The following is a 144,179-nucleotide window of genomic DNA, read 5'->3' as shown; positions in this document are numbered from 1 at the left end:
AATTATCACTGCATTAAAAAAAACAATCTTGTTAGGTTTGCTGGCATGAAAAATTAAAATGATAAGATAAGTGCATGTCAGAATAAAAATATTGGAGTAGAAATGAGTAATGTTGGAAGGAATGTGCTAAAACTAATGTAGTAATTCAAACCAGGGAAAGGCCAACTAAAGTGACTGCTGTTAAAAATAGCATCATTGTTTTTAGTTATTATTCTGTATAAAATTCTTTCTATTCAAAATTTATGTCTTTGACAATTTCTTATACATATGTGATATAACCTGACAATTTCAACATTAAAATGATTTTTATAATATGTATACATGTACAAAAATTGTTTTCTTTCACTTTTGACTATAGTGGCTGGTTTTATAGCCAGTTGCTATTTATAGTTCTGTTTTTTGTCACAATCTCTTATTTTAACATGCTGTGTTTCTCAGAATTTGAGGCTTATTACTATTGCTCTGTGTCTGAAAAGATGCTTTAAGAATCATATGCATATGTCAGTGCACTGACATACCAGACTTGTGTATACCAATCTCATTCATTATTCTTACCCATTTTAAATGATTTTCAAGGAGTTCAAGGTAGACTGAGAAACATGTGATGATAACACTGACTTTCTACTTAATGACTAATGGAGCTAAGCTCTTAACAAACAAGGTGGATATACCACCTTTGCTAGTTCAGTTATAGCCATTTTGGGGAGCAAATACAGAGATAGAACTTAATTTAATCTGCAGCTTGATTTTATTTTGGCAACTGTCTTATTGTCCACTCTCTAAGGACATGTTGACCTTCTCATTTCCACTTTGGACATTATTGTCCAGCTCTCCTTTTAGTTGTCAGTTTTGTTGTAATATTACTGTTTCAAGTACATAATGCTATACTGTAATTGGCTTTTAAAAGAGTGGTTCTTTTTGTATTTGCCTATTTAGTTTGGCTTAATTTATATGGTGCTGGTAGTTGCTTAAAATATACTTGTTGTAATAATATGTAAAGTAGTTCATTTTAGGCAACATTGTGTTAAAAAAATTAGTTGACATAGTTGAGATACAGGAACATTGTCCAATGATAAATTAAAACGAGCATTTAATTATCCACTGATCTTCTGGTGATGACGCAAGGCAGTAATTCTCAAAGGGTAGTTCCCAGACCAACAACTTCAGTATCATTTGGGAAGTTGCTTGAGATGCAAATTCTCAAGATCCAATCCTGACTTACTGAATCAAAAACCCATGGGACTGGGACCCATCTAACTGTGATTTAACAAGCCTTTAAGGTGATTCAGAAGCATGCTAAAGTTTGAGAACTGCAACCGTAGATTATCCATCAGTGTAAATCTATGGAGGCTTTGAAAGATATACATCAGAATGGGAGATAATTTATTTACACTTAACCATAATGCCATACTGTTCATACTGAAAGTCACTCAGATACCTTTCTGCATTGATATTTTTCACATTTAATTAATAGTTGAGCCATTCTGATGAGTTTTAGCTATTTTTCATGAATACCACAGCCTATTCTTTGTCTTGTTGTAAATTGATCCTTTTTTTGTTATAAATATACCTATTTGGCTTTAATAATTGTCTTTGTGTTTTATCTGATATCAAGATGGACAACTCCTCTTTTATTTTCTTTTTGATTAATGTTTGCTGGTACAATTTTTCCATCCTTTTATTTTTATTCTACCTATTTCATTGTATGTGAAGTGAGTTTCTTGTAGACAGCATATTTTTGGATTATGTTTGTTGTTTTTTTAATCTGCTCTGCCAATGTCTCTTTTTAAACTGGTATAGATGATCTAGATTTAAGAAAATTGTCAATATGTAAAGGCTTAAGTTTGCCATTTTGTTTTTTGTTTCCTTTGTTTATTATTCCTCTATTTTTCTCTCTTAAAATTTATGGGTTACTTGAACTTTTTTTTAGGATCCCATTCTGATTTATTTATATTTTTTGGTATATCTCCTTATATAGTTGTCTTAATGGTTGCGCAAAGCATTACAATAAACAGTGTACTGTTATTGATGTTTTGCCATTTTAAATGTATAAAACTTAACTTCCATTAGATCCTTTACCTTTCCCACTTTTAAAATGTCACACTGTATTATAATTTTGCTTCAACAATCAAGTATTATTAGAAACTCAAGAAAACCTATTATATTTAGCATAGTGTTTAACATTGCTTTCTGAAATTCCAAGCCTTACTGTTACTTTTTCCTTTCTGTTCAGAGAATTTCTTTATTTTTTTTATTTTTGAAGATTTTATTTATTTATTTGAGAGAGAGAGAGTGTGTGAGAGAGAGAGAGCATGAGTAGGAAGAGCAGCAGAGGGAGAAGCAGACTCCTTGCTGAGGGGGGAGCCTGATGTGGGGCTCTATCCCAGGACTCTGGAATCATGACCTCAGCCAAAGGCAGAAGCTTAACTGCCTGAGCCACCCAAGGGCCCCCAGAGAATTTCTTTAAAGGCAGCTTTGGTAGCAACAAATTCTTTCAGGTTTTTAGTTTTAGTTTTAGTTCTTGTTTTTTGGTGGGGTTTTTTTGATAACCTTCCTTTAGAAATACATTCATGAGGAAATTAGAACTATGGCTTAATATTGATTCAACAGCATTCAAAGACATTGTATTGATCTGAGACAAAGGATTTCAAAACCAGATTTAAAAGGCACCTGGAGCCAGACTGCCTGGTTCCTAAATCCTAGACCCACCATTTACTAGCTATGTGACCTTGGTTGAGTGACTTAATCTCTCTGTGCCTCAGTTTGCTATCTTTAAAGGATACTTATGATATCTGCCCCTTTAATGAGTTAATACATGTAAAGTTCATAGGAAAACAGTGACTAGCATGTATGAGAAGTAAAAGTCAGCCATTGTTTTTAGTGATTATGGAGCTAGACTCATACTACCACATCTGGATTATTCAATTTCCTCTATTCTGATTTCAGGCTGACATATAATTTTGCTTTATATGTAGAATAAGCAGATTCTGGATAATGCACTAATCTACTAAGCATGTGGAAATACATATTTCAAGGTAGTACAGTAACTTACAGTAGCTTAGAGAGTTTGCTCCAATTCCCAGTGTACTCCTCAATAGAACCTTCGGTAAACTTCTTAACTTCTAAAGCCTAGTCATCTTCATAGGTAAGTAAATATGGTATGTTCATCTCCTAGAGTTAAAAGAAGATTAAATTAAATAAGACATATAATTTATTTAGCCCAGAGCCTGATGCATGGTGACCGTTCAAGAAGTAGGAAGTCTTGCTCCTATTAGAGTGGCTCAAGTAACAGTTATATTTGACACCCTAGTTTAAGACTCTTACAATTCTAAATATTTTGAGTTAAAGTCCCCAAGTCCAGCAATTCTGGGAAAGTAGAAAGATCAAAGTTCTTGGTCTACAAAATAAGAGGCGATCACAGACCATGGAAATTTCAATGGGTCAGATGCCACCGTGGCAGGTACTATTTAATTTTAAGTATCATCTCCATACTTCTAGACATTTCCCTATCCTGTTAACGACGAAAGATTAGAAACTAGATTTTTTGCCAGGAGGATTCCAGTTAGATTCCATCAACAGGAGACACTCCTATGAACTGAGGGAGCAGCCATTATTCTCTGTCAGTGCCTGTAGGCAGGCATGTGGGGGCTGCAGACAGCACGTTGAGGGAAATTGTGCCAGCAGCTTCCAAAGTCCTCCCGAGAATCACTCATTTTAGTATTACAGCCGGCCATAATTCTTTTTTTTTTTTTTTTAAAGATTTTATTCATTTATTTGACAGCGAGAGACACAGCGAGAGAGGGAACTCAAGCAGGGGGAGTGGGAGAGGGAGAAGCAGGCTTCCCGCAGAGCAAGGAGCCCGATGCTGGGCTCGATCCCAAGACCCTGGGACCATGACCTGAGCCGAAGGCAGACGCCTAACAACTGAGCCACCCAGGTGCCCCTGCCAGCCATAATTCTTGATGGTGACTTTTATGTGATTTCCTCACTTCTACATTTTCTAAAAGCAACTTTCCTGATCTCATTTCCCTAGTTCTAAGCTTTGTTGTTGTTGTTTTTATAAACCACAGATTTCCTGTTTTACTTTATTACTAAAACATCTAGAGTGGCTTCTACCATCCTAACTAAACCTATCTAATACAATGACCCATGAGTCCTCTCGGTAGAGATTCTTACGATTTTCTGATTATACAAGTTTCACATAGTGATCCCCAAAGGACAACAATAATTCGAATGTGATAACATTTCTATTAGCAACAGGAATATAGTACTGTGGGGATAGAACATATTACTTCAAAGCTGGGAGCATCAGAGCTGCAACCAAACATGCATACATGCCTGTCTCTGTACCCATCCTAACCTCCTTCTTACTGTAACAAGAGCAAGGCTGCTCTTTTTCCTTAGGTCAATACTGCCTTTGCATTTTGTTCCACATCTCCTCTTGTGTTGTCAATAAACTTTTATTTTTAATTATCTATTCATAGTCTTGTATGCATCAGATGTTATTTCTCAGTGGAATCTTCCCTCTACCTTTAAAAAAAAAAGTATAACTTACATTCAATGAAATTTACCCACTTAAGCCCGATGTGTTTTGACATGTATACAATCATGGAAACCACTATCACCATCAAGATATACAATATTTCCATCTCTCAAAGAATTGCCCTGTGTTTCTTTGCAGGTGATTCCCTCTCCTACATCAGTTTCCGGAAACCACTGATCCTTTTTCTTATCATTATAGTTTACATTGTGTAGAATTTCTTATCATTGGAATCAAATAGTATGTAATTTTTTTGTGTCTCACTTCTTTCACTTAGCTTAATACTCTCAAGATTGTTCATGTTGCTTCCTGTATTAGTATTTCCTTTCTAATTATTGAGTAGTCTTCCATTGTATGAATATACTAAAATTTGTTTATCCATTCACTAATCCGGAGACATTTGGTTAGTTTCATGTTTTGGCTATTGTGGAAAAAGTTGCCATGACTATTTAAGAAAATGCCAAAATTATGATTTTGGCAACTATATACATTTTTCCTTAGGGTGGAAGTGACATTCTAATATAGCTGTTTACATCCTAAGTCCCATTCACTTTTAAACAAGTATCTCCTAAAGAAGAAGAGGAAGAGGAGGAAGAGGAGCACTCTCCAAGTCTCATATCTTCTTTTTTTTTTTAAAGGCAAATAAAGTATTTATTAGATTTGTTATAAGTGGTAAGCAAGAATACAGTTCCACCATGTTTCTTTCACCTCTTCTACATTCTTCCTTTATTTTCCACTTTTTGGAAGAGTTTCTGAGCATCTCCCCACATCCGTTACTTGGTCTCGTATCTTCTAGCCAGTTATCTATCTCACCCCCACACAGCCATAGTTTTAAAAATTATTTTGTGGAGATTAAATGAAAAAAGAAGTTTGTAAAAATCTAGCAAACAGTTAATGGTAGCTTTTATAGCACTGTTAAGTGCTGGACTAGGCTTAAATAAACTAAGCCTACTTAGATGGTCCTCGCATTTCAGAATGTGGAATCATTCTTATTATGTGCAACTTTTTTTTTTATTACTTGCATAGATCATTAGATTGAAATGTGAGTGCAGGAAAAATTAAGATCAAACAAACGTATGTGATTACACTTGATTTTTACAATAAAGCATCATTAGGTATTGTTAGGTAAATATTATTCACATTGATGAAAGATTATACTTTTTAAGAAAAATTTTGTTCATGTATCTCAGGACATAAGGAATATATCTCAAAGAGAAGCTGGAAAAGTTTGCATAACTAAATATTTGCTGAAATAAAATGTTTTCTTTGGAGGGGCGCCTAGGTGGCTAGTCGTTAAGTGTCTGCCTTCGGCTCAGGTCATGATCCCAGGACGCTGGGATCGAGCCCCGCATCGGGCTGCCTGCTCAGCGGGAAGCCTGCTTCTCCCTCTCCCACTCCCCCTGCTAGTGTTCCCTCTCTCACTGTGTCTCTCTCTCTGTCAAATAAATAAATAAAATCTTAAAAAAAATGTTTTCTTTGGAATTAAAAGTTAGCCAGATTATTTTACTCTAGGAACAATGCTCAATATGAAATAATAAATGCAAATTTCATATCTAAAATTCATTCAGGATTTGGAGGTTGGTTTGGGGCATATTCACATGTTTAATTAGGAAAGGAAGTTTTCAAACACCAGTTTTTTTGTTTTTTAATAACCATTTCTATTTCCTTTGGCAGCATAGAGCATTTTTTCCTTTTTACCTAGCAGCTAAATCTGGTTTCCAAACTCTATTCCAGAGAATTATTTTAGGCATAAATTCCTGTAACTTTTAAATTTTTTTAATGAAAAAGTCTCAATTCAAAATTTTAGAAAGCTAGCAGAAAACTTTTAGATTTATTTTTTTGTGCATATATCTTTTTTTGTGTGTGTATATAAATCTTAATAGATATCTCTAAGCTTTTGAATTATCAACCCAAATCCCATAGCTCTCAGTTAAGAGATTATTGTTTTTATTTATGAAAATGGGTATGTTTCTCATACTTGAATGAAATTATAGTTTGCTAGTTTTTGAGGGATAAAAATGATTCAACATACATTTTTATCTGCAGAATATAAGAAACAGTTGAGTTCATTACATTTCCATAGTGTTAAATTAGAAACTGTAGTTCAAAATAGATGCATTTCTTAAGTGAATTTTTAAAAAAGAGGTCCATGTATTTATGACTTCTTTTTGCATAGTCATTTTAAATAGTTAGAGGTTAAACATTATGCCCCAAATAAAGTCTTACACGTTGAATGAAAGTTCCTTCATTAACTTAGGGCTTTTATAATACTTATGAAATACATTTTTAAAAGGGTTGTTTTATATATTTTTGTTCTTCTTGTTGCTTTCTTTAAAACACCAAATTCAGATTGCTTTTAACTACTTTTGACCAAGTTTTAAATTCTTAACCAATTATAGCTGTTAATGAAATTTGGTATTGGAACAAAATATTATCTCTAACATTTACCAGTTTTGTCTTTATTATTCATTCATGTTAGGAAAATTCTACCTCAAAGTTTCTTAGGTAGGATTGCTATTTTTATTTTCTTTATCCAATTAGAATTCCTAATATATTAGCTTCCTTATTTTGTTTCCTTTTATTTTTCAGTACAGATTTTGATAATAATGGTATCCAAAGGATGCCAACATGCTGTAGAGAAGAAGGAAGGAAGGAGGGAAGGAAGGGAGGAACAAAAAGAGGGAGAGAGGGGAAGAGGGAGGAAGGAAGAAAGGAAGGTCCAGGTATATAAAAATATTCTCTGTAGTCATATGTAAAACTAGTTCTATTTCTGATAGTTTAGAACTAAAAAGGTGCTTTTTCTTGAATTTATTTTGACTGTCATGTAAGTCTTAGTTCACTTGATATTCACAGTGTCAATGGATTTGTGTTATTGAGGTATTTATTCATACAGGTACATCCATGTTGTGGCAAATGGCAGGATTTCCTTCTCTTTAACGGCTGAATAATATTCCATTGTATGTATACACCATGTATATGTATGTATTTTCTTTATCTATGCATCTGTTGATGAACCTGGGAGACATTATGTCAAGCAAATTAAGTCAGTCACAGAAGAACAAATACTGCACGATTCCTCTTATATGAGGCATCTAAAATAGTCAATAGTATAGAAGTAGACAATAAGATGGTGATTATCAAGGGGTGTGAGTAGGAGGATATGGGATGTTTGTTCAGTGGCTGTAAAGTTACAGTTATACAAGATGAGTGAGTTCCAGAGATCTGCTGCATAACATAATGCCTGTAGTTAACAATAAAGTGTTATGTACTTAAAAAATTAAGAGAGCAGATCTCATGTTAAGTGTTCTTCCCACAAGACAAACAAATAACAAAGAGACACAAGGAAACTTTTGGAGGTGATGGATATGTTTATTACCTGGACTGTAGTGATAGTAACATGAGTGTATATATATATGTCCAAGCTCACTAATTGTATACATTAATTATAGGCAGATTTTGTATACCAATTATATCTCAATAAAGCTGGAAAAAAATAAATTATTCTTAGACTCTGAAAACCCACTGCATGCTTATCATGAAATATTGGATCAGAGGCTCTCAGATTTGTTACTTCACCCAATTTCTCAGAAATATGTTAATGTAGCTTATGATTAAGGTTTTTATAAGCAAAACAAGTCAATGGCAATCACCCTGTTTAACCAGCATTTATTATTTTCTTTGGGCTGAGGTGTAGGCATGGATCTGATGCCCTGAAATATTATGCATTTTTTAAAAAAAGGCAATTATCAGAGTAGTGGATTACTTCTCTGATGCTTCTTGAATTGACCTTTGATGAAATAAAGTCTCTACCTGGTTTTGGACCACCTGAATTAATTCAAGCAAATTAGTCTCTCATAGTAGACCGATACTTCTGTTATGCATGATTCTTCCTTGTGCATGACCCAATTTTGTACAATGATTCTTATACTTTGACATATGAATATACTATAGCAAAGCTTAGGATTCCTTTGATGAGGTCTGGTCTGAATGATAAGTCCCATCATTACTTCTTCCCCATCATTTCCTTACCCCACCAGGACAGTGGAATTATCCTGGACTAAGACTCTGCTCCTATACATAATGACCATTTTATATTCCTTTTCATAATGAGAAATAGCAAGATCTGAAGGTCAACAATAAGGCACACACTGTAATATTGACCGGCATAAGTGCCAGCAGCTAGTTCAGAGGGAGGCTTAGGGACAAGAAGTGGAAGTACACTTTATCTGATCTGAGTAAGCGTTCTTGGGGAGCACGTCTATTTCATAGTCTAAGAAGTTGGTAGACGTGTTTTTACCGAAAGGTAGGAAAAGAATAAGTGATATTGATAGAACTCTTTGTTGAATTAGTAAAAACTATTCATTTTTTTTTTTTTTTTTTGCTATTCCTTTTGCTTACTTAATAAGCTTTTCAATCACTCAGGTTTCAGTAGACCAGCAATTTTCTGTCATTTTCACAACTATTGCATTACTCTTTTTTTTTTTTTAAAGCAAAAGTTAGCTGTTGGATAATAGTTTGAGAACTAAAATCTGGACCCTAACCTTACCTCTACCACTCACATAAATGGAAAACATTTGGATATTTTCTCTATTTTATTTTTCCTTCAGTGCTTCTAATGTGGTTACTTCATCTTTGACCTAAATCTTAAGTAATTTTTTAAAACAAAGTTACATTATGAGTACTGATTTTGGAAAAAGGAAAAGCCCAGTTGTTTCAGTAGCTGTGGACTTCCAGATAATTCTTTTATATGTAAAATCCTGAAATGTAGTGTCCTAGATACATAATACAGAAACATTAACAATTACTCATTTAAAAATATTCAGCCAATATTTACAGAGTATTTTTTATATGCCAAACAGGGGCAAAACCTAGGCTTTGTGGAACCTGAAGTACATACTATTTGGGTTGCCTCTATAAAATAAAGGGTGCAAAAGTTAAATACAGAAGTGAATGTTTTATATAGAATAATGAATCATTGAACACTACATCAAAAATTAATGATGTACTATACAGTGGCTAACTGAACATAATAAAAAATACATTAAAAAAAGAATAAAATTATGTTAAAATAAATCCAAAAGCTTACAAATGCCATAAACACTCCAAAAATCCAGAAAAATAACATTTTTCATAATTGAACAACACACTTCTATAATATTTTCCTTATATTTTGACTATACACTTTGATAGCCTCTTTATATAACAATTATAATATTCTGAGTAGAGGAAAAAATAATATAATTGTGTTTTTCCTCTAGCCTAGTGGATCAATTTTTAAAATATTACTATTGATAATTTAGAAAAGTTTATTTGGGCCTCATACATCATTTTTAATAATTTCATAGAAAATTTTATAATTGTTGTCAACTTTGGGAAACCTCAATTAAGTTTCTTTCATATATGTGCCACTAAATCCAGACTAAATACCTATCCAACTCAAAGTCCTCTTAGAGGAGAATTTTAAAAATACTCAGAGTACTTCCTTGCCATATGGGCCTTGTTGTGTGGTGGCTTATTTTGTCAAAGCCAGTGAGGGGGAGAGTCAGTAGAGAGAGTTTTCTAGTGAAATGGGAGTTATAATTTTACATAATATAATCAGGGAAGTGACATCCTGTCACCTTTGTTATATTCTTTTGTTTAGAAGCAAGTCATAGTTCCTTCTCAACCTTAAGGGGAGGGAATGATACAGGGATATTAAAACCAGGAATGGGGATAATTGATTGGTACCATTTGGACTATTGTAACCACTCTTGAAGATAAGGGGGATTATAATCTAAAACTGCTGAAGCTTGAGTTGATTATCTTACCTATGGGTTCACACGGGCAGCATATGTTACCAAAGAAGTAAAAACATTTTTCTGTGGAGAAAAAATGGTAGTTCCATCCCTAGAACTCCGTAAGTCCAAAATTAGGTCTTACCTATTTTTTTTCAAAACTAATTTTATTTATATCAATTTTCAAAAAAACATATTTTAAATTCACAAAGAACTTATTATTTAAAGAACTTTGTCCTGACTCCAATTTATGAGTTTTTACAGTTGGAAAGGCATACCATTCATCTGTCCTGAAATGTTTGAATTGATCAAAATATGTTAGTTCTGACTATATATTTGTATTAATCATAGAGAATGGCTGTCTCTAGACCAAGAGTTTGCAAAATGGATGGTCTTGACAATTACATCATCATAAAATAATAAATCTTTGTTTCTACTTAAACATGTTTTAATAACATTTGAGGATCTGTTATATTCTGTGATTTTGTGATAGAGGCTTTCCTGTATAATATCTCTTTATTTCTTAAAATAATCCTAGTAAATAAATGGAATGGTTGCCATTTTATAAAGTACCATGAATCTATATTGGCCAGCAAAGATGACTTAAGAACTGTCAGAAATATAAGGAAGAAACCAAAATAGCATGATGTCCCAGAAGAAGTGACCAACTGTACAATATGTAGTTTAAGAACTCTCATAATATGCAGACAAAAATGTAATAACAGTTAGCAATAGGTAGGTCACTGGTGACTTTAGCGACATGAAGTCAGGGAGTGATGGAGATAGAATTCAATAATGAGTGTATTGAACTTGTTATGAGGAGCACTGGGTGTTGTATATAAGTGATGAACCACTGGATTCTACTCTTGAAACTAATATTGCACTGTATGTTAACTAGAATTTAAATAAAAATTTTGGGGAAAAAATAAGTGTATTGAGAAGTAAGTATGTGGTGAAGATTGGGTAGTATGCATAGTTATTTCAGGAAGTTTGGCTGTAAAGGGAAAAAAGCATACAAGGGATAATAACTGGAGAAAGAGAATTTTTTTTCTCATTTTTTTTTTGATAAGTGTGTTATTTTTTAGATTCTAGAAGGTTGATCCACTTAAGCGCTGATTGGAAGAATTAAGTAAGCAACGAGAGATAAAGACACAAGAAAGGAATTATCTCCAGGTCTGATAAGAGATTGGGAGGTAATTCAGGGTGCAAATGGAACAATTGGTCAGAAATAAAATTCTTAAGTTTCCAGGACAAGATTTGCCCCAGGTTTTAATCAGAAAAGGGATAAATTCACTTTGATGGAGTGATGCACATTTCCACACTTTTCCCTCACTTTCCATAAATATGGCCAGAATTTTTTTTTTTTTTCTGAGCTAGTTCACCTGTTATTCCTCAGAGGCTCTTATAAATGAACCAAAAAGTGAAATGGAGTGTGGATAAATATGGGAAAAAAATTGTTTTTGGTGAGTTAACAGTTCTGCTCAGAGACTTGATATTAAGGGAAGAGAAAGAAGTGATAATTACTTGAACAGTTCCAAGTCAGTCCTACTTATAACGTCCTTATTTTAGGCAAAAAATAATATAAGCAGCAAGAAGTGGGAGACTAGTTAGAAGATCGTAACAAGATTACCCTTAAAGCTTGGATTATTTAAACCAGTTCTGAATATCACTAAATTTCTCTATCAAAACATTGAATAGATGGTATTAGAAAGTTTTAACAAAAGAGCTTCCACTTTTAGAGATGATTCAATCAGTTATTCACTCACAGGTATATATAGGACAGAAAAGTTCCCTGTTCTCTATTAGTACTTCACTGTTGTTTATATTGTTATTAAAGGACATAAATGACATTTTAACTACAATCAAACCACTTTTAGTATTGATATTTTTAAAGATGTATTTATTTATTTTGAGAGAGAGAGAGAGCCTGGGTGGGGTAGGGGGTAGCGGGGCCGTCAGGGGAAGAGGGAGATGGAGAGAGAATCTTAAGCAGACTCCGAGATGAGAATGGAGCCTGATGTGGGGCTTGATCCCATGACTCTGAGATCAGGACCTGAGCCGAAACCAAGAGTTGGACACTCAACCAACCACTACCCAGTTGTCTGTAGTATTGATCTGTGATACATATAACTAATTTTGTGATCGCACCAAGCCACACAATTGCTCTGGACTTTGGATTCTTCTCTATTAATATAAGAAATGTATACAGTGATCTTAAAGGTTCCTTTGGCATTATAAAATTGCATATTTCTAAGTTAATAATGAAGTCTTTCCATAAGAAAAATGACATACCTGTAAGACTCACTGAAAAAATCCTCCTCTCTAGGAAGGGTTTCTTATTGATAGTCAGGGGGCGATGGATGAGGAGATTGGACATTAGCTACACCAAAACCAGCAGAAGGAATTTAATTCCCAGACAGACACTCCATGAATACATTCAGAGTTCAAAAATGAACTAAGCCAAAGAGGGAGGATTAACAAGCTGCCAAATTAGCCACCAAAAGCAGATTCAGAAAGCAAAGGTATAAAGAGCCAAGGCAGAAAAGAGTTCAAAGCAATATACAAGGACAGTGAGAGGTGAATAGACTCTGGGCAATTATCTGGAACAAAATTTTTGCTTTTGCCTATATTTTATGTGTTTATTGAGGCATTGTGTTTGGAGGGATTCCAGTGTTTAAAAGGTAGACCTTTGCAAAGTTCAGGTTCTAAAATACATATACCCTTATGGACTGTTCAAGAGTGTGATATTTAATAACTAAAATGAAATGAAATGCTATCTGTATCAGTGCAGAATCTCTTTTGGAGGTAAATGGCAGAAAAAACAATTCAAACTGACTTTAAAAGTGAAATTATTGGTTTAATTAACCGAAAGCTCAGGATTAAGACTAGTTTTTGATAAGTCGTAAATTAGAGGCTTAAATAAATGTCACTGTGGATCTTTTGTAACATGAAGTCTCTTTATTAAAGTAAGAATTTAGACAGTTTGTTAAAGAAAATCTCTAAAAATTAAAATGTATTACATAGAAATACAGAATATAAAATAAGATCTTGTACGATGTTGAACTGAAGCATTGGTAATGGAAATCTCTGTCTCACTCCTGATCATGAGGAGAATTTTCAGTTGTCACCATTTAGTATTATGTTTTTTGAAGGTTTTTTTGTTGTTGTTGTAGATACTTTTTATTTATAAAATATGCTTTATCATATTAATGATAAATTTTTGTAAATGTTTCCTTTTTTGAACCTTGAACAGACTTGGACTTTTATCCAATGTAGGATGATTTTAGTTGTTGTTTTCCTTTTGTTAATCATTTAGGGTCTTTTTAGCCCTTATCACTTTCTCTAATCTGACAGTTGGGCAGGGAATGAGTAATCCCCCAAAGCAAATCAGTTTCCTGTCAATGAAAGAGGGGTGATGAAGGCCCAAGGGCAAAACAACCAATATTTTTTACATGATGACAGGTGTCTGTGTCCACTCCCCTCCCATACCAGCTCAGGGTGCCTTAGCATGTCTCAGATCAGCCTCAATGCACAAAGAATTGCCTTCCTTCTTACTTCAACTGATGTCCCTTGGTGCCCTCTGGACCCAGGAATTGAAAAGGAAATACATCCACAGAATGGCCAAATAGTTAAGAGGGCAGAGACTTGAAGCACTGGTAAAATGAGGCTTCTACACTCAGGATTTCAGGGCAATTGCTGCCCTATGCCATAAAGCATATGTAAGAGAGTATTTATTCTTGCCCAGGGGGCAGCCTGTCCAGGCGAATTATCTTACAGTCCCTAGAGTTGGAGTCCGTTTTCTCTTCACTGCTCTCAAGGTGCTCATCTCTGTGGTTCTTTCTTCTGACCTGGTTCCTGGACCTGGAACTTTTAGACCTAGGGTGTCATTGTGGCACTTCTCAAGGGTGGGCTCCACATTTCTGAACTTCAAAATTTATCATTCATCTCCATGCCTTTCTCTGTGTCTATCTCCATGGAAGCCTTCCTTTTTCAAACAGAAACTTCAAACCACAACTACTCTTATGCCACCAGAAAACCAAGAAAGAACTGATCTTGAAGTCCTTTCCACCCAATGCTTTTTTTCAAAGGGAAGCTACCTTATTCTATCCAAATTAATGGATTTAAAACTAAATATAAATTTAATCTCAAGTAGGAATGCTGTTGCCTATGCCCAAATGAGAAGAATAAAATAAGTAAATTCTAGACTAACGATTTTTGGGGCCGACATGATGTTATGTAACATATGTATTCTCATTTTTAGCTAGCAGTGTCAACTCACTAGGGAAATGTCAGAGTAAAAACTTTGGCAATTAAGGCAATTGACTTGGATGATAGGCATGAATTTGGAGATAATGGTACCTCATAGAGTTGTTTTGTGTTTTTATTTACAAAGTGCTGGTTCTGTTTTGGGGACACAGTAAATTATTAAGTTATTATAACAATGATACATGTGATGTTAGTGAGGAAGTATTGCCAAAATAGACTAAGTTCCTTGACTAACCCATAAAAACTTAGTTGATCCGTTAAGGAACTGATGGTACTATTGCAAAAGTACAAAGCAGAATTTAGGCCATCTCTGCTTCTCTTCCTTTGGAATTTTTAAAAATAAATTTCTCTACTGGAAACCTTTTTGCCTTATGATGTAAATAGCTGATTTGGTAATTTCATGTTATCATGAAAGCACAAATGCCTAAAACACAGGGAAAGTAAGGCAGTGGAAGTGATTTCATTTGCTAAGTGGGAGACTTTAATTGTGGGTTCTTCTTCTGACCTTCTGATTCCTGGACCTGGAATTTTCAGCCTCCCTCTTTCCTTCTAAGTCTTCCTTTATTGACATACACTCGCCCTGTACTCTAAGTTTATAGTCTCCTAATTCCTTAGGGCTATAGGAAAGATCAGGTGGAAATAAAGAATTTGAGATATAGAAAAGGGAGAAATACTGTATCTAGAGAGGCTACATATGACTTTCAGATTTGGGCAAGAAGAATGTGAAATTGTGTATGCCACTCCAAGGTCCCACACATCTGCCACCCTGAAAATAATCTTTTTCTAAGAATAAAGTATGAGGCTGAAGGAAATAATATTTTTTAAGTACTTACTATTTGTCAGGCACCAACTAGGATAATTTACATGTGTTGTTTCATTTAATCCTCAGGTTAAATACTGTAATTTTATATCACCATTTAATTTTATAACAGCTTGCAGAGTACTCCTGAAACATATTTTCACAGCAAGCTTATGAGGAAGGCACTATTCATACCCTTATTTTAATGATAAACTTAGAGTCAGTTTATTAACTAGGTTAATTTAAGGATGGCTGAGGATGACTATGCTAATCTAGTCTCAGCTTCTTCATTTTACAGGGGGACCAACCTTTACAGGAACAATGAGTAACTTAGAGGGTGCAGGTGAAGCATTTATTGGTACAGTGGCTCCAATTAGTACTCACTCAAGAAAAGTTTACTGTGATTTTTCCTTGAGGGTAATTTGTTTGCTCAATACCACAAAGCCAGAATGTGGTGGGATTTAAACTCAAAGCAATTCTTCCAATTCCAAGCACTTTTTACTACACCCTGCCTCTTGAATGAAAAGATAAGCATCAGTAAGAATTCCATCGCCCTACTCTTCCTGAGTATGCACACAGATGTATACCTGCCACTTTTCTCACATGCCTTCATGCTTCCTTTCATATTATTTTTATGCAATCATTTAGACACCTTTTGCAGTAGACAGTATAATAGCCTCCTAAAGACGTCTACATCCTAATCCTTGGAACTTGTGAATATGTTACTTTACATGGTAAAAGGGACTTTGCAGATATGATTAGGATCTTTGAGATGGGAAGATTATCTTGTATTATCCAGGGGGTGCCCAGTGTCCTTAGAAGAGAGGGGCAGCAGTATCAGACTCAGAGAAGCCGAGGTTGTAGTGATGGGACCATGAGCTGTGGAGTGCAGGTAACCTCTAGACACTGGTAAAAGGTGAAGAAGAAGATTCTCCACTAGAGTTTCCAGGAGGAACACAGCTTTGCTGACACCTTGAGTTTAATCCTGTAAAACTGATTTTGGACTTCTGATCTCCAGACCTGTAAAATAAGAAATTAAGTTTGTGGTAATTTGTTACAGCAGCAGTAGGAAACTAATATATCTTCCTTCTTTTTATTCTTTTTTACCATACTCCTCTCTACTAATCCACTCAAATACTTCGGCATTAAGGGCCAGGTAATTATTAATGTTTGAAATAACAGCAAACATTTATTTTTCATTTTTTGCTTGTGTCACCCCATTGAATGTTTATGTGGCAGTGGCAAAGATCTCAGCAGCCTGGGTGTCTCTAAAGTCTCTGATCTTCTGGAATTACCCTTTCTTTTAATATTTGAAATAAATTGGCTATGGAATATGATCCTGGTAATTTGAAAAATACAGACTTCTCTTCAATATTCTTGTGGGTTATCAGGGAATTTTAATTGTCTTTTGCATTAATGCTTGTTTGTTGAATTATTTATTTCCTCCTAAAATCTTGCTCCCTGAGTAGAATGGTGGTTGCCAGAGGTTAGGGGATGGGGTACATGGGAGATGTTGGTCAAAGGATACAAACATTGTACTTATAAAATGAATAAGTTCTGAGGATCTAATGTACAGCATGGTGACCATAGTTAACAAAACTGTATTAGATACTTGAATTGCTATAAGAGTAGATGTTAAATGTTCTCACTACACACAAAAATGGTAAGTATGTGAGCGGATGGAGGTATTAACTAACCTTATTGTGGTAATCACTTCACAACATATACATGTATCAAATCATCTGGCTGTATATGTTAAACTTAAATAATTATATCTCAGTAGCACTGGAGAAAATTTCACTCCCAGGGGCTACAATTCTTTTCTCTCTGGGCTATGTCAAAATAAATGTTAAGACAAAGAACCCCGCCCCCCCACCTTGTCCCTAGTTACTATCTATTTAGTTTATCTGGAAAGTAACTTAACAATAACATGAAGTACTGTGCATAACAGAACTTTCCCAAAGGTTGGAGTAAAAGAGTGGGTTGATGTTACAAGCCAGCAACGTATAAAATATTTAATATTAGTTTGCTGATTGGAAAATGTCTTTGCTTGTTTCCAACTTTGGGAATTTCTTAGTGGGTCTCTACTTGCACCCCTCATGTTAATGGACTCTGTGTTTCTTCCTAGATTCCCTTCTCTTTCATCTACTCTGCCACTGTCCGTTAAACAATTATTTTTTTCTCATCTAGAATTTGTAAAAACCAGCTCTGAGGAAAGTAGTTTGCTTCCAAACTCCCAGAGCAAAGAGAGGATCAGTTTGAAGGAGTATCTCAGAAGGCCAGAGTTGGGGAAGTGTTTTTATAGGGCTTTGAGGGTTGAGGTATTAATTACTGGATGGCATTAGGGCAGAAGTTAGGAAGAAAGATCTTATAAATGAGGGATTTTCTAGAACAGCCAGTGGTCTTATTTTTGGAACATGTGCATCCTTATAAGGTTACTCTTAAATCGGTTTGATTTTGGTTGTTCTTATACTGGAACATGGAGGTTTGAAGTAGCTGGTCTTAAATTTAAGCTTTTAACTCTCTACTGCAAACTATTTCACGGTCTATTTTGTACATCCAAAAAACTCTTTTAGGGACTTTCTAAAACAAAAAGCACTTCTTTGTTTTTCCACACTTTGTTGGCATAAAGCATTCCCAGAAGCATTAAAATTAAAGCTTTTTCTAAAATAAGTAAATTCTTAGAAATGGTGTCATTCTCTCAGGCACAAAAAATATGCCAGCCAATTGGAAGGCAGAATCCAGAGTAAGTTTCTTTTGTTTAAAAATCACATATTTTCCTCCCTGTGATAGTATAAAGTGGGTTTTATTGTCTTTTTTATTCTCAGTTTTAAGGTAAGGAAACTGGTGCTTATAGATTATAAGTAGTTTGCCTAAGGTGTGATATAGAAGTGTGATATCTCTATGCTATCAGAGCTATGATTTGTTGGGAACTTCCTATGAGAAGGCACACAACTTGTGAGACTCTTGCAAACTGTTATTCCCTCGCGCTTTGGGCTTTAGAACATTTTTTAGTAGACAAAACATACTATGGATTTACGGATTTAGTTCATGTCTTTGTCAGAGCAAAAGAGCAATTAATAATAATTCTGAAGTATAAAAGTTTTCAGTATAAAATGCTTCCTAGAATGAATTCTCCTTTTACTTTGGAGGAAAGCAGAAGTTATCTGTTTGCCATATTTATAAGGGGCTCATGAGAAATCTTGAGAACTTTTCTCTATTTATTCACTCTCCTCATCTTCCGTCTCACTCAGGATCTGTCTGTGCTGCACCCCAGTGCTTGAGAAAGAAACATGTTTGGAAGCAATACTTTCTCTCTCTTTCTGCCAGACCAGCCCCTGTGTCTATAAAGTCAGCTGCAACATGACCAACTCCTTTATTGAATGTTTATATTATGATTGGCACTGTGCTGGAATGTGGTTTCTTAACATGTGTCCTTGCTCCATCTGAATGGGTGTGCAAGTAAATATAACACCTTATCAAACAGAACACAACCATTTAGCTTATCAGGAATGCACGTGGAATACAAAGAATGTCTTAGAATTTTGTTATTCTTCCAATATGATTTCCTTCAGACCTACTTGGTGCTAAGATAAGTATCTAGATATCCATTGTGATGGAGGGGGGAGACTGACTTCCGTATCTGATATAGGGAAATAATCTTACTTCTTTCTATTACAGGAGGAAAATGGGAGTCTTCTGTGTGGAGGGCCTCTTTCTTGCTAATATTGATCACCTCTCATACATCACAGCCAAACAGAGTTGAGGATAGAAGTGAAGGGCACATAGCACAGGGATCCTGTTCTGCTATCCTAAGACAATCACATTTACTATTTATAAAACTCTACGAGATAGATATTTTTAAAAATCATCTTATAAATGAGGACCCTGTTCCAATTTGACAATTAATTTGTCAGAGGTAGTAGAACTTGAAATTAAATTTGGAGTTGTATCCAGTTAGGTTAAGTAAACTGTCCAAAGTTGGTATGCTTGGGTTGACTTTGGAATCAACTCAGTTCAGTGTAAATCCAAACACTAAGCTTATGTCCATTATACTCTGCTGCCCCTTCTATGTATCTTAAGAGGAGTTACCACATGGTTGGTTTCTTTAACATTTACCACTGTGCTTATTGGAATCCAAGTGTTTTAGGGTTTTTCTTTTCTATAATGTTTAGTAATGACTCATATTAACCTAGTAACTATGTGAGAGTATGAGCATCAGAAGACCAAAATTAATGGAAGTAAAATTTTTTCAGATAAATTCATATTTGTCTATTAATTTTCTTTTAGATCAAACTACTTTCTTACATGCTAATTTTCCTGGGTTGCAATGCCCCATATTATCTGTTATCATACTTCCAATTTCTCTTGAAATTCACACATCCCCATTTTTTTTTTTTTTTTGAATGTAATGAGAGTTGTACAGTGGTCAGATTTATACACCACAGAGAAAGGGAAAAAAGTGCTCTGGTTTCACTGATGACATGAATCAGTTCCTGGTACGTAGCAGATAATCAAAGGCTTATTGAAACTTAAAATGAATCATTATTTAAATCAACATGTAAAATGAATCATTATTTTTTAAAAATCTGTTAATTTTCAAGATTGAAAGACTCTGCTGTCTTTAGTCATGTTTAAAGGTGGCTTTTCTTGTTTGAAAACTCAGGAAGGTAATATTGTTTCTGAAGTTAAAATTTAGTTACTCATGAAGTGGAATTTACCATGTAAATTATGTAGGTCATGTAAACATTGTTTCTGGCTTTCAGAAAATATTGAGGACTTCACCATTTCCAATTGGAAAATAAAGCCAAGTAAATGGAAGTCAGGAGAGAGGATTATAAAAAACACAGTGTTCCCTTCAGCTGGCTTCTCTCTGTGTTTACTCATTATAGCCTTTACTCATTATAGCCATTATATTTACAGAACAATTAAAGCAAGGAAAATTGTCATCAGGAAACCTCCTAGACATTCTCGTAACTGCTCATTGAATCCAGGAGATGTGATTATTAACTTCATTACCTAAGAGACAGGACAACCTGAAGTTTACATATTTTACAAAAAGATGGTTTACTTTATTTAGTAAATAAGGAATTAATTATTATTTTCTAGTAGTAAATACATATGGGTCACTAGCAAGTTAACTAGTGTTTTCTGCCTGCCTGCATTAAAACAATCAGTGCAATAGCATATCCCAGTTTCCTTAGTCCCATGTTTCTTCATTTTAGTGGAGTAATGTATTAAAGCAGAGATGATAGGACCCTGTCCCTGGAGAATCTGATTCAGTAAATCTGAGTTTATATACTTTTCTACATATTTTATTTTATAAAAATAAAAAGCCAAAAGCTCACCTAGAGGGTAATCAGATACAAGAAAATTTAGTATACTCTTCACTAAACCAGTGGTTGGCCACCTTTTAAGAGAGGTGTGTTATGGTTTTAGCCTGAGGATGGTTTATTTTTGTATTCACCAACTTGAGGAAGAAGAGGCAACAAACTGGGTCTTGACAGAAAGTAAAGAATATGTGACCATCAGTACTCCTAATGACAGGAGCTGTCACAAGAAATATAAAGGGAACTGTGTAGGTGGTACCATATATTACCCCCTCCACCATCACCATGCTGTCTTTGGCATATACATCATAGGGCCTTGATTACTGCATTGAATCCTAAAATATAAGTGGAACTGTGGGAGATTGTATGTTGAAAAGTTTACAGGGCACCATGGTTTCAATTTAATGTCTTTTTTTAAAAAGAAAATGACATGCTACGTAACTGTGATGAAAAGTTTAGTGGGGTATGGGATTAGTTTTGAAGACGTAGGTCTTGATAACTTTTAGTTGGAATGCCCTTCCAGGCCTGTCGAGGTATAATAACACTGGCACAAAAGTTGGATAGTTTATTTTCATTTAAATTCAAAGAAGGTCATTGTCATGACATGCATGTCCTAATGATATTTGAATCTTTCCACAAAGTGTATTCACAATAACCTGTCATTTGATAAATTAATAAATGTAAGAATGAATGAATGAATTAAATGTACTATATTTCTTTCTTTCTCTTTGATTTGCTTTCTCTGTAATTTTCTCTATATTATTCCAATAGTGTGCATATGGCTAAATCAAGCACTGATTTAAAAACAGACCATGTCATTTTGAGCAACACTTCCTGCAAAATAATAACTGAGATTTTAGTTTTAATATAAATAAATAAACCATCCTCAGGTTACACCCATGACACACCTCTCTTAAAAGGTGGCCAACCACTGGTTAGTGAATAGTGTTCTAAATTCTCTCGTTCTGATTGCCCTCTAGGTGAGCTTTTTTTATTTCTTGTTATGAAGTAAAATACACATGTGGAAAAGTGTACATGTTAGGAATGTACAGCTCAGTGAATTCAGTAAGCAGTTTTAAGACCTGTATGAATTCTGTTGTAGCTACTAAGTTTATATTTACCTTCTTGAAAGATCTGCAGATTGCCATGTTCTTTTGCATATATTACAATAAACCTTTAACATGTGTTATTATTATTACATAATAATATTATTATATTTCTATAGATGAGGAAACAAAATCAGAGAGTTAAATTATATGTCCAAATTCCCACAGCTAGTAGGTGGAAGAAATGGTACTCAAATCCAGGTTTTCTGGTTCAAAGTCACATGGCTATTTTTCCTTAATGCTATCTTTTGTGAGGTGGATGACACAGCGCACTGCTCAGATCCTCCTCTTCCCCCTCTTAGAATGAAACCACTCATTTCCCCAGCTGCTGGGAGGATTGGTGGGTGACAGCTCTCAAATGAGTCAGCAAGTTATCTTTAGGAATTGCCCTAACCCAAGAAGAGCACTGCCTAGCCCATGACCACACCCTTTGGGAAGATGTCAATTCACATCCAATTACTAGTTGATGCGAGGGTATAAAAAGTCTGTCACTCTTCATAGTTCTGAAAAACTCATAAAAACCATTCTAGTTCGAGAGCTTTCCTGGTATGATTGCTGATGCCTTTGTTGGAAATGCATCATACAAAGAAGGTTGGATAGTTTACTTTCATTTAAATTCAAAGAACCTTCCTTCACTGCCCAGTCCAGGTGTTGATCCCGAAAACACCAGCCCATGAATTAACCGTGTGCAAATTGCTGTCTTAGAGTCTGCCTCCCCAGAAACAAGTGAACTTCCTTTGTAGTGTGGTTTTCTTTTTTTTTTTCACTTTATAGAATTTTTATCCTTTGCTTTTTTAACCTTAAAAAATTGTGAAATATAACACACATGCAGAAAAGATCTTTTTCAATGTACTTTATGCCTCCTTAGAACTGTATGCATTCATTCAGTCAACAAAAACTGAATGCCCATTTATCAGTCAGAAATGGATTGTGAAAAACAGAAACCACTTTATTTTCAGCAAAAATGGATTTTATATAAGGAATTGGGTTTTTCCAAACCATTCAAATGGCTGGACCTCCATAACTGACTGGCATTATCTGCCACAATCAAAAAGATGGTAATCAAGTCATCATGTTGTACACCTTAAATATATACAATTTTTATTTTTTTTTAAAAAGTTTTTCAGAGAGGAGATGGAGAATCAGAAAGATTTGTTTAGTTGGTGAGTGTAGATCTTAGCACTTTAGCTGCCATTCCAAGATCAGAGAGCAGCTTCTAGAACCCTAGTTTCCAAAGCCTCATCAGACCTGATAAATTTGCACCCTCAAAATGGATACCTTGTATAAACTGTGCTTATTCCCACATTAACATAATTCCACATGTGAATAGATGCATGTATATGATTCAAGAATACAAATCACCTCTGGAAACTTACCTGGAATCTGTTCAGGAAAAGGTTATTTTTTAGCTTTCTGGCCTTTGCAGTATAGGAAGTCTCCCCAGAAGGAAGTTGGGACAGATGAAGCATGAGCCAGTCCTTGCCTTCACCAGGCTTACATTTTAGAGAAAATGTAAGACAAAAAATAAACAGATATGGCAGACAATAACACTCCTAAATGCTGTTATTAGAAGATCAGCAAACTTTAATAATGAAAAATGCTTAGGTTTGGAAACAGTCAACACAATTTGTTCTCTACAGGAATTTTTTTTGGAGAAAAAGGATGTTTTATTGACTTGACTATAAATTATAATTATTATTTATAAAAGTTATATAAGTGATCATCTTTAAAGTATCAAAAAGCCAAATACAAATAAAGCACAGAAAATTATTGAATTGAAAAAGTTCTGACATAATTCTTCCACATGTTATAGGTAATCATAGGAAGAATCATTGCAATAATTACCCAAAGTAATATTAAAGTTAACAAAAAGATGTTTGATCTTAAATGTAAATTCAAATGTATAGTATATCTACAATAATAGATCAGCGTGAAAGTGTATCTACATTTTCTAACAGTAAAAGTAGGTAAGTTGGCAAATGCTGTATTCCTCAATGAAATAAGAAAGCAGATCAAGGATAATATATTGGATAGTCTTATCAACCAGGCCACCTTTGAGGATAAAATTTCAGGGTAGTGTTCTACACATGTAGCTGAATTTATTATTCTAGAGCCAGTATGTTTTTTTTACTGAGTTTGCAAATAAAAATGTAACAAATAATTATATGTCAGGACTGGTAGGAATACCAAGTGTTATTTCACAACTGCCACTATGTATTTCTTCTTTTCTGACACAATCTACACAGATCCAGGCTTTCTGTGTTTGAGATGATTCACTTCCTTTCGTTGACAAGTTTCTTTCACGATATGCTGTTCCTGGATCTGGCTGTAGATAGATTTTGATAGATATTGGTGACAAGCAATGCATTTTATATGAGGATGATGTTGAAATTTCTCCTTCAATTTCTGGTTATAATCTTTGGCTGCTTTTTCTCGTGATGCAAGTATACCCAATTTTTCAGAAGCATTAGCTCTCCATGAACGAATGTTCATTTCATCAGATCCACATATAATATATTTGCTGTTAGAAGTCCATTTTACCCAGATAACGTGTTGCATTCTTTTTGTGTGATAGACTTCCCTGCTTCTATTTTTGTCCACAGGAAAGATTCAAATAGATTTATAAAAACTAAGAGACACAAACTCTTTCCTAGTGGGAAAGTGATCCACATCAAGCACCGCAGATACATGATCCACATGTACCATTATAAGAGTGTACAGTGCATGCGTATCAAAAGTACATTAAGTTGTAACTTCATTTGCTGCAGTAAAAATGAAAGCTTCCATAGGGTTCCAACAAATTGTATTTGTTCTCATCTCTAAGATGACCTTTTTCAGAGGAGTAGCTTGCCTCATATCATGAAGCACTATATTCCTGTCAGAAGCACAACTTCCCAAGAGAAATGTCTCAATTGGGTTAAATTTAACACTGTTTATACTGTTGAATCCCCAGGTCATGCAACATATAGGATTGGTTCTTTGTTCATCCCAAATGTCTACTTGATGTTCACATGTGGCAAAAACAGCTTCTTTCCAGTGATGATCAATTCCTGTATATACTCCCTTTCCTAATATTGTATGCGATGGTTGGTTCCTCCTCTTCTCCATCCATTTTCCACTACTTCACAGTTTTGTCATCACCAACAGTAAAAAAAAAAAAAAAAAGTCCCACATGAATGAGTACATGTTCTTTGTATAAAACCCTCATGCGTTTGTATTGTACAGATACATTTTCATTTGTCAAGTTCCAAATTCTAACCTCTCCATCATATGCTCCAGAAAGGACCATAGCCAGGCTCTTTGGATGCTTTGCCAAGCATTGACATCATCTCAGTGACCATCCAGGGAAGCAAGGAATGGTTTTGCAAATACCTGTTCCAGTTTGGTAGCATTTAAAACTCTTACAGATTCTTATGGGACCTTAAAAGAATGTAAGGTAGAATCATAGTTTCTTGGAACTGGTGATGTAGATCCAAATCTTCTTTCTTTCCTGAAAGTTCTGAATCCTCAATCTGCCTTTTCTGGTTCCTGTATTTTTCCATTAATCTTTACTGTTGGCATGGAAGTACTAAAAAGAACATCAGAAAATCTCCTGGGTTCCAAATATAGTCCTCCTTGCTTGTACCATACCAGCAACCAATTTCCCTTGGTAATTGGGATCCATCAGTCTATTCCTTACAGGAATTTATATAATAGTGCCAATGTGATATAGTTATTGAAATACACCATTTGGCAGTCATTGCATGAATTGATTTGGGATCCTGAAAGACAGTGTGCGAGTTTAGATGTGTGCTACCACTTTTGAAAGGATTCTATTGGACTCAGCAAAACTGATCCATTAAGTTTGGAATATTCATGTTATGAAAATTAAACTTGATTAGGACTTGACCTAACTCACACTCTCCAGATTTCAGATGTGACTAGGTTAACACTGAAGGGTACAAAATATGGATTATTCTATTAAGAGGTTCAAAGGAAAGCAGCTGTTTTGGTTGAGTGAACCTGAATAAATAATACAAAATTGAGTATAGAACACTGATGCTTAAACTGTTCTTAGTGATAGACCCTTTGAGAATCTAGTAAAAGCTATAAACACATATTCCAGACATGCTGAAATATACACATATATGCATATACAAATACTTTACAAATATCAGCCGCTTCATAGACCCTTTGAACTTCTGAGATCTCTTAAAGTCTTTGAGTCTTGGCTTAAGAAGTTCTAGTCTACAATCACATGCTTTCTTAAATTTCTGAGGATTTTGAGTTTTCAGTTCTCAAAAAGTGGTAATATATGTACATGCATGATACACATATAGCATATATATACATATATTATGTGTGTGCATATATAATACACAATACATGTATATACATATAATACATATATATAAATGAAATATATCCTACTAAATATCATGCTAGCAAAGGAGTATAGCCTACCTAAGTCAGTTGTCTCAAAAATTGTTACTATGCACCCCCATCAGTAACATATTTTTGAGAATATTCTACTACCCAGTTTTCCAGAGGCTAGAAAATTACTCCATTTGTTTCTCTGTTTACATCTGTCACACAGTAATAAAATATAAGCAGATTACTTAATACCACATGAGTAGTGGTGTGATCTTGAGCAAGTCATGGGTCTTTCCTAGTCATGTTTTCATCTATAAATTTGTTTTGTAATTTGATTTATCTTGTTCAGTGCTAAGATTTTGTAATTCTTTCAGTTGATGCTAGAATATGGGATTGTATTTACTGAATTGTTTTTGTTAGACAAAGACAGTATATGTATGGATCAGAGCAGGTCCTGCTACATACATTATGCCTCAACAATATGAAATAGTAAACTGAAATAAAAGGGAAATTTCTTATGCCCTAATTCCAATATGAATGAATGAATGTGCTTCTCTTTAGGAACACATATTACCTCTTTAACCCATGATAATGAAGCTGTCATGGGGTGTGTGTATGACCTGAGTCTCAGGGTGCTCAGAGCAGCATGGGTAGTGATAATGCCCCTAGGACCTGGTCTGTTTGTCTTTCATCCTAAATTTGCTAAAGGAATGGGGTGGGTGAGGGACTGAAATAGAATGGCTGTGGCTAAATGTGCAGGGGCCTCAAAGACACTGATTAGCCAGGAAAGTATTAATAATCAGAGTAACCATAATAAAGTTATCTCAGGACATGAGTAATAGTATGCAAAGCTAAAGAGTGTCTGTGCCTGCATCTAGGGAGTAGATTTAGAAAACTTGTTTTGTTTTATTATTATTATGGATAGAGTGCTTAAAACTAAAATGCTAGGTCGCCAATCCAAGGGGAGGATGCTGGAATGAGGACCAGTATGACATTTGATAACAGGGCAGGGTGTTTAAGTGGGAGGCAGCACTGGTGGCTTTATAATGTGCTGTTTCATTTCTGTTTGGCTTCTGCTGCAACCAGCTGGCATGAAGGATCTCTCTGGTGTTTTGAATCAAGAAGGGAATAAAACATACTCAGGCTTCACTACAGATAACCTGAACATTTTGAATTTGGTTCATGGCAAGAGAAATGTGTACTTTGGATTTATATTTTAATAGTGGTGGTATGTTGGCTGAACTGATCTCCTTTATGACTTGAGAATTTATTTGTGCACTAGTGCCTGGATTTAAGAAAGGCAATATATACCTACGGAAGGAAATATTTATCTTATCTGAAAACAATTGACATGTATGAACAATGGCTGCTTAATGAGAAAATATCTATTGACAAATAATAGAAATTGTTGAATTTTGGTTGCAGGATTAAGCAGTGGTTTTTCCCCTTAGCCTTATCTTGATCTGTTTAGCTTGGATTTGTTACTTGAATTTAGTCATTGTTATACAATTATGAAAAAAAAAGAAAATTTTTTATACCCTTTGTCTTTGAAGTGATCTCTGCTTTTTATTTAATTTTCTAAGAATGTATAATGCATAACAAATACAGATATATGATCTTGAGAGTACATTTCAATTATTTTTATCTATTAATCACACCTTTGTAATTACCTCCCAGATCAAGATATACAATATTATTAGCGGCTTCCTTATGCTCTCCTAGCTACCAGCTGTATATTCCATTCTTTGGTCTGGCCGAACATCGTCAATATTATTCTGCTTGGCCAACTCACATTGACTTGGCTCCTCCCACATCCCCAGAGAGACCTCTATCATGACTTCTATCACACAGATTGGTTTTGCCTATTGGGGACATTTATATAAATGTAATCATATAGTATTTTTGTGTATATGTCTTTTCTTTCACTCAGTGCTATGTCTGTGAGACTATTCATGTTGTTGCTTGTAGAAATAGATTGCTCATTCTCATTGTCATGCAATATTCCATTTAGAATATCAATATTCTAAAATTATGTACGTTCTTCTATTCATGGATGTTTAGGTTGCTTCCAGAATTTCACTATGTCAAGTAATGAAATTGTTAATTTTTTGACATGTCTTTAAGTGAACATATATATTCACATTTGCAATATTCAATAGCGTATTTGTTGTGTCATAAGATATTGGTATGTTTTGCTTTAGGAGATATACTGCTATACAGCTTTCCAGAAACATTGTACTTATTCATATTCTCACTGGCAGTACTTGCCCCCCAGCATTTCTGGCAGATGTATAGTGGTGTCACTGTGTGTGTGTATGTCTGTGTGTGTTTTATGTAATCTTTTTTTTTAAAGACTTTAATTTGTTTAGAGCACTTTTAGGTTCATAATAAACCAAGAGGAAGGTACAGAGATTTCCCATTTGTCCCCTCCCTCCCCACCCATGCATCCTCCCCCATTATCAACATTCCACATCAGTGGTACCTTTATTAGTATCGAAGATCTGCATTGATACATCATAATCACCCAAAGACCATAGTTTACTTTAAGGTTCAGTCTTCCTGTTGTACGTTCTGTGGGTTTGCACAAATGTGTAATGACACGTATCCATCATTATAATATGATACAGGGAATTTTCACTGCCCTAAAAATCCTCTGTGCTCCATTTATCCCATCCCCTGCCCGCAATGATCCAATTATTTTTTTCCTGTTTCCACAATTTTTTCTTTCCAGAATGTTATATAGTTGGAATCATAGAGTATGTAGCCTTTTCACACTGGCTTCTTTGACTTAACAATATTCATTTAAGGTTCCTCCATGTCTGTTCATGGCTTGATAGCTCATTTCTTGTTAGAACTGAGTAATATTCTATTGTTTGGAATCTAGAATTCTATAATTTTCTATTGTAGTCCAGTTTATTAATTCATTCACCCCCTGAGGGACATATTGGTTGCTTTCAAATTTTGGCAGTTCTGGGTAAAGCTTCTGTAAACATTTGTGTGCAGGTTTTTTGTGTGGACATGTTCTCAACTCCTTTAGGTAATTACTGAGGAGAGTTACTGCTGGATCATATGGTAAGAATATGTTAGTTTTGTATGAAGTCACCAAACTGTGTTCTAAAGTGTCTGTACCATTTTGCATTTTCACTAGCAATGTATAAAAGTTCCCATTGCTCCACATTCTTGCCAACATTTGGTGTTGTCAGTGTTCCACATTTTGTCCATTCTAATAGCTATGTAGTAACATCTCACTGTTACTTTAATTTGTATTTTTTTTGGTGACATATGATGTAGAACATCTTTTCATATGTTTACTTTCTGCATATTTTTTTGGAGAAATGTCTGTTTAGATCTTTGGCCCATTTTATTTTATTTTATTATGTTAATCACCATGCATTACATCATTAGTTTTTGATGTAGTGTTCCATGATTCATTGTTTGTGTATAACACCCAGTGCTCCATTCAGTACGTGCCCTCTTTAATACCCATCACCAGGCTAACCCATCCCCCCACCCCCTCCCCTCTAGAGCTCTCAGTTTGTTTCTCAGAGTCCATAGTCTCTCATGGTTCGTCTCCCACTCCGATTCCTCCCCCCCCCTCATTTTTCCCTTCCTGCTATCTTCTTTTTTTTTTATTTTATTATGTTATGCTAATCACCATACATTACATCATTAGTTTTTGATGTAGTGTTCCATGATTCATTGTTTGCGTATAACACCCAGTGCTCCATTCAGTATGTGCCCTTTTTAATACCCATCACCAGGCTAACCCACCCCCCACCCCCTTCCCCTCTAGAACCCTCAGTTTGTTTCTCAGAGTCCACAGTCTCTCATGGTTCGTCTCCCCCTCTGATTTCACCCCCTTCATTTTTCCCTTCCTGCTATCTTCTTCTTATTTTTTTTTAACATATAATGTATTATTTGTTTCAGAGGTACAGGTCTGTGATTCAACAGTCTTACACAATTCACAGTGCTCACCATAGCACATATCCTCCCCAGTGTCTATCACCTTAAAATTTTGGGAGGCACTTTCTTCTAACAGACCAAAATAAGCCCAAAATCTAGTGTGTGACACTGATCTATGCACCAGCCTGATCATATTTGATCATATTCTGTTTTTTTAAATATTTTTCTTTTTTTTTTTTCTTTCTTTCTCTTTCTTTTACCCCGGTTTCAGGTCTCTTCTGATTTGTTTAGTGTATATTTTTCTGGGGTCGTTGTTACCCTGTTAGCATTTTGTTCTCTCATTCATCTATTCTTCTCTGGACAAAATGACAAGATAGAAAAAATCACCTCAAAAAAAAAAAAAAGAACAAGAGGCAGTACTGACTGCCAGGGACCTAATCAATACGGACATTAGTAAGATGTCGGAACTAGAGTTCAGAATGACGGTTTTAAAGATACTAGCTGGGCTTGAAAAAATCATGGAAGATATTAGAGAAACCCTTTCTGGAGAAATAAAAGAACTAAAATCTAACCAAGTCGAAATCAAAAAGGCTATTAATGAGGTGCAATAAAAAATGGAAGCTCTAACTGCTAGGATAAATGAGGCAGAAGAGAGAATTAGTGATATAGAAAACCAAATGATGGAAAATAAAGAAGCTGAGAAAAAGAGAGATAAACAACTACTGGATCACAAGGGCAGAATTCAAGAGGTAAGTGATACCATAAGACGAAACAATATTAGAATAATTGGGTTCCCAGAAGAAGAAGAAAGAGAGAGAGGGGCAGAAGGTATATTGGAGCAAATTATAGCAGAGAACTTCCCTAATTTGGGGAAGGAAACAGGCATCAAAATCCAGGAGGCACAGAGAACCCCTCTCAAAATCAATAAAAATAGGTCAACACCCCGACATCTAATAGTAAAACTTACGAGTCTCAGAGACAAAGAGAAAATCCTGAAAGCAGCTCGGGAGAAGAGATCTGTAACCTACAATGATAGAAATATTAGATTGGCAACAGACTTATCCACAGAGACCTGGCAGGCCAGAAAGGACTGGCAGGACATATTCAGAGCACTAAATGAGAAAAATATGCAGCCAAGAATACTATATCCAGCTAGGCTGTCATTGAAAATAGAAGGAGAGATAAAAAGCTTCCAGGACAAACAAAAACTAAAGGAATTTGCAAACATGAAACCAGCCCTATAAGAAATCTTGAAAGGGGTCCTCTAAGCAAAGAGAGAGCCTAAAAGCAACATAGACCAGAAAGGAACACAAACAATATACAGTAACAGTCACTTTACAGGCAATACAATGGAATAAATACATATCTTTCAATAGTTACCCTGAATGTAAATTGGCTAAATGCCCCAATCAAAAGACACAGGCTATCAGATTGGATAAAAAAACAAGACCCATCGATATGCTGTCTGCAAGAGACTCATCTTAGACCCAAAGACACCCCCAGATTGAAAGTGAGGGGGTGGAAAACCGTTTACCATGCTAATGGACACCAAAAGAAAGCTGGGGTGGCAATCCTTATATCAGACAAATTAGATTTTAAAACCAAAGACTGTAATAAGAGATGAGGGAGGACACTATATCCTACTTAAAGGGTCTATCCAACAAGAAGATCTAACAGTTGTAAATATCTATGTCCCTAACATGGGAGCAGCCAATTATATAAGCCAATTAATAACAAATGCAATCATATGGCCCATTTTAAAATCAGTAGTTCATTTTCTTATTGTTGGATTTTAAGAGTTCTTCGTAGGGGCACCTGGGTGGCTCAGTCGTTAAGCGTCTGCCTTTGGCTCGGGTCATGGTCCCGGGGTCCTGGGATCGAGCCCCACATCGGGCTCCCTGCTCGGCCAGGAGCCTGCTTCTCCCTCTCCCGCTCCCCCTGCTTGTGTTCCCTCTCTAGCTGTCTCTCTCCCTGTGTCAAATAAATAAATAAAATCTTTAAAAAAAAAAAAAAAGAGTTCTTTGTATATTTTGGGGGTGCCTGGGTGGCTCAGTTGGTTAAGTGTCGACTCTTGATTTCAGCTCAGGTCATGGTCTCGGGGTCCTGGGATCAAGCCCTGCTCTGTGCTCAGTGGGGAGTCTGCTTGAGGATTCTTTCTCCCTCTGCCCCTCCCCCAACTCATGTGCGGGCACTCTCTCTCTCTCTGTCTCAAATAAATAAATAAATCTTAAAAACAAAAAAACTTCTTTGTATAGTTTGGATAACAGGCCTTTATCAGATGTGTTTTTGCAAATATTTTCTCCCAGTCTGTGGGCTTTTATTCTTATTCTCTTGACATGGCCTTTCACAGAAGTTTTAATTTTAATGAAGTCCAGCTTATCAATTATTTCTTTCATGGATTGTGCCTTTGGTGTTATATCTAAAAAGTCATCATCATATCTAAGGTCATCTAGGTTTTCTCCTGTGTTATCCTCTAGGAGTTTTATAGTTTTGAATTTTATGATCCAGTTTGAGTTAATTTTTGTGAAGGGCATAAAGTCTGTCTAGATTATCTAGATTCATTTTTTTTGATGAATCTAGATTCATTATTCATCAACATGTGTATGTCCAGTTGTTCCATAACGTTTATTGAAAAGACTATCTGTGATCTATTTTATTGCCTTTGCTCCTTTGCCATAAATCAATTGACTGTGTTTACATGGGTCTATTTCTGGTTTTGCTATTTGGTTCCATTGATGTACTTCTCTATTCTTTCACTAATATCATATTGTCTTGATTACTGTAGTTTTACAGTAAGTCTCAAATTCAGGTACTGTGAATCCCCTGGCATTGTTCTTCAATATTACGCTAACTATTCTGGTTCTTTTGCTCATCCCTCTAAACTTTAGAATCAGTTTGTCAATAGCCACAAAATACCTTGCTGAGATTTTGATTGGGATTGTACTGAATCTGTAGATCAAGAACTACTGATATGTTGACAATACTGAGTCTTCCTTCCTATTCATGGTCATGGAATACCTTTCTATTTATTTAGTTCTTATTTGATTTCATTCATCAGAAATTTATAGTTTTCCTCTTGTAGATCTTAGACATATTTGTCACACTGTGGTTTTAATTTGTATGTACTTGGTGGCTAATGGTGTTGATAACTTTTACATGTGTTTATTAGCCATTTGGATAGCCTCTTTGTGAAATGCCTGTCCAGATGTTTTGCCTACTTTTTTTATGGGGTCATCTATCTATGTTTCTTGAGTTGTAGAAGTTTTTTAATGTAGTCTGTTTATTTTTCCTGAACATTGTATATAATATGTATCTATGTATGTGTCTGTGTGTGTGTATATGTGTGTGTATCATATATATACATATATATATATATGTTTTTTCTCATTCTGCCTTTTAAAATGTCTTCATGGAGTATTTTGATAAATAGGCACAAATTATTAGTGTTATCTTTGGCTAATGCCTTTTGTTTCCTCATTAAGAAAGCTATTATTTTGGTCATGAAAACATTCACGTATATTATCTCCTACAACCTTTATTGTTTTGTACTTCACATTTAGATCTACACTTCATCTGGAATCAATTTTGGTATATTTAGGACATAAAGATTAAGATTTATTAATCTCATTTTTCCCCCACTGCAAAGCAATGTCACCTTTATCATAAGTCTGTGGCTGTTTATATGATTCTGTTTCTGGATGCTTTATTATATGCCATTGGCCAGATTTTCTATTCTTGTGTCAATATCATAAAATCTTACTTATTATGATCTCTTGGAAAGTCTTGGTGTATGGTAATGTAAATACTCTGACTTTGTTTTCTTTTTTTTTTTACTGTTAAATTTTATTTTATTATGTTATGTTAATCACCATACAGTACATCATTAGTTTTTCATGTAGTGTTCCATGATTCATTGTTTGCGTATAACACCCAGTGCTCCGTGCTCCATTCAGTACGTGCCCTCTTTAATACCCATCACCGGGCTAGCCCAACCCTCACCACCCTCCCCTCTAGAACCCTCAGTTTGTTTCTCAGAGTCCATAGTCTCTCATAGTTCCTCTGACATTGTTTTCATTTAAGATCGCCTTGCCTCATCTTGACCTTTTTGCATTTTGATTTGAATTTTAAAATAAACTTATTAATATCTATAAAATAAAATTTTGACTTTAATTGGGATTGAATTGAACCTATAAAATCTATGTAATTTGGGAAATAATTAATATATTTACAATCTTTAATAAATTCTTTCATTTATTTACCTCTCCTTTAATTTTTCTAAGTAATATTTTATGATTTTATGTGCAAAGATTTTGCACAATTTTTGTTAAATATATAAGAATTTTATGTGCTTGATGCTAAAATTAATACCTTCTTTTAAAATTTTTATCTTCTAAAAAAATTTTTATTTTCATGTTAAATTAACTTATTGATTCTAACACTTTATGAATGCTTCTGGATATTTTGTATACATGATAATACCACTTGCAAACAGTGTCCATTTATTTATTCTTTTCCAAACTTTATAATTTTTATTTCTTTAATATTATTGTACAGGCTAGGGCATCCAGTGCAAAGTTAAATGAAAGAGATGATATCAGACTTTCTTCTTCCCAGTCTTGATGGGAAATTTTTGATATGTCTTAATTAAATATAATGTATTCTGTAGCCATTTGTAGATATCCCTTACCAGATTAAGAAGATTCTCCTCTATTTTTAGTTTGCTAAAAGTTTTTATCATGGGAGAATACTGACTTTTATCAAAAGCTTTTCCTGTATCTATTGATATAATTATGCCATTTCCCCCCTTTATTCTGTCAGTGTGATGAATTAGATTGATTGCTTTCTGAATGTTAAACTTCTCTTCAGATCTAAAATAAACCTTACTTAATGTTGTTATATTATCTGTTTTATGGTTTTATTTGCTCATATTTCATTTAGAAATTTTCAACTATGTTTTCCAAAGAAATTTGTCTGTAATTTTCCTCTCTCGTTATGCCCTTTTAAAATTTTAGAGTAAAGGCTGTGCTGATCCCGTAAGGTGAGCTGGAGACTGTTCCTTGTTTTTCTCTTCGGTGAAAGTGTTGTGTAGAATTATTATTTCTTCCTAAATGTGTGGAAGAATTCAATAGTGAAGTCATCTGGGCTAGATTTTGAAATGTGACTTTTTAGTATGGAAACCGATAATATATTCAGTTGTTTTAGTAAATAATGGGATAATCTGAAATTCTATTTTGTTTTATCCTGTCAGCTTTAACATATTTTATTATTTCCCCCCATCCTGGGGAATGTTTTTCTCATTTCATTTAAATTAAAGAAAAAATAACTTAGGACTGTATTTCATTATACAAAGCAAAACATTTTATAAATTTCCTCAGTTACATCAAATATATTAAATACTATGTAATATTAGTAGGATATTTTACCAATAGGTAAACCTTTATATGCCTCTTTGATCAATTATCTTTATTTCCTAATGAGATATTAGATTAATTAAAATAAGAATATGTTTTTGATAAACATTATTGGTAACCCATATCCCCCACATTTCAAAAACCGTAAAAGCTATGTAGTTCCAATAAAGCCCCAGTATTTTTGTTTGCTATTAGTTGGTTTTAAGAGTTCTTTTCTATTTCCTTGATCATACTTCTTTTTAAGGTTAAAGTGCTTGCTACTGTGAAAGACTTCTTAACAATAGTAAGTTAATTATTTAGAAAATTCATGTCTTCACTGTCTATATTTCATTGTCAGTATTTCATAAAATATACTGTATCTCTTGCTTCTACCCCAGCCACTCTATAGAATTTCAATTAGTTTTTATTACATGTGCATTTATTTTTTCAAACATTTAGATAAAAAAACCCACAAAGATTATAAATTTGGTCTCATTTTTTAAGAGAATTAATACAGATTGCAGTCCCTCCAGAAATATCACCTAGGTTGTAAAATGCCCTCAGCACTATTTACTTTTCTCTCCTTAGAAATGGGTTCAGAGTAGAGCAAACCACAGTTAAACTCTTAGGGTTTCAGTAGTGATGGTGACATGAGGTGAGGAATAGTAAGGGCAACGTTCAGGATCTAGGTCAAGAATATTAGTGAGGGCCCCACCAATTCAAATTTAAGGTAACTTGTATGAAGTCCCAAGGCAAGGACTACACAGGCTGTCTTTATTAGGAGTTTGGTTACACAAGCTCTGGGTCAGCTCCCATTCTTTGTGGCTATCCAGGCAGGCCATCTCACCTAGTTAGTGTGGCCGGGTAGACCAAGGAAAGCACCAACAACTGGGTGCTTTTCATTGCTAATCCTGGCCTTGACTCACTCTGTGACCTCTCTTGGTGTGTTTCTTCAGCTGGAAAGTGAAGATAATAATAATGAGGTATTTAACAAGGGGTGTTGTGTGGGTTAACAGTTAATAACATGTTTCATAAGACAAGGCAGCATTGAACTTGTAAATACTAATAGAAAGTTTCTCCACACTACAAAGTAAATTAGTGCTTCTCTTGAAGAAAACCCAATATGCCAGAACATGAACATACAAAGCAGTTGAAATAAGGTGAATTTTTACTTGACAGAAGTAACTTCATTTTCTAAAAGAATACTCCAGTTTTCCTTTTGATATTTGGTTCATCCCTTGCACATTTAAAAACTTTATTATAAAGTTTATCCATATCTTCTATTACTTTAGTGTTTTGTTCTTAATATACATATTTTGATGTGATTGGATACAATTTTTTTCTCAAAAATTGAACTAAGAATAAATATATAGCTTACTACCTGTATATATATGTAAGTCAACTTCATTTATATAAGCCTTTTTGTTAATTCTGTTGCTTCATTGTGAAGGATTCTTTTATTACTTGGGGAAATTGTGTTAAACTTAATGAATTTAAACTTATACATAGCTTTCTAGGACTCTAACATATCACATCTGGTAACCTATCTCCAATAGCTTAGCACTGAGCCAGCTGTTTGTAGGCAAAATTGTACATGCCCACTAAATTAATTCTCCATACAATTTACTTCATTTACATTCTGTTTACTTACTTTGTTATTCACAAAGATGAGGAAAAATCACAGATATATATGTAAAAGAACTATGAGCTTGCTAAAAGAACATCCAAAGATAATGATAATTTCTAACCACTAAAAAGTGCTTATTGAATTCAGGAATTATTGTTGATATTACCAAGACAAAGTCAAATGCAAAAAAACAAAAAAATTATACTGATAGAAGAGAACTTCAAATAGAAAAATTGAACCCCATGTTTAGTAAAGTATTGTTAAAATAATTGGAAAATGCTCTTCCTTTCTTTATATAGATCTGAATGTCATTTTTTATTTTATTTATTTTTTAAATTTTATTTTATTATGTTAATCACCATACATTACATCATTAGTTTTTGATGTAGTGTTCCATGATTCATTGTTTGCGTATAAAATAAAATAATAATAATTTGGAAAATGAAAAGGAGTGACTAGGCACTTAATTGAAATTTTGCCCAGGCTATGACTTAATGTTGTCTTACAGTGCTATTAACAATTGTTGTCATTTTATAAATTTTTGGAAATTTTAATGGGAAATCGGGGAGATCTTTATAATACACATCTTATTTGATCTTTACAAATAATGTACTTCTGACCTCATTAGTTCACTTAATATTTGTAAGTTTCTTGAGTGATATGAAGAGTATATATAATCCTTTTCTTTCTATAGAAGGAAAATGAGACTCTGACAGTTCAGTTATTCATCTTTTTATTTTTTTCAAAAAATATTTATGAAGCTTTATCCAGTCATAAAACTAGTTAAAAATTATACTAAAATTATCTTTGAAATGTCTGTCAAGTCCTCCTCACTATGCCATATTGCTTCCATTTTATTTTACCATCTAGATTATCTTCGCTCATTTTTCAATCTACTTCTAACTTCTTTCTACCACCTAACTATATACATATACATACATATATAAAGGGAGAGAGAGACAGAGAGACAGAGAGAGACAGAGGGAGAGAGAGAGACAGAGAAGAGGAGAGAGAATTGCCTTATATTGAGGTGGTATGGAACTACTTGTTTATTTTTTGTCTGTTCATTAAAGTGTCCCACCTAAAATTAGATATCAATTTTCTATAAACAACATATGAAACAAATGAAGATAAACCATAAAATTATGGGAAATCTATACTGCTTTCATCATATACATGATTAGCCTTTGCAAATAGAAAAGTCTTGGGATCAGGCCTTGCAAAAAAGGTCCTACCAGAGCCTATATCTGTCAGGATATAATTTTGAAATTAATTTCTGCTGTGAGGTAATTCTTAAACTTTGACTAAAAGTAATATTTCACTTTATTAGACATTAAGCACAACAGAATAGAGACCTGGTCTTATTCACAACTGTTCTGCTCTACTACCTATACAAGTCTAATTATTTTCAACATTCTTTGGGAATGAGTATATATATAAAATTAAGAAGGTGGGAACTATTAGCAGAGGGCCTTCCTCAAGAATCACCACACAAATTTCATGATTCTGATACTGGGTGTAGGTGTTCGGGAACCGTATTCTCTTTATAATTTGAAGTACAGCCCCTGACATAAAAGAATATTTGGCCCAAAATGTTGATAATGCCAAAGTTAATAATTGATAAACTCTGATAAGAGTGAAAGAGATACCAATACTTCTTTTATAATTTAATGACATTTAAAAAAAATAATAAATGTTCTTTCATGAGCAAAACTTATTTCTAGATAATCTGATTATCTGATTTTTCGGTTAGTTTCTATTACAACTACAGTTGTGACATAGATATTTGAGGTGATTTCAGTTATAAGGTCATAAGTAGACCAATGACATATTTTATTATCTTCAATCAGTAGTCATTTTTGTGCTTTGGTTTGATAATTGGCATCATTAAAGTACTATGGAATTCGATGGCATATAATCTAGCACAGGGTCATCTCATGAAGATCAGTCACACTTACCATACAGTCTTCTACACTTTCCAGCAAGGCAGTGTTGCAAACATTACTCTTTGAGATTTAATTACATCTGTAAAATGGTTATAATACCTCACTCATAGAATTCCTTAGTATTAGAGATAATAAAGGTAAAGAACAAAGCACATTAACATATAGCAATCTCCTAAAATATAATTGTATTATTATTACTCACTATGTAAGTTCCCTTGACCTGTTATTAGGATTTTACCTGCAGTTTACTCAGATTTCCCCAGATGTTGATGCTGTTTTATGATGATATGCAAAATCTTAGGAAAAACTGATAGAATATACTGCTGATATTGGGGAAGAACTGAGAGCTTTCCCCCTAAGGTCAGGAACACAGCAGCGATGTCCACTATCACCACTGCTGTTCAACATAGTATTAGAAGTCCTAGCCACAGCAATCAGATAAAAAAAAAAGAAATAAAAGGCATCCAAATCAGCAAAGAAGTCAAACTCTCACTCTTTGCTGATGATATAATACTTTATGTGGAAAACCCAAAACACTCCACCCCAAAACTGCTAGAACTCATATAGGAGTTCAGTAAAGTGGCAGGATATAAAATCAATGCACAGAAATCAGTGGCATTCCTGTACACCAACAACAAGACAGAAGAAAGAGAAATTAAGGAGTGAATCCCATTTACAATTGCACCCAAAACCGTAAGATACCTAGGAATAAATCTAACCAAAGAGGCAAAGAATCTGTACTCAAAAGACTATAAAATACTCATGAAAGAAATTGAGGAAGACACAAAGAAATGGAAAAACGTTCCATGCTCATGGATTGGAAGAACAAATATTGTGAAGATGTCAGTGCTACCTAGAGCAATCTACACATTCAATGCAATCCCCATCAAAATACCATCAACTTTTTTCAAAGAAATGGAACAAAAACAAATGTTTTTGTTTTTGTTTATTGTCCATAAAATTTGTATGGAACCAGAAAAGACCCCGAATAGCCAGAGGAATGTTGAAAAAGAAAAGCAAAGCTGGTGGCATCACAATTCCAGACTTCAAGCTCTATTACAAAGTTGTCATCATCAAGACAGTATGGTACTGGCACAAAAACAGACACATAGATCAATGGAACAGAATAGAGAGCCCAGAAATGGACCCTCAACTCTATGGTCAACTAATCTTCGACAAAGCAGGAAAGAATGTCCAATGGAAAAAAGACAGTCTCTTCAACAAATGGTATTGGGAAAATTGGACAGCCACACGCAGAAGAATGAAACTGGACCATTTCCTTACACCACACACAAAAATAGACTCAAAATGGTTGAAAGACCTAAATGTGAGACAGGAGTCCATCAAAATCCTAAAGGAGAACACAGGCAGCAACCTGTTCGACCTCAGCCGCAGAAACTTCTTCCTAGAAACATCACCAAAGACAAGGGAAGCAAGGGCAAAAATGAACTATTGGGACTACATCAAGATAAAAAGCTTTTGCACAGCAAAAGAAACAGTCAACAAAACCAAAAGACAACCGGCAGAATGGGAGAAGATATTTGCAAATGACATATCAGATAAAGGGCTAGTATCCAAAATCTATAAAGAATTTATTAAACTCAACAGCCAAAGAACAAATGATCCAATCAAGAAATGGGCAGAAGACATGAACAGACATTTTTCCAAAGAAGACATCCAAATGGCCAACAGACACATGAAAAAGTGCTCAACATTGCTCGGCATCAGGGAAATCCAGATCAAAACCTCAATGAGATACCACCTCACACCAGTCAGAATGGCTAAAATTAACAAGTCAGGAAACGACAGATGTTGGTGGGGATGCAGAGAAAGGGGAACCCTCCTACACTGTTGGTGGGAATGCAAGCTGGTGAAGTCACTCTGGAAAACAGTGTGGAGGTTCCTCAAAAAGTTGAAAATAGAGATACTGTATGATCCAGCAATTGCACTACTGGGTGTTTACCCCAAAGATACAAATGTAGGAATCCAAAGGGGTACGTGCACCCCGATGTTTATAGCAGCAATGTCCCCAATAGCCAAACTATGGAAAGAGCCCAGATGTCCATCGACAAATGAATGGATAAAGAAGAAGTGGTATATATATACAATGGAATATTATGCAGCCATCAAAAGGAATGAGATCTTGCCATTTACAATGACGTGGATAGAACTGGAGGGTATTATGCTGAGCGAAATAAGTCAATCAGAGAAAGACATGTATCATATGACCTCACTGATATGAGGAATTCTTAATCTCAGGAAACAAACTGAGGGTTGCTGGAGTGGTAGGGGGTGGGAGGGATGGGGTGGCTGGGTGATAGACATTGGGGACGGTATGTGCTATGGTGAGCGCTGTGAATTGTGTAAGACTGTTGAATCACAAACCTGTACCTCTGAAACAAATAATACATTATATGTTAAAAAAAAAAAAAAAGAAGAAGATAGCAGGAGGGGAAAAATGAAGGGGGGGAAATTGGAGGTTGAGATGAGCCATGAGAGACTGTGGACTCTGAGAAACAAACTGAGGGTTCTAGAGAGGAGGGGGGTGGGGGGATGGGTTAGCCTGGTGATGGGTATTAAAGAGGGCACGTTCTGCATGGAGCACTGGGTGTTATACGCAAACAATGAATCATGGAACACATCAAAAACTAATGATGTAATATATGGTGATTAACATAACATAATAAAAAAATGGTAGTTTTATATCACTGAAAAAAAAAATCTAATTTTTAAAAACCTAAATTGTGGCATCAAAATAAACATCAGATTATGCTCCATAAGAATATCATATAAAATGAGAAATTGTCATATTTTCTGTTACTTCTGTATACTTTGTATGAGTAGTATATGCCTATTCCATTATATACTGGGTTCCTAAGGGCCATGTATCTACAGTTCATGAAACTTCGGCACTAGATGGCACTCTAGTATCCTTGATTAAATGAACACAATTACACTTTTCATTGTTTTCAAACAAATTAGGGCCATTGTTCGAACCTTTAATCAACTGGATTTCATAGAAATATCTGACACTCTAGAACATTGTTTCTGTGATATTCTTATGTAAGTGGAATATGCATAATAAGTACTCAGGACACACACACACTCTGCATCTACTATGAAATTCACCAATAGAGTTTCTCAGTCATGTTGAAAGGCTGGCATCAATTAGTTATAATTTGTCTGTATCTCTAAAATCCTAGCTTATACTCCTACCTGGAAAGGTCTCCTTTCTTTAAATAAGGTTCAAGAAGAATTAAGTCTGTTGTGATTATTTTTCTTTGACAGCCTAATACCTTAAGATTTTCATATTCTAAGGCAAAATGTAAACATATACACACATACACACGCAAAGGAAGGAAAAACCACCTACATTAACTAATAAAATAAATGCATTTATTAAGACTATTTCTGAGGACCATGTAAACTGTTTTTAAATATAGGGGTGCCTGGGTGAGTCAGTCAGTTAAGTGTCTGACTTCAGCTCAGGTCATGATCCCGGGTTCCTGGGATTGAATCCTGTGTCAGGCTCCCGCTCAGTGGGGTCTGCTTGTCCCTCTCTATTTGCCCCTCCCCCTGCTCATGCTCTCTCTGATTCTCACAAATAAATGAATAAAATCTTTTAAAAAATTAAAAATAAATAATATACACACCCATTTTAAATGCTCATAACTCCCATTTTACAGTTGAAAAAACAGGCTCAGAGAGACGAATTTATCCAATATCATACAGCTTGTAAACACAGCCCCTGATCGGAGCCCAAACTGTGACTATAGAGCTAAGATACTTAATTACTACAGGAAACAGTCTTCCATTGTGTTTATCTTGCACTGTCGTACAGACATAACTTTTCTATCTAAGCAGAAATATTAACCATTAAAATATTGACTTTGGCATATGCAGAGCTTCTTTGGGTACTGATATGATCATGCCAACTATAAAGTAACATTTTTGAGACAACTAGAAACAACTAGTCAGTTGTTGGAGGTGATGTTGGCATTGTGGTTATGTTATATATATTTATTATTTAGGACTATATTCTGAAGTATTTATAATAGGTGAAATTATGAGTTATTTGGGATATGCCTTAAAATGCTCCAGAAAAATGGGATGGGATGATAGATTAAATACAATTAGCAAAATATTAATAATGGCTACATGGGAGTTCAATGTGTTATTTTTCTAATTTTGTGAATATTTGAAAAGTTTCATGGTAGAAGTTTAAAAAGGGATACTTATCAGTTCAAGGTACAAAAATCATCTCAAGAAATCAGTGTTAAAAAGCAGATGCGGTCAACTTTAGAGTTTGTGGCATAGAGCTCTGCTCTTTATAATGAACTCATCTCATAGAAACAGTGCTTTGGGTTTATTAGGTTAAAAAGTTCTTACCTTAGGAATTAGAGAGGAGTATGTTATTGCTTTCAGAACCGGTAAATTTTGATGAGAGCCAGGGGATGTAAAGAAGGAGGAAGTTGATCAGGGTATCTGTCAAGAGAAGACACCTGAGAATAACAGTAGGCAAAGGCACCATGAGAGTGTCAGTCTCTGGGCAGAGCTGAACGGACAAAAAGGAGGATTGGGAATGGAAAAGGTAACAATAAAGGCTTACTATAATTTTGTTCATGGTATATGCCTGGTGATCTGAAGTATAGTAAAGACAGACAACTATGTCTTTATGATTATTAACTCAGTCAAAGACTGTTATAAGAACAGCTCCAAAACATGTTATAGTTAATGAACTACTAGGCAGATGGATACATTTAAAGAAATTCATAATAGGAGCATTCTAAGAGAATGGAGAAGAATGAGAGACCTATAGATAATACCAATATGGGGAGAATGAGACCCTCAATAGTGAATCTTGTTAGTATCATAATAATCATATTTCTACTTTTAAGAATGTTTGCTTTGACTAATTTGAACCTTAAAAGAACCACAAAATCTATTACGCAGTGCTAATCAATGCCCTGCACATTTCAGGCATGATGGAAGCTGAGTAAATATGTTTTGAATGAATAAATAAATAAATGAATACATGAATTAGAATTTAAATGATATATACACATATGTGCCACAAATGCTAACTAGTCATTCCAGAGACCAAAAGAATAATTTGGATTTTATATTTAGTAAAATATTATTAATTTTAAATGACTCATGAGAGAGACAGTTAGTTCATGGAATTTTTAAAGCTAACGCTGAAAAGAGGATATGTGAAACCTACTCCTTTCCATGGATATGTGGTTCTCTTACAGATAAATCCATTTTTGTATTCTCTTGACTATATTTTAAAGTTAAACTGTAGAGATTCTTTCCTATTTTAGAAGAAAAATTTGCTGTGGCAAGAACAAATTCAGGCTATTTTCTTTTCTCATTTCAAAACCTTTTCCTGACAGTCCAAACAGAAGAAAATCAACTAACAAATTCTTATTTCAGTCACAATACATAAATGTTTTAGGCTCTTTGGAGAAATTTAACATTAGAGTCTCTGTTAATTATAAGCATCTGTTTCTCTAGTAATAAGTGATACTTTTATTTTTATGTATTTATTTTTTATTTTTATTTTTCAGGCTCCATACCCAGCATGGAGCCCACCAGGGCTTGATCTCACGACCCTGAGATCATGACCTGAACTGAAATCAAGTCAGATGCTTAACTGACTAAGCTAACCCAGGCACCCCAATAAGTAATATTTTTAAAGTAATATAAGTGCTTTTAGTAGAATTAATATTGTATAGTAAAAGTAAATATGTTTATGTTGAATTTGTTTCAGGGTCTCAAAAAATAGGGCTTGATTCAAGAAAGACTTGTTGGATTTTAACAAGATTCTAGATTCCATACATAGCAGTTGTAATAATATGAAGTGAAGCAAACCTCCAAATTGTGTCTGTTCAAAAAGATTATAATGAAGTATAAACAAAGAGACAACATAATTTAATAAATCTAATATCCAGTAGCATAACAACAAATGTAGAGAATTTTATATTATATAACTAGAGATTCTGCTATTGCTCACTTTGTCTTTTGTTCTGAGAGATCTGATAACCTATGTTGTCCTTAGAAGCTCCTGGCATTTTATTCCCATCACCCTCTATCTATAAACACTGAGACCTACTGCCTCTGATAGATATCATAGTACTTCAGATCAAGCTTCAAATTTTCTAGATTTGTATGCCAGATAAGTACAACAGATATTCTCTATATTTTTTCTTTAATCTGTATTTACAAAGGGCTATAACTGTGTCTGAGGCATAGAGCTAGTATAACAGAAATATTCTAACTAGGGGGACCAAATGTCCTCACCTCCCTAAGATGAGTGAGGTTTTAGAGCAGAGTAGTGTTTCTGTCTTTACCATGTCCAACATTTATACCATCACTTAAAACTTTTTTAACACAATCTTTAGCTGTTTGTAGAATTTCTAATGTGACATTATAAAAATGTGTCGTATCTATGACTCAATATTCCTTATAGATAACTCCAAGAAAAGAATTTTTTATTTTGGAAAAATGTTAGGCATGTTGGAGTAGTCATAATGATTTTAAAGGGTTATGTCTAAATATTTGCATTGTAATGTAATCTGCATTTAGGATGTCCACTGGATCTTTCTTGGAAAATAACCTTTAGAATTGGAAGGGATCATTTAGTGATTTCCTTTAGACAATGTTTTCCTGGGTCCACTTCTAAGAAGATCCTTCAGTATCTCCCATAAATTATGGGAACAAATTGTATTATTTTTATACTTTTTAAGTTATTTTAAATTGGTAAAGAAACTATAGTAAAGTACCCATTCTAAATTATATTTCATAAAAATATCCAAAGACCAAATAAAATAACATAAAATTTTTTTTTAAATTTTTTATTGTTATGTTAATCCCCATGCATTACATCATTAGTTTTAGATGTAGTGTTCCATGATTCATTGTTTGTGCATAACACCCAGTGCTCCATGCAGAATGTGCCCTCCTCAATACCCATCACCAGGCTAACCCATCCTCCCACCCCCCTCCCCTCTAGAACCCTCAGTTTGTTTTTCAGAGTCCATCGTCTCTCATGGTTCGTCTACCCCTCCGATTTCCCCCCCTTCATTCTTCCCCTCCTGCTACATTCTTCTTCTTTTTTTTTTTTCTTAACATATATTGCATTATTTGTTTCAGAGATACAGATCTGAGATTCAACAGTCTTGCACAATTCACAGCGCTTACCAGAGCACATACCCTCCCCAGTGTCTATCACCCAGTCACCCCATCCCTCCCACCCCACCCCCCACTCCAGCAACCCTCAGTTTGTTTCCTGAGATTAAGAATTCCTCGTATCAGTGAGGTCATATGATACATGTCTTTCTCTGTTTGACTTATTTCGCTCAGCATAATACCCTCCAGTTCCATCCACATTGTTGCAAATGGCAAGATCTCATTCCTTTTGATGGCTGCATAATATTCCATTGTATATATATACCACATCTTCTTTATCCATTCATCTGTTGATGGACAAGTGCTCAATATCACTCGGCATCAGGGAAATCCAAATCAAAACCTCAATGAGATACCACCTCACACCAGTCAGAGTGGCTAAAATTAACAAGTCAGGAAATGACAGATGTTGGCAGGGATGTGGAGAAAGGGGAACCCTCCTACACTGTTGGTGGGAATGCAAGCTGGTGCAGCCACTCTGGAAAACAGTATGGAGGTTCCTCAAAAAGTTGAAAATAGAGCTACCATATGATCCAGCAATTGCACTACTGGGTATTTACCCCAAAGATACAAAAGTAGGGATCCGAAAGGGTACGTGCACCCCGATGTTTATAGCAGCAATGTCCACAATAGCCAAACATAAAATTTTTTACTTGGATGATCATGTTGATTCATTTTTATGTAGTCCTTAAATAATTGTATTTAATTTTAAAAATATATTTGGATTTCTTGATTAAAAACAAAAAGCATCAATTAAATTTGTAGCAATACACTGATTCTTGCCTTTCATTTCAGGCCTACCTATATTTGTGAGTCCATTACTATATCACAGACATGTGCACTGCCCTTTGTGAAATGCCAGGCAGGGTTTGGATGTATCCACTCTGAGCAGATGCTTAACTTGCAGTGATGAGGAGTTCAATGACAAGTAAAATGCAAATATATGTTCTCATGATAATGTTCTGCCAAAGTGAGATATTGGTACAAATACTGCAACTGAGACAATAAATAACTATATGTATTTTGAGAAATAGACTGTATTTGCTGAGTATCTGTCAAATAAATATAATACTTTGAGGATTTTTTTTCTGATTTAACAACTGAACAACTTTAATTTGCCTCTCCAAAAATTGTAACAACGTTACCATGTCACAGGAGATAAATGTCTTCATTTTCAGTAAGATGGAAAAACTCTCTTAGAACTAAATATTTGACAAAGATGTCCCTCTTTCCTGAAAAATAACTGAGATAGTTGTAAATCATACCTCTAACCATTGCAATGGAAATCCCATCAGAAATGCAAATTTAAACTGGATGTCAATATGTTCAATGATTGTCTCCATATCTGACAAATTAAAGAATGACAACAGTTGTTAGATATTTTTGGTGATTCAAATTTGATAGTATTTCCTTTTTTCTCAGTTTCTAATCCCGCATAGTCTTCTCTTGAGTGGGTCCATGTGAAGAATAGGTCATATAGTGTGGTTTAAGAACTTGGACCCCGCCCTTTACTAGCTATGTCACCTTGGATAAATAACTTAACCTCAGCCTAATTTCCTCATCTGTGAAGCAGAGATAATACATCATAGGGGTCTTATGACGAATAATGAATTAATTATTAATAAAATGTATGGAACAGTGTTCAGTAGGAAAACTCACTTCTCCTGTATGTTTTTTTTTTACTACTCACATATATAACACTTAACTTTTGGCATTTCTGGTCATCAAATGTGTGTGCTGGGAGATACACAAGCAGTTCCCTGTGACACCAGCAGGGCATCCTAGAATTCAATTCAATTCTGACACTAGCTGAAGTTAGTATCAGATCCTACAAATAAGGGCCTCAGTCCCACAAGACTTTCCTTCCCCGTTTGAAATGTCAGTCGCAAGTTCCAGGTTATCACCTGTACTTCTGACCCACTGGCTATAAATTGGGGTTCCCATGACTCCCTTCTTGGGTTCAGTAATTTGCTAGAATGGCTCACAGAACTCAGAGAAACGTTTAGTTTACTAGGTTACTGTTTTATTATGAAAGGATGTAATTCAGGAACAGGCAGATGGAAGAGATGCATAGGGCAAAGGAAAAGGAAAGGACGTGGAGCTTCCATGCTCTCTAGGCATTCTACTCTCCCCCCATCTCCATGTGTTCAGCAACATGGAAGCTCTCCAAAACTGTGCTTTTGGGATGGAGGCTTCATCATGTAAGCATGATAGATCATTAACCCCACTTCCAGCTCCTCTCCCCTCTCTGGAGAATGTGGCGTGGGGCTGAAAATCCAAGCTTCTAAATATGGCTTGGTCTCTCTGATGACCAGCTCCCATCTAGGAGCCCATATAGCATAGCCTCATTAGAATAAGAGACACTGCTATCACTGAGGATATTCCAAAGGACTTAGGAGTTTGGTGTCAGGAACCAGGATCAAAAACCAAATATTAGAACAAAAGATGCTCGTAGCTCTTATCAGTTACAAGGGGTAGTTACAAGATAATTACAAGGGGTTTGGAGCTCTGTGCCAGGAACTGGGGGCAAGGACCAATATATATACTATCATCTCTCAAGGGTCTAACCATAGTAAGTGCTACAGAAGTGTTTGTTATTTAAGCAAAAAATAAATATAGAATCTTGAGTGGGTATTGAAATTGCATGGTAAATTTAAGCATTTTCTATTTGTAATTTATTTTTACAAATAGTGTTTTCTCACATATTTCTGACAATAAAATCATTTTGAATATTTGGATTTTTTCAAATGATAGCAATGTAAAATAGGGTCCAGTGCATGGACAAAAATGCAGTTATTTTACATTTGAACAAAGTGAATATACCATTTATTCATATATATATACATATATGAATATAGCATTAAAATCAAGTTGTCCAAAAAAGATAATGCTTCATAAATTTTCTCTTTTTATATTGGTAAACATCAAATAACACATTCTCTTTAATTTGTTATTCATCAAGTTGTAGAAATTCTCAAATGTTAACTGTTCTGTACTGCAATATACATAAACTGAGGAACAATACGGATAATCCTGGCACTCAGAACTTGCTCTTGTCAAAGATTTCTGACCTTGGACTAGACAACACACAGCTTTGAAATTTTTCAAGTATGAAATATAACTTTTGATAGTGTAGAACTGTAACTTCAGTGTTAAAAATCCTGATTATCTTGGTTTGAGTTGTATTTTTAAGTTTAGTTTTGTGATTCTTTCACTTTTTATTTAAACTTTAAAATAACAGGATGTGCTTAAATATTCAGAAGTACATTATTATCTGTGTTGGAGTTGGAGTGATTTTTTTTCCCCTCAGAATCTGACCTGTCAGTCACTCAACAGACCTTTTTTTTTCCCTGTTCTTCGTGCCAAAATCCACTTCTTCTGGGTTGTTTGGCCCTCTGTTAGCCCTCACAAGCTGAAATCCTACACTGAATAAACCGTCAATATTTATTTTATAAAGTCTCCTACTTTTATATCAGAAAGGTGGATCATGTGGTAGAGGAGTGAAATCTTAAGAGCACTAATTAAAATACCAATAACCCAAACCTACATTGATGCATTTTTCTAAATGGCACACTCATATTGGCCTTGAACTCCTTGAAGTTTCCAGATTCAATACTTCTGAACCTCTTTGTCTGCTCAAATAACCAAGAAGTGCTGATCTATGACAGACTCATCAACAACACTTTAGCTACCATGTGAGTTCTGAATGGTCTGTACAAGAAAACATCAGCCACAGCCCTGTATCTCATTCAGCCCAGAAGTTCATGCAGCTCTCTGGAGCATGTTTTCCATATAAAGCCAAAGTATGCAAATAAGCCCACTTTAATGGGCTTCAGTAGTTGATTTGGGGTTAGTTTCCCTTACTTCATCATTTCTAAAAGGTACATGTTGAAACACCATGAAATTGAATGAATGTTATGCTCAATTTTGGCTGAAAAGAGGTGGTTTACTTAAGGCAAGTGGGCCCCAGCTAGATTGCAGTTAGAAGGATGTAAAGTACATTAACACCAGACTTGCCCTAGAGGTGAAAGCTTAGTTTTTCAGTAAGTGTGTTGTGTGTGTGTGTGTATAAGTGTCTAAATCTTTGTTTCTGATTTTGCCAGGTTAAAGATAACTGTTAATTTGCTACTGCCTGAAATCATAATTTGGTTAAGGTGTTTACATTTAACCCTTAGACAAATTGTTACTTTGAATTATGTACCTTATAAATATGTTTTTGTAGTGATGAGGATTTTAAGCATAGTGAGTTTCATGAAGCATTTGTATCCCTAAATTGAACTAATAAACGTGTTTGTTCTTATCAGTTGGATAGGTAACAGAGTTTGGAGATACATACTCTGGTTATTTGTTTAATTTTTAAAATGCCAACATAAAAATCACATTTTCCCATTATATATATATATTTTTAAAGATTTTATTTATTTATTTGAGAGAGAGAGAATGAGAGACAGAGAGCATGAGAGGGAGGAGGGTCAGAGGGAGAAGCAGACTCCCTGCTGAGCAGGGAGCCTGATGCGGGACTCGATCCCGGGACTCCGGGATCATGACCTGAGCCGAAGGCAGTCGCTTAACCAACTGAGCCACCCAGGCGCCCCTTTCCCATTATATTTTATTTATACTATTATCTATTCCTTAAAAAACCCTCTTATTCCCATTTTATATTTTCTATATATTCTCTATATATACAATATATGATATATTATATTTTATAAATATAAATATATATTGTTTCTTATAAGGGATAGATAACTTGCCTAAAATTCTGTGAATGACAATAACTTTCTCTCATTCTGCTGAAAAAATAGAATGATCACTCAGAAGTGGAGAAATTTGGTTTTTAATCTCAGTGCTGCTGCAAAACATTTCTTTGACCTAGAGCAATTTCATATATCGGCATGACCGTCACCATTATATCTTTGTTCAAGTTTGCTCTCTGTCTGACCTACCCTTCACATATGTCATCACACATAAAAATTCTACCCAACTTTCATGTTTCAGAAGCTGTTCCTCCTTTGATGCTTTTCCCAGCTACTGAACCAAACAGATCTATCCCTTTTTCAAATTGATAGAATCATAACACATTAATATTAGAAATGTCTTGTAAAATGACATAGGTCAGTTGTCCAGTTAAAGCAGTCATATGTCCAACCAGTCACAACAGATAATCAGACTGTGCTTGTATACTAGCATTGACAAGAAGTAGTAAATTAGGAGAAATTCCATTTTTATCTCCAGAAAACTCAATTCTCAGGAACTTCACACTCACATTGCCCAAATTCTCTGCAGAGCTGAAAGGAAAGTCAATACACCGCCTAAGTGGAAGCATGCAAATATTCAAGCAAATTTATTTTTCTTTACATTAACAAAATCACTTCACTCTCCCCAGAGATTGTCTACCTCTAGACCTCAAATATTCCCCTTGTCTGAGAGTGCAGAATATATTTGGCTGGTAACCAGATAGGATCTTTGCACTATAAGGGGGCATTTCCTTTCTTTCAGAAAGGGAGCAATGAGAGAAGCAGGGCACCTACCTTAACACACACACACACACACACACACACACACACACACACACACACTCTTAAACTTACTTCCCTACTTTAATTTTACAAAGTCAGCCCAAGTTGTCAGGAGGGATGTGGGAATTAACTTATCCCCTCTGCTTTTATAAACTGCATATTTAGAAAATAATTTCTTGAGAAACAAGGAAAGATGGAAAATAAATCCTAATTGATGGCAGAGACCCAATAATAAAGAATGCCCCCAGCATCTTTTACTAGATTAATCAAACTCACCATGACAAGTCACCCATGTTTTAGAATAGCTTGTTTTATTTTCAGAATCCAATAGAAACATTGGTAAATCCAGGTTGCTACTGTTCCTCAGTTCTTGATCAAACAGATGGAAACAGTAGGACAAAATAGAAAGTCTTTACTTGAATAGATGAAAAGGAAATTCATAAATATATATCTATGTAACAGCCATTGTGAAAAATTCTCTTCAAATCTAATGATTTGTTGTATAATGAAACTATCCTATTAAAATCTTCAAAACTCAGTAAGAGTTTTTTAAAAAAACTCTTGACTAAGGGATATTTGTTTGTCTAATTTTAGTAATTTTAATTAGGTTTTGTTTTCCCAAAACTTTATAGAAATACTCCTGGCTCTGCCAATTTGTGCTGCTAAATGGAGATACTTTTTCCAAAAGAAAGTCTGTCTTTAATTTTCATGAGTAAGCATTTTCCCAGGACTTTGAAAAGGGACTCCAGTCATAAAACAAAATTATTTTGCAAGGAAAAATGAACACATTGGCAAATTAAATCATTACCCAAAACTGTAATGCTGAGAAAAGTCATTTTATGTTGTTACCCCATTTTATCTTATTAGAAAGATTTATCTCTGTGATGTAAAAGCAAAAAGAAGAAGAAGGTATGTCTAGAAATTTTAGGGATTGGTAAAAAAATATAGGTTGTCTTTTTTAATTTTTTAAAAAATAATACAGGATGAAAAATTTTTCAGTCATCTAGCACAATGAAAATTGTCCCATGCCTTTGTAGCCCAGAATTTCCATTTATAGAAAAACTGCACAAAAAGATATGTACAAAAATGTTCATTGCAGCATTACTGGTAAAAACAAAAAGAATGGTTACAAACAAAATGTCCATCAGTAGGCGTAGATAAAACAAATTTATAAGATGGGATACAGCATATCAGTTAAAGTAAATGAACTAAAAATAATGTATCAAAAAATAAATCTCAAAACATAATGATAAAAGAATTATAAAATAAGATTATATAAAAATATATGATACATTTATAAAAAACACAAAATACTATATGCTCTTCAATAATACATACATATGTATATGTAAATGTGTTAAAAAGATTGCAAGCATATATACTAAGTTCATGATAATATTTATCTCCAGTGAAGGGAAAGTGACTAGACATAGGGGAAGGGACTTCAAATTTAGCTATAATATATGTTAGTGATTATATAAAAACAGATAAAACAGGTATGACCAAATTATAACACTTTTAAATTCTGGTTGGTGGATAATTGGTTATGCATTATATTTTCTTGGACTGTTTATTCATTTTAGAATTTCTCAACAATGACAAGATAACCCAGGAAATTAATTTAGTAAAATGTTCATTATTTAAGTAAAGATACATATCCCCTTTTTAAATTATTATTAATCAGGCTTTACATAGCAAAATTTGAAGCTGTTCTTTAAGCCTGTATGTGTTTGGGATGACAGGACCTTCAAGTCACTTTATCCATGACTTCTAGACCTGAATTCAAATATGAGAGTACTGAGTTTAGTGATCAAGCCAGATATAGATTCAAGGATTCTTTGAAACTTTGGCTCAAATAAGACAGTATCATGAGCCTTTTCCTTCTATGAATATACTATTCTGCATCTAGACTCTACTTACTACTTGAGGGAAAACTGTTATTTTTCAGAAATTACTAAAGGAGCTACTGCTATTTTTAAATGCCTAATAACACTTAACCCCCCCCCTTTTTTGTAGTCTGTAAATTAAGATTTGGAGTTTTCCCCAAATTTTGGTTTGAAATTGATTGATTTTAACACACATAAAGGATTTTCCTTCCATGTTCCCTAGGCCCGCATGAGAACTTATTAGGCAATGTGACAAATGTAGTGATTCTCCATCCCCCAGCTCATAGAGTGCTTTCCTTTTATGGAATGAAGAGGCTATAACTTTAGTTAGGTTGCAAATACATGTCTGCATTTCCACCAATAAGACACTTGCTATGGACTTTGGATATTGAACATGTGGCTCCAAGTAGGGTCAAATAGAGGGGGTAAGATCATTGCAGGTTTGGTGGTACCACGGACACTTTTGGTAGCAGCAAGAGTCTCAATAGTGCTAGCAGCTGCAGTAAATTGGCTGCATAATGCCAGGAACAGCAACCCTTGAATTGTCCTATATATGAGCCAAGTTTTTCAGCCTCAGTTCTGTGACCTAACTAAATAACTTTTCTGTTGAAATTACTCAGAGTTCCTATCTGTTGCTTGCAACCAAAAAGTCTGATCTCAATCTACTAAACAGTCGAAGTGAATGAAATACCCCCCAAAAGCCAAAAAAGCCTATTTAAGCATGTTTTAGAGCAAAAATATAGAGAAAAGTGAAAATTTCACTTTGAAATGGAATCTTGAATACATATTATGTTTATGTTTAAACAAACGGGTATTATAATGGTGTCAAAAGTTTTTTTTTTAAATTCCATGCATGAAGATGAGTTCACTTATCAACCAAGAATGCAAGTACATTTTTAAGAATTTCCCATTTCCCTCCATGCTGAATAGCTTTCAAGTTTTCCATTTTAGATTTATGTTGTAAGAGAGATGTGAAGGGAAAACCATTGTGTCGATCTTGGTGTCACTTGACTGCTATTGCTGGAGTTGGAAAACCACTAAATTAAGGTGACTAACACTGTCTTAAAAAAGAAAAATTAGAAAAACACATATAATTTCTCAATATCAGAGGAATTGGTAATTACTATTTAAGGACTAAAAATATAGTTTGTGGAAGGACTAAACATATTTTTGCCCTCAGATTTCATACATAACATGTACATAACATGATAGATTTTTCAATCTTATTATCAGTTGGACTAAATTATCTTTTAATCTCAGAGAAAGTACAAATTTTAGTTAGGTTGATATTCTATTTTTAGTGGTATTGCTAGTTGATATGGGTTGAATTGTGTCTTCCCAAAATTCTTATGTTGAAACTCTAGCCCCAGTATTTCAGAATGTAACTAACTGTATTTGGAGATTGGGCCTTTAAAGAGGTAACTATGTTAAAATGAGGTCATTAGGGTGGACTTAAATTCAATCTGGTATGTGTCCTTTTAGAAGAGGAATTTGGACACAAAGGGAAGCCAGGGATGCATTCATACAAAAGAAAGACCATGTGAGGACACAGTGACAAGGTGTTCATCTACAAACCAAACAGAGAAGCCTCAGGAGAAGCCAACCCTGATGACACTGTGATCAGACTTCTAACCTCCACAACTGTGAGAAAATATATTTTTGTTGTTTAAGCCATCCAGTCTCTGGTATTTTGTTATGGCAGCCCAGGCAAATTAGTACATCAGTATGACTGGGTTTTCAATGACTAATAAAATCCTGGAATAAATGGGATTCAAATTTGTATCTGTTATAGAATAGAGATCATCAAACTCACAAACATATCAAGAAAGCAATTAAATATGATGTAATATGATAAAATAAAATGTTAGGTTATGGTTTTATTGAGCATATGCGTGTACTTATGTACATGTATCATGATTTTTTCCCTCACTTTTTGATTCTTGGATATGTCAGTGTATGATAGCAAATTGCCCATTTAGGAAAATGGCAGGCTTCTGTTTAGGGAATTAAACCTGTAATTCTACTTTTTTGATATTAAAATATCTTTTTGTTGTTGTTGTTATGTGATGCTGATTGTAGATGATATACCTTTTGTTTTTTCATTGATGTTATTTTCTTTTACTTAATAAAATAACAAGTTTGTAACCCTCTGTCAGGATTGGTAAGAGAAATTTAACTACCTAGGAAGCAAGGACAAAATTCTCTACAGAGGTTGGCTGTAAGAAACAAACAATAAAAAAACTTAGTGGATTCACTTTGGAAACAAAAAGAAACACTGCTCCCTACTCCTTACCCCACTTACCAGGGATATAAATGAGAAAAAACATGTTGGCAGTAGAATGATAGTCAGAATGTTCAGGAAGGAAGAAAATGGTACAAGGTACAACTTGGCAGAACATTCTTAATTCCTAGTTCATGAAATCATTGTACATTGACTTAGAATTACTTAATTTCCAATTAAATTTTAAAAGATGATATGGAATATGTCAACTTGTTCAGTGTTCTGTGTATAATAGGTAATAAATGTTAGAGTAATTTCGTGCTTCTTTTATGTAAACATTCAGGAAACATAAAAGTTGAAGAAATACTTTAGTGAAAAGAAAAGAAACATATAAAAACCATGTTTAGATAATGTTAACATGAACATGGTTATTTTGTATACTAAGCAACAAAGATCAGTATGCAGGAGAGGATAGATGAGAGATCTCATGGATATGTATGTGCAGATAAAGGCTGTTTGAAAATGTATATGAATAATTTGAATTTCATATGCAAAGAAACACTGTCTTTGAAGGATTTGCAGAAGGAAGTGATGTGGGCAAAGCAGTGCATTTGAGAGATGATTTTGGCAGAAGTGTCTGGCTGCATGTTATGGAAACACAAAAATGTGGAGGAGAGGTGAGACTACATATGTGGAAGCTGGGAGATGAAATCTACCAGATGTGCAGGATGCCACTGTAGAACTGGAGAAGAGGATGTTATGAAGGAAGAAACATTGTCAGAATATTTTCAGTTTGGGTCCAAAATAATACTAAGTGGTGAATTTTAGGATGTAGAGTCTTTTTAAAAACAACCAACAACATAGGGATGGAAGAATAAAGAACCATAGGGCAGAAAGATACAAATACCAACATTTGGTAATATGAAGGAAATATTTTGAATAAAGTAAGTAAGTTATTTACATTATAGAAAATTTTCAAATTAAACATGAGAAACACGTTATTTACTTCTCATTTCTCAAACCAAGATTGTTAATTTTTTGACATATGTATGCATACATACACACACACTATCTCATATAGTTTTATATATAATCTGTGTGTATTTTATGACATACATTTAAATTAGTTATATATTTTGAATATTTGCCACAACATTAAATGTTCTTCAACAGTATTTATCATACAGTATTCTGTTAACCATTATTCTATGTGATCTTAACAAATTATCTGTAAAAATAGGGTTCTAGGATCGAATTAAATTTAGACACATTACATAAATATCTCTTACATCCTTCTATGTGGAGAAACACAATGGATGTTAAAACATTAACATATTTGAGAATTAAAGACCCCTAACTTTATATAATTTTACAGATTCCAAATATTTTTCTATACAATACATTCCAAGTACTAGTGTTTCTTAATACAAGTTTGGTAAATATTGTTCTATTTTAATATCTACATTTTATTCCATTCTATAGATATGGCATATTTGATCAATCCACTATTACTAGACTTCAACATTGTTTCAGGTTTTTTGTATTTCCATAATATAGGATAACTTTCGATTTATAAATTTTAACACTTACTTGATTATTTTCTTATGGGGGTTTTTCTGTTTTTCTAAATTTTAATCACTCAGTGGTCATCACAAGCGCACTCCTTAATCCCAATCACCTGTTTCACCCATCCCCCCGCCCACCTTCCCTCTGGTAACCATCTGTTTGTTCTCTGTAAATAAGAGTCTGTTTCTTGGTTTGTTTCCCTCTCTCTTTTTTTCTTTTTCTCATTTGTTCTGTTTCTTAAATTCCACATTTAAGTGAAATCATATGGTATTTGTCTTACTCTCACTGACTTACTTTACTTAGCATTATACTTTGTAGCTCCATCCATGTCATTGTAAATGGCAAAATTTCATTCTTTTTTATGGCTGAATAATATTCCTGTGTGTGTGTGTGTGTGTGTGTGTGTGTGTGTGCGCTAGCTGCATCTTCTTTATCCATTCATCATCAGTTGATGGACACATGGGCTGTCCATAATTTGGCTTTTGTAAATAATGCTACTATAAACATAGGGGGCATGGATCCCTTTGAATTAGTGCTTTTGTATTCTTTGGGTAAATACCCAGTAGTGCAATTGCTGGATTGTAGGGTAGTTCTATTTTTAAATTTTTTGAGGAGCCTCCATATTGTTTTCTCAAGTGGCTGCACCAGTTTGCTTTCCCACCAACAGTGCATGAGGGTTCCTTTTTCTTCACATCTTCGTCAACACTTACTGTTTCTTGTGTTGTTGATTTTAGCCATTCTGACTGGTGTGAGGTGATATCTCATTGTAGTTTTGATTTGCATTTCCCTGATGATAAGTGCTGATAACCATCTTTTCATGTGTCTGTTGGCCATCTATATGCCTGTTCATGTTTTCTGCCCATTTATTCATTTTTTGTATGTTGAATTTTATAAGATCTTTATATATTTTGGATCCTAAGCCTTTATCCGATAACTCATTTGCAGATATCTTCTCCCATTCCACACATTGCCTTTTAGTTTTGTCAGTTGTTTCCTTCTCTGTGCAGAAGTTTTTTATTTTGATGAAGTCCCAATAGTTTATTCTTCTTTTTGTTTCCCTTGCCTCAGGGTACCTATCTAGAAAGAAAGTTGCTACCGCTGATGTAAGAGAAATTACTACCTGTGTTCTCTTCTAGGATTTTTATGGTTTCAGGTATCACATTTAGGTCTCCAATCCAATTCAAATTTATTTTTGTGTATGGTGTAAGAAAGTGGTCCAGTTTCATTCTTCTGCATGTTGCTGTCCAGTTCTCCCAGCACTATTTGTTGATGAGACTGTCTTTTCCCCATTAGATATTCTTTCCTGCTGTGTTGAAGATTAATTGACCATATAATTCTGGGTTTATTTCTGGGTTTTCTATTCTGTTCTATTGATCTGTGTGTCTATTTTTTTTTACCAGTATCATACTGTTTTGATCACTATAGCTTTGTAATATAACTTGAAGTCCAGAGTTATGATGCCTCCAGCTTTGATTTTCTTTTTCAAGATTGCTCTGGCTATCTGGGGCCTTTGTGGTACCATACACATTTTAGGATTGTTTTTTCTAGTTCTGTGAAAAATGCTGTTGGCATTTTGTTAGGGATTGCACTAAATGTGTGGATTGCTTTGGGTGGTATAGACATTTTAACATTTGTTCTTCCAATCCATGAGCATGGAATATCTTTCCATTTCTTTGTGTTGTATTCAATTTCTTTCATCAATGTTTTATAGTTTTCAGAGTAGTACAGGACTTTCACCTCTTTGGCTATGATTATTCCTAGATATCTTACGGTTTTTGGTGCAGTTGTAAATGGGATTGATTCCTTAATCTTTCTATGTGGTGCTTCATAATTGGTATATAGAAGTGCAACAGATGTCTGTACATTGACTTTTTTCAAATTTTTATTTAAATTCCAGTTAGTTAACATATAGTATAATATTGGTTTCAGAAGTAGAATTTAGTGATTCATCACTTACATATAACACCCAGTGCTCAACAGAACAAGTGCCCTCCTTAATACCCATCATTCATTTAACCCATCTCCTACCCACCTCCCCTTCATGACCCCTCTGTTTTCTACAGTTATGAGTCTTTTATGGTTTGCTTCCCCTTTTTTCCCCTTCCCCTATATTCATCTGTTTTCTTTCTTAAATTCCACATATGAGTGAAATCATATGGTATTTGTCTTCTCTGACTGAATTATTTCTCTCAGAATAATATACTCTAGCTCCATCCATGTCATTGCAAATGGCAAAATTTCATTCTTTTTGATGGCTGAGTAATATTTTATTGTATAAATATACTACATCTTTATTCATTCATCAATCAATGGACATTTGGGCTCTTTCCATAATTTGGCTATTGATAATGCTGCTATACATCAGGGTGCATATGCCTCTTCAAATCAGTATTTTTTTTATCCTTTGGGTAAATGTCTAGTAGTGCAATTGCTGGGTCATGGGGTAGTTCCAGTTTTAAGTTTTTGAGGAACCTCCATACTGGTTTCCAGAGTGGCTGCACCAGTTTGCATTCACACCAACAGTGTAAGAGGGTTCCTTTTTCTCCACATCTTTGCCAATAATTTGTTTTCTGTATTCTTAATTTTAAACATTCTCCCAGGTGTGACGTGGTATCTCATCGTGGTTTTGATTTGCATTTTCCTGATGATGAGTGATGTTGAGCATCTTTTCATGTGTCTGTTGGGCATCTGTATGTCATCTTTGGAAGAATGTCTATTCATGTCTTCTGCCTATTTCTTAACTGGATTATTTGTTTGAGTTTGATATGTTGTTTATAGATTTTTGACACTAACCCTTTATCAGATATGTCATTTGCAAATATCTTCTCCCATTCTGTAAGCTGCCTTTTAGTTCTGTTAATTGTTTCCTTTGCTGTGCAGAAGCTTTTTATCTTGATGAAGTCCCAATAGTTCATATTTGCTTTTGTTTCTCTTGCTTCAGGAGACATATCTAGTAAGAAGTTGCTGCAGCCAATGTCAAAGAGGTTGCTGCCTGTGTTCTCCTCTGGGATATTGATGGTTTCTTGTCTCACATTTAGGTCTTTCATCCATTTTGAATTTATTTTTGTGTATGGTATAAGAAAGTCGGCCAATTTCATTCTGCATGTTGCTGTCCAGTTTTCCCAACACCCTTTGTTGAAGAGACTGTCTTTTTTCCATTGGATATACTTTCCTGCTTTGTCAAAGTTTAGTTGACTATATAGTTATGGGTCCATTCTGGGTTTTCTGTTCTGTTCTACTGATCTACATGTCTGTTTTTGTGCCAGTACTATACTGTCTTGATGACTACAGCGTTTAAGTATAGTTTGAAGTCCAAAATTGTGATGCCTCCAGCTTTGATTTTCTTTTTCAAGATTGCTTTGGGTATTCATGGTCTTTTGTGGTTCCACACACATTTTAGGATTGTTTGTTCTAGTTCTGTGAAAAATGCTGTTGGCATTTTTTTTTTTTTAAGATATTTATTTATTTATTTATTTGACAGAGAGAGAGACAGCGAGAGAGGGAACACAAGCAGGGGGAGTGGGAGAGGGAGAAGCAGGCTTCCCACAGACCAGGGAGCCCAATGCGGGGCTCGATCCCAGAACCCTGGGATCATGACCTGAGCCGAAGGCAGCCGCTTAACGACTGAGCCACCCAGGTGCCCCTGCTGTTGGCATTTTGATAGGGATTGCATTAAATGTGTAGATTGCTTTGGGGAGTATAGGCATTTTAGCAATATTTGGAATTCCTATCCATGAGCATGGAATGTTTTTCCATTTCTTTGTGTCTTTAATTTTTAATTTCTTTCATCAGCATTCTATAATTTTCAGAGTACAGAGCTTTTATCTTTTTGGTTACATTTATTCCTAGGTTCTTATGGGTTTTGGTGCAATTGTAAATGGAATCAATTCCTTAATTTCTCTGTCTGCTGCTTCAATATTGGTGTATAGAAATGCAACAGATTTCTCTACCTTGATTTTGTATCCTGTGAATTTACTGCGTTCCTGTATCAGTTCTAGCAGTTTTTTGGTGGAATCATTCAGGTTTTCTATATGTAGTATCATGTCATCTGCAAACATTGAAACTCTTCTTCCTTGCTGATTTGGATGCCTTTTATTTCTTTGTGTTGTCTGATTGCTGTGGCTAGGACTCCCCAGTACTATTTTATTTTATATTTTTAAAATATGTATTTCTTTATTTTAGATGAGGACGGGTAGGGGCAGAGGGAGAGAGAGTCCCAAGCAGACTCCGCACTGAGTGTGGAGCCTGCCACGGGGCTCAATCCCACGACCCTGAGATCACGACCCAAGCCAAAACCAAGAGTTGGAAGCTTAACTGACTGCAACACTCAGATGCCCTATTCCAATACTATTTTATTTATTTATTTATTTTTCCAAGTGTACTAGAATTTTATTTTGAAACATTACATTACTTTTCACAACTAAGAAAAAATAGTTTCTTTAAAAATTTCAGGTCATACATAACTATGATTTCTGATCACCCCTGGCCAGACTTATGAAAAGGAAAAGAGAAATGACCCAAATAAATAAAATCATGAATGAAAAAGGAGAGATCACACCCAACACTAAAGAAATACAAACAGTTATAAGAACATATTATGAGCAACTATATGCCAGCAAATTAGATAATCTGGAAGAAATGGATGCATTCCTAGAGATGTATGAACTACCAAAACTGAACCAGGAAGAAATGGAAAACCTGAACAGACCTATAAACCACTAAGGAAATTGAAGCAGTAATCAAAAATCTCCCAACAAACAAAAGCCCAGGGCCAGATGGCTTCCCACGGGAATTCTACCAAACATTTAAAGAACTAATACCTATTCTTCTGAAACAGTTCCAAAAATAGAAATGGAAATAAAACTTCCAAACTCGTTTTATGAGGCCACCATTACCTTGATCCCAAAACCAGATGAAGACTCTATCAAAAAGGAGATTTGTAGACCAATATCCTTGATGAACATGGATGCAAAAATTCTCACCAAAATACTAGCCAATAGGATCCAACAGTACATTAAAAGGATTCTTCACCATGACCAAGTGGGATTTATCCCTGGACTGCAAGGTTGGTTCAACATCCACAAATCAATCAATGTGATACAATACATTAATAAAAGAAAGAACAAGCACCATATAATCCTCTCAATAGATGCAGAAAAAGCATTTGACAAAGTACAGCATCCTTTCTTGATCAAAACTCTTCGGAGTATAGGGATAGAGAGTACATACCTCAATATCATAAAAGCCATCTATGAAACACCTACAGCGAATATCATTCTCAATGGGGAAAAACTGAGAGCTTTCCCCCTAAGGTCAGGAACATGGCAGGGATGTCCACTATCACTACTGCTATTCAACATAGTATTAGAAGTCCTAGCCACAGCAATCAGACAACAAAAAGAAATAAAAGGCATCCAAATCGGCAAAGAAGAAGTCAAACTCTCACTCTTTGCAGATGATATGATACTTTATGTGGAAAACCCCAAAGACTCCACCCCAAAACTGCTAGAACTCATACAGGAATTCAGTAAAGTGGCAGGATATAAAATCACTGCACAGAAATCAGTGGCATTCCTATACACCAACAACAAGACAGAAGAAAGAGAAATTAAGGAGTCGATCCCATTTACAATTGCACCCAAAACCATAAGATAACTTAGGAATAAATCTAACCAAAGAGGCAAAGGATCTGTACTCAGAAAACTATAAAATACTCATGAAAGAAATTGAGGAAGACACAAAGAAATGGAAAAATGTTCCATGCTCATGGATTGGCAGAACAAATATTGTGAAGATGTCAATGCTACCTAGAGCCATCTACACATTTAATGCAATCCCTATCAAAATACCATCCACTTTTTTCAAAGAAATGGAACAAATAATCCTAAAATTTGTATGGAACTAGAAAAGACCCTGAATAGCCAGAGGAATACTGAAAAAGAAAAGCAAAGCTGGTGGCATCACAATTCCGGACTTCCAGCTCTATTACAAAGCTGTCATCATCAAGACAGTATGGTACTGGCACAAAAACAGACACATAGATCAATGGAACAGAATAGAGAGCCCAGAAATGGACCCTCAACTCTATGGTCAACTAATCTTCAACAAAGCAGGAAAGAATGTCCAATGGAAAAAAGACAAGTCTCTTCAGTACTATTTTAAATAAAAGTGGTCAGAGTGGACATCTCTGTCTTGTTCCTGACTGTTGAGGAAAAGCTCTCAGGTTATTTTGCATTGAGGATGATACTAGCTGTAGGTTTTTCATATATGGCTTTATTATGTTGAGGTATGTTCCCTCTAACCTACTTTGCTTTTTGACTTTCTGTTTTGATGATCTGTCCATTGACATAAGTGGGGCGTTAAAGTCACCTACTATTAATTGTATTATTATCAATTCATTCCTTTATGTTGGTTATTAACTGTTTAATGTATTTGGGTTCTCCCGTATTGGGTGCATAAATGTTTAGACTTTGTATATCTTCTGTTGGATTGCCCCTTTTGTTATTATATAGTGCCCTTCTTTATCTCTTGTTATAGTCTTTGTTTTAAAGTGTGTTTTGTCTGATATAAATGTTGCTACTCTGGCCTTCTTTTGACCTCCATTTGCATGATAAATGTTTCTCCATCCCCTCACTTTCAATGTGCAGGTTTCTTTAGGTCTAAAATGAGTCTCCTGTAGACAGCATATAGATGGATCTTTTTTTTTTTTTAATACATTCTATCACCCTATGTCTTTGGATTGCAGCATTTAGTCCATTTACATTGAAAGTAATTATTGATAGATGTGTATTTATTGCCATTTTATTACCTGTTTTGTGTTTGTTTCTGAAGATTTTCTTTGATGATGTCTTTCTCTCTTTCATGATTTACTGGTTTTCTTTAGTGACATATTTGGATTTCTTTCTTTTTTTGTATATTTATTGGTTTTTGATTTGTGGTTACCATTAAGTTTATATAACATCATCTGCATATAGCAGTATATAATAAGTTGTTGGTCTTTTAAGTTTGAACCCATTCTCCTTTCCTCCCCACATTTTAGGTATATAGTGTCATATTTTCTATCCTTTTACTTTGTGAATTTCTTGACTGATTTTTTTACAGAAATATTCATTACTGCTTTTGTGTTTCCTACCTTCATACTGTCATTTTTGGTCTTTCCTTTCCACTCAAACAGTCCCCTTTAATATTTCTTGCAGGGCTGGTTAGGGTGGTCACAGCTCCTTTTGTTTATCTCTCCTTCTATTCTGAATGATAGCCTTGCTGGATAGAGTATTCTTGGCTTCAGGCTTTTCTCATTCAGTACTTTAAATATATCATGTCACTCCTTTCTGACTTGGAAAGTGTCTCCTGAAAAAATATGCTGATAGCTTTTGGGGTTTCCTTTGTATGTAACTGTTTTCTTTTGTCTTCCTGCTTTTAATATTTTTTCTTCATCACTATATTTTGCCATTTTATTTTATTTTTTAAAGATTTTATTTATTTGTCAGAGAGAGAGAAAGAGAGCACAAGCAGGGGGAGCGGCAGGCAAAGGGAGAAACAGACTCCCCGCTGAGCAAGGACCCCTGATGCGGGATTTGAGCCAGGACCCTGGGATCATGACCTGAGCTGAAGGCAGATGCTTAACTGACTGCGCCACCCAGGTGTCCCTATTTTGCCATTTTAATTACAAAATGTCTTGGTGTGGATCTGCTTTTGTTGATTTTGTTGGGGATTCTTTGTGCCTCCTGGATCTGGATATCTGTTTCCTTCCCCAGATTAGGGAAGTTTTCAGCTATTATTTCTTCAAATAAATTCTGTGCCCCCTTTTCTCTCTCTTCTTCTGGGATCCCTGTAATATAAATGTTATTACATTTAATGGAGTCACTGAGTTCCCTGAGTTTATTCTTGTTTTGCATAATCCTTTTTCCTCTCTTTTGTTCAGCTTGATTACTTTCCATTACTTTGTCTTCTAGGTCATTAATTCATTCCTCTGCTTCTTCCAGCCTGCTCTACATTCCATTAGGTGTTTTTCTTATTTTGTTTATTGAGCGCTTTGTCTCTGCTATGTTATTCCTTATCTTTGTCTTAACGGTCTCACTGATGTTCTCTACTCTTTTCTCAAGTCCAGTGAGTATCCTTATGATCATTGCTTTAAATTCTCCATCAGGCATGTTACTTATATCTGTTTCACTTAGATCTCCAGCCATGGCCTTATCCTTGTCTTTCATTTGGGACAAATTCTTCTGCCTTCTCATTTTGTCTAAGTCTCTTTGCCTGTTTCTCTGTGTTAGGAAAGTCAGTTATATCTCCTGTTCTTGAGGGTAATGGCTTTATGAAGAAAAGATCATATAGTACCCTGCAGTGTAGTGTCCCATGTTCCCTAGGGCCTGGGCTTCCATGAGTGTCTCCAGTGTGTGCTACATTTGCTCTATTGTTGTGGCCTGGCCACTTTATGCATCAGGCCAGTTGTCTGCAGAGGCTCTCTTTGCCTGTTGTGGGCAGTGTTTGGTTCTGGCCTGAATCTGGCACATTTTACCAAGGTGTACCCTGGTCTGCTTGTGATTTGAGGCCTGTCTCCACCACCACCTGAACCGAGGCCTTACAAAACTCCTGGGTAGGGAGATGCAGTGTTGGCAGTGGTTTGGGCCAGTCTTCTGGGGAAGGTGGCCTGCTACACTGGGACTGAGATAAGTATGGCTGAGAGGGGTGGTCCCACTGGAGCACAGTGGTGCAGGGTGTAGTGTAAGCAAGTTAGGTAGTGAGTACAGGCACTGTGCTGGTTCCTGCAAGTGGCTCTGTGTTTATGCTGAGGGACAGGGCAGGGAAATGGTACCTGCCAGTTTATTTGTTCCTGGAGGGGTCTTTCTGTGAATGTTACCTCTCTGAGACATGGTCCAAGATGAGCAGCTAACCTCCTGACTGTGTGCCCCAGGCACTCTTTAGATGGCTGTTTTCACGCAGTATGTCTGCGGGTCGTTTGCCCTTTGTTTTCTGCAAGAGTAGCTCCAATGCCCTGCAAGCTCTCCCAGATCCAAGCATGCTGACCTTTAAAATTCCAGGCTTTAAACACCACTGGTTGTAAGAACTCACAAAATTCGTGCCCTCTGGCTCCCAAGCCAGTTGCTATGGGGATTCGTTTTTCCCACATGCTCCCCTGTGTTCTAGTCTGTCTCTTGCCCTTTTCTACAACTGAGGCTCCCTTCCCACCACTGGAGCCATGGTCCATTTCTTTTCCAAGCCCCATCTCTGCACTTCCTACTTTCTTTGATGTAGCCTCGTCTCTTATTTTTAGTTGTTGAATTTGTTCTGCCAGTCTCCAGGTCAATTTCTGCAGTATTTAGGATGATTTGGTAGTTATCTAGTTGTATTCATGGGCCCAGGCAAGCCTAGGGCTCTCCTAGTCTGTTGCTATCTTCCTCTACTGTTCCTTGGTGCCTTGCTGTTGGTGTACTTTTTGAGAAAGTGTATACAAATAACTATAGCTTTAAATGTGTATTGTTATATCATCCTTCAAAAAGTATATTCTAGTTTATTTTCCTATCAGCATTGTTTGCTTATCTGCAAATTCAACATTCAATTATGAATTGATTTTGAAAAATTCAGTACTTATTTAAGCTGTATTTGTGGGATATGGATGTTTTTATTTTAAAATTTATTTTTTAATGTTAAGCTTTTAATTAATTTTTTATTTTAATAAATTAATGTTGGGGAAATATCTTTACACTTGGAATTAGAACTGGAAGAAATTTCCCCAAAGTTACATAGTTAGTAAGCAACAGAGCTGATTTTAATATACAAGTCTCATTAGTCCCTGTCCTGGTCTCAGAGACCACTGAACTATACTTCCTCAAGAAAGAATTTCCCTGTCATGGACTCAGACCCAGCCAATAATAGGGAAAGTGTCAAATCCTAACCACCACAGCAGTACAGTCAAGAAATCTGAGTAGTATCTCCAACTCTGCCATTTCCCAATTCTATGAACTTGGACACTCAGCTTGTCAATAATTTAGTTTCCTTTTGTATAAAATGCCATGGATCTCTTATAGTACAAACATTTTATAGTAGTGAATGTAAGTAAAAATACTACTTTAGATATAAATATCTTTAATTATGAGTATATTATTCCTGTTACTTTTGAATAGCCTTGACTTCTTTTTTAAAATTTGTCTTAAATACTTTCTTATTCTATTTATTATAATGTTTACCATTTTATTGCAGACTATTAGTAGCTGGCATCTTCTACTAAACAAAATCCAAAATGGAAGAAAAAAAATACAGAGACAGATTTTAAAGAAATGTGGATAATTATTAGTGGAAAAGAAACTAGTGTAGTTCTGAGAAAACTATTTATGATTAACTTAAGCCCATTATTATTTAAATGTTTTTTCAAAATAATTTCTGACTTATAGAAAAATTGCAAGAGTAGTACATAGAATTCTTGGACACCTTTTGCCAAGAGTCCTCAAATGTTAACATCTTATCAGATTTTCTTTATCACTTTTTCTAGATAAATAGGTAGATAGGTAGAAAATTTTTCTCTAAGCCATTAAAGAATAAGTTATAGACATGATGTCTGTTACCATAAACATTTAAATATTTATTTCCCAAGAACATAACCATAGTATAGTTTTCAAAGAAGGAAATTAATGTTGATGCAAGATTTATTGTTATTTCACCAATATCTATATTAATGATGGTTGAAGCAAAATAAATCCAAAATCATGTGTTATATTCAGTTGTCATATCACTTTAGTTTCCTTTAATTTGTTTTTTTCTTTGCATTTTATGTCGATAGTTTTAAAGAATAGAAGATACTTTTTACAATATCCCTCAATTTGAGTTTGTCTGGTGTTTTCTCATGATTATATTGAGAGTATGCACTTTGGGTAGAAATGCCATAGAACTGATGCTGAGTTCTTAGTATGTTATAGCTGTTAGCACTTGCTGTTGATTTGTCTCATTACTGGCAATGTTAATTAGATTATTTGGTTTCTGTCAAATTTCTCCCCTGTAATGTTACTATTTTACATATTGTGATTATTAAGTACCTTGTGATGAGATATGCAAAGATATTATAAATATCTTCTTACTCTTGTTGGACTAATTGTTAGCATCTTTTGATGATTCTTGACTGAATCAATTATTATAATAAAAAAAGGAAAAGATATTATAATGGTGGTTGGCAAATGGTGATTTCAAATGCCATTATTCTTATACATTTATTAGTTAGCATGTTACTGAAAAGAAGTAATTTGTCCTCTTTCCAGTTATATATTTACTTATTTATATCAGTATGAATTGTAGATTCCTATTCTGCTGAATATAATTTTTACTTTATTTTGATATTCAAGTTATAATGCTATTTCCTTTAAGTTGACTCTAGGCCCCTTTGACACTCCTCCATCATTCTTTGTGCATTGGCTTATATTCTGGCTCAGAATTATTCCAGGATTATCTTGATGTTTCCCTACCCCAGTTCTGGAATCAGCCATTTTCCCAAGAATTCTTGGCTTTTTTAAGAAGAAAGTGGTATTGGGACTCCTGGGTGGCTCAGTCGGTTAAGCGGCTGCCTTTGGCTCAGGTCCTGGAATCGAGTCCCGCATTGGGCTCCCTGCTCAGTGGGGAGCCTGCTTCTCCCTCTCCCTCTGCTTGTGCTCTCTCTGTCAAATAAATAAAATCTTGAAAAAAAAAAGTGGTATTTAGAAATCAAAATCCTATTATTAAGTTTATTCATTGCCACTGGGGAGCCATTGCTTCTTTATGTTTTTAGAGTACAAAAACAGATAGGTATCACACTGATGTTGCCAAGTCCAATCCAAATCCATGAGCCTTATTCTATCTTTTTAATTTCCATATTTGTTTCTTTCTTCTCTGGTTGAGAAACCTGTCTCCCATTTCTACAAATTTTTATATATGTGTTCAGTTCTAGAAAGCATAGAAAGTGATTTTTGAACTATTTATTCATGCTTTTGTCATAAAGAAACCATCTACTTGGATTTCAATTTATTATGAGTGTTTTTAGAAAGTACTTTTTTTCTTTTGTGTTTAACTTGGGGGTGTATTATCTAACCACGATGTTAAAAGTGACTCCATTTTGGTGTCAACCCTCTCCTCTTCAAGTTGTAATGTTGTTCATTTGAACACATTTAAGTTAATATATTTTTGTTTGTATTCAGTTTTAGAGTTCTGTGGATTTTATTTAGATTTTTGTATATATGAAATATTAACATGACTATGAAATTCAGATGTGTAGAAAAAGGAATACAGGTATCTTCTGCTTTCCAAAAGTTCATGTTAAGTCACTTTATTTTATTTTATTTTGCAGGCAAGAAAACTTTTTATTTTAAACCACAAATATCAGGTGGCTACAACTATTCATGTTTCATTAAAATCACATAAAACTTAGGTACAAAAGCACCACTGATTATTGGCTGTAGAAAAACTGCGTGAAAAATTTAAATATTCACAGTAAAAACACCACAATATGCACAGTACTGAATTTTTAAAGCCAGTGCATGGAATGCTGAATCAATCTTACACATAGCTTCCAATATTAAACTGATACTTATTTTGCTTGAGGATGATGGAAATTTCCAAAAAGCATGACTATGAGAAGGCAGAATGTCCATCCTTATATATTTTTGTATGCCAACAGGTAGAAGCCTAAAAAATTAGCATTTACAAAATACTTGTTAAAAATAACTTAAAAGTTGTCCCATGAGGTACATTAAATCAATCCAAAATTTTCATGACATTTCATTCTCCCTTGTTATCTACAGATTCAGTTTTCTGTGCCTCTCCAGCTTTAGTTTTACCATTTTCATAGTTTTACAAAAGATCTGCATTAGTACAGTAAAGACTTTTTTTAAAGTGGAAATCTTTGGATCTCTTTCAGTTAACAAAAACAGGTATTAATATAGGTCTTTTGTGAAAGCAAAATGGTATAATGTGAATTTTTGGAAAATGGGGGATATTCTTTGCCTTAGGTTATTGTGGTTTACAAAAGGTTTCATAAGGATGCTCTACTTTTGGATAGCAGGGCAAATATGCCATTTATACCCACTTTTTGAAAGTAGCCAATTTTATTACTATCTAGCTGTCCCTCTGTGTTTCTTGTACATGTTTTATTTTCCCCTCTTTCTTACACAAAAGGTAACATACTAAAGATACCCTTCTTGACAGCCTTTTTTACTTAACAATAAATATTCTGGAAATTGCTCCATATCAGTTCATTTTCACAGTTGCATAGTACTCTATCAGATACACCGTATAGATGTATCAGAGTTCATTCAATCACTCCTCTATTTAAGGACATTAATATTGTGTCCAGAACTTTGCAGTAACAAATTAAGTTGCAGTGAATATCTTTGGGCATATCATGTGTATTTTAGTATTGCTGGAGATGTATTTTTTGATAAGTTTCTAAAATTGGGATTACTGAATCAGTGAGTAAATATGTATTTTTTGGTAGGTTTTGCCAAACTCTCCTCCACAAGATTTTATAAATTTGTGTTCCCACCAGTAATATATGAAAGTCAGTTTCCCCAAGTCCAACCAATAGATGTATTGTTTACCTTTTAATTTTTTTTCAATTTGGTAGATAAAAATAGTATCTCAGTGATGTATTAAATTGCTTTCCTCTAATTATGTTTGATGTTGAACATGCTTTTATATGTTTAAAGATAATATTTTAATCTTTTGTTCAAGAGTTATCCATCACTATTTTTTGTCTATTATGCTTCCAGGCTTTTGTAATTTTTCCTCTCAATTTTTAAGAGTTCTTTATATATATTGGAATTATTAGCCCAGTTCTGTGATATGTGCTGCAAATATTATCTCCCAGTTTGTCAGTTACATTTTTATTTCATTCATAGTGTTTTTGTCATGGCTATGAAAAAAGATATAGCCAAGTAGTCATTCTGGATTTCTGGAATTTTAGTCATAATTAGAAAGCCTTCCCTATACCTGAGTTAAAGAATATTTTCTTCTGTAAATTTTTTTATAAAATACATTTTTGTACCTGTTAAATCTTGACTTTATATTAATCAGTGTCACCTTCACTAGTTTTTTTTTCTCATTTTAACTAATAACTATTAGATATTTAAATAAACCTTCAATATTTTTCAGCTTTTAGTACAGTTGATATTAGTTGATTTGCTGTTAGGCAATAGTGTGTGATCTTTTTTGAGAGATAAGTGCCTACCATTAAAATTAATAATTCTTCATTATAGAATGTAACAACTTAAAAAAATTAAGAACAGTTTATGGAGCTAAATAGCTCTATGTTAATAAATTCATGATGACTTAAATGATGTAAGCTTGCTTAATTAAAAGTGATAATAAATGAAACTAGAGAAATATCAGGCACTAAATCATTTAAGACTTTGTAAGATATCTTAATTTGGATGTATTTCTAAGAGAAGAAAGGAGTGTTTATAGACTTAATTACTAAAGGGACAAGATGATTGTTTTAAGATACTGTGGCTCTAATACGAATAATGGATTAGAGAATGTATAAAACTTGGAAAAAGGAATTAAATTAAGGTACTAAAATATGATGCTGGTTTGTTCAAAGCAATATTTGTAATAGAAATGGATAGATTTAAGACATATTTTGAAGATAAAATCAATGTATTTAACACTGGATGAAATTGGGTATGAGTGAGATGTAGTAGTCCAAGATAAAGTTCAAAGTTTTTGTTTAGGTCAACTGCATGCATAGTTATAACAATCATTTTGGTATCAAAAAACAATAGAAGAAGGTAAGGGAGGGACTGAGAAAGCTGGGAAGAGATAGCAAGTTGAATTTTTGAAATGTTGAGTTTTAGATGACTATGGAACCTACAAGTGGAGGTTCAGTAAATAGTTGGATATATGGATCTAGTTCCCAAGAGACTTTTCTTGGCTAAAGTTAGTGATTTAAACATATTAACAGAAGAGAATGAGCTTTCTTCAGTAAATTGTGGAGGTACTATAATCATAGACTAAAGGTGACATTGTAGGAGGGAAAATGAACAAATATTAAAAGTTTCTTAATATTACATATACAGATGCATTTCAATGAATCTATTCATTTCAACAGAAACTCTGGGGATGTTGGGCTTGGAAAGAAAGCTTCAAACAGTTTGTGGGTAGGTGTAGCTTGAGGCCAGATTTTCTGGTCAACCAAGTAGGACAATTATAGATGCAAAGTCTACTTTACTGCTGATTTTTTTTTTTTTAAAGCAAGGCCAATAGACCACAGGATTTTTACTAAACAGAAACAATTCTTAACATGCCTTCCCCTGAAATCTTACAAAGCAACAATGAGTGGTAGGAAAGGGAAGGGAGCAAACGTTAACTAAACTCACACAGGATAACTATTGTTGCTTAATACTGGGGTCTAACAACACAAAGCTTCTGCTCTATATACTATACAGTGTTTTTAAGTCCCATATCTACAGCACCTTTGTGAACTTTGAAAGCATAATGCAGTAATGTATTTGAAAGGGTTAATGAGGGAAGTCAAGAGCAATAAAAGATCACAAGACAAGAAGGTCAGTCTAGCCAAAGAAAATGGTGATAAATTGTAACCAGGTGTCTTTATTTCCTGATTCCTCAAGTACTGCTCACTCAGCTTTCTCTGCTAGAAAAGGAAGCTTGTGAAATTCCATACAACATTTGTCAGCTTCAATAATTCCTTGCAAGATCTTAGAATTATTTGCTTTAATCTTAACTACCTCAGAGGCAAATGAGATAAACTATTTGGAAATTATATATGTAGTAAAATAAAATCTAATGTTCATTGTGATTTAGGAAATTCATAGAAATACCTTGTTGGTGTCCTGTTGTTTGTCTGCTTTAATCTTTCAGGACAAAGAAGGTCTAATTGTGCATTGCTCATGTACCCAGGTCAAAAGTGAAGTTGTGAAGCATTCCAAAATTATATGCTGACTTTTGCAACACAAATACTAAAATTCCTGTGAATATATTTCACACATTATTTATGTTCTCTCTGAGTTTCTTCACAGGGCCAACCTCTCTTTAATTGCACACTGCACTATTTGTAGTATCTTATGTTTTCGTATTGGTATTTCTTTTAGGTCATGTTATTTCACTAGATTATATGGACAGAAAAATATTCAAGGAAATCTCCATTGTAAGGGAAGAGGATAAGACAAAGCCTGAGGTACAAAACAGAGAAACCATCTGAAAAGAGACAAAGTATGAGAACATTTACTAGTGTTGGATCTAGAAAATAGACTGACCAGAGTGAGGCAAGAAACAAGCCTTGTCACCCAAAGGATACAAGACAGGGTTCCTCTTCTTATTCCAGTTTGAGAAAAGGAATAAAATGATAGAAAAATCCCTTGTATATAAAATATCAGTGTAGAAAAAGAAAGAACATTCTTTTGCACTGCAAGTAAATGCACCTTTCTATGTGAGCATTTTCATGGAGCTGTTCATCAAAATATCAACTCCCAAAGTTACTCTCCTCCAGGTGTTTCAGTCTTCAGCCTCAGGGAATAGTCTATCTATATTAACCAGTAGATAATTAACCCATGATATCTTGAAAGATGCAGATCTTTTGGGAAGGAGTATGTAGCCTTCTGGTGTCTTGACAGTTCAGTGCTACTAGATTATTTGAGCCAGCAGTAGATAAAAGATTAATTTAAAAAAAATAGTTAAATACAATTTCTTTGAATAAAAATCATGTAGGGGTGCCTGTGTGGCTCAGTCAGTTAAGCATCTGACTCTTGATTTTGGTTCAGGTCATGATCTCGGAGTCCTGAGATCAAGCCCCATGTTGGGCTCCATGCTCAGCCAGGAGTCTGCTTGAGATTCTCTCTCTCCCTCTCCCTTTGACCTTCCCCCTGTGCTCTCTCTTTTAAATAAATAAGTAAGTAAGTAAAATAAATCTTAAAAGAAATTCATGCCTACATTTCATTGTGTTCTTTCCTATTAAGGGTACTAGAGAAAAGAATTTAGAATAAACCAATTTTCAAATTAGTTCCCCTTATTTCAAAAGATCTCTTTTTTTTTTTTTTTTTTTCAAAACTGGTAGTGTTGTTAAGGTGTAGAAAGGAATTCACTCTGTCATGTACTGGTTGTGTTTATAAATTAAAAAAAAAGGAAAGGAAAAACATTCAGTTTATGATGTAAGAAATTAAAAAAAAAATGTCAACCTATTATCAAATGACTGATTTTGGAATATTCCTAGGCACTATTTTTTTTTAGAGATGGAAGAGATATGCTCCTGGATGGGGATAAATAAATACATCAATACAGTGTCTATGGAATGTCACAAGGATAAGTAGCTTGAAAAGCATCCTACAACTCACCATCTGATAACATTCCTAGAACTAGAGAGTTTGCATCTATCCATATTAAAAAATTAAAAATTCAAGTTATTAAATATGCATAATAAAAAGAAATAAAGTGATGCCAAAACTTGGAAGCAACCACGATGCCCTTCCATAGATGGATGAATAAATAAACTGATACATTCAGATAATGGAATACTATTTGTATCTAAAGAGAAATTAACTATCAATGAAATGAAAATATATGGAGGAATTTTAAATCCGTAATAGAAGTGAAAGAAACCAATCTGAAAAGGCTACCTACTATATGATTCCAACTATATGACATTGTGGAAAAAGCAAAACTATGGAGAGAGTAAAAAGCTCAAGGTTGCCAGGATTAGTGGGGAGGCAGAAATGAATAGGCAGAGCATAGAGGATTTTTAAGGCAATGAAACTGCTCTGTATAATACTATAATGGTAGGTCTTGTCATTATATATTTGTCCAAACCCATAGAATTTACACCAAGAGTGAACCCTAATATAAACTATGAACTTCAGATGATTATGATGTATCAATGTAGATTCATCAATTACCACTCTAGTGAGGGATATCAATAATGGAGGGGGCTGTGCATGTGTGCTGCAGGTGTTGGGGAAACCTCTCTACCTTCTGCTCAAAACTGAATCTAAAAGTGTTCTAAAAAATAAAGCCTATTAAAAGGAAATGAGTCATCAAATCAATGAAAAACATGAGTAAACACAAATGCATATTATTATATGAAAGAAGTCAATCTGAAAAGTCTATACACTAAAAAACCCATGATTCCAACTACATGACATTCTGGAAAAGGCAGAGATATGGAAACAGTAAAAGAATAAGCTGGTTGCTAGGGGATAGAGGAAAGGGAGGGATGAATAGGAAGAGCACAGAGGATTTTTTAGGGCAGTAAAATTATTCTATATGATACTATAATGGTGGGTACAAGTCATTATTCATTGGTCCAAACTTATAGAATGTGCAAATCCAAGAACTCTAATGTCAGTGGTGGACTTTGGATGATAATGTAGTGTCACCATAGGTTTATTATTTATAACAAATGTGTGTACCACTCTGGTGGGAGATGTTGATTATGAAGAAGGCTATGCACTTGTACAAACAGGGGAGCATATGAGAATTCTCTGTACTTTCTACTTGATTTTTCTATGAACCTAAAACTGCTATAAAAGTAAACTCTATTAAAAAAAAAAAAAAGAAGAAGAAACCAAACTGAAATGACCAAGCTGAAATTCAAAGAAGTGACTCATGTTAAGAAGATACCTAGAAGAAAAACCTTTGGCTTAGTCTGAAGCTTAATGACATGAAAATTGTCCACTTGAATAAAAGAGTAACTTATTACCTGGACTTTTGGATGTTTTCTGATTGGGAGGTAGGATATTTTGTAAGAACATTTCAAACAGTGCATTGATTAAAGACAAAAATACAAAGAATATTGATCTGTTTGATGAAGGCTATCTCAAGAATAAAAATTAATAACCAGACAAATTTGTGTAGGAGCCTCAAGTTTTAATTTTAGAAAGGAAAATTAATCATTTTCCAGGAACCATGAAGTAGGAAATTTATAATTTTGGCAACTTGTTTGTATTTAATTTTGTAAAGTCTTGTTTTTTTCCTTTTAGTGATTAGCAGTAAAAGCCACTGGCTTGTTTATTTTTAGTGGCAAGAAAGAAGAGAAAGAACAAGGGAGACAGCATCCCCATTTGACTTCAAGTTTTGGGGAAGGGAAATCCCCAAAGGATAGATTAGTTGGTTGCAACCACAAATGTAGAAATAAAAAAATGAGTCCCTTTGTCAAACTGGAGAAAGAGAAAAAAAGGAGGAGATGGCTGTGATGTGGTTGAAGATGGGCCCTGGGGCAATGCATATGAAAGGACTTTGAACATCTTTAGTAACAATTCATCATGTAAATTCCAAATAACATAAGCATCGTATAGACATTTGGAAGAGAGGAAAATGATGTTTGTTTTTCTTGATAAGGATACTAGAAAGAAGAAGCTGAGTGCAAGTGAGAACAAATTTTAAAATAGAACATTGTTTATTATTTAGATAAGGATTATTTCCAATAATCACTATAATTTGTAACTGGTGAAGTGAAATGTAGAGTCAAACCTCTCACTATCTTTTTTCAGTTGCAGGGCAAAATAGGATATATTGGTACTAAACTACATCTCATTAACTTCTTTGCCTCAGCTATTGACATGACAAGTTGTTTTTATCTTGAAACTGTGCTAAAATACACTTGGCTTTGCCAAGTCTCTAAAATGGCTCACTGTTTTCTTGCCAGAGAACAAGAAACTAGCAATTTTTAAAATGGGTAATAATTTATGCTCTAATGACCTACACCTACCTCATTTTGGGTAATATAGTGCAGTTTCATTTAAATGTTTTAATGTATTCAAACTTAATTTATTACTAGTAAAAACTACCCAGTTCACATTCATAAAACTGAACTCCTTTGTCTATAACTACATAACAGATACAACAGGAGTATAATTTGGTAATATAAAATGCTTTCCTTGATTATACAGCACATCTACCTCTCCAACTTCAGGATTGGATATTGTTTTGTTCAAGTTTCACTTTATTGGTTACAGTGCATGACTAACAATTTAAATTTCATCCTTGTTATCATAATGTGTGTATTTGATTATGGGAGGAGATGGTAATAATAGTAAATAATATAACTTACTAGCTTAAGTCAGTCTAAATAGCATGGCTTAAAGTGCATAAGCCAAAAAAAAAAAAAAAAAAAAAAAAAAAACCCCAAAACTTAAAAGAAAAAGAACTTCCAGGTAGCTAAAGACAAAAACAACTGTCTAAGTCTGCATCTTTCAATATATCCAACCCAGACAATTCAAAACTATAAGAAAAGCAGCATAAAACAACAACAAAAATAATAGCAAAAAAACAATTAACAAATTGTCTTAAACATGACTTGAAAACAAAGAATGACTGAACTTCAAAATAACAGTAAATAAAAAAAGAAAACCATCAAATCCCAAGAAAACAATCTTCACATGATAGCACCACTGCAGTGAACAAGAACCGGCCAAGAAAAGCAGCAGGGAAAACAAAATTGAGAGGATTTTTTGGGCCATTGGGTAATAAAGGGGAAAAATTAGGGTCTTACCAGATAACAGAGAATCAAATGGCAGAGACACACAACCTCTTCCCTAACCATAAAAAAAAAAAAAAAAAAAGATACTACTAAAGGTCTAGATTTTTAGCTATTTTGATAAATTGACAAAAGGGGATGCCATTGAACTAGAAGTTTTGTAAAACACCCACAGTTCACAACAGTGAACAAAAGAAAACTCAATAAATCTACACAGAATTCTTATAAAAATCAGAAAACAAACTTAGTGAGCTTTGATAATACTCTTCATCTTTCCAAAAAATAACAAGAAGAAAAACATGTAGTAAAAAATGACCATGAGACAACACTTCAAATTTAGTTAAATACTCAAACAGGCTTTTAGGGATGTGAAAAAAATAAAACAAAAAACAAAAAAAACATTGAATTATAAATTAAAAATTAAGGTCAGAAAAAAGAAGGAAAGATGGATTAAATTCAGTAAAGAAGTGGAAGGCATTGAAAAAATTATTTCAGAAATAAAAAAAAACTGCATGAGATAATAAAATTAAACAAAACCTCATAATAATAATTTAAGAAAAGCAGAGGAACAACCAAGAATACAAAAATTAAAGAACTGAGAAGAGCAAATAAGAGCATGGTAGAATGGAAGACAGGCAAAGAAGGCATAATATTTGTATAATTGGAGTCCCTAAAGATTAAAACAACACATAGGCATAAAATTAATATTTATCATTGTGATTGAAGAAATATTTACAGAAATAGAAAGCCTGAACCCATATATTGAAAGGGTCCTTTAGGAAGCTGGGAAAATTATCTGGAATCATCAACCTTGAGAAATATGCTAATAAAACTACTAAACTTCAAAGATAAAGGAAAACAATTCTCAAGGATTCTACAAATAAGATTAATTAAATTACAAGAGAAAGCAGTTATACTGGAAGCAGAATTTCCAAAATCATGACACAGAGCCTTACCCTTCTTTTCTTTCTGAATGTTCTTTAGTTTTGGAAAGTTTCCAGGCATATTTGTGAGATAATATAACCTTAATGACCAGTGACTATGAATTATGAAATTGACTGAAGGGCTAAGCTTTTTTGATGAAGTAATCACAATAGAAGTGCAATAAATGACAACTTTGGGTAGCTCCAGTTTAGAAAATTCAAAGCACTAATAATGAAGACTCTGGCCCAAAGGACATAAAATTGGTATCAGAAAGTTTGACTTGCTCTTTTTCTTCCATTTTTACCCAGTCTTTTGACAAGCCCATGGCTCCTAACATGCAATAACTGTCCCCAGAGCTTTTAATCCTCATTGGGTCAATTTTCAGACAGTCCTCCATTATTTTGTATCCAGGACCCTGTAGCTGAGGATCCAGACCAAGGTAACTACAATGGATTGAAAAAGCTTCTAATGTTTTTAAAAAAGGAAGAATTTTTGAGTTATTTCATCTCCATTTCAGGTAACTTAGTTAATTATAAAATGGCCTTTTAATTAAATTTTCCTTTTGTTATCATTACTGGTTGAACCAAAGCATCATCTCTAGTCAGCAAATTGCAGATCGGGAGCAGGAAGGGACTTTTACTGTTGAAGGCAAGAATTACAAATATGTAGAGGGGAAAAAAAAAACAAAACAAGAATGAAACTTGTGGATATTGCACACAGCCTGATAGTATACATTGTGAAGGACACAGCATCACTTCAGTAAAATTGCCACTAAAATTTGTAAAATCTAAATCTAATCATGAGAACACATCAGGTCCAAATTGAGAGTAATTCTTGAAAATAACTGACCTGTAATCTCAGGTCAAAAACATGCAACTCAAGGGAAAACTAAGACATTGTTTCAGATTGAAGGAGACTAAAAGAGACATGGCAACTAAATGGAAAAGTGATCCTAGGCAAGTGGAGTCCAGGCCTTTATTGGCAAAATTGACTGGGCTCTATAGATTAGAGGTAGTGATATATCAGTGTTGGTTGTATTGTGGTTACATAAGAGCATATCCTTGTTGGTAAAAACTGCACATTGAAGCATTTGGAATATGGGCCATTCTACTGGTAAGTTACTCTCAAATGATTTAGGAAATAAAAAAAAAACATTTTGGTAGTAATATTGCAGTTTTTTAAAATAAATTTAAAATTATTTTAAAATAAAATAATATCACACATTATAAAACTAATTATATTTAAGAAAAAACTCGGTTATTTCTAAAACCTCCTAAAAGCAATGGTTATTTGTATAACTGAAAAGCATTTAGAAAAGAAGCTAAATTCTGAGCTAAATGGGAGAGATTCTTCACAAGTATGTATTGTTTTTAGTATTCAATTTAAACAATTTTTGCCTAAATAGGATAAATAAAACTTACTGATAAAATAGAACCTATAAAACACAACTTATAAAGTCATATGTAAAATATTTTAAAAATAATTTAGCAGATACAATTTATACTGCATTCAAAGAGAGGACTTCTTATGTAGCTATATGCTCATTATGTTGAAGAAAATTTCCTGTTTTATGAGATAAAAATAAAATCTGTGAAAACTCACTCTTGAATAGGATAAAACTCAAGACTTAACAAGAAAAAAAATCAATTTCCAGAAAAAGTTTCTAGCTATAATGCTGTTGTTAACTCTCACCATGGCTTATATATTTAAGTAATTTGTTTGAATAAACTGTATTTTTCTCTTAAATGTATCATTCAGCTTTCTAAGTAAAGTAGAATAGTTTAGAAGTTAGACTTCGAGAAACAAACCAAAATACCTTCCAGAGATTGACATTTCTAGTTCAATGATTTGAAACTGAGTATTATTTGAGACAATTTTTCAGCTGTTAAAATTAACTATGCAGAGTTATCAGTTCTAATGAAATGATGATTTCCAAGAATAAAACCACTACAAAACTGACTGAAACTCCATTTTTTCCTCTTGGGTCATCATGATTTCTGAACAAAAACTTATTCTTCCTCCCTGTAGTTATATCCCCTGCTGACATTGGCAGAGACAGTATCTTCAGCTGATTCTCAGAATTCAGATTCTTGGCCTTCACTGATCTTTTCTGACTCTGACTCAAGCACATTGAGCTCTATCAATGAGGCCTTTTAGTGGTCTTTGGGAACATTGATAAATGGGACTTGTTGAGTGTGACCCATTTTCATGTACTTTAGCCTTCTTTCCCCCATGATAATTCCTTGGTCTCTGAGAATTGGTTCTCATCCCCTCTTCTGCAGACTGTCCCACAACTTGCCAGTTGGCACAAAGAGATTCTGAGTTCTATATTATATGGTTCATTAATGCCCATATTTTTTCTGCTGTATAGATCATTTGGCTGTAATTTCACATGTAGTACTGTGAATGGAGATATCTTTTCTCAACCCACTTTTAGGTGAATTCCTCCAGGAACTGGCAAGGGACTTCCGAACATTGGGATGAACTTGTTGACAAAGTGTACGAGGACCACACAAAGGGAATTGTGAACTGAATGGATGCCCTTTTCTATTGGTCTTCTCAGTGGTATAGATCAGATTGGATGCTAAAGTCCAGACTTGTCTGGAATCTTAAAATTTTAATTTTACTGAGATCTTCTGGCTATATGTTACTTATCCATTTTGTGGGGACTACAAGTTTTCACATATTACTATTGTCCACATCACATTGGCCACTAAGTCCAATGATTACACAGGACTGCAAAGGAGGCTGAGAAATAAAGACTTTAAATAGTAATAATTTTATTAATTTGGAAGAAGAGGAAAATAGATTTGAGGTACAAATAATGTCCTTTGTTATACCACTTCAAAATATTGTTTTTTAGGGCACCTGGGTGGCTCAGTTGGTTCGTCAGAAGGCTCAGTGCCTTTGGCTCAGGTCATGATATCAGGGTCCCGGAATCGAGTTCCACTTTTGGCTCCGTGCTCTCTGGGGAGCCTGCTCCTCCTTATCCCTCTGTCTCTCTCTCTGTCTCTCATGAATAAATAAATAATCTTTTTAAAAATACTGTTTTTTAGGGTAGGATACAACCAAGAAAATCCCTTTGACTTAGTTTTCCTCCAATTATTGCATCTTATTATGAGAAATCCTTTAGATGGTCTGCTGAGTTACAGAAAATTTTGTTATAATGTTATATTTTCCTAGAATGACATAAAGTGGATTTGGATTTTGAATAAATGTTTGGCTGTGGTGAGGTGAGGAGAGTTAGGTATATCATATGATAGTTTATGATATTATACCCTAGTTAGTGTCTCAAGAAAGGGATGCATTCAGCCTCCAGAGCAGCTTCCTATTGAAGGAACACTGTTTGGCCAAGGTGTCACTGCTGCAAGGGTAGGGACGTTCTGACAGAATAGAAGAAAGTGACCTAACATATTCCTATATCTGTGAGCTTCTCTTTCCGTTCCACCATTATTCTGAATGCTATACCACCAAAATGATGAGACACTAGGATGGGACCTCTATCCAGGGACTCCTACCCACCTTCTGTCCACTGTTCCTCATCAACCCCCTTCTTTTCAGAGTTAAGAGGTGATGAGAGAAAAAAACCAAAATCTTTAGATGTGTCTATTTAACCTAGAAATATTTGAAACAGATTTGTTCCTCTTTTTTGTAATTGAAGAATAATTAATATACAGTTTTATATTAGTTTCAGGTGTATAATATAATGATTCAACAATTCTATACATTACTCAGTACTCATCACAATAATTGTATTCTTAATGATCATTATCTACTTCATCCATTCCCTCGCCCACCTCCATTCTGGCAACTATGAGTTTGTTCTCTGTATTTCGAAGTCTGTTGTTTGTCTCTTTTTTCCTTTATTCACTTATTTTGTTTCTTAAATTCTACATATGAGTGAAATCATATCGTATTTGTCTTTCTGTCTGACTTATTTCACATAGTATATACTCTCTAGGTCCAATGATCCATCTGATAAGGGTTAATATCCAAAATATATAAAGAACTTATACAACATAACACAAAAAACTCCCGCAAATAATGCAATTTATAAATGGGCAGAGGACCCCAATAAACATTTTTCCAAAGAAGACATACAAATGGGTTTGTTCCTTTTTTAAACACTGTGCAAATTAGGATAACTTGAGACATACCCATTGCATGTTCATGTTGTAAAGCAAAGCCGGTAGCCATCTCTAAACACCAGGGAATATGAACATCCCAGGAGTAGATCCAAATTCTGAAATCTCTCTAGAGCTGGCCATTTAATAATTAACTTATTTACAGATGTTTGTAAACCATTGCTTTTCCTTTTAGGAAGATTATGGTAGTTGAGACGACCAAAAATGTTAAGTGACAATGAAAGAGCAGTGTAAGTATAATAAGACTGATGGTGTAAGTTCTTAATGGGAAACACAAACAGTATGATCTCTGAGTTTGGAGGAGGGAATACAGTTCCTATACAGTGACTAACCAGAGAAGGCTTCATTGAGGACCTGCTAGAGCCCTCAGTGCTCCTGATTCCAGAGTGAGTAAGATCTTATCCACATGGCTAGAATGTACTACTTTACTTTCCTGGTTTTATTCAAGGAAATAGTTCCTTTCTTGATCATTTAGCTTAGGATCAGCAAACTCTTGCCTGCCACTTGTTTTTTATGGCTACTGAGTTAAGAATGGTTTTTACAGATTGTATTAGGTAGCTTAAACAACAGACATTTATTTTCTCATAGTGCTGGAGGCACTTTGGAGCAAGGTCTTGGCAGGGTTGGTTTCTGGTGTGGACTCTGGCTTATAGACAGCTGCATTCTTGCTGTGTTCTCACATGGTCTTTCTTATATGCTCATGGGTCCCTGGTGTCTCTCCTTCTTCTCATAAGAACACCAGTCCTGTCAGAGTAAGGCCCCACTTAAGAGTGACCTCACTTAATCTTTATTACATCCTTATAAACCCTATATCCAATATTGTCATATTCTGGGTTATGGCTTTAACATATGAATTTTGAAGAGACGAAATTCAGTACAGAAATGAGCACAATTCATAACACAAATGAAAATTTTCAATCAACTTGATAATAGGGAATACTGACTTTAAACCCTAAATAAGAAAAATGTTGTCCCTTCAAGAAAAGAACTTCATTTTTTTCATTAGACTTTTATTACAAAAAAAGAAACTGTACTCAATTATTACTTTTATATTGTGAATTTTGTCAATAAAATTTTGTGGAATTTGTTTTCTCTCTTGTTATAAAGCTACCTACATTATATTCTTGATTTTTCCTCTTGGCCTGCAAAGCCCAAAATGGTTACTACCTGTCCCTTGACAGAAAAAGTTCATCTACTCCTGATATAGCCCAAGCAAGTTTTGACTGATTCATTTCTGGCTTTAAGCCTTTGTCTATATTATAGGCATCTGCTCAGGCAAACATTTGCTGCTTTTGATCTCTAAGTTTTTGCTAGAATTTCCTATTTTTCTTTAGCTCCCTTTCTACAGAGATTCATCTCTTCCTGTAAGCTTATTTTATAGACTGTCCCAAACTATTTTGACAAGAATGGTATTAGCTTGTTTAAAGCCTAGTTCTGTTTTAAATGTTTTAGGATTATAGGGGTGTTACTAAGAAAAAAAAGTCCACAGACTCAATGTATCAAGGGACTTTTGAATTTTCTCACAATTATCTCAAGGGGCCCCCAGATTCCTAAATGCCTTCAGTACTAGGAATGTTTAATCCAGATCTGGGTGCCAGGCACACAGGGGAGGAACTGGAGCAAGCTCTTCTTTTTCCACTTCATTCACCCAAATTTTTCTAGACCATTGTAGAGTTACCATAGTAGAGGGGATATAAATCCTTTGCATATAAATCCAATATTCTGATAGTGTTGTTCTGCATTGAAAGGGCTTCTGATTTCATAGAATAGTGTACCTTTGCCTTAATAAATATACTTGAACCATAATCATGGCAAAATAATAATAATAACTGATTTACTGAGCACTTACTATGTATTAGTACTTTTTAACAATATTTTTATGATATAGATACTAATATTCCTAATGTACCAGGTGAGAAAATTAATCTTGGAACATATATATAACTTATCCAAGGTCACACACATTTACCAATTGGGAAAGTTGTGTCTCAAACCCAGTACCATTCAACATCAAATCTGTGTATCAACCACTGTATTTGATTGCCTCCATGTACACTTTTCATATGAAGGCTATTTTAAGCAAGAATTAAAGCAATAGTCATTATCCGTCTATGGAGTAATATTACTGTGCTTTAGCTCATTGGTACAGATTGAAATCACTTTATACAATGTCTGAACTTCCCCAAGGTAAGAAGTAAAACCCTAGAGGGATAGGCAGCCCTGGTGAATATTGGGCCCAGATCTGACACTATTCCTAGTATTGGTTATTAATTGATCCCCTTTGAATAAAATTGACAGACAACTGAGATCTTAAAGGACTTTTGTAGGTTTTTATTGTGCCTGATTTCAAAGGATATGTGTGTGTGGGGAAAAGGCCATGTTTGTTCAAGCCCTGAAGCAATTTTCAGGGACCCCACAAACAGGAAGTAGGCTGCTCAACTTGTGCCAATCACAGTTGCAGAGACAGCTTGTTTAGATAAGTTCCTATAATAGGCAGAACCTGTGATGAGCTGAGTGACTGACAGGGAGGTCTGTCCAATTCCAAGGAATGAGTCCTTTCTAGCCAGTCCATTGGGATGTGGGGTATGTCATGAATTACTGACTACTGTATATTGGTTTACCTTTGTACTTTTTCTAAAATAAAAAGATATTTTTTTCTTTTAGTTTTACCTTCAACATCATTTGATTTCAGGCATTGTACGTGTGTTAAGACTGATTACAGTTGCTTTTAATCACACAGGTTTGTAGAGCTAAGTCTAATAGTTGAAAGAAATGAAAGTTACTAAGAAATCCTGAATTTGTTGCTAAAGGGAAGAGCTAGGTGGAGATTTCAGTTGCTAAAATTCTTCTTTATTAATAAAATAAATATTCTTTAACAAATATAAATAAATAAAATATTCTTTAATAAATATAAATAAATAAAAATTCTTATCTGAATTTTATATAATGTAGCAAGCTGCCCAGCTAGAAAACATTTCAGGCTTTCTTTGTAGAACTTATAACCTTATGTTACACTTTAACCAAAAAAATGTAAGCTAAAATTTGATAGCTTTTTCCATGACAATTTAGCTTTTCTAATATTGGCTCCCCTTCCCTACCCCTGTTTTACTTGTTTTCTTTTTCCTAATAGCATGTGCTTGTGAGGCTAAAGTTGTACAAGCCAATTTACAGATTCAAGAGATTTAATTTACAGATACATGAGAATGAAAACTGTATGTTAAAGATGGTAAAGAGAAATATGGAAGGAGCCCAAGGCATTGGTGACATCATGGAGATACTGTATTAGCACTGACGTGTCTAACTCTATATTCATTGTGTGAGAAAAATAACCCACTATTACATGGATAAACGACTACTGATGGATTTTGTTAATGCAGGGACCTTATTAGAATTGTGAAAAGAAGGCGGGGGGGGGCGGGATTGGGTAGGATGTAGTGTATGTGAAAGGTGTCTGGAGTGTGTTCAACCAAAGGTTGATTGTAAAGCACATTTCCTCTTGGTCTCCTTTGAAAAATACCTCCTCTCTTTTGAGACATTATTCTCTTTTGTACCATCACATATCCCACTTCCAAATTTCTGAGTAGAAGCCACCAATTCTTAAATAATTTTCTGCATATTTATGGTGATTAGTGGAGTCATGAGCCATGGAAGTGTATGATTACATTTAGAATATCTCCAGCTTCTAGTCTTAGCAATCGGCACAGGAATGAGCAAGAGAGTCAGTCTGGGCAATCACACTCCTTCCTGGGAATTTTCAAATTGGAGTGAGAGAAGGAAAATCCCTTTCCTCTCTTCTCAGAAGTTGGAGGATATGAGCTTGCAACTTCTCACATCCTGTGAGAAGGGGATATTGAATATAACCCAGTGAGAGAACCGAAGATGAGAGACATTGCAAATTCTACTGTAAATGTAAATTTCTCTCTGCTTTTATTGTGGCTACATAAGCCAGTGGATCGTTTATTTGCTTAAGTTAGATCAGGTTTAGATGTATTTCACTTGCAGTCCAAAGAGTTTTGATGCTATAAAGTAGAGGCACCAGGTTTTATTTGTGACTATTTTAAAACACAAACTAATTTCAAATTTCTGGCATTTATACTTTATAATCTAAGTTTTAGTGCGGTTACATGGCCTCTCATTAACTGATTTGTTACCCTTTGACAGAAATGTGTAAAGTATAATCATTGCTTCATTTAAAAATACCCTGTGATTGAAATTATAGTCAATTAGTTAACAGACTGAAATTCATTAGAGACCCCACACATAGTGGTGACTAAAAGGGTTTTCTGTAAAATTATAACTCATAGTTCAGCAAACTGTGATGACTTTGAAAATTAGTATTTTTCCCTCCACTATTGGATTTATATTTAATAGTTCAGGTTCACTTCTCCAAAATAGTTTATGCCCAAGAACATTTCTCTTTTGAATAAAGTTAAGAGTATAGTTCTTAGAAAAGAGTTTACTTTCCCAATTTTGTGGTTGTAAATCAGTGTTTCTTAAACTTTAGCAACAACAAACACAAGTGAAAACCTTTTAAGAAAAAATTCTTTGGATACCAATATTGGCTAGAATGGTTTTGTTTGTACTATGTATGTAATATTTTAACTAGCTACACATGCATTTATGCACATGTTTTGTACCATGATGCAATTAAAGTCAATAAAACTACAAAATATTTAACATTCACAATACTTATATTTTAATGTAATAAATTGTATGTTCTTTAATAAAAACCAAGAAACTGTCAAGAGCTAATATATTATTAACACTGACTGCTGTAGACATTTTTGTCATGAATATACTGCACCTGTACTATAATTGACTTGGTTCTTACCATTGTATCTACCTGAAACATAAAATCTTTGTTTATACAGTACATGAAATCATTTTGATTTGGCACAAAACTTCTTTTGCATATTAAGCTTATCTCTACCTTTTTTGTAATTAGCCTAATAATAGTACAAAACATGGTGTTATTCCCATGAGGTTAAAAACCTCAGTAAAAATTAGTTTATTTTGTAGAAGTATACATCAATTATTAATTATACCTGAAACAAAGTGTTTTCTTTATAATTGTAAATAAACTTCCACAAAGATGCAAACAGATTTGGGACAATTATTGTAATTTTGATTTTAGAACAATCTAAGATTATTAAGCATGAAACATTTGGTGGGAGGTGAATACTCTGTATCCACATTACGAACAGATGAAGAGGTGAGCACTAAAATTTGTATGGGTCATAAAATGATAGTGAATATGTTGAATATTGTTTTTAGATTATTAGCAAGCAAACTTCATTTCTAGCAATGATGGTGTAATTGAGAATTACAAAAATATCATGGAAGTTTTACCAATCTTTAAAAAAAAAAGAACAAATCTGGAGGACTTATACTACCTGATTTCAAGACTTACTGTAAATATGCTGGAATCCACTGTGTGGTAAAGACACATCAGTGGATAGCTGGAACTAAACACAGAGTTCAGAAGTAGACCAAAGCACAAACATTCAATTAATTTTTTAAAAGAATGCCTTCATTCTTGAAGAATATTTTCATTGGATATAGAACTTTGATATTTATTTCAGCCCTTTAAAGAGGGTGCTCCACTGTCTTGTAGTTTTTATGATTTTTTTTATTGTGTTATGTTAGTCACCATATAGTACATCACTAGTCTTTGATTTAGTGTTCCATGATTCACTGTTTGTGTATAACACCCAGTGCTCCATGCAGTATGTGCCCTCTTTAATACCCATCACCAGGCTAACCCATCCCCCCACCCGCCTCCCCTCTAAAACCCTCAGTTTGTTTCTCGGGTCTAATGAGAAGTTTGCTGGTGTTCAATTTGTTGTTCTTCTCTATAATTAATGTGTCATGTTTCTCTGAGTGCTCTCAAGATTTTCAGCAGGTTAAATATGATAATCCTAGGTAAGATTCTCTTTGATTTTGTCATATTTGGGTTTTGCTGAGTTTCTTGAATCTGTAAATGTATGTCTGTCATTGAATTTTGGAAGTTTTCAGACATAATTTTTTCAAAATTTTTCCCACTCCTTTTTCCTTTTTTTCTTGTACTTCAATTGCTTATTTAATTGGCTTTTGAAATTTTCCCATAAATCTTGAGGATCTATTTATTTATTTTGTTCAATCTGTTTTCCTCTCTGTCTTTCAGAGTGTATAATTTTGATTGATCTTCATTAACTTCCCCCCCATCATTCTCATTTTGCTATTGAGACAGTCCAGTGAATTTATTTTTAGATATTATATATTTAATTCTAAAATTTATACTTGATTAATTTTTAATAATTTACATGTCTTTGCTGAGACTTTTTGTCATTTCATTCATCATGAGTACATGTGCTTTTATTCCACTAAGCAGAGTTAAAATAGCTGTTTTGAAATCTTTGTCGTATAATTTTCAGCATCTCTATTACCTTTGGGTTGATATATTTTTGGGGGATTGGAGGGGGTTGACATATTTTGGTTGTCTTTTCCCTTCAGGTTATGTCCCATTTTCATGGTTCAGTTTATGCTAAGTAATTTTTTTGCATATTCTTAACATTGGGAATATGATGTGTGGATTCCAGATTATGCGGTAAGCTCCATAGTGTTGATATGTTTGTTTTTGTCAGGCAGTTAACTTGGATAGACACAAATCTGGGAAGCAATTCAGATATCAGTTCCGTTCATCAAACCTTAATTGTTAGCTGCTTGTAGTTTGCGCCAGACAGACGTGGTTCAGGGAATAGCATGGACTTAAGGTGAATTTATGCATGAAATTGGGTATCTTTGGATATCTTTTCTGGAGCTTCCTTCTAAATCTTTAGAGGCTATTGTTGCTCCAGGAGTCCTTCCTCTGGTTCCAGAAAGATGGTGAAATTTTCTATCAGAATTTGAGTCACCTGTCATTACAGCCAAGGTCAAACTACATATACCCACAGTAGACAGGGGGGAAAAAAAGAAAAAAGAAGCTTACTCTGTTGAACGTTTGCTTCAAATTTTGACCTCACTCCACAAATTTCCTGCTTTTATTCAATCTCCAGAGGCTTCAGGTATTTGTTGTTGTTGTTGTTGTTCATTGTCTAGATTTATGGCTGTTATTTATGGGAGGATCAGTTTCTTAGGACTAACCTCTCTATGCCAGTTGACAATCTATTACCTTCAAATGGAGAAAAGCCCAGGGAAACTTCTGCTTTCTTTTTATATGTTTGTATTAAATTTGGGACCCTGCTGGAAAATTCTCATATCTTAACATTTAGAACAAATGGAATGGTACTCCATGCTCATGGACTGGAGGAACCAATACTGTTAAAATGTCCATCCTACTCAAAACAATCTACATATTTAATGCAATCTTTATCAAAATACCAACAGCATTTTTCATAGAACTAGAACAAATAATCCTAAAATTTGTATGGGACTTTGAATAGCAAAAGAAATCTTGAAGAAGAACAAAGCTAGAGTTAACACAATCCCAGATTTCAAATTATACTAAAAGCTGTAGCATGGTACTGGCACAAAAATAGATACACAGATCAACAGAACAGAATAGAGAGCCCAGAAATAAATCCACACTTGTATGGTTAATTAATCTATGACAAATGAGGCAAGAATATAAAATGGGGAAAAGACAATTTTCTATAAATGATACTGGGAAAACTGGGTGCTACATGCAAAAGAATGAAACTGGACTCCTTTATTATATCATACATGAGATTAAACTCAAAACAGCTTAATGTCCTAAATGTGCGACCTGAAACCATAAAACTCTTAGAAGAAAATGGTCAGTAATTTCTTTGACATTGGCTGTAGAAACATTTTTCTGGATCTGTCTCCTAAGGAAAGGGAAACAAAAGCAAAATTAAACTATTGGGACTATACAAAATAAAAAGCTTTTGCACAGTGAAGGGAACTATGAATAAAATGAAAAGGCAACCTACTAAATGGGAAAAGATATTTGCAAATGATATATCCAATAAGGGGTTAATATACAAAATATATAAAGAATTTATACAACTCAACCCCCCGAAACAAATAATCCAATTTAAAAATGGGCAGAAGAACTGAATAGACATTTTTCCAAAGAAAACATATTGATGGCCAACAGAGACATAAAAAGATGCTCAACACCACTAATCATCAGGGAAGTACAAATTGAAACTGCAATGAGATATCACCTTCACCTGTCAGAATAGCTAGAATCAAAATAACAAGTATTGGCAAGAAAAGGAAACTTCTGCACTATTAGTGGGAATACAAATTGGTACAGTCACTGTGGAAAACAGTATGGAGGTTCCTCAAAAAATTAAAAATAGAATTACCATATGATCCAGTAATTTCACTACAGCATATTTACCCAAGGCAAAATGAAAATACTAATTCAAGAAGATACATGTACTCCTATGTTATTGCAGCATTATTTACAATAGCCAAATTATGGAAGCAACCCAAGTATTCTTTGATAGATGAATAAATGAAGATGTGTTATATATACAGAATGGAAAATTACTCAGCTGTAAAAAAAAAAAAAAAAGAATGAAATCTTGCCATTTGCACCAACATGGATGGACGTAGAGGCTACAAGAAAGACTAAGAAATTGTGTATTTGAGACCTTGTTTCTTGAGAAAGGCTTGTATTGCTATATACTTTCCTCTTAGGACTGCCTTTGCTGCATCCAAAAGATTTTGAACAGTTGTGTTTTCATTTTCATTGGTTTCCATGAATTTTTTTTAATTCTTCTTTAATTTCCTGGTTGACCCATTCATTCTTTAGTAGGATGCTCTTTAACCTCCATGTATTTGAGTTCTTTCCAACTTTCCTCTTGTGATTGAGTTCTAGTTTCAAAGCTTTGTGGTCTGAAAATATGCAGGGAATGATCTGAATCTTTTGGTACTGGTTGACACCTGATTTGTGACCTAGGATGTGATCTATTCTGGAGAATGTTCCATGGGCACTAGATAAGAATGTGTATTCGTTGCTTTGGGATGGAATGTTCTTAATATATCTGTGAAGTCCATTTGGTCCAGTGTGTCATTTAAAGTGTTTATTTCCTTGTTGATCTTTTGCTTAGATGATCTGTCCATTTCAGTGAGGGGGTGTTAAAGTCCCCCACTATTACTGTATGTCGATGTGTTTCTTTGCTTTTGTTATTAATTGGCTTATATAATTGGCTGCTCCCATGTTAGGGGCATAGATATTTTACAGCTGTTAGATCTTCTTGTTGGATAGACCCTTTAAGTAGGATATAGTGTCCTTCCTCATCTCTTATTATAGTCTTTGGTTTAAAATCTAATTTGTCTGATATAAGGATCGCCACCCCAGCTTTCTTTTGGTGTCCATTAACATGGTAAATGGTTTTCCACCCCCTCACTTTCAATCTGGGGGTGTCTTTGGGTCTAAAATGAGTCTCTTGCAGACAGCATATAGATGGGTCTTGTTTTTTTATCCAATCTGATAGCCTGTGTCTTTTGATTGGGGCATTTAGCCCATTTACATTCAGGGTAACTATTGAAAGATATGTATTTATTCCATTGTATTGCCTGTAAGGTGACTGTTACTGTATATTGTCTGTGTTCCTTTCTGGTCTATGTTACTTTTAGGCTCTCTCTTTGCTTAGAGGATCCCTTTCAATATTTCTTGTAGGGCTGGTTTCGTGTTTGCAAATTCCTTTGGTTTTTGTTTATCCTGGAAGCTTTTTATCTCTCCTTCTATTTTCAATGACAGCCTAGCTGGATATAGTAATCTTGGCTGCATATTTTTCTCATTTAGTGCTCTGAATATATCATGCCAGTCCTTTCTGGCCTGCCAGGTCTCTGTGGATAGGTCTGTTGCCAATCTAATATTTCTATCATTGTAGGTTACAGATCACTTCTCCCGAGCTGCTTTCAGGATTTTCTCTTTGTCTCTGAGACTTGTAAGTTTTACTATCAGAACCTAACCCTACACCTAAAGGAGCTGGAGAAAGAACAGCAAATAAAGCCTAAACCCAGCAGGAGAAGAGAAATAATAAAGATCAGAGCAGAAATCAATGAAATAGAAACTAAAAGAACAGTAGAACAGATCAACAAAACTAGGAGTTGGTTCTTTGAAAGAATTAACAAGATTGATAAACCCCTGGCCAGACTTATCAAAATGAAAAGGGAAATGACCCAAATAAATAAAATCATGAATGAAAGAGGAGAGATCACAACCAACACTAAAGAAATACAAACACTTATAAGAACATATTATGAGCAACTATATGCCAGCAAATTAGATAATCTGGAAGAAATGGATGCATTCCTAGAGATGTATGAACTACCAAAACTGAACCAGGAAGAAATAGAAAACCTGAAACCTATAACCACTAAGGAAATTGAGGCAGTAATCAAAAATCTCCCAACAAACAAAAGCCCAGGGCTAGATGGCTTCCCAGGGGAATTCTACCAAACATTTCAAGAAGAATTAATACCTATTCTTCTGAAACTGTTCCAAAAAATAGAAATGGAAGGAAAACTTCCAAATTCATTTTATGAGGCCACCATTACCTTGATCCCAAAACCAAAGACCCCATCAAAAAGGAGAACTACAGCCCAATATCCTTGATGAACATGAATGCAAAAATTCTCACCAAAATACTGGCCAATAGGATCCAACAGTACATTAAAAGGATTGTTCACCACGACCAAGTGGGATTTATCCCTGGGCTGCAAGGTTGGTTCAACATCCACAAATCAATGTGATACAATGCATTAATAAAAGAAAGAACAAGCACCATAAAATCCTCTCAATAGAGGCAGAAAAAGCATTTGATAAAGTACAGCATCACTTCTTGATCAAAACTCTTTGGAGGGACGCCTGGGTGGCTCAGTCGTTAAGCATCTGCCTTCGGCTCAGGTCATGATCCCAGGGTCCTGGGATCAAGTCCCACATCAGGCTCCTTGCTCAGTGTGGAGCCTGCTTCTCCCTCTCCCTCTGCTGCTCCTCCTGCTTGTACTCTCTCTCTCTCTCTGACAAATAAATAAATAAATAAAAATCTTTAAAAAAAAAAAAACTCTTCGGAGTATAGGGATAGAGGGTACATACCTCAATATCATAAAAGCCATCTATGAAAAACCCACAGCGAATATCATTCTCAATGGAGAAAAACTGAGAGCTTTGCCCCTAAGGTCAGGAACATGGCAGGGATGTCCACTATCACCACTGCTATTCAACATAGTATTAGAAGTCCTAGCCACAGCAGTCAGACAACAAAAAGAAATAAAAGGCATCCAAATCGGCAAAGAAGAAGTCAAACTCTCACTCTTTGCAGATGATATGATACTTTATGTGGAAAACCCAAAAGACTCCACCCCAAAACTGCTAGAACTCATACAGGAATTCAGTAAAGTGGCAGGATATAAAATCACTGCACAGAAATCAGTGGCATTCCTGTACACCAACAACAAGACAGAAGAAAGAGAAATTAAGGAGTGGATCCCATTTACAATTGCACCCAAAACCATAAGATACCTAGGAATAAATCTAACCAAAGAGGCAAAGAATCTGTACTCAAAAAACTATAAAATACTCATGAAAGAAATTGAGGAAGACACAAAGAAATGGAAAAATGTTCCATGCTCATGGATTGGCAGAACAAATATTGTGAAGATGTCAATGCTACCTAGAGCCATCTACACATTTAATGCAATCCCTATCAAAATCCCATCCACTTTTTTCAAAGAAATGGAACAATCCTAAAATTTGTATGGAACCAGAAAAGACCCTGAATAGCCAGAGGAATACTGAAAAAGAAAAGCAAAGCTGGTGGCATCACAATTCCAGACTTCCAGCTCTATTACAAAGCTGTCATCATCAAGACAGTATGGTACTGGCACAAAAACAGACACATAGATCAATGGAACAGAATAGAGAGCCCAGAAATGGGCCCTCAACTCTATGGTCAACTAATCTTCGACAAAGCAGGAAAGAATGTCCAATGGAAAAAAGACAGTCTCTTCAACAAATGGTATTGGAAAATTGGACAGCCACATGCAGAAGAATGAAACTGGACCATTTCCTTATACTACACACAAAAATAGACTCAAAATGGTTGAAAGACCTAAATGTGGGACAGGAGTCCATCAAAATCCTAAAGGAGAACACAGGCAGCAACCTCTTCGACTTCAGCCACAGCAACTTCTTCCTAGAAACAACGCCAAAGGCAAGGGAAGCAAGGGCAAAAATGAACTATTGGGACTTCATCAAGATAAAAAGCTTTTGCACAACAAAAGAAGCAGTCAACAAAACCAAAAGACAACCGGCAGAATGGGAGAAGATATTTGCAAATGACATATCAGATAAAGGGCTAGTATCTAAAATCTATAAAGAACTTATGAAACTCAACACCCAAAGAACAAATGATCCAATCAAGAAATGGGCAGAAGACATGAACAGACATTTTTCCAAAGAAGACATCCAAATGGCCAACGGACACATGAAAAAGTGCTCAGCATTGCTCGGCATCAGGGAAATCCAAATCAAAACCTCAATGAGATACCACCTCACACCAGTCAGAATGGCTAAAATTAACAAGTCAGGAAACAACAGATGTTGGTGGGGATGCGGAGAAAGGGGAACCCTCCTACACTGTTGGTGGGAATGCAAGCTGGTGCAGCCACTCTGGAAAACAGTATGGAGGTTCCTCAAAAAGTTGCAAATAGAGCTACCGTACAACCCAGTAATTGCACTACTGCGTATTTACCCCAGAGATACAAATGTAGGGTTCTGAAGGGGTACGTGCACCCTGAGGTTTATAGCAGCAATGTCCACAATAGCCAAACAATGGAATGAGGCAAGATGTCCATCGACAGATGAATGGATAAAGAAGATGTGGTGTGTATATATAATGGAATATTATGCAGCCATCAAAAAGAATGAAATCTTGCCATTTGCAATGGCGTGGATGGAACTGGAGGGTATTATGCTGATCTCACTGGTGAGGAATTCTTAATCTCAGGAAACAAACTGAGGGTTGCTGGAGTGGTGGGGGGTGGGAAGCATGTGGTAGCTGGGTGATAGACATTGGGGAAGGTATGTGCTATGGTGAGCACTGTGAATTGTGTAAGACTGTTGAATCACAGACCTGTACCTCTGAAACAAATAATACATTATATGTTAAAAAAAAAGAAGATAGCAGGAAGGGTAAAATGAACAGGGGGAAATCGGAGGGGGAGACGAACCATGAGAGAGTATGGACTCTGAGAAACAAACTGAGGGTTCTAGAGGGGATGGGGGTGGGAGGATGTGTTAGCCTGGTAATGCGTATTAAAGAGGGCACGTACTGAATGGAGCACTGGGTGTTATACACAAACAATGAATCATGGAACACTACATCAAAAACTAATGATGTATGATGATTAACATAACATAATAAAATAAAAAACAAAACAAAAAAAGACTGAGTAAGACAAATACCACATAATTTCACTCATGTGGAATTTAAGAAACAAAACAAATGAACAGAGTAAGAAAAAACAGACAAAAGAATAGACTCTAAAATACAGAGAACAATATGGTGGTTGTCTGAGGGGAAGTGCATAGGTGGAGGAATGAAGTAGTTAAAGAGGATTAAGAGCACAATTATCATTATTAGCACTGAGTAATGTATAGAACTATTGAATTATTGTACACCTGAAACTAATATAACACTCTATGTGAATTATATCTCAATTAAAAAATTGTGGTCCCATTAAAAAAAAAGAAAAAAGTAGCAAATACGTCCACCTGTAAAGCTTGAGAAATTTTCCTGATTCCTTGATTTGAGTGAAAAATGAAGACTAGTAATATGAGTTTTATGACCTGAAAAAGAGACGCAAAATTCTGTGTTAATTCTCTTGACCCATAGACCATATTTCCATTGTCCTGCTGCTCTCTCTCTTCCACCTGGTTTGTAGTTTTGCTTGGGTCTTGCTCCTCTCTCAAATATAGTTTAATATTTCTTGATAGTGCCAGTGACTCTCTAGCCAAACATAACCTTTTCTTGCCAGGCGTTGTTCTGCTATCACAGGCTTTGTTCCAGAAAACCAAATTCTTCACCATAAATTTAGCTGACTATTCATTTCTCACATCTTCTCTCCTTTCTTCAAAATTACAATCTGGAGGAGAAGATACAAATATACAATGAAATTAGATTAAAATATTAAAAATTGAAATGAAAATACCTTAAATTTCTTATTCAGCAGTTAAAATTTTTATCTATTCATTCCTATTTTTACCTTTCTTTTTTGTTTTGTTTTACAGCTTATTTTATGGACCTGAAGAAATGACCAGTGGGCAATTTGACGGATATTGTTAGGCTTCTTGCCACATTTGTTCTGTCTCTTAGTAAGAGTCTCATTTACTAAAAGTGCTCATCAGAATGTGGATGGCATTCTTTCAGAGATATTTTAGAAGAGATTCTGACCACAGGGTAAAGTTGGATTTAGCGTCTCCAAGGTCACTGTCAGTATTAAGGCACAATGATACATCTGCAAAGTTATCCTGTCAAATTGGAAATGAGGTATTATTTTATCTAACCATGTATTTTAGAATTGATAGGTCTTTTGAATACATAGAAATTATTCCAAAAATGATACATTTCATACCATTCAAAAAATCATGAAATTAAAGGAAGCCAGGTAATAATAAGGGGCTGATTTATTGCTTTACTACACAAGAATTCTTCTGTTAACCTAACAGAGGCTCATTCAACAGAAAAGTCATTCTGTAGGGGAAGAAGCCAAAAGCCCTGTGCTGAAAGAAAACCCATTATGGCTGATTTGATGATATAATGGCATTTCCTTTCTTTGCAGTATTGTAAAACCTAAACATATTAATGGTGTTCATTTCCTTACCTAGAAGGGGAGGATTACATTGGTCTAAGCTTTTTGTAAATTTTAGAGCATATGTTACATAGTAATTTGATTCTCAGACTTAGCACTGAGTTTTAGGAGCTTCATTCCTTTGATCAGAAGCTGTAGAGCCAAAGCCACTTGGGGCTCCAGATCCTGCCTGCCAACCACTGGCCTTCATGATAGTTCATCCTGCCAAGTGGACAGAGACCGATTATTTTCTGGTTCCCAATTTCTGAGTCCTACACTGTAGGTTAGACCAGCCCATAAAGTTGACTTTGTGTATACAGTACTCTGAGATGGCATAATCGACACATTTTTCTTCCTGCACACGGCAGCAGAAGAGAAGAGCTTCCTCTATTAGTTGATCTGCTAAAAGCTTGGTCCGTGGGGAAATAAATCTTTCAACCCTTGAGTTATAAGAACTGTAGTTTTCCTTAGGCAGTGTAGATCTTTTAATTTGCTTTTCTGTGTAAAGCCAAACCTTAGTTTTCAGTATTCCCATGTATTCAGGAACACTAAAAATCATTCTTATCTACCTGCTATTTTATTAATTATAAAGTATTATAATTACTATACTTTCTGATATTACATTTTCTACTTTGCGTGCCCATGATGCATATCTATAACAATGATCTTATTTAGAAAAACAGTAAAAGTAGAACAAATTAAGGATATGTAGCCAATTTTCAGTCTTAACCAACACACTAATTACTCAACCATTTCTATTACTGAAGGACAATTGAGAATCAAATTATCTATAAAATTAAAAATATGCCTATGGCAGATTAAATTACTGTATCATAATTATTCACCATTCTTTGTATTCATACCCTTTGTCATGTAATTTTGCAAGTCCTTTTACAGAAGATGGGCTATATACTTTTATCGCTCTTTGGGCTTGTGGATATTGGTGAATGTGGATATTGGTGAATGTGACATGACCAAAGCCACAGAAAACAATTGCATGAATGGACTGGCTCTCTTGCATGTCTCCCTTCAAGAGAAGAATATTGCAGGGGTGCCTGGGTGGCTCAGTTGTTAAGCGTCTGCCTTCGGCTCAGGTCATGATCTCAGGGTCCTGGGATCGAGCCCCGCATCGGGCTCCCTGCTCAGCGGGAAGCCTGCTTCTCCCTCTCCCACTCCCCCTGCTACTGTTCCCTCTCTCGCTGTCTCTCTCTGTCAAATAAATAAAATCTTAAAAAAAAAAAAAAAAAGAGAAGAATATTGCAGCTAGCTCTGTGGTCCAAGGAGATGAGATATACTTGAGAGAGAGCTACATGTCTGACCTAAAACCTGAGACTGGAGGCATAGTCTAGCCTAGGTTAGGTGATTCCCAACTGAGAATGAGCAACAAAAGCAAGCTCAGCTATCAGGAAAGTGGCTCAGCCAATTTTCAGTCAGAGACAGTGGCAACTATTTATGAGGAGAATGCTTTTTTCCTGCATTTGTGATATTTTAATATAGAGAATATCTTATTGGTGCTATATACTTTTAACTAAAGTAATCATCACAAATTCACATTTACTAAATTCCATGTCTTTAACTCATAATAGGTCTTTTTGTTTTAATGCCTTTTCAGAAACTCAATTACCTTAATTACCAGTAACTCTGAAAATGTGGTCTAAAAGTAAAAATATAAAAATTTTGATGTATGACAAGATATATCCTCAATTTCTTAGAAAATTAAAAGGTTAAGAATAACTCATTCTCCTAGATTTACATATTTTTTAAAGATTTTATTTATATTAGACAGAGAGGGAGAGAGCACAAGTAGGGGGAATAGCAGAGGGAGAGGGAGAAGCAGGCTCCCCGCTGAGCAGGGAGCCCAATGAGGGGCTCAATCCTAGGACCCTGGGATCATGACCTGAGCTGAAGGCAGATGCTTAATGACTGAGCCACCCAGGAGCCCCATAGATTTACATATTTTTAACCACCCACTGAAAAGCAACTAAAACATTCAATGAAAGTGTGCTTATTTTAAAAGTCTTGAAAAACATGGTTTAGATTATGAATAAAAGCAATACATGTCCGTATGGAACACCTCATCCACTGAAGAGCTCAACATTGCCATTTCACATGGGTCCTTACAAGATCTGGTGTGGCAGGAGAGGAAAGATGTGCTTATTTTAGCTGATGGGGGTCTCAAGAGCATGTGTTTACTGAGAGATAAAAGAAATTATAGAAATGATTTATTGTTGCATATTAAATGGAAGCATTTCAAATTTAAGGAGATATTCCTCATGTCTATGGCCACCAAAAAGTCTTTATGGCCTAATGATTTTACATTTTGAAAGATAAACTTTTTATTATCACCTATTCTACTTTAAAACTCTTATTATTTTGTCACTGATTTATTTCTCTGTGTATTCCTTCTCATTTGGTGGATCAGAGCTTTAAATACTTAGCACCAAGGAAAAGCTATGCTTGGATAGAGTTATGGTAATCTGTCTCCATTAAGTAGTAAGGATCACCAAAAATAATGAATCCTCACTGCAAAGGCAATTTTGCAGCAGTGACAGAACACGTTTTTTCCAAAATTCTGTTTGTAAACCAGAAGGTGCCGTTGTTTTTGTTCATCTGACCAAGTTTTCTCTGCTTGTGAGTGCTCTGGCTCATAAATATGTCTGTGATTCTCTCCCCAATCCCATTCTATGGAATCATTGCTATGCTCATTCAGAATCATGCTTTCAGTTTATGATATTCTCTGTGCTTCCTGGTTGTTAGCAACTATCTCCAGGCCATTTTCCTAGAACCAGGGAGACCTTTTGATACCTAATGTGATTATTCTTTTGACATGCTAACACTTGCCTTTCTTCACTATTACTTGAGGAAATTCTGTGTTCTGTGTTTATATGTATAAAGAATAGCTTTAGGCAAATGTCAGAAGAAACACTCAGGTTGAAGTTGGACAAAAATGAGATTTCTGTCAATGAAGGAAATAGACTTGAGCAGTGATATTAATTGTTGTTTATGATATGACTTTTGCTCTACTGGATGGCTGACATTAATGGAAACTATAAGTAAACCCTTTCAAAGAATGTACTATAATAAGATTTTTGTAAAAGATTTTATTTATTGAGAGAGAGAGAGAGAGTCAGCAGAAGGAGGAGCAGAGGGAGAGAGAATCTCAAGCTGACTCTGTGCTGAACGCAGAGCCCAATGCGGGGCTGGATCCCATGACCCTGAGATCATGACCTGAACTGACGCTCAACTGACTGAACCGCCTAGGCGCCCCTATAATAAGAATTTTTTTTAAAATTAAACCTACAATAGTATGTGTATTTAGCATTTGGGGGTCTTCTAAAGTTAAAAATATCTCAACTTGTTAGACCTGAGTAGATATATTCTCAAAATTAGGAATGTCAGTATTCTGAAATTTAGCCTTACTATCAGTGTTTTAATTACTTAATTCAACATATATTTATTTAAAATCTACCATGGACTAGGTATAGTCTTAGATGTTGAGGGGTAGTGGTGAACATGTATCTGTGCACTCCTGGAGCTTCATTCTAGTGGAGGAGACAAACAATAAACAATAATTATATTAAAGCTTTATTACATTTGTGGGAAATGCTATATATAAAAAATGCAGGCCTCAATGAGAATATATAACGTAATCTTACTTGGTGAAGGAGGGCAGGGAGAAAGTAATATTTAGCTGAAATAAAATTTCAAAGATGTAGTTAACTAGGTTAATAAAAAGTTCTGGGTGCAGATTTTTTAAGCAGAAGAAAGAACAACCTGAGTTTAATAAGAAAATGGTGTGCATGAGTTTCCTAGGATTGTTGTAACAAAGTACCACAAAGTAAGTGGCTTAAAACAACAAACTTATTCTTTCATAGTTCTGCAGACTTAGGTAAAGATACAAATTAACTAGGAAATTAAAAGAAAAGAAAATTTGTGCATGCATACTAAAATGTGAGGACTACCCCTAAAATAGTAGAACTATAAGATTGAAGTAAAAATATAAGAACATTTTTTAAATCAATCTGTTGTTAATAGATTGTTGTTAATAAAGAGAAAAAAATAAGCAAAGAATAAGAAACATAAAATCTTAATAATATGGTAGAAGTAAGTCCAAATGTGTCATAAACTACATGAATATTATTTTTGCCTATTAAAAGACTGAAAATCTCAGATAATATTTTAGAGTGTTCACTCTGGTTAGCATTACAAAGGGAAGATGTGTGACGTGAAGTGAAGATGGATTAGAAGGGAGAAAAAGTGTAAAGGGCAAGAAAAGTTCAGAGAACATTTCAGTATTGATGGTGGGAATGAAAATGGAAAAGAATAGATATTTTAAGGAGATACTTGGGAAATAGGTTTAATAGTTCATTGTATAATCCAAGGATCAGAAGCCCATGTACTCCTAAATCTTAAAACCCTCTGAAGTTGCCTTCACCACTGAACTTTTAAAATAACTGACTGTAAGTCCCATTTCTCAAAACTGACAAATCTAGTTCCCTGTTTCTGCTTACAGTATCTTGCAAGAGTCATATATAAGTATGTCTCTTAGTGATCTGATACATCCTGTCTCTTCTGAATTCTCAGTGGTTATTACATGATACATGTCCTGTGACCTTCTGTCCCACCTTGCCTTAAATATGTCATAAAACTCATTTCTTTATTTCTAGTAGCTAGTGATAAAATAAAGCATTATCAGACTTTTATTCAAAATGGGGAGTCACAGAAGAATGTAATAGAAATGCATCACATTTAAAGTATTAGTCATCCTTTGTCTTAAGACTTCCTTAGTCTTCTCTGCCATTATGAGTTTATCTCTGGTTGTCATTATCCCACAGGCTATGTCCCTAAATCATGTAATTCAGCCTTACTTTTTTCGTTCTTACATATAACCTTTCTTTCACACACTATACATTGCTTTCTTAAAAGAAAATAATAATTTAAAACTAATTCTTCTCAATATTTTTATGCAAGCAATTCCATCCTTCCTTTGTACTGCCTCTTATTTCTAGATTGTAATTTGGAGTAATCTTTTAACATTCAGTTAGACCATAAAGATATCTTGTAAAATAATAACAATTCTCTTCCCAAAAGGAAACCTAAAGTTCAAGCATGATGCCCAGTTTCTGGCTGGTACCATTTATTGAAGTGAAAACATTGATGGACTAGTATTTTGGAGGGGGAGGTAGAATTGGAATGATGAGCTTCATTTTGAGTGTATTGATCTTTTTTTTTTTTTTAAAGATTTTATTTATTTATTTGACAGAGAGAGACACAGCGAGAGAGGGAACACAAGCAGGGGGAGTGGGAAAGGGAGAAGCAGGCTTCCCGCTGAGCAGGGAGCCCGATGCGGGACTTGATCCCAGGACCCTGGGATCATGACCTGAGCCAAAGACAGACACTTAACTGACTGAGCCACCCAGGCGCCCCTGTTATTTCTTGCCTTATCCCTTTTATTTAGGCTCCTTTACAGTCACAAACTCAGTAGTCATACATTTTTGCCATATTATAATTTTGGCTTTGCCATAATTATATACTTTCATACTTAAGCTTTAATATTTTTCTACTCTTCTGATTTTAAAATTTTTATCTTCTAACTCTAATCTTGGGTTTTGCTTTATAATTTTAACACTACTTATTCTCATCTTTTAAAGTTAGTGTAAAACTTCACAATTTTATAGTTTCTATGATAGGTGGGAAAGCTCCAAATGATGGTCAAGATATGTTTTTAGATATAATGCAGTGCCACAGCAGTAGTGTTGAATAAGAAATGATTAATTCCAGTTGATGGAACATAGGTGGATGGCAGAGGAAATGGTATTTCAAATACAAAAGAGAATTGCCTTCACTGAGGTCTATGTGTCCAGCATGATGAATGTATTTAACTCTGATATATTCCTTTATCCTCTCAACAATCAGGCATAGTTGGTATTATTAAATACAGTTTTTAAATGAGTCAACTGAAGTTTTACGAAGACTGATTTTTCCTGGATTATCCAGAGTAAAAAAATGTAAACTCTGTCCATCTGATTCTAATTCCTCACTCCTTTACATCACATATGCTCACTGAAATAGTTGACCAGGCAATGTCAGGGAACCATTTTGAACCTAATTACAGCTAAGTGAATGGAACCAGAACCATTAATGTACCGACTGTAAGGTAAATCGCATTCTTCATAACAATGTATTTGAAATAACATGAATAAAGTCTGCTTACTCTTTTAAGGTCATTATGAAAGAAAGGTAAGTAAGGGGCTAACCTTTATAATTTACTACCTACTTAAGGTAATTATATATGGAAAAGGAAAAATGCAAAGAGGGTGTCTTCTACTGACTTCTTTACTCTCAGCAAAATTCCCATGTTTAAATCTCAACCACTAGCATTGATAGAAAATTACTTCTACTTATTTAGTAAAGTAACTAGTAATTGGCATCTAATTATCTTAAAAATACGTTCCTGGGAACATGTGCCCATGTCTTGAAATCACTGGATTTGCTAAGTTTTCATTTAGAATTCTAAACTAGTACTACTATGCTCTTTAAGCTTTCCACTACTTTATAAACACTCCTGTTGGCCACAGAGTATTTATACTGTATATGTCAAACTTAATTCACCAAGAGCCTGGATTTGTTTTTCAGTGTTTTGAAAACTGAATAAATTTTGATGATTGACAGTCAAGGTGTGATTCTTTTTCCTGGACTGAAAAATAAATGAAATCTCTCTACTTTTGAATAGTAAACACTCACAATTTAAACAGAGTAAAAGGGCTTTGGTTATTTGTTTTTCAAAGTGCATTCGCTATTAGAAAGTAGACCTAGAAGAAACAACCTTTTATGTTCATTTGATTTTAAAATTTCTCAGTAAAGTTCCAGGATTCATTGTTTGCATATAACACCCAGTGTTCCATTCAGTACGTGCCCTCTTTAATACCCATCACCAGGCTAACCCATTCTCCCACCCCCCTCCCCTCTAGAACCCTCAGTTTGTTTTTCAGAGTCCATAGTCTCTCATGGTTCATTTCTCCCTCCGATTTCCCCCCCTTCATTCTTCCCCTCCTGCTATCTTCTTCTTCTTCTTCTTTTTTTTAATATATATTATTTGTTTCAGAGGTACAGGTCTGTGATTCAACAGTCTTACATAATTCACAGCACTCACCATAGCAAAACTAATGATGTAATGTATGGTGATGAACATAACATAATAAAAAAAAAAAAGAAATTGCCCATAGCAACCCTGAAAACAAAAACAACAACAACAAAAAAAACTCAGAGGATCTGAATAGACATTTTTTCAGAAAAGATGGCCAACAAGCATATGAAAGAATACTCAATATCACTCCTCATCAGGGAAATGCAGATCAAAACCATAATGAGATATCACCTCACACCTGTCTGAATGGCTATTATCAGAAAAGAAGAAACAACAAGTGTTGATAAAGATGTGGAGAAAAGGGAGCCCTCATGCCCTGTTGGTGAGAATGTAAGTTGGGGCAGCCACTGTAGAAAATGTGGAGGTTCCTCCAAAAAATTAAAGAGAACTGCTATATGCTCCAGCAATTCCATTTCCAGGTATTTATCCTCCAAAAATGAAAACACTAATTCAAGAAAAATGTATGCACCCCTATATCTACTGGAGCTTTATTTACAATAGCCAAGATATGGAAACAACCAGAGTGCCCGTCAATGGATGAATGGATAAAGAAGATGTGGTGTATATGTATACAACAGAATACTGTTCAGCCATACATAGAATGAAATCTTGCTATTGGAAACAACATGGATAGACCTTGATGGTATTATGCTAAGGGAAATAAGTTAAACAGAAAAGGACAGATACCATACGATTACACTTAAATGTGGAATCTAAAAAAACAAATAAAAAGAAACAAAACAAAACTCATAGATACAGAGAACTGGTGGTTGCCAGAGGGGAGTGGAGTAGAGGGGTGGGCAGGAATGGGTGAAGGGGATCAAGAGAGAAGAAATTTTAACCTCTTAACTTTCATAAAATTAGGGCCAATACTGTAGAATGGGGGCTATCCTGAGTCCTTCCTATTTGGCATATGTTACAGTTTATACTTCGTGGCATATTTTACGGAATTGCAGGGGACTGGGAGTTTCAGGGGACAGCAGATTATAACTGATATGTTTAGGGCTGTTGCCTTCCAAAGCACTCAAAATGACTGCTGTGGAAGAGACTGTGGGTACTCATGACTATCAATGAGCTCTCTACATTTCTCAGTCTTGTGACTAGTTCTGGTCAATAAAACGTGAGTGAAAATTTTGGCTCTCAAAAAATAGATAGATAGATAGATAGATAAGATAGATAGATAGATAAATAAATAAATAAATAAAAATAAAATAAAATTTCTCGGTAAAGATACTAGTGACTTGTAAGAATAGTTTCCCTAAAATTTATCAGTGCATTCCTTGTTGACCAAATCAGTTAAACTCAGCATTATTACTAGTGTAGGTTTCAAATTTTTCTGATATTACCATGTGGGTTAACTTGTGAAGTAAACAGCATATGGAACTTTGGCTGTAAATTACATGTTTTGAATCCAATTCATATGTCACCCCTTAGTGTGTTACTATATGGCAATATGATCTTATCTCTAGTATATTGATTGTTAATTGAATTTTTAAACAATTTGGTTATTACTAACAGCCTTTCTCTTCAACATATTAGACATTTTAGACCATTTAGACATTTTAGACAATTTAGTAACTTTCTTAATTGCATTTTTCATTGACAATCAAATGCCAAGATTTTTAATAATGCTTTAAGAAAATCCATACAAGGTGGGTAGTGAAAGCCATATGCAGTTTAGGTAAAACAATAAGGACTCTCAAAAATAATGAAAAATCACAAATATTATGATGGTAAATCTTGAAAAGAAATACCTGTCTATAAAAACATAAACCACATGTGGAAAATAAACCATACATCATTAGAAAAAAGTCTATTCAATTTTTGTTTTAGCCAGGAAGTTAACTTTTTATTCAGTCACAATATGTCTCCTTAATTCAGGGTTCTAGTAACTGCCCCAGATATGCTTTCATTACTTCACTTTTTTCTTTATTTTGTTTTTGCCTTTTTTTAAATGGTAATGCTGTTGCCCATATATTTTCAGAGTTGGCTCTAGAAATCAGGGGGAAATTACTTGTAAAAAAAATCACCACTACTTTCAGTACAAACAAATTAGGATTAACCAAAATGAGTGTTATTAGCCTACTCATTTAAAACAAAAAAAGTCCTAAATAGGCTATGACACAAAAAGGAAACAGTGAAATAATGAGAGCCATCCATCATCTATCACTTGTCTAGTCTTTCACTCCTAGTCATTAGAATAACCCTAGGATAGACAGAGTTGGCAAATGGATACAACATTTGTTACTCCTTTCATCTAATGATCTGACTTCACTGGGTGTCCTCTTCAATCTCTTGTTTTGAGGTTGGGGTTAAGTGTGGTGTGGACAGAGAATATTTGTGATAATATGGCTATCAGGCATCATCTCAACAAGTAAGGTGTAAATGGAGCAATCCAACCCCCTTTCTGCATTTCAGTTCTGCTGTTGTGCTCCTCCAGTGCCTTCTACTCTCCATCAGGTCTTCTCTTCAAGATCGTTGGATCAGACTTGGGGAGAGAGGTTCTCTAGGGTAGGTTCATCAGTGTTTGACCTTTATTATGATCGTTGTGGTGTATTATCATTTGATTTTTCTTTTGTGAATGATAGAAAATCAAACTAGCTTACAACCCTATCCCTCAGTTGTTACCCCATATAACAGAAACAGGTACGGGTGACTCATTTCAGCATGGCAGGATTCAGGGCTTCAAACAACAGGTCTTTTTCACGAGCTCTAAACTCTGCATTCGTTTATGTTGGTTTCATTTTCAAGTAAAAATGATCACCAGCTCGAGACTTACATCACATTTAGAGTTAATGATCCCAAGTCAAATAGAATGCCATTTCTGAATTATTCCAGTAAAATTTCCGAGGATGACTGTTCTAGTTTAATTATATGCCCATCTATACTCCAATATCCATATTCAGGTAAATGGGGTATTCTGATCAGTTAGCTTATGGTATATAACCAAATTTTTGTAGACCAGGAGAGCCCATCACAAATTAAAACAAAATGAACACCATAGAAAAAGAGAGGCACTGCCTATAAAAATATTGAACATTTTGGTTGTCAAAATAAAAATAGGGATTTTTGTAGGAAATTTGACATTGATTAGAATATAACTAAGATCTTTTTCTGAGAGAGAGACACTGGGAACACTTTTTAAGAGTTTCTTTTGTGTACATATGTGTGTGGATGTATTTTAGCTAATTGGGCTCAAATTTCATGAGTGATTTCATAGTCTTTTTTTCATTTATATTATGATAGTTGTCTGTGTTACTAAAACACTTTTATAAAAAGTCAATGACTATATATATATTATATTTTTAAATGGATAATATCAGTTGTAACCATTCCTCTATTTTTGTTTAAATTGATTTTTTAAATTATTTTTCAAACATCGGATTATTTCTGAATGAAGGATTAGTTTTGCGGATAAATTCCTAAGTTATATTTTTGCATTAAGTATGAATGTTTATATAACTCTTAGTCTGTATTGACAAATTTATTTTTCAAATTGCCCTGTTTTTAAATGTTCTCTTAGGCTCTCTTTTCATCTCATTCCATTCTCCAATAGCAAACTAATATACTTTCATGGTTTTAATTACTATCTGTAGTCAAATGGTTGGCAAATCTGCATATCTAAACTGAGAATCATCTCCTGAGTTCCTGACATCCAAATCCAACAGCATATTGACATCTCCACAGGGCTTCAAATTCCACATGACAAAAACTACCCCTTGTCATATCCCCATCCTAAAGTATGTGCTCTATTGGATGTGTTTGTTCATTTTCTTTCTTTCCTTCTCAGGAGTCCTTTCTTCAATGCCTTTAATAGATGGAATCAGCATTTCCAGAGAGGTGGCTGGGATGCCAGGCCAGGTTTTCCCACTAACAGTTCTTTGCCTTTTTTTCTAAAGTCTAATTTAAATTTATGGCCATAATAAAAATGGGTGCTGTACATCTTCCTTTTTAACAATCCTGGCCATCAAAATGAAGAAACAGTGTATGAAGTCTTCCATGTTGATTTAAAAGAATTATTTATAAGTAAAATCTTAGTTTTGAAGAGCTTAGGAAGTGAAATTATAAAATCAAAATATAAAATAAAAAAGTACTGTTTTGTTAATTCAGAAAACTTGTTTTGATATACAAAACATCTCCTGCTCCCCCAAATAAAAATTTCATTAAATTAAATCATAATGCTGGAGGAGATCAAAGCAAAGACAGGAAACAAAGGAGTTGAATCCCTATATAGATGCATTCTTGGAATACTCATGAATATAATATGTTTCCTGATAAATACTGTGGTAATAGCAGAGAGCTTAATCTAATATCAATCTAGAAAACCACACCTTCATATAGAATTATTTTGTTGTTGTTATTTAGTGTTTTTATATTTTTTAAATTTGATATCCTTTTAGAATGGAGGCATCTCATGTTCTGTAGTTTTTCTTAATGGTCACTTTGGAAAGGAACAGTCAAAATGTTTCTCATGATCATTAGCACTGGTGTAGGTTGAAGTGTTTTTATGTACTGAATTTGCAAAGAAGCATTCATTCGTTTACAAGATAATAATGACAAACCCCAAACAAATATTTTAAGAAATGTCAAACAGCCTCAGTTTCTTAATTCATTCATTAACTTTTTAAAATGATACTGGACTCTTGTTATTGCTCATAATTCCATACTTTTTGTGGCTCAGCTGACCAGAATTCAGGAGCTTGATAAAGGCTTCAAAATATAGCTGCTTGTTGGTCTGTCAGGAAGAGTAGAGAGATACTGGGCTGCTCAAGTTCTAATCTTTTTTATGTAAGCAATGAAAGACAGAGAAGACAGTCTGTTTATCTGAAATCTCATCCCTCTTTATATTTTTTTCATATTTATAGAAGCCTATTTCCTATCAAATATAGGTCTGCATGAGTAATTAAATCATTCTCTTTGAGTGATCAGAGACCTGTAGCAAACTGATGGCAAATAATGCAGGGAATTCTCAGTGTAAGATGAAATAAATGAAAATAACGTAAATATATACATATATATATAATAATTTATCTAAATGCTATTATTATATTCATGGCAGTCTTCAAATTTGGAGTATCTTTGTAAAGGTATTTGGCAGAATATGATCAATAAAGAAAAGGAAGGTATTTAGTGACATGGCATTTCAATCCATTACTTACTTAAGGAAAGGCATAGTTGAACTTAGTCTTTAAATATTACATGAAACTTTATATAATTGGGCCACTGAAAGCTGGGATCTGAATTATACTCTAGAAATGACATAAATAAGTGAATGGATACATGTTATTGGTAAAATCATTAATTTTGATCTCTCTTAAGAAATCTATTATGACTAAGTCTTGTGAGTAAAAATTGGTGTTTTTCATTATCCCATCTTTGAACACTTCTGAGTCAGCAATGCTGGGATTCACTACAAAGTAACTTCAAGAGACTGCATGATAATATGACGTTAAGTTAAAGACCACCTTAAGTAAAGGTATATGCATTCTAACACCCAGTGATGCCAATGACAGTGTCCTTTTAGAGTTTCTATACCCTAGCCTTATGGGAGAGAATGATCCTTACTGGATAATGCAGGACACATGGTCCAAGTTTGAGAAATCCATCCTGAGTGCATTTTACCATATGGTACTGCACATGTACAACTTTATTCAAACTTTAGGCATCTTGTTTTAATTTATGGCCTACAAAAACTATTTAAAGTACATAATATATGACTGTTGTGACAAGTAGTATAGCAGCTGATGTTTGCCTTTGTAGAAGAAACTAAGAAGTTTTGGGATAGAACCATGTGGAACTAAAAGTCAACATGATGAGGCTGTCAGTACTTATTGGGGCTGGTATCATAAACAATGTAGAATATATCTCTTCAGAGTTTTAAAATCTCATAGCCAACTAAAAAGAAGCCCTAGGGAAAAACTATTCAATGATATTAGCAGGACTCACCATGCATTAGACATACAACATTGAAGTAGTTCTTGTGATAGATACCTTGTGTCATTTTCTTTGTTAAGTTGGAAGAATGTAACATTTTTTTTTTTTTTTTATGTTGGCAGGGAAATTCTACATGTAAGGCAATTTCTCCTGGCTCTGAGACCACCAGTGATAGGCTCTCAGAAGCAAGGCATACATGTACCTGAATGCTGAAGTTTCCATGTAATTCAGATTCACAAAAACCTGAGATAATGTATTGAAATAGCTGCTGATCGATACAAACTATCCCTTGTGTTTTCCCTAAAACCTACCCTTTTTTTTTTAAAAACATTTCCTCAAATGTATGTGTGACATTTATTTCTTGGTGGGACCCTCTTTGACACACAAGTGACAAGATATCTGGTGGCTGTTCTTATTATCAAACATGAAAATAATATGTACTCATGTCTACCCCAAATATAGCCTACCTGGGATATAATCTAGGATTCATGGAATATAATCTGACATTCTCTATGCAACAATTATTTTTTAGAAAACCCCATATGATACTGTTTTTTAAAAAAGGTAAAATCAAGAATAATCCTTTCTAGGGTTTTGATGACCCAGTATTTCCTCACTGTTCCCAGAGTTTGTCAAAATCTTTATTAGACTTTTCAAGTTTATGGAACTGTATTCAATGAATTAAATGATGTTTGGTAAGAGGTAGCCTCACTATAAAGACTGCAATTTCCAAGTGAAAATTTGTTTTGATTCTTAGCCAGTTGACTTTGCAAAAACATAAAATACTTGGCCATTATCAGATTTCACTAAAATTTTAGCTTTGCCAAAACGTTTGGTCTAAACCTGTATTATTCCCTTTTTAAAGTTTAGAGTTAAATGAAATTTTTCACATCTATTTTATCTTTATATTATTCATCTCTTTAACTAAAAAGTGTTTTTTTAATTTCTTTTTGCACATTGCTTTTCATTAATTAATGTCACTGTGTTCTTATGAAAATAGCTATTAAAGTACTTTATATTAAAGTCTTTGAGGTCAGTTGTATATTAGGTCTATTAATCAACAGAAGAAAAGTTAATTAATTTAGACTATTACTACCATCATCAGTGTCACCTCTCTGTACGTCAGTATCTCTGTAATGTTTCCTGACTTTTCATCCAGTTTACCCTTCTGAACCACTCTCTCCATGCCTGACCTTACATATCAATCCTCATTTTTATATCTGTTTTAACTTTTCTACCTGCCACTTTAAGGCATGATGTTCTGAGATGGCTGGCCTGGACATAGCCCTGAATCTTTCATTTGTCCGAGAGAGGAATCTGAATTTAAACAAGCTTTAATTGAGTAACTATTATGAGCTACACTAGACATAGAGCAGCATCACGATTAGCTCATTAGTGCCTTTTTACAGTTCAGAGAAGGCTTCCCTTCTCCTCTAGTGGTAGCAGCTCTTCAGTAGGGCACACACATTGGGTTTCAGCCACCAGTGACCATCTTGCCTGAGTGTCTTTGAGCAGCATGCACAATACAGCCACACATGGTCAGTGCTACACTAAGGATAAAACAAACAAATTGGACCCTGGCTTTGCTTTTGAGGAATTCATAACTGAATTGGGGAGATAAGAATGTATGAAAAAACTATTATATTAAAAATATGTGCTATGGAAACCCATCATATGAAGCTAATAACTTAGATTTAACAAATTTCTACAACTCTTATGTAACAAAGAATTGGAAGCCTAGGGCCTAAATTGCTGTGTTTTTGAAAAGTCCAAGACCACCCAATGTATTTTTTCTGGACTTGCTTATTCTCTGAGGACATCTTTTAGTGATTACTGAGAACAATGAACTAATCTTAGCACCCCCCTTATGTGCAGGTAACACATAAACCTTTGCTCACTGCCAGAGAGCACATACACTCCCACTTTCAGATAGACCCTCATGCTAACAACAAATAAAGCTTTCTTTTTTTTCTCACCTATATTCTGGTAGTTGCACTCTGAGAACCTGAATATAATACTGCTTTGTAGTAAGGAGTAAGGTTTTCACAGAGATGTACTCTAAGTAATGCAGGATTTCAGGCAGAGATTTCTTCCCAATGAGAATGAATATAGTGACAGGACAGTATTCTGTGGGGAAGAAGCACTATGCCCAAGTGCTCTGAACTGCAAAAGCACAAAAGGATGCATATACTCAGCAAGGAGCTCTCACTTATTATAACCCAGAGTCTATATATGAGAAGTCATGGAAAAGGAAGGTGAAGAAGATATATAAGTAAACAAGCAAAGAGGCAAAAAATATAGGACTTGTGCCTAAAAGGCAGTTAAGTACCAGAAGTCTTTAAAAGGACAGATTCATATAATCAGATTGGTTTTTAGAGGATAAGTTGGGTGGTTGTATAGGGCAGGGGGAAGTGAGGCAAGACTAATAACAGTGAGAACATTTTGGAAGTAGTATAGGTCAGTGGTTCTCACCTGGGGTGATTTTGTCCCCAGGAAGCATTTGTCAGTGACTGGCTAATGTTGGAGGGGGAGTGTGCTGCTGATATCTGGAGGCCAAGGCTGCTGCTGAACCCTGCAATGCAAAACACAGCCTCCAACAATAAAGACTTATCCTGACCAAAATGTCAGTGGTGCCTAGATTAAGAAAACCTGTTTTAAATATGGGTGGTAATGTGTAGTATCATACTGAGGGTTTAATTTGTGTTTTATGTAATGACTAATGATGTTGACATCTTTTCCTTTGCTCAGCTAATACTGTTGAGCATCTTTTCAACTTTTCAATGCTTTGATATACTTCGGTGAATTCTCTGTTAAAATAATTTGTATGTTTGGGAGGAGCTAAGATGACAGAGTAGTAGGAGGACCCTAGCCATCCCTCAAACATAGCTAGATAAATATCAAGTCATTCTGAATACCCAAGAAATCAATCTGAGGGTTGACAGAAAAAAACAAAAAACAAAAAACAACCACCACACAACTAAAGGGAGGGGCCGCATTGTGGAAAGTAGGAGATGCAGAGGTGTGGTTTGGGGGAGAAACGGATCTCAGATGCTGTGGAGAGGAGGGAGCCCTGGTCATGAAGAGAGGGAGAAAGTGAGAGAAAGGAGCACATAGGGGATCGCACAAGGAAAACACTTCCCCAAAATCACTGACTGGGAAAACAAGGGGCTGATTTTTGTGAGGTTTTACAACCAGCAGGACTCAAAAACTAGAGGTTTTCTTTTTTCTTTTAAGATGTTATTTATTTATTTGACAGAGAGAGAGCACAAGTGGGGGAGAAGCAGGCTCCTTGCTGAGCAGGAGCCCGATGCAGGGCTCGATGCCAGGACGCTGGGATCATGACCTGAGCTGAAGGCAGCTGCTTAGCCGACTGCACCACCCAGGTGCCACTTAACCGACTGAGCCACCCAGGTACCCCATCAAAGACTAGAGTTTTAGAGGTCCATGGTGTGGCTGATGTGGAGGCCTGAGTGCATTGCAGTGTGCCTATGGAGAAGGAGGCAGATAGCCTGGTGGCAGACTGTGCAATCTGAGGATCCCCTGGGATGCATTGGGAGAGGCGATTCCTCCTTGGAGTGTATCTGGGAGAGATGGCATTGCCTCTCCGGGAACAAAAGAGCTAGTGGGTGCCATTACCCTCCCCTGTCCCTCAGCATAGGCACAGAGACACCTGCTGATGGTCGTTTACTTGGACATCAGCTCTTTGCTGCGCTTTACTCCAAAATCCCCACCCCTGCACTTTGGTGCATATGCCCTTCTGGGACAAAGCTGCATCAGTCCCAATGCGGTGAGACTCCCAGAGGACCAGTGTGGGTCCACACCACACCAGGTCCCTAAAGTTTTAAAACTCAGCCAGCCTACCTTGGATAGAACACAGGTGCAGTGCAGTGCCAGGTGGGCAGGCAGCCCAAACACAGACAGGTGAAGGCAGGGATCTGAGGGACACATGGGACACATGAGGGGAGATTGTTCACTCTGCTGGGAGGGCTTCCCTGGCAGGTGCAAACTCCTCTCTCCAAGGCCCAGGAAGGAGGCTGGCACCATTTCTATCTCCCCTCTGCCCCCCCAACCTCAACATACACTAACTTCAGTATCAGCACAGCGCCAACAGTGGCGGGCTAAGCTGCTTATACCAGGCCCACCCCACTGCACTCTGTAGGTGCTGCTTTTCTCGGACAAGTGGGCCTGACAACCAGAGCAGCAGGCCCCTCCTCTAGAAGAGCAGAACAAACCTCCCTGCATGCACCACATCTACTGACCATAGAGTTCTGCAAAGCTTCAGCTCTATTGGAAGTAGCATCAGGTCTCTTTTAACAAGCAGACAAGATCACACTTAGTTAAAACTCACCACACTCTGGCCAAGGTCCAAACACTCCCCACTGCCACAAGGAGGAACTCTGCAGAAGACTGACCTGAGGGAAATAGCTGGTAAAACATAGCAGCAGAGTGCACACAGCACACACACAGACATTTCCTGAATCACAAGGCCCTGGACAGTATATGACCTCTTCTATATAAAAACATTACTCTCAGGAGCAGGAAACATAACAGGCTTTTCTAACACACAAAAGAAGACAGAGACCTAGATGACATGACAATATGGAGGAATTCATCCCAAAAGAAAGAACAAGAAAAGGTCATGGCCAGGGATCTAACTGAAAGAGATATAAGTAATAAGCCTGATATAGAATTTAAAGCAACAATCATAAGGATACTCATTGAGCTTGAGGAAAGCATAGAAGACATCAGGGAGTCCCTTACCACAGAGATAAAAGACGTAAATATTAGTCATGCTGAAATGAAAAATGCAATAACCAAGATTCAAAACTGACTGAATGTAATGACCATAAGGATGGTAGAAGCAGAGGAATGAATAAGTGATATAAAAGATAAAATTATGGAAAATAAGTGCAAAGAAGAGGGAAAGAAAAATATTAGATCATGAATGTAGGCTTAGGGAACTCGGTGACTCCATAAAGCACAATAACATATCACAGGAGTCCCAGGAAGAAGAGAGGGGAAAGGGGACAGAAGGTTTATTTGAGGAAATTATAGCTGAATATTTACCTAATCTGGGGAAGGAAACAGACATCCAAATCCAGGAGGCACAGAGAACTCCCATCAAAATCAACAAAAGCAGGCCAACACCAAGACATATTGTAGGAAATTTGCAAAACAGAGAGAAAAAGAAAAAATCCTAAAAGCAGCAAGATAAAAGAAGTCGCTAACTTACAAGGGAAGACAAATAAGATTAGCAACAGACCTCTACAGAGAAATTTGGCAGGCCAGAAGAGAGTGGCATGATATGTTCCACGTGCTGAATGGGGAAAATATGCAGCCAAGAATAGTCTATCCAGCAAGGCTGTCATTCAGAATAGAAGGAAAGATAAAGAGTTTCCCAGATAAACAAAAACTAAAGGAGTTTGTGACCACTAAACCAGCCTTGCAAGAAATATTAAAGGAGACTCTTTGAGTGGGAAAGAAAGAACAAAAGCAACAAAAACTAGAACAGAGAAAATCTCCAAAAATAATGACAAAACAAGTAATAAAATGGCACTAAATTTAATTAATAAATAATTACTCTGAAAGTAAATGAACTAAATGCTCCAGTCAAAAGACATAGGGTGTCAGAATGGATAAAAAAATAAGACATATATATATATGCCTCCTACAGAAGTCTCATTTTAGACCTCAAGACACCTGAAGATTGAAAGTGAGAGAATGGAGAACCATTTATCATGCTAATGGACGTTAAAAGAAAGCTAGACTAGCCATACTTATATCAGACAAACTAGATTTTATTATTTTTTATTTTTTTTTAAAGATTTTATTTATTCATTCGACAGAGAGAGACACAGCGAGAGAGGGAATACAGGCAGGGGGAATGGGAGAGGGAGAAGCAGGCTTCCCGCGGAGCAGGGAGCCTGATGCGGGGCTCGATCCCAGGACCCTGGGATCACGACCTGAGCCGAAGGCAGACGCTTAATGACTGAGCCACCCAGGCGCCCCCAAACTAGATTTTAAACCAAAGACTGTAACAAGAGATGAAGAAGGGGGTCTATCCAACAAGAAGATCCAACAATTATAAATATTTATGCCCCAACTCAGGAGCACCAAAATATATAAAATAATTAATAACAAACATAAAGGAACTTATTGATAAGAATACAGTAATAGTAGGGAACTTTAATACCCCACTTACACCAATGGACAGATCATCTAAGCAGAAAATCTACAAGAAAACAGTGGCTTTAAATGGCACACTGGATCAGATGGACTTAACAGATATATTCAAAACATTTCATCCTAAAGCAGGAGAATACACATTCTTTTCAAGTGAACCTGGGATGCTGTCCAGAATAGATCACATAGTAGGTCACAAATCAGGCCTCACTGGTAGAAAAATATTGAGATCATACCATGCATATTTTCTGACCATAACACTCTGAATCTTGAGGTCAACCACAAAAAAAACCTGGAAAGACCACAAATACATGGAAGTTAAAGAACATCCTACTAAAGAATGAATGGTCAACCAGGAGATTAAAGAAGAAATAAAAAAAATACATGGAAAAGAATGATAATGAAAACACAACAGTCCAAAACCTTTGGGATGCAGCAAAAGCAGTCATAAGAGGGAAGTATATAGCAATACAAACCTACCTCAAGAAGCAAGAAAAATCTCAAATATGCAATCTAACCTTACCCCTAAAGGAGCTAGAAAAAGAAAAACAAATGAAGCCTAAAGCCAGCCAAAGAATGGAAATAATAAAGATTAGAGCAGAAGTAAATGATACAGGAACAGACAAACAAAAACGGTAGAACAGATCAATGAAACCAGAAGCTGATTCTTTGAAAGGATTAATAAAATTAATAAACCCCGAGCCAGACTTCTCAAAAAGAAAAGAGGAAGGACCCAGATAAAATCACAAATGAGAGAAGAGGGATCACAACCAACACCACAGAAATACAAAAAACTATAAGAATATTATGAAAAATTATATGCCAACAAATTAGACAATCTGGAAGAAATGGATAAATTCTATGGACTATTGGGACTTCATCAAGATAAAATCTTCTGCACAGTGAAGGAAACAATCAACAAAACTAAAAGACACCCTATGGAATGGGAGAGGATATTTGCAAATGACATATTTGGTAAAGGGTTAGTGTCAAAAATATATAAAGAACTTATCAAACTCAACACCCCAAACCAAATAATCCAGTTAAGAAATGGGCAGAAGACATGCATAGACATTCTTCCAAAGATGACATACAGATGGCTAACAGATACATGAAAAGATGCTCAACATCACTCATTATCAGGGAAATGCAAATCCAAACTACAATTAGATATCACCTCACACCTCTTAGAATGGCTAAAATCAACAACACAAGAAACAAGGTGTTTGGTGAGGTTGTAGAGAAAGGGGAACCCTCTTGCACTGTTGGTGGGAATGCAAACTGGTACAGTCAGTTTCTGGAAAACAGTGTGGAGGTTCCTCAAAAAGTTAAAATTTGAACTACCCTATGACCCAGCAATTGCACTACTAGATATTTCCCAAAGGATACAAAAATAATTGATTCGAAGGGACACATGCACCCTGATGTTTATAGCAGCATTATCAACAGTAGCCAAATTATGGAAAGACCCAACATGTCCATAGACTGATGAATGGATAAAGAAGATATGGTATATGTATACACACACACACACTCACACACACACACACACACTGGAATATTACTCACCATAAAAAAGAATGAAATCTTGCCATTTGCAACAACATGGACGGAGTTAGAGTGTGTTATGCTAAGTGAAATAAGTCAGTCAGAGAAATACAAATACCATATGGCTTCACTCATATGTGGAATTTAAGAAACAGAAGAGATGAATGTAGGGGAAGAAAAAGAGAGAGGCAAACCATAAAACAAACTCAACTATAGAGAACAAACTAACAGATGAATGTAGGGGAAGAAAAAGAGAGGCAAACCATAAAACAGACTCTTAACTATAGAGAACAAACTAGGAGGTGGGTGAAGGGATGAGTTAAATGGGTGATGGGTATTAAGGAGGGCACTCATTGTGATGAGCATTGGGTGTTAAAATTAAGTGATGAATCACTAAATTCCACTCCTGAAACCAGTACTACACTATGTTAACCATTTGGAACTTAAATAAAAACTTGAAACAAAAAAAAAATTGTACATTAAAAAAATTGGAGTTATTTTTAATTTTTGCACTTTGAGAAATCATTAAATTTTTAGGTTTTACATTTAAATCACTGGTATGTTTTGAATTAATGTTTCTATATGGTTCAAGGCATGGATCAAAGTTGTTTTTTGTTAAAACACAAAAATAAAACAATTTTTTGATATAGATAGCTAAATGTTCCAGCAAAATTTGCTGAAAAGTCTATGTAGAAAACCTTTGCTATCTATAGGTGTGTCTATTTCTGAACTCTCTATTCTGCTTCATTGATCTGTTTGTCTCCCTTTATGCACATTTTCTTGATTATATGGCATTATACTAACTCAACATTGGATAGTGAAACTCCTCCAACTTTATTCTTCTCTTTCAGAGTTGTCTCTTCAGTCTTTTGCATTTTCATATGAATTTTAGAATCAGTTTGGGGGCTCCTGGGTGGCTCAGTCGTTAAGCATCTGCCTTCGGCTTAGGTCATAGTCCTGGGGTCCTGGGATTGAGTCCCACATTGGGGCTCCCTGATCCGTGGGGAGCCTGTTTCTCCCTCTCACACTACCGCTGCTGGTGTTCCCTCTCTCACTGTGTCTCTCTCTGTCAAATAAATAAATAAACTCTTAAAAAAAAATCAGTTTGTCAATTTCTATAAGAAATCTGATGTTATGAATGGGATTGCATTGATATGATGAGTTGATCAATAAGATAAATTGTTACCTAAAAGTGTTGAATTTTCTGATCTATGAGCATAGTGTAAGTTTCCATTTATTTATATTTTTAGAAATTCTCTTAACAAGTTTTGTCAATTTTAGTATATAGGTCTTGTCATGTTTGGTCATATTTCTTTCTAAGCATTTCATATATTTGGTGTTATAATTTAAATTTTTTACAATGTCCATTTCTAATTGTTCTTTGCTATTCTGCTGAAGTACAAATTATTTTTGTCTATTGACCATATATCCTCCCACCCTGATTAACTCAGTTATTATATCTAGAAGATTTTTTAGAGATTCTTTATGCTTTTGTACATAGGCAATCATGTTGTCTGCAAATAATGACAAATTTAGGGGATGCCTGGGTGGCTCAGTCAGTTGAGCGTCTGCCTTCGGCTCAGGTCATGATCCCAGGGTCCTGGGATCAAGTCCCACATTGGGCTCCTTGCTCAGTGGGGAGCCTGCTTCTACTTCTGCTTGCCACTCCCCCTGCTTGTGCTCTCTCTCCCCCACCCTGACGAATAAATAAATGAAGTCTTTAAAAAAAAAAGACAAATTTAGTGCTTCCTTTATAGTTTGAATACTTTTCTTTTCTTCCCCCTTTGCACTGGATTGAATGTATACATTGTTATTTGGTTTGCAAAATTAGGCATTTTTCCTCGTATATTTCTGTTACTATTATCTCATTTATTTGCATTGTGGTCATATAGTATACTTTGTATAACGTGGATCCTTTTATATTTATTGAGATTTGTTTTATAACTCACAATATGAGCGGTATCATTAAATGTTTTATGTGCACTTTAAACTACCTAAACTTACTTATTTTCTATGTGTTCTATCAATTTTTATGAAAGGGATGTTGACATATGTACCTGTAATTGTGGATTTTTCTGTTTCTCCTTGCAGTTCAATCAGCTTTTGATTCAGAAATTTTTCTTTAAAGATTTTATTTATTTAATTGACACAGAGAGAGAGAAAGACAGCGAGAGAGGGAACACAAGCAGGGGGAGTGGGAGAGGGAGAAGCAGGCTTCCCGCCGAGCAGGGAGCCTGATGCAGGGCTCGATCATAGGACCCTGGGATCATGACCTGAGCTAAAGGCAGACGCTTAACCAACTGAGTCACCCAGGTGCCCCTGATTCAGAAATTTTGTAACTGTGTTATTAGTATATAAACATAATTATTATGTCCTCTTGAAGAATTGACCTCTTGTTATGAAATAACCTAGTTTATTCTTAGTAATGTTTTTTCTCTGAATCTCCATTTCTGATATTAATTTAGCCACTCCAGCTTTACTTTGATTAGTTAGTAGAATATATGTTTTTCCATGCTTTTACTTATAATGTATTTATTTGTGTTTTTATATTTAAAGGAGTTTTATATGCAATATATAACTTGGTCTTTCTTTTTAAATTTAACTTGACAGTCTGACTTTTAATGGGAGTATTTAGATCATTTATATTTACTGTTATTAATCATATAGTTGCAATTAAATCTTTCATCTGAGTACTGGTTTTCTGTGTATCCCATCTGTTCTTTGCTTACTTTCTTTTATTTCCTATTTTTTATATAATTTGATATTTTCATGGTTCTATTTCATCCCCTTTGCTAGCTTATTAGATATCACTCTTTGTTGTTATATTAGTATTTGCCTTAGAATTTGTAGTATACTTGTTTCATTTTTACATTCTGTCTTCATTTGATGTTATATCAATTCACATAGATTATAAGAAACTTATGACAGTATAGTTTCATTTTTGCCCCCTTGACCTCTGTACTATTTTTTGTCATGTATTTTACTTCTATATACGTTATATATATCACAATGCATTTTTATTATTTTTCCTTTGAATAGTTAATAATCATTTATTAAGATTTAAGTGTAGTAAGAAAAAAAGTCTCAATTATAGAGATGGTTGCCATTTCTGATATTCCTTATTTCTATCCTTATTTTCCTTCTGTCTGGAGGGTTTTCTTTAAAATATATCGGATTGCATGTCTACTGGTGATAAAATCTAGAAAAGCTTATTTTTCTTTTGTTTTTCAAAAGGGTTAAAAATACTGTAAAAATGGTGTTTCTCTGTAAGTTTCACTTGCTGTGCTTACAGTGAGAACACTGGCAGCAGTGCCAGCTTAATCTTTGCTGCTCTTTATGTTGTATGTCTTTTTCTTACGGCTGCTTTTAATATTTTTATTCATCACTTTTTAAAATTAATTTGATTACGATATACCATAGTGTAGTTCTCTTCTGTTTCCCATGCTAGGGGTTCCTTGAGCATCTTGATTCTGTAGATTTATACCTTTCATCAAATACGGAAAATGTTTGGCCTTTGTTTCTTTAAGGATTTTTGTTCTTTTCTCTATTCATTCCTCTCTTTCAGGAACTCTAATTGCACATATATTTGACTATATTGAGTTCTCTAAATCTCTGTCCAATATTTTTTTCTAGATTTTTTTTCTTTCTGTATTTTATTTTGGTTTGTTTCTGTTGCTATATGTTTAAGTTCAACATTGTTTTTTCTTCTGCAATGTCTTATCTATTAATCCTGTTTAATGTATTCTTGTTGCAAACATTTTGATTTTTATCTTCTCTAGAAGTTTGAGTCTTTTCTCACATGTTTCTACTTACATATCCCATATTTCCTATAGCTTTTTGAACATATGTAATACAATTATAATAACTATTTTATTGTCTTTGTCTATTAATTCTGTGACCTGTATCATTTCAAGGTATGTTTCAATTAATTAATTTTTCATGTCATAATGGGTTCTATTTTTCAGTTTCTTTGAATGTTTGGTAATTTTTTATTAGATTCCAGACATTGTCATTTTTACTTTGAGTGCTGTCTGTGTTTATATTTTTATAAATATTCTTGTGCTTTGTTCTTGGAAATAATTTAGTTCTTTTGGGTCTTGCTTATAAGCTTTGTTATGCAGGGCCAGATCAGTGTCTACTTTTGGACAGTGGTTCTCAAGTACAGGTGATTTTGGCCTGCAAGTTATATATTTGGTATATCTAGGACATTCTTTTTTTTTTAAAGATTTTATTTATTTGACAGAGAGAGACACAGCGAGAGAGGGAACACAAGCAGGGGGATTGGGAGAGGGGAAGCAGGCTTCCCGCCGAGCAGGAAGCCTGATATGGAGCTCGATCCCAGGACCCTGGGATCTCGACCTGAGCTGAAGGCAGACGCTTAACGACTGAGCCACCCAGGCACCCCTATCTAGGACATTCTTTATTTTCACTACTGGATGATGGTAGTGGAGGTAGAGGGCTTCTGGCATCTGGTTGATAGAGGCCCGTGATGCTGCTGAACATCGTACACAAGGCAGCTCCTCCTGATTTGATAAAAGAGTTATACAGCTCAAAATGTCAGTAGTGCTGAGATTGAGAAACCCTGGCCTATGAAAATGATGATGAGTTTGTGCCTTAAAGAACTGGCATGATAAGGAGAGGAGAATCCTGAACTGAGAATCATTTCTGAGGCCAAATAAACAGAATTTGAATCCCAATTGCATGAATATTAAGAGAAGAGTTAGTGGTGAATAAAAGTACTTTTTTTCATGTGAAACTGGACTTCTGATTACATTAATTTGGATCAAGAATAGTGAGAAAGAAGGTCTTAAGAGAAAATGAAGGGAGGCTCCTAAAAATGAAAATAGAGAAAATTGTTTCCTCTCCTGATAGGTTTCGTGAATGTGGGAGAAAGCTAACAGAACTTCCAATCACCACATATTTAACAGTTGATGATTTCAAGGTACTTTACAACTACAGAAGATGTCTGTGAAAATTAATAAAAAAATTTTAAAGTAAGTTTTTAAAAAAATTCTTTGATTTTTGTCTCTTGATGCATGATTTATTGATATGTCACATTGTGGACTCAAACATTATAATATCAGGGACTTATTTGGATCAAGGTTCATGTTCCAAAATGCAGGGTTCATATATCCCTGCTCTTCCAGCATAGTTCCTCCCCAATTAATGGAATGATGACATGGCACTGTGTTTTTTTTTTAAGATTTATTTATTTATTTGAGAGAGAGAGAGTGAGGGGAGGGGCAGACAGAGAGAGAGAGAGAGAGAATCTCAAGCAGGCTCCCAACTAAGTGCAGAGCCCCACATGGGGCCCGATCTGAGGACCCTGAGATCATGATCTGAGCTGAAACTAAGAGTGAGACTTTGAACCGACTGGGCCATTCAAGTGGCCCGAGGTGGCACTTTCTTAATATTAACAACTGAAGAGTCCCATAAGCATGTTAAAATCTCCTTTCTCCCTTCAGTTTGACAGTTTCCAGTCTCTTAGTTAATAAATAATGTTTTCATTTCACACCAGGAGTTGTTTGTTCTCTAAAGCAGAAAATAAAGTTAAGTTCAAAGAAATAGTTATATTATGAAATAAACTAAGGTTTATTTTCCAAATGACAAAAAAGCATTAAAGATGTTGAATAAAGAGGAATTCATGGCTATAGTGGTACCATCTGCCTACTCACTTGTTTCTTCACTGATTAAGCCTATGAAGAAAGGTGTTATTTCGAGTGTCAAATATCATAACTGAGAAATAGTTCTGGGAAAATTGATATTTTGTATGGGCTCACCCAGAATTTTCAAATATTTTAAGGTAGACTCAGTGGTAAGCTTATGTCTGGGCTTCTATTATAAATCAAATATTAAGCACAATTTGGAGAACATGTGTTCTTTTGTCATATTTTCAGAAATGTCTGCTTAAGATAATTAATGTTTTTTTAGACTTTAGAGTATGTATTTTCCTAAACTGAGCATAGTTTATAAGACAAGTATTCCTTCATATACCACAAGTTATAAAAGGTTCTGACATGCAGTAGTGATAATGATGCAGAAACCATAAATAATGTTTTTAATGATATTCATAAAGTAAAATACATTGATAAAATGGAGAATTATATGGGTTTTGGAAGAGTCATTCATTCATTCACTCATTCATTCATTTATTAATTCAAAATATTTACTGATTATCTACTGTTTTATCAGCTCCAGATATAAAATGGTGAACAGGTGAGCCATTAAGGAAATCAGAAAGTAGTGGAAAGGGGAAAGACATATAGATGATTATCACTCCACAACAGTGTTCTTTTGACTCTGCTGTTATATAAAGAGTCCTTTAGGGGTGTCTGCGTGGCTCAGTCAGGTAAGCGTCTGCCTTCAGCTCAGGTCATCATCTCAGGGTCCTGGGATCGAGCCCCACATTAGGCTCCCTGCTAAGCAGGGAACCTGTTTCTCCCTCTCCCTCTGCAACTCCCTCTGCTTGTCCTGTCTCTCTCACATACTCTCTCTCTCAAATAAATAAATAAATCTTTTTTAAAAAAGAGTACTTTAATAAAAGAGAGCCAAAGTACAATGCCTTTAATTTCTCCTGTATTTTGATTGATCCTATTCCCAGTAACCTATATTTATCCTTTTGAGCCATTACAGGTCTGCTACAATATTCTATAATAAATGACAACATCTCACTTTTTAGAGAAACATATATTTTCCATGGCATTTATATAGTTTTTATTATTTATACAAGTTTCTGAGAAAACTTGTCTGAGCACATACAGTAGGAAAAAAACATAACCTTCTTTATTCTCCAGTATATTGTGAGTACGAAAGAAGTTAAGGCAGCTGGGCTGTGATCCATTTGCTCCCTTTTCCAGAAGGATATTCCTGGGGTGGTGGTGAGGGAGCAAGGGAGAAGGTAGATGACTTGGCCCAATCTCCTTTTCAGCTGGACCTCTGGGTAAAACAGACAGACAACAACAGCAACAACAACAACAAAAACTGAGTGAAATTTCCTAAAGAGAAAGAGCTGTTTATAGAATGATTTTAACAGAATGTTCCTGGCTAAAAATTACTGATAGTAAATAAACCTGAAGTCTATGGGTTTATGAAAGTATAGGTCTCTGGAAAATGTCATATAAGGTATACACCTCTCTGGAGTATAAAATGGAGATGTTTTGTAACTTAAATGTTTCCTGATGAGTAAAGGAAATCTCACCTCACCTGTAGATCTCATCTATTATTCTGGGCCAAAGAGCATGTGTCATAGGAAAAAAAGAACATGGGAGGACAAACAAGATGTTCCAGGTCTCTATTTCACTTACGCTTCTTAAGGATCTATATCTTTAGGATTATTAGGTCTTATAAGGGAGAGAATTAGGAGACCAGAAAATGTCAGTATATAAAATATTGGTAGAGACACAGTGGGCATGAAGATCTATAGGCCAGATTGTTTTCTGTCTTCTTTCTAATATCAGAGCACTTTAAGATGCAACAATTATAGGGATACGGTCTTTATATCAGCAACAATAAAATTTTTCAAAAGGTGCAAAGGATGAGATGTGATGGAAAGTAGTCAAATTGCAAGTTATGAAAGGTTCTGACATGCAGTAGTAATAATGATGCAGAAACTATAAATAATGTTTTTAATGATATTCACAAAGTAAAATACATTGATAAAATGGAGAATTATATGGGTTTTGGAAGAGTCATTCATTCATTCACTCATTCATTTATTAATTCAAAATATTGCAAATATTTTCAAATGATCTTTTGACCAAATGACTAATCAATAATTTATACCATAATATGGCAAACTAAGGCATGAGTCAAATCTGGCTGTTTGTTTTTTAATAGAGTTTTATTGGTGCATTTGCATATTGACTGTGGCTTTCACAATACAGTAGCAGAGTCATATGGGTGCAAAGAGACCATATGTGGCCCACAAAACCTATAATATTACTGTCTGACTGAGTCCTGATTAAGTCTCCATTTTATATCACAATGTATTATAAAAAATAATTCATTCACATTTATAGAGATCTTTACAATTTATTAAAAATTTGCCATAATTTATATCTTTTAGGTAAAGATGATTTTATTACTTTTCCAATTTAATAATGTGGTAACTTCATAGCTTCCATCAATGTATTCATATTCTTTGAACTAATTATATTTTGGGGCATATGCCTTTAAAAATAAAAATATAGAAAAAACATTAACATGCAATTATTAATTATGGTACAATTTTCAATGGTAAAAACTGGAAGGAAGTTGTTAATTATGACATAAGAACTGGACTGAATGTTATGCAGTCATTAACTATTTTAACTAGGAAAAATATTCAGTAATTAGAATTTTATTTATAGAATTATAAAATTCTATGATAGTATGTTACACAAAACAAGTAGATATCAAAGTGGTGTACATTATGAATATAATTAGCTATAGTGGCACATTTTTAAAAAAGGAAATATACAAAGTCATAATTATGTTAGAGTAATGGTACATGATATAGTCTTGTGATATGTTTGATTTGTCTAGGCTGGAGTCCCCAATTATTTAATCAAACACAAACCTAGGTGTGGCTGTGAAGGCATTTTGTGGATGTTATTAAAATCATAATCAGTTGACTTTAAGTAAGAGAGATTATCCTAGATATTCTGGGAGGGCTTGATTCAATCTGTTGAGAAGCCTTAAAAGTACGATGAAAAGGAAATTCCATCTATGGACAGCCTTTTCAGCCCTACAGAATTCCAGCCTGCCCTTCCTGAAGTCCTGCCCTATGGATTTTAGACTTACCTTGCCAGCTTCCCCAATCATGTAAGTCAGTTCTTTGCAATAAATCTTTCAATATATATCTCTTGCTGATTCTGCTTCTCTGGTTGAACCTTGATTGATAGAGATTTTGGTAACTGGAAGTAGACTGCTGCTGTGACAAATACCTCAAAATATGGAAGTGACTTGGGAATTGGGTAATAGGTGGAGGCTGGAGGAATTTTGAGAAGTATAAATGAAAAAGCCTACCTTGCCTTGAACAGACTGTTAGTGGAAATACGGATGTTAACAACTCTCCTAGTGAGGACAAGGGGCATGGTAAAGAAAACATACTGTCTTAGAGAATACCTAAGTCATCATAAACAAAACATTTGTAGAAATATGGGAATTAAAGGAGCTGCTAATAAGGGCTAAGGTGGAAAAGAGAAACTCATTATTGGAAACTAAAGAAAAGGAAATCCTTGCTATATAATGGCAGAAAGCTGAGCTGAATTGTGTCCTTTAGTTACGTGGAAAGCAGAACTTTTTAAGTGATGAACTTAGATACTTTACTAAGATTTTCAAGCAAAGTATGAACGGTGCAACCTGGTTTCTTCTTGCTGCTTATAGTATAATCAAGAGGAAAAAGGTAAGTGAACTGTTAACTGGTAAACAGAAAGGAACTAGGACTTGATTTTGGAAATTCTCGTCTTTCTAGATTGCAAAAGATGCAAAAATCAAGAGATTTGCTGTCAGGAAAGCATGCTCTTAAGAGAAAGCCAAGGGTGTGGCTGGAAAATGTTTGTCTAGTGGCTCAGAAGGATAAAAAGGTCAGGGTATTCAGTTGCACAGAGGACTCTTTGAAGAGATAAGCATGTGGTTCATGGGTCTCCTTGGCCATATCAGCAGAAGCCAGGAATGTGGTTATCCAAGAGAAACTTGTGGAGAACTCTCTTATCTGGAGCGAATTCTCATAACATACAATGGAGATCCACAATTCTTAACAATGTTCTTAACATTCTTAACAATGTTATACCAGCAAAAAACACTGTCATCTTGGTCTAAAAGAGACATTGCCAATAGGGTGATAAAATGAATTAACTGAAAACATGTTCTATCTTTGAAGAGCAAGAAAGGACTACTCCTAGAGCAGAATCAGGAGCCCAGAAAGTGGAATCACAAGGCACAGAGGATTATTTCTAAGACTTGAAACTGAATGGAGCTCTCTCAGATGTTATAAAAATTGATATCAAATTGGGACCAATGACACTTTTAAAAAAAATTGTCTCCCCTTTTAAATGAGAATGTCTGTAAAATACTATCCCATACCTGCCCAACATTTTATTTTGTATGCAAATAACTTGTTTCTTGAGTTTCACTGGTGAATAGCTGGAGATGAATTATGACTAAGGATGAATTATATCCAGAGCCTCAGCCATACCTGATGTAGATAATGAGATTTGGGGCTTTTGAACTGATGGTATTTAGATAACATATTGAACTTTGAGTTGATGCTGTAATTGATCCAGACTTTGAAGGATGTTAAAAAGGAATTAATATATGTTGAATCTGAGTCAGGGCCAGAGGGTAAGCTGTGATCAGCAGAATAATGCTCTCATCTGAAAGATGTGCATATCTTAATCCCCAGAACCTGTGAATAAGTTAAGTAGCAAGGGGGAATTAAAGTGGCAGATATAATATGGTTTCTCGTCAGTGAACCTTAAGATGAAGAGATTGTTCTGGATTATCTATAATAATCCAACAATGCAATTCCAACAGAACTTTAAATGATGAAGAAGGAGGCAGAAGAGTAGAGTCAATGTCAGAGTGATACAATGAGAAAAATATTCAGCTGACCACTGTTGGCTTTGCAGATGAAAAGGGGTAACTGACTATCCAAGAAATGCAGTCTTTAAAAGCTGGAAAAGGCAACAAACAAACAAGCAAGCAAGCAAGCAAAAGCCCACAGTCATTCTTCCTTAGAGCTACGAGAAGGTAATGTGGTCTTGCTAACACTTATATTTCAGTTCCATGAGATCCATTTCAGACTATGACCTACAGAACCAAAAGATGATAAATTTGTGTTGTTTTAAGCCACTAAGTTTATGGTAATTTTTATAGCAGCAATAGGAATGAAAAATACAGATTTAGGGGTAAAATTTTTCTTAATTTCCCCCCCAAATTCTCTGTACTATCTATATTATCTTTGCAATGGGACATACTAATTTTTTTCTCAATTTCAGAAAAGGTTGGAGATGTTCCCAATATTCCAAAGCTATTAAATGGAAGATCAAGAATTTAAACCTATGGCTTCTGTCTAACTCATATATGCTATCTACTCTACCACACCTAAATATGGTGAAGCAGTGAAAAAAATAGAAGGGATATATCCTGGATGCCATTTTATAGATTCATACATTCAGCCAGTAATGATTGTGCTTCTTATAGGGTCTGGCTTTATAGAAAACATTGAAAATACAAACGTAATAAGAGGTAATAAGCTTGAGAGAAGCTAAACATTAAAATATATGAAAATTGAAAAGTCTAAAGTTTCTGTGTTGTGAAAGTCATCTTTTTGTTGTGACAAAAAGACTTGATTTATTAGGTAAGGATGCATGTGGGAGTCAAGGGAAGTTAAGTTCTGATATGATGGATAGGATCATATTCTGAGAGAGCTTACATATCACGCAGACGACTTTCACATTGACATGGTAGTAAAAAATTACTAGAGATGTATTTGCTTGGGAGAACCATCATGAAATCATTTTTAAAAGATTGTTCTAGTGTCTTTATAGAAAGAGATTAAAAAATGGAAACAGAGTAAGAGATGCCAATTAAGAAACTCTTGCAGTAATTCAAATGCAGGGCCGTGAGAGATTAACTCAAGAGGTAGTGGTAAAAACAGAGGAAAAGGAATGAATATGAATAATTTTCAAAGGAAATACTTATAGGTTTTCATAACTCTTTGACCTGATGAAAAGAAAGAAGAAATAATCATTGTGACTCTGTATTTATAATCTATGAGGCATGAAATCACATCAGACCTAGCAATGGATCCAGTCTGTATGTGTCAGTGTCTGAAGCAGAAAAGGTCAATCCAGTAGGGTTCTCTGAGATTAAATGCAAACCTTTAAAGAGAAAAAAAAAATGGTTTGGGGGAAACATAGGTCAAGAACTAGCATCTACTCCATGGTAGGTAACATTTGCAAGAAATGGAGTAAGCAACAGTCTGTGAAAAGAAAAATAAGATGAATCCCTAGGGGTTTGGGGAAGAAGGACTCTGGGGGCAAAGTATCCAATGCTTAAAAGCAGAAATGGATTTGAGAGTTAATCAAGAGAAGATCCTAAGAGAATTTCCCAACAACCAACAGGCAGATGGAGATAATAGTTTTAGGCCGATGGGCTTTACCTCTGATATACCACAAGGCTGTCACCTGGCCCTGAATTCTTAGAGAATATGATTTGACTGACCCTATCACCTCATTTTATGTCTAATAAAGTTACATCTGTGGAATTGCATTATATACCTTTGTGAAGTACCTAATGTTTTTAATATAAATCTTTGAATTTCATAATGAAAAAACATATATGCTTCTAAAACATGACCATCAGTAAATGTATTAGGATTCAAAGATAAATAAAGTATGATTCCTACCTTTAAAAAACTTAAAATATAGTTTTACTTATTTTACTTATTGATTCACAATCAAATGCATTGCTATATTTAAAAATCTGGTCTTGGGGAAAAAATTCCTAAATATTGAAAATTGGCTAAAAAAATGACTTTTCAGTGAATGCACTCATTTTAATTAAGTTAATATTTGTATTTCAATGATAGTGATTTAAATATAACTGGGGCTCCATTTTCTTACTTTTTAGCCAAAATGTAACTACAGTCAAAAGTCCTTAGTTTTAATGAAAAATGTGGCAGATGTTGTATGCCCTCTAGTGGCCACAAAGTATATCTTTATATCTTGCAGGGGTTTTGTCAATGCATTTCACAAGTTTGGATGTTAAACTTATCTTTATCTACTGAAAGCCTTTGAGATTATCTGGCTAGTAAATAAGGTATAAAATTATATTTCTACAAAAAAACAAGAAAACAAAAAAAAACCCACACCCTATCTTTTACTAGAAGAGATAAGATTGTGTGTGTGTTGATACCCTTCGAAGGATGATCAAAGAGATGACTGAAATACATCCAAACTTTTGAAAATGATACGAGCTGGTTGATTGATTCAACATCACTGAATGAGGAAGAGCAGCTCTGCAAAGTATTTTGCAAGATCAGAATTATCATTAGACACTGAACAGGTAAAATGAAGTGTGCATATTATTTGAAGATAGAATTGATAAATGAGTATTTTAATATGCTTGATAAAGAGCTTCTTGTCTCATTGTTCTAGTGAGTGAGCACGTGCGCAAGTGGGGGGAGGGGCAAATGGGAAGGGAGAGATAGAGAGGGAAAGACTCTCAAGCAGACTCCACACTGAGCGCAGAACCCATCATGGGGCTCAATCCCATGACCCTGAGATCATGACCTGAGCCAAAACCAAGAGTCGGATGCTTAACCAACTGAACCATCCAGGTGCCCCTATTTTCTAGAAATTTTAAACACAGATTTGTATTAATAAAAATATTACATTATATCCTTTTTCTTGTTTTCTTGTTTTTTTTTTTTTTTTTAAGATTTTATTTATTTATGAGAGAGAGAATGAGAGAGAGAGAGAGCATATGAGAGGGGGGAGGGTCAGAGGGAGAAGCAGACTCCCTGCCGAGCAGGGAGCCCGATGCGGGACTCGATCTGGAGACTCCAGGATCATGACCTGAGCCGAAGGCAGTCGCTTAACCAAGTGAGCCACCCAGGCGCCCTTGTTTTCTTTTTTTTAAGTTTAAGTGTATGGTACAATATTTTTTATAAATTACATTTTGTTGAGTTAAAAAGGACATTTTTGGGATTTATGTATGTTGATACACGAGGCTCTAATTGATTCATTTTAATTAGTTTAGTATTTCATTGTTTGGATATACCACAACTTATTCCGTTCTTTTGCTAATTTATTTCAACTTTTTCAGTATTGCAAATAATACTGCAATTAATATTTCATATAAGTGCTTATGTGTCTCCTGTGAGATTATCTCAGAGTATACTAAGAAGTGCAATTACTAGTCAGGAGACAGGCCCTAAGGTGGGCTCCAGAGATTTTCCTCTTTCTAGTGTCCACACATTTGTGTAACCCACTTCCCTTGGCTGAGAAACCCCTGTGATTTGCTTCTAACCAATAGGACATGGCAAAGGTAGTGAGATAGCTCTTCTATGAGTAAGTTATGTTATATGACTATATCACAGCAGACTGGAGCCGACATTCTACCCACACGTATGATGAAATCAGCAGTTATGTTGAAGAAGCCCATATGACAAGAAACAGCAGATGGCCTCCAGGACCTTAGGACTGCCTTTAGCCAATAACCAGCAAAAATCAGGATCTTTAGCTGTACAGTCAGAAGGAAATTATTTTAGCCAACAACTTAAACTTGGAAGCTATAGTAGGCAAAATAATGATCCCAAATATGCTCACATCCTAATCCTTAGACCCCGTGAATGTATTACCTTACATGGCAAAAGGGACTTTGCAGATGTGATCAAGGGTAAAGACTGTGATAGGAAGAACATCCTGGATTATCCAGGCTGATCCAATCTAATGATAGGAGATTTAAGAGCAGATAACTTTTCCTAACTTTTCCCAACTTCTTTTTTCAGTAGTTACAGAGAGAGGGGAAAAAGGGTCAGAGAGATGCAACAGTGCTGGCTTGGAAGATGGAGAAAGGATCATAACCCAAGGAATATAGGCAGTCTTCAGAAGCTGAAAAGTTAAGCTAAAGCCCATAGTTGATATAGCAGTCAACTGGTAAACTTGCCTTTTATTAACTGTAGTAAATATCTTTATCCTGAGTAAAGATCCTAGTATCCATGTCTTGGTGGTAATAACAGACTACTTGTAGTTATAATGTGCCTAGTGTATCTTTTTCCATCCATCCTTTTTTTTTCTTTCAAATAGACTATTTTTTAAAGCAGTTTTAGGTTCACAGAAAAATGAGTGAAAATTATGGAAAGTCTCTATATACCATCTGTCTTCCCTTCCACAACCTCCCCCATTCTCAACATCCTCCACCAGAGAGGTACATTGGTTATAACTGATGAACCTACATTGAAATATCATTATCCCCGAAGTCCAAAGTTTATATTAAGGTTCACTCTTGGTGTTGTACATTCTGCGGGTTTTGACAAATGTAAAATGACATGTATCTACCAATATATATATTGTATGTATAATATATATACATTACATATATAATTGCATATATTACAATTCCAAATTATTACAACATAATTACATATTTTATATATGTATATACAGTATAGTATAGGATTGTTTCACTGCCCTAAAAATCTTCAGCGCTCTGTTCATTTCTTCCTCCCCACTAATCCTGGCAACCACTGATCTTTTTACTGTCTCTATAATTTTGCCTCTTCCAGAATGTCATACAGGTGGAATCATATAATAGATAGCACTTTCAAATTGGCTTATTTTACTTCGTAATTTGCATTTAAGTTTCCTCCATATTTTTATGGCTTAATAGCTCATTTCTTTTGTTTGTTTATTTTCAGTTTTAACATTTCTTTTTTAAAAAAGATTTTATTTATTTATTCGAGAGAGAGAGGGAGAGAGAGAGAGAAAGCATGAGTAGGGGGGAGGGGCAGAAGGAGAAATAGACTCCCCACCAAGCAGGGAGCCTGATGCAGGGCTCCATCACAGGACCCCAGGACCGTGACCTGAGCTGAAGGCAGATACTCAACCAGCTGGGCCACCCAAGTGCCCCAGTTTTAATATTTCTGTTTTTAAAATGCTTAAGGAATATACTTTTCATCTCAAAGCATTTGATATTTGTGTTTAATTATGAATATTTTCCCTATCACTTAAATGGCTTAGCATATAAGGAAATATTTTGCCTTACCTAGCAATCACCAAAAGGGTTTCTACTAGGATCCAGCCAGACAAATCATTTGTTTTAAAACAACCAATAGGCTATATGTGTATTTTTTAAGTGGTATATTATAGCAGTTTAATATGAATTTCTAAACATTACATGATTCAAAATCCTAAAAGTTTATGCTTTTCCATTTTTTTAATGTATTAACAATAGAAACCTTTTGACACATACTTTTGAAAGTTGTTGAAAAAGTTAAAAGCTAGTTTGTGGTATCTCTATTCTTATGTCCAGGTTCACCATGACACTGACACTGGCCCAAGTAGGGATTAAATGTACTAGCTAGTAACTTATAATGTGTTATTTAAAGTCCAAAACGTCCATAGAGGTACTCTGTACCAGCATGTCTACTTTTTTTTAATCAAAAATGTATAGATTAATGGTTTGTATCTATTTCACCTGTTTAAAACCAGTCTGCTTTAGCTCCCTGACCAATAGAATACAAAAAACCCATCCAGGGAACTTATACCTTGGCTGTGCTGAATCATGACTTCCCACACTTATCTTGGTGGTCATGATCCAGAGATGAAGCATGTCCTGCATCTGAGAAAATGGTCTGGAAGTGTGCCTAGGAATCTCCATTCTCTCTCATGGTTGTCTATGCTTTTATCCTTTTACCTTTATTAAAGCTTTATATGAGTGTATGTTGGTTCATAACCTCCTCAGGAGCTTCCTGGATGAAATCTAAAACTAGCCCCTATGGGGAGGGAGAGACTGAAGAAAGAGGTAGGCCACTCCAGGTTGCTAGGTGGCAGGTTCAGTGAGCAAAGGCAACCTACATACAGGGCTTGTCTTGGGCAGCAACAAGGGAAATAGATCTTTGCACCCGCCCAGCAAATCTTAAAAGTGTATATAGAGCCCTTGCCTGGGTTCAGCGCACTGGGCTGTATACTGTCCAGATGGTCTCAGCACCACAGCACCATCTCGTCTACTATGTCTTTGGGGCAGCCTCTGGGAGTGGGGAAGGCAAGCAGAACCCATATTCCATGGATAGGGGAGGTGGTGAGGAGCCTCTTATTGCCAAGGTGCACCTCATAGGTCAACTGGCAGTCATGTCATCTTGATGACCTCCACCAACAGTGTACCCTGTGGTTTAATGAGTTCTTTCAGTTATCTGACCCTGTGTAATTTGCTGCAGTTGGTGCTCTGAGCAGGATGCTTGAAGTGGCCCTTGGCTGTATAATTAAATGATGGATAAGGCTTAGTTTGGAAGAAAGGAAGATGAGGAAATGGGATATGAAGGACCTTTGATGCCAAGCTAGCTCTGCTAGGCTAGCCTTCAATTCAGTGGTATTGTGACCATTGACAGCAGAATAAACACATCAACTTAGAAATGGATAGATCTGGAGCTGAGGGAAATACCTAAATGGATGAAAAAAGAAATTCAGACGGGAGGGAAGTCAGTCAAGAATTCTGTGCCTTGGCTGCTGTTAGCTGCTTTGGCAAAAATGAGAGTTAACTAAGAAAAAACACGAGGCTTCAGGTCTGCCAGGTTACCACCATTGATTCTGTGTTAACAGGAAGGGACATGATGAAATCAGGGAGTAGTACAAGTACTTCTTTTGATCAGAATGTTACCCTGCCTAACTGATAATCACTAAAAAGATTATACAGGCTTTGGACAAGGTGAAGGGGAAAGTGGGGATCAAGAGATGCCCCAAACCTGGAATATTCAAAGAGCTCAGGCAGTCTATGTTTTGCAGAAATGTGGATATCCTAATCTCTTGAGCCAGTGGAAGGCAGGGTTATGTGAAAATAGCTTGAGAGGGGGGATAGTCCAACTCCACTCTCATACAAAGCTGAACAATCCTGAGGGTGCTGAAATGTTGGAAGTACAAGCACCTTCAGATTGATTATATAAGGACAAAATATGCTCTAATTTTAGGCTTTTCACCCAAGAAATAATTTATGTGATAAATAAGGTTCAAATGCTTGGGATTCTTGTGTGACCCTCCTGTTGGGAGGTAAAGGATATGAGAGAAGCTGTCACAGACCTACTGGCTCAACTCCAAAAGGGTTAAGTGATGGGAAAAATGTTAGAAATATTTAGGAGAAAAAAGACCATTAAGATTAAAAGGGATAGGGACACCTGGGTGGCTTAGTCAGTTAGGTGTCTGCTTTCAGCTCAGGTCATGATCTCAAGGCTTGGGATTGAGCCCTGCATCTGGTTCCATGCTCAGCGGGGAGCCTGCTTCTCCCTCTCCCTCTGCCGCTCCCCCTGCTTATGCTCTCTCATTCTCTCTCTCAAATAAAAAAATAACATATTTTTAAAAAGAGATTAAAAGGGATGAAAAAAACCTCAGGACAATTAAACAGGTTGGGATAGTTAGTTAAAAATATCCTGAAAAAGGAAGTAATAGATGGAATAACTACTAAAACTTTAATAGATTGCTGGAGAGATTATGTGGTCCATCTGCACCACCAACTCCAAAAGTTACAAAAAAGATTTGTTCAGTTTATCCTAGCCATAGTGAATTTTTAAAAATCTTATGGTGATAGAAAAAAAAAAAAAGGATCCTCATAAACAACACTGATTAAAACAATGCCAGGTAAAGAATATATCAGGTTGGTCCCAGGGTGGAAAGTGTCGGTGCCATCAGTAGCAGGGAGTCCAAGACCTTTTGCATTGGTGTGTGTGGAATATCATGGACATGATGAAGAAATTTTATTGGAATTGTTCTACAGTGGCTCATAGTTTACTGTCAGATCTGTGAATAAAAAGCAAAAAGGCAACATAATTAAATTATGGAGTTGTGGTATATTGTCAATGACTTAAAATTGAAAATATGGCTTGAAGTAGAAATTTATGAACAAAGATTACTCATGGTTGTGTACCAACTTTGCCAGAATATGTTATTAGAAAGTATGTGATATCTTGAATGGGAGGGATGGGAAGCTCTTCCCTCAAACAATTGGAGAAAGGGATCTAAAAATCTGCTCTATATACTATTTTAATTGTTAAGCTAAATGGAAATCCTTAGGAAGACCTTACCCACTCAAGTGATTAATGGAAAACAGTATAGTACACCTGGGGGTTATTAAGAAATTCCTGACTTGGCTAAGGTTATGATAGACACAAGTATATTATCACCCATAGAATACCCTTTCTAGTAATCCAGTGTGGCTTGGAAGAAAAGTTGAGGAATCTTGGAAGTTAATTGTAGACTATGGAGGACTGAAAAACATGGTTCCTCCAACAGCATCAGCCATGCCTAACAGTGTAACACTTCACATTTGCAGCAAGCTAAGAAGGATTGGTATTCTGTGATTGATTTATCTAACAATTTCTTTTTTAACTTCAATTGTGGAAGAAAGTCAAAATCATTGTGCATTTCTGTTAGTTGGAATGTAAATTGGTGCAGCCACTGTGGAAAACAGTATGGATGCTATTTAAAAAAAATTAAAAATAGAAATACACTATGGTTGACTAATTTCACTACTAGGTATTTACCCCAAGAAAATGAAAACACTGATTTGAAAAGATATATCCACCCCTAGGTTTATTGCAGCATTACTTATAATAGTCAAAGTATGGAAGCAATATATGCATCCATCAATAGGTGAATGGATAAGAAGATGTGGTATATATGTGATGGAATATTACTCAGTCCTAAAAAAAGCATGGGATCTTGCCATTTGCAACAACATGGGTGTACCTAGAGAGTGTTATGCTAAGTGAAATAAGTGAAAAACAAATGCCTGTGATTTCACTTATATGTGGAGCAAAACAAATGAATAAACAAAAGTAGACACAGACTCATAAATATAGAAGACAAATATGATTGTCATAGGGGAGGGAGGTTGGGGGGATGGGCAAAAAGGGGCAAAGGAGAGTGGGAGGTACAGGCTTCTAGTTAGGGAATGAGTAAGTCACAGGATAAAAGGTACAGCATAGGGAATATAGTCAATGGTATTATAATAGCATTGCATGGTGATAGATGGTAGCTATATTTGTGGTGAGAATAATATATAGTTACTGAATCACTGTGTTGTACACCTGAAACTTATGTAACATTGTGTGTCAATTATACTTCAATTAAAAAAAAATCATTGTCGGGGCACCTGGGTGGCTCAGTTGGTTAAGCGACTGCCTTCAACTCAGGTCATGATCCCAGGGTCCTGGGATCAAGCCCCGCATCAGGCTCCCTGCTCAGCAGGGAGTCTGCTTCTCCCTCTCCCTCTGCCTGCCACTCCCCCTGCTTGTGCTCTCTCTCTCTCCCTGTGAAATAAATAAATGAAATCTTTAAAAAAAAATCATTGTCTATTTATGTTGGACAGAATCCAATACAGGTTTACTGAGCTTCCATAGGGATATTTAAATTCTGCTTAGTGACATAACTGGTTCAATTTGATTCAATTGAAATGTGCAGTTATACATTTTATTGATGATAGAATGCTGATCTCCATCTGAAGATCATGCTAAAGCAATTAAAAGTTCTGATTGATCATATCACTACCAGAGACCAGCTATAGCCAGCTAAAAATGTAGGTTCAAGAATACGTGGTAATATTCATAAGAATTACTTGGGCCAGAGACATTAGCAACATTCTTCAAACAACCAAAAATAAGCTACTGTTCCTGCCAGCTCAAAAATTGAAACAAAAATTAATTGGTTTGTTTTGTTTTGTAAAATTAGCTCCCACTCACAAAGTTACCAGAAAAAAGAAAAGCTGAATTTGAATGGGGCTCTGAACAGCAGTAGCCTACCATGCAGTGTCAAAAAGCCATGACCTAATAGATACTTCTGGAGTCATACAACCTCAATGATGATCAAATGATCGGAGTGTCAGCAACTCCAACCATATTTGCTGAGGTCTTGGCCAAAAGCTTGTTACTGCCTCCCAGTGGTAACCACTGAGATTTTGGACTTGAAATTTTCCTAATGCAATTCCCAGCTCTAGTCTCTGACGATCGTTTGCTTGTTATTGTGCTTTAGTTAAACCTGCTTCTATTACAGAAAGATATAAAATTATTTTGAGATCTGAAATACACATCATGGCATGCATTATGTAAAAACAACATTCTAGGAAAGAAATCCAACAGATACTCATCAAATGGAAATGGACCACAGCAATACATAAAAATGTGGCTTCCATGACTTTGGGCCCTTTCTTAGATCCCCCTGAGGAGTTATCTAACCCCATAGCTGAAGGGCCCCACACCCTATGATCATTTCTCAAGGATGCCTAACAAGCATCATGGTTTACAGATAGTAGTTTCAAGCTGGAAGGACAACATTTAGTCTGGAAGGCATTGTGACACATAATTGGTTATTACTTCGAATAAAGAAGGTAAAGATAAGTCTGCTCAATGGGTAGAATTAAAAATTGTGTTCCTTGTGGTGTCAGGAACTGGTCATAAAAATAAGGATATGATATGGATTTTTATAGATTTTTGGATAAAAACCAATGAACTAGAAGTATGGTTCAGAAAATGAGCTTATAGACTGGAACATAAGAGGTTCCTTAGCATCGGGTGCTACATAATAGAAAATCTTAAGAAGGAGGAAAGTCCAGGTGTGCCTGGGTGGCTCAGTCGGTTAAGCTTCTGGCTCTTGATTTCAGGTCAGATCATGATCTCAGGGTCATGAGATCGAGCTGTGTGAAGCTCTGCACTCAGCGGAGAGTCTGCTTCTCCTCCTCTCCCTCTGCTCCTCTTACTGCTTGCATGTGTGCTCACATTCATGGGCATGCTCTCTGTCTCTCTCTCTAATAAATAAATCTTTAAAAAAAAGGAGGAAAGTCCAAGTGTAGCACGTTGAAGCCCATGAAAAAAACAAACAAAAATACTTATAAATTTATAAACAAACAAATAAACAAAGACAACTGGAACCAGAAATTGCATAACCACATTTGGTCTTTGGATGACTTCTTTGTTATAGTAGATGAGCAGCCATGAAGAATTTGAGCAATGAATGATGGACAGTAAAAAAAAAAAAATAATAATGTATTCTACTGTCCCCTGTCTGATGAGAAAGGATCCTGGGAGCTGCACTGGGAAGTCTCAGACCTCTTTAATGTTTGTCTACACTTTGTTTCTACTGCTATTTCATATTATTGAGCTTTATTTAAAGATTAACATGTATAAACCTTGAAGTCTTGAGATCTTATCATCTGGATCTGTATAATTAATGTCATCATATAAATCAAATTTAAAACACTCAAGCAATATTTCTATTTTATAAGGATCATGATTATCCAATCTTGTTATAGTTGAGTCTTTTAAATCTTATTTATGGTAGACTTTCCTTCATGTGTCTATTTATTATTGACTTTCAAATGTGTGCTAATCTTCGGTGAGGCTTGATGTTGAACAATCCTATAAAGCTAGGGTTGGGGGTACACAGAATAAAACTCTAGAATAGTTTTGTGTTTACTTTTGTAAGGTGCCCCAGGGATTCCACCTCCAGAGGTTGACTTCTTATATCAACTTTAGCCATTTCCAGATTTCATGACCTTTGAAAATTTTATTTTTTTTCATGTGCTGGGTTTTGCTTTATTTTTTTAAGTTTTTATTTAAATTCCAGTTAGTTAACATAAAGTATAATATTAGTTTCAGGTGTACAATGTACTGATTCAACACCTACATACAATACCTAATGCTCATCATGAGTGTACTTCTTAATCCCTATCACCTATTTAACCCTTCCCCCCCATCTACCTCCCCTCTGGTAGCCATCAGTTTGTTCTCTATAGTTAAGAGTCTGTTTCTTGACCTTTGCAAATTTAAATATAAAATGCTTAACATGATAGAGTATAAAACATAGTAGGAGTTAAGTCAGCAAAAATTGAGCAGCATGAACTCCAGGGGCTGTCCCTGACCAGAAACACTGAAAAACTGGCAAATCTGTCAGATTCAACCTTATAAGGAATTCTGGAAGATAGTCAAAGGTTTAAAGCAAACAAGTGAATGTTTAACTGGGAGAAAAGCCACTGAAACATGGTAGGTGAGGTTTTGGGCATTTTAACTTACCTTTTTTCTATCCTGCTGTCCAGGATGTTAGCAGTCTTGAAAGCTGCAGCCCATGTTCTTGGTGTGGGTACCTGGTTCCAAAAGGAGCAGAATGGACCTTGTTCCCAAGGAATTGTGTTTTTCTGTTTTGACCTGTCTAGGTTCCATGGAGGCCTGATGCAAGGATCTAACCTTCATTTCACCTAACTCAGAACTAAGTGCAGAGAAGTGCCTATGTGGAGCATGTTCATCAAAAACACAAATGAAAGGCAAATGAACAACTTGTTCTGCCTGGGGAATAAAATAACAGTTGTAGAAAACAATAAACATGCTGAAGGCCTGGATGGAGAAGCTGGAGAATGTAATATTTTGGGGCATAAGGATTTTAAAAGCTTCTGCATACACTGGGGAATCTAGAAAGCCATGTGCATGCACAGGGCAGTATGCATGCTCAGAAAACACCAAAGAAGAGCATGTGCTTTCACTTCTGGCTGATCTTTATGATCAATTCAAACAAGAAGTAAAGGATCAAATAGAGAATTAAGAGTTTTCTACCATCTTTTCCCCCAAGTGCACTGATTTTGACAATCATCCATGTTTGAGAGTGCCTTTGTGAAAGTCTAACAGTCCAGTGGAGAACTTCTAGCATACGTTAGAGGAAAAAAATCCCTGAGTAAATGCAATGAGGGGGTTAGGAGTAACAGTTTTACTTTACCTGCATAATCCCTTCCCTAGATGGTACAGCCCAATGCCAAGAGAAACACTCTCATGTAGAAAAATAAGAGCATGTGAGTGAGCACCTGGCTTCTCAGCTGTATTGAACACTGGGAAGAGACCCATTTCTTTCTCACCCCATCCAGAATACTGAGGTGTGCTGATGACTGGGAGGTAGGAGCAATTGAAATCATACCAAGTGTCTTTGCTGAGCACAGTGATATGAAATAATAACCAATAGCAGGAAGAAAACTGGAAAATTCACAAAATCTGGAAATTAAACAACATACTACTGAACAACCAATGGGTTAAAGAAGAAATCAAAAAGAAAATTTAAAAAGCATCTTGAAGCAAATAAAAATGGATAAAACATACCAAAACTTCTAGGATGCACCAAAAGCCGTTTTAAGAGGGTAGTTTTGAGTGATAAGCACCTACATTAAGAAAAAAGATTTCATATGGAAAACCTTATCCTTAAAGGAATCACTAAAAGAACAAAGGAAGCCTTGAGTTAGCAGAAGGAAGAAATAACAAAAGTCAGTAGAAATAAAAGAAATAGAGAACAGATAAACAATAGAAAATAAGAATGAAAATAAAAGCTAGTTTTTTGAAAAGATAACAAAGCTTCAGCTAGACTGACTAAGCAACAACACTCAAATAAAATCAGAAATGAAAGAAGAGACATTACAACTGATATCGCAGAAATACAAAGGATCATGAATACTGAATTCCGAATGCAGAATACCATGAACAATTATACACCAAAATAAATAACATAACCTAGAAGAAATGGATAAATTCCTAGAAATATACAATCTAACAAGACTTAATGATGAAGAAATAGAAAATCTGAAAAGAATGAGTAAGGTGATTTAATCAGTAATTCAAAACCTTCCAACAAAGAAAGGTCAGGAAAAGATTGTTTCACTGGTGAATTCTACCAAATATTTAAAGAAGAATTAATACCAATCCTTCTCAAAGTCTTCCAAAAAAATTGAGGAGAAGGAAACACTCCCAAACTCTTTTTGTAAGGACAGAATTACCCTGATGCCAAAACTAGATAAGGACCCTACAAGAAAAGAAAACTATAGATCTATATTCCTGATGAATACAGATGCAAAAATTGTCAACAAAATACTAGTGAACCCAATTCAATAGCACATTAAAAGGATCATACACCAAGATCAAGTGGGATATTTGTTTGGAATGCAAGGATGGCTGAACATATGTAAATCAATAAATGTAATCACTTTAATAAAATGAAGGATAAAAATCATATGAACATCTCAATAGATGCAGAAAAAGCATTTGACAAATTTCAACATCCTTTCATGAAAAAAAACTATCAACAAATCCGGTATAGATGGAATGTAACTCACCACAATATGACAATATGACAAGCCTACAGCTAACATCATATTCATCAATGAAAGGTTGAAGCTTTCCCTCTGTAATCAGGAACATAACAAGGGTGACCAATTTCACCACTCCTATTCAACATAATACTGGATATCTTAGCCAAACAGTCAAACAAGAAAAAGAAATAAAAGACATCCAATTTAGAAAGGAAAAAGTAGAAGTGTTTCTATTTACAGATGATATGCTCTTATATATTAAAAGTTCTAAAGCCTCCAGCAAAAAGCTGTTAGAACTAACAAATGAATTTAGTGAAGTTGCAGGACACAAAGTCGACATAGAAAAATCAGTTGTGTTATATACACTAACAGTAAGCTACCTGAAAAAGAAAGAAAGAAAATAATTATATTTACAATAGCATCAGAAATTTAAAGAAATACTGGGGCACCTGGTTGGCTCAGTAGGTTGAGCGTTTGCCTTCAGCTCAGGTCATGATTCTGAAGTCCCAGGATCAAGCCCCACAGCTGGCTCGAGTCTGGCTTCTCCCTTCCCTCTGCCCCTCCCCCTGCTCCTTCTCTCTCTCTCACTCTCAAATAAATAAATAAAATCTTTTTTAAAAAAAGGAAACTTAAAGAAATACTTAGAAATAAGTTTAACCAAGGAAGTGAAAGATCTATACAGTGAAAACTATAAAACATTGAAGAAAGAAATTGGAGGAGACACAAATAAGTGCAAAGGTATCCCATGTTTGTAGATAAGAAAAATTAATATTGTTAAAATGTCCTTCCTACCCAAAGCCATCTACACATTCAATGCAATGTCTAT

At 35.1% G+C, this 144,179-nt stretch overlaps 1 pseudogene; it reads right to left on the bottom strand.

The window, feature by feature from the left end:
* Positions 1-24,008: 24,008 nt before the first annotated feature.
* LOC118534825 (DDB1- and CUL4-associated factor 13-like) lies at positions 24,009-142,005 on the bottom strand (annotated as a pseudogene).
* Between the last annotated feature and the right edge of the window lie 2,174 nt (positions 142,006-144,179).

The sequence above is a fragment of the Halichoerus grypus genome, chromosome 5, assembly GCF_964656455.1.
Source record: "Halichoerus grypus chromosome 5, mHalGry1.hap1.1, whole genome shotgun sequence".
In the NCBI taxonomy this organism is placed as follows: Eukaryota; Metazoa; Chordata; class Mammalia; order Carnivora; family Phocidae; genus Halichoerus; species Halichoerus grypus.
This window is presented reverse-complemented; position numbering and strand designations above follow the sequence as displayed.